This window comes from Malaclemys terrapin, chromosome 2 (genome assembly GCF_027887155.1).
Source record: "Malaclemys terrapin pileata isolate rMalTer1 chromosome 2, rMalTer1.hap1, whole genome shotgun sequence".
In the NCBI taxonomy this organism is placed as follows: domain Eukaryota; kingdom Metazoa; phylum Chordata; order Testudines; family Emydidae; genus Malaclemys; species Malaclemys terrapin.
In genome coordinates, this window is record NC_071506.1 from 128,982,723 (window position 1) to 129,126,901 (window position 144,179).

At 47.1% G+C, this 144,179-nt stretch overlaps 1 protein-coding gene and 1 long non-coding RNA gene across 2 annotated transcripts; one reads left to right on the forward strand and one right to left on the reverse strand.

Moving 5' to 3' along the window:
• Positions 1-18,747: 18,747 nt before the first annotated feature.
• ZNF703 (zinc finger protein 703) lies at positions 18,748-22,765 on the reverse strand. Its single transcript, XM_054019627.1, has 2 exons — positions 22,366-22,765; positions 18,748-21,402 (listed from the first exon to the last, which is right to left on the reverse strand). Exons 1-2 carry the CDS (start codon positions 22,606-22,608, stop codon positions 19,951-19,953), a joined length of 1,695 nt encoding a protein of 564 aa, XP_053875602.1. The 5' UTR covers positions 22,609-22,765; the 3' UTR covers positions 18,748-19,950.
• Positions 22,421-65,704, forward strand: LOC128832339 (uncharacterized). The gene is made up of 5 exons (XR_008443967.1): positions 22,421-22,503; positions 54,220-54,380; positions 58,348-58,487; positions 63,719-64,027; positions 65,625-65,704. It is a non-coding gene; the product is annotated as an uncharacterized LOC128832339 (long non-coding RNA).
• The last annotated feature ends 78,475 nt before the right edge of the window (positions 65,705-144,179 follow it).

The following is a 144,179-nucleotide window of genomic DNA, read 5'->3' on the forward strand; positions in this document are numbered from 1 at the left end:
TTAAGACGTGGAAAGGGCTTTAACAAGCTCCGAGGCGAGACATGGTATAGTGACTGACGGGACAATGTAATTTGGACAGAGTAAGAACTGGCCCAAACCTGCAACAGAAACTTGAATCAACCCTTTTTGGAGAAAGTTTGTAGTGCTTGGTGCAAAATTATTTTTAATTTTTGCTGCTGCCTCTGCATTTCTAGGACTACAAAGGGGAATCTCCAGAATGCCATGGGATGTCCACCCGGGCTGGGAACAGAAGATCCTAGGGATCCCACCTGAAAGCTTTTTCTTGAGAGATTTGTTATCTGGAGAGGTTCCAAGACAGTTCCTTTATCCAAAGTGAATGCTTTAACATAAGCTCCCTCCAGTGCTAGCTTGGGTAACATTGATCAACTCCAACTTAGATTCATAGACCTTAAGGTCAGAAGGGACCATTGTGATCATCTAGTCTGACCTCCAGCCCATTTCAGGCCACAGAACCTCACCCACCCACTCCTGAAATAGACCCCTAACCTCTGCTGAGTTACAAAGTCCTCGAGTCATGGTTTAAAGACTTTAAGTTACAGAAAATTCACCATTTACGCTAGTTTAAAAAACTTGTTTGCTTCTACCCCAGTTAGTTAAAGAACAGTCTATGGCATCAGCATAGCCCTGCCCTCTACTGGATAGAATCCGAACTGATTAACTGTGTATCTTTTGCCCGATATTGCTAACAACTAATAGAGAGTTTTCTGTAGCTCAGGTGGCTTTTGGAGCAGACGGATCTGAGTTCTAAGCCCCAGGCTGCTGGAAAGTTCCAGACCTCCATGGCATGCAGCATAGTGACAACTGTGAAGTTGCTGGGCAAGCTTTGGATCTGTGACACCATGTCACTCTGCTGAAACTGAAATAGTCCCTGGTTCCTCTTGTCCAGGAAGCACTGGCTGTGCTGCAGCAACACTGTCGTTTATGAGCTCTCGTCCATGCTGCTATCTCAGTTTAATGTGTGTTGGCCATTGCTTTACCAGGGAAACGACCTTCCCGAGCAAAGGGAGGCTGCCCTGCTTCAGTCATTTCAGCCCAGCAGAGCTTGGAGGATTAGAGAAGCTGGCCGTATCAGTGACAAAAATGAATTTCACTTCTGATCAGATGCGAATAAAGGAATGATTCAGCGCCAGCCGCAATAAGAGCCACCCCGCCCGATCAGTGCTTTGTTATACGACACTTGCATTCATGTTGCCGTCATTCCGATTGACGAGCTCAATCACATAATCCTCTCTTGTCAGAGGGTTAGGCTGGGGAACTGGAACAGGCAATGGACTGGTTAGTTTGGAAATGCATGGAAAAAAGGTTTTGAGCATGAACCCTGACTTTAATCCAAGCAGCCGTACTCTCTCTCCTGTGCGGCTGTGTAAATGCAGGGCTGGGAGGGAGCTTCCTGGAAAGGAAAGGACGACTGGTAGCATGGATTTAAACCCAGGTCTCTGCTCTTAATCAAGCCCCCAAGTGACACAAAGCGACTTAACACAACTCTGTGCAGCGCGGTCAGGAAAGGAAGTAGTGCTGGTAACTGATGTAGAGGTGAAGACCACAGCCAAGGGCGCATGCAGTTCTCCCATCGTGGTGAGTTGCTTTTCGATGCTAAGAAAAACCTCCCAGGATGCTGGTTTATTTCTGGAATTCCAAGAAGGGCGAGGGAAGCCTCGCAGAGGTGCTGAAGCCAAGGTCAGAGATCAGCAGCATCTGTGTGCTATATATAGAATATGATAATACAGGATGCACACACAGCTACAGTCCGTTGGCTGGGGAGTTACTGGACGATGTGACCCAGGCAGCGGATAGTTGGATTTCCCTAGTTTTTTCCCTGCAAATAAATCATAGCTCCAGAGTCCTTTAAACTCTGCAATATGATCTGTTCCATAAGGAAGGGAATGAAAGGCCATGTCCCTCTGGAAGCCTCCAGAGCAATAAATCTACCATGTACAAACACATACCAGATTTCCAAACGCATTTATTTTATTGTATTGTTTTAACAGAAAAATCAAACAGCAATAAACTTGGCCCTCATTAGATGCCTCTGTGACGATCCAAAATGCTGCTAATGAATCAGTCTAGGACAGAGGAATGTTGCTGGAAGTAAAATGCCCAGTGAGAATCTGACCCAGTGGAACTGCTGCTTGCCATTGAGTTCTGCACAGAGAAGCCTGGCTGACAAGGCCAGGGGCCTCATTTGCAGTTACTCTGTCCCTGCACTTGGCAGTAAGGTGGCTTTAAATCAACTTTGCACTCTTTGTAGTCCATGGCCTTTCAGGGCCTGCCTGCCACTTGGTGTAAGTGAGAGCAGCCTCAGGGCAGCTCGAACTTACACCCTGCTTCTCATGACCTTGGAAAGCAGGAACGGCCATAATGCAATACATTCTGGTCATGCCCTCTCCTTATCCATGACATGGTACCAACATGTCTTGTACACCGCGGGGCTGGAAACAAGGCTACTGCAGAGCCCTTACACCAGCTGAATGCCAGCCAGGAAGGCCCAAGCACAAGCACTAGTCTCTGGGGAGCCACGTCCACCCACTTAAAGGCCCCTCTGTGCTGCCAGCGTGAGGCACAGAGGCTTTCGCATAATTGCGAACTGGGCCTAAGGAATTCAGAGTTACCCTCTTTCGGCTCCCTTGCTGCTGCCAGGGAAGTGGCAGCTGCAGCAAGAGGAGTAAAAGTTTCAAACCATTCAGTGAAATTCTGCATCACCACTTGCACGGAGGAACACAGGAATGGATGCACCAGGACACATCATTGCTCCTTTGAATCTTGCCTCCATCAGCAGCCAACACCTTCTGCTTCAGTGGAAGGCAAAACTGCCCTACAATGCAGCTGGTTATTCAATGCTCTATGGGGGGCAAAGAGGAGGAGTGGGAATATCTTCCTGTCCCTGCAATAATTAGTTTACTTATGCCCTGAAGCACAGGGTTTGATTACCTCTGTTTCAGCACATACATATAAATGTAGGGGAAGATTCGATCATCCTTGCTCCCCTGCAAGTAGCTCGCCACTGACTGGAGTTTATGGTGGAACTGACCACTGTTTAGCAAGAGCTGGTGTCCGCACTCCGGAGCCCATGTGTGATCAACCTTCCAAGTCCTTCCTGGGGCAGGCTCAGGTGGAGGGGTGTGTGTGTGTGTCCCTCTTTCCACCTCACTCCGCTAGAATCTGAAGCTATGAGACTAAACAGCTGCCCGAGTAAAGTGGTTTGCAAAAGTCTGTCTGAACTCATTAAGCATCAGGCCAACAATACCCAAACTGGCAATCAGGGCAATTTCAAGGTTGTTGGTCATTAATCACTGTGACAATTCTGAAGGGTCCGGTCACTACAAAGAGCTCAGCTGTCTGGGGAAAGTAACTGGAGAGCCCAGGGAAGGGGAATAACATCATGCAAATGGCCTTTGAGAAGGGGATTACTGCGCAGAACACACACTGCTGGACATGCGTGCTGGTGGCCTGAGGCCACCTGGGAGCGGTAGGCTAAATGGGAAGTTGCAGGGATAATGGGTTTTTACTAGAGATGGGATCTCTGCTCTGGTGGAGGTTGGAGCCAGATCCAAATCTCCATCTGTAATAGGCCAAACCACAACCCTGGATCAAAGCAGCCCTGCGAGAGTTTGGGTCAGGATCCACACGGCAATTTGGGCTCATCTCTTACTTGTTCTCCTCACTCTGCTAGGGACTTAGGTAAGGAGGTTTTCACCCCAAGGGCAGCACAAATGCATCTGCTTTGACTTTGGACCTTCTGTGAGCACCTTAAGATGCTCCTGTCATAATAGTTACCAACAATGCGGTAGCAGGGGACAGCCTGTCTCCCTGCAGGGCTATCCCTGCACCCTGGCATAGGGGGCATTCCCATCTTGCACTGCGTGGGGCTGCTCCTGCTCCCAGAAAGCTCCATCCTAGAAACTCAGGTGACAGGAAGCCTCATGGATCAAATGCTCACCAGGCTTGGCCCCACTTCCCCTTTGCAGCGGTGCCCTCAGCCCAATCCTCTTTTGGGGTGGTGTCCTGCTGATGTCCGGGCTGTCTTTGTTCTGTGAGTAAACAAGGCCTTCAGTCTGCAGAGCTGTTGAACTTGCACTGCTCATGGGCACCAAGCCAATTTAAAAATGGTTTCAAACACACACACACCCATCCCCGAATCTTTGATGCTCCTCCCCATCCTGCAGCAAGCAGCAGACACTGCTCCATTTGGTTGGGGAGGCTCAAGGAGAAATACCGATGTGGATGCATCAGCACTGCTCCACTGGGATCTGCAACGGAGTCACAAGAAGGAGAGAGGGAGGGAGGCTTGGTTCCCCCCCACAGCTTTGAAGCTCTGGGCTGAAGATGTCCTGAGGATGACGAATAGGTCCTGGACTCAGATCAGAGGCAAACAAGGACCAGCGTTCTGCATCTATACACGTATCCGAACAGAGGAAACATTTCTGTGGATGTTTCCACTGGGAAGGGGCCGTGGAAGGTCTCTCCTGCAGGCACGGCAGCTCTGAGAGCTCAGGCTGCTTCAGAGCCAGCTTGGCAGGCGATGCAGAGCGCCCATACAGGCAGCCACCTATGCTAGAGATCAGTCCTGCTACCCAAGTCACATCAGCAAAGCCTCTGAAGGGAAGAAGGGGACCAGCCACTCTCCAGTGCCAGCACTGGTAGGAGCAAGCCCCTCAGCTGAGCCATCTGAATGGAATTTAGGGCACTGCAGCATTGCTGACCCCAGACATGCCAAAACTATGCCTCAGGCCTAAAAAGAGTCAGGAGATTAAAAAAACCCTCATGATTTTTAAGTCAAACAAATAGGTTTTGAGCTCTTCCTGTTTGCTTTCTGGATTTTGAGCTTTAAGATTACTCTTGAGTCACATTTTCAAGCTTTACTCGGCAACTCTGAGGGCTAGAAACTTTTTTTGGTAATGAAAGCGGCGATTCCACATAATCTCATGCCGCCAGGGGCTGGAGCACTACGAGACATACCACGTATTGTGAGGCTCACACTGCACTTGCCAGAGCTGGCGGCACTGGTACTGGTTTATGCCATATGCTCTGCTAATGTCCTGATTATGGTGCATGCAGCAGGTTTGCCCCCAGGATTAGCACCCATCTCATTCGGGCATGATCCTGAAAGCTGCTGAGAACCTTCTCGCCCCACCCATGCCGCTGGGAATTGAGGGTGCTCAGCACGCAGACAGGATCTGGCTTTGGTACTTTAATATTTAAAAGCAAAGTACAATTAAATGAGTCGGAGTTAAGAAACAGCAAGAAATAAAGACTCATACGTGCACAGAGACGCACTTCCACTAAAAGAGTCGGAAACAGAAGCAGAAGGGGAGAGAGAAAGGCAGACAGCAAGTCAGATGGATGACAACACAGGCGCACAAGGAGAGAGAGAGAGAGAGAGACAGGCGCAGAGCGCGGCTGCGCTCCTGCGGGCTGAGGACGGGGAGCCGGAACCCTTCTCTCGATGAAGTTATTTTGTTTGGCACTGAAGTAAATAAATAAATAAACCCAGCCCTACCTAAAAGGGGAAGGAAAAAATAAACCCAGCCTGTCTCCCAGATTTATGGAGCTGCAGTGGCAGAGTCAGCCAGAGAGACCTAACCAGCGCCTGAGCCGCCCCGGGTTCTGCCTGAGCCCACAGAGAAATTCTTTACTTATTGAATCACATTTATCATCTCTAAATACATATGCAGGCCCGTGTTTCTGAATCCATAAACATCTTTAACTAACGCGGCTCAGCGAGGCCTCTTTCAGCAGTAATTTATATTTAACTTTTTCCATATGCGGGGCCTGTCGCTTTAGTGTCATTTCCGGGAAAACAAGGGGGGCGTTGTGTGCAGGGAGGGGGGCTGCACCATGTTTTGGCCTGTTGGAAGAGGGCCTGCTGCTGGCATGGAGAGAGAAATCCACCCAGCAGAGCCAGTGCTCATTAATCATTCGAACTACTAAACTGCCAGCTCCTTTCAAGATCTTTCAAGAAGTGTTTTCACCCAAAATAGAGTTGAAAACGCACCGGGCCTTACTTTCAGAGTCTCATCAATCTGGCCATTATGCGGCGTGTCAGGCAGCTCTGACAGACAAGCCCGCTCTGTTCGAGGGGCCCTGACTCCCACAACCTGTCATATCAAGGGCCTGATCACATTTGACAGCTTCATTTGTACCTACAGAATAGATAAAAGGGCTGTTCATTGAAACAAAGGGAGGGTCGGGGAAGGTGGGGGGAATAGGATATACCTCTCGAGCTCAGGGGCAGTGCAGGGAGAGGGGCCTGCGTGGAGAGTGATTGGCAGGGGAGTCCGGCTGAGCAGACCAATGCGAGACATGAGGAATGATCTTCATAAAGGGATAATGGAGCGAGATGGCTTCCTTCTCTGTTCTCTCCAGCAGGGGTGGCTCCCGTTTTAGATACTAATGACAAAAATCAAGGGGCCAGGGAGATAGCAGCTGGCACATCACCTTGCACGGTTGTGCGTGAACAGGAGCTGGCTGGGTCACCATTACAACACGGCCATGCTAGCCCCAGCTGCACAGGGAATCTGGGGAACCTGGTGGTGAGACAACTGACCCCACCATGGGGCCTGATTCTCCTCTCGCTCACGCTGGTTTTGCACCAGTAATAAGTCTCTTAGGGGCTGTTCATATTGGGGGAGCCCCCACCGGGAGGCCCCAGCCACAGTGTTCTAGGCACTGTACACGTGTGTAACAAAGAGATGGCCCCTGAGCTTAGAGACTTGCAGACTCGCTCCACTGACATCAGCGTTCATACTGCCAATTTAAACTGGTGTCAGCAGAGAGTGGGGCTCCCGGCTCCAACGCATTGCTCAGACCAGACCAGTCCTGTGTTTGCTAACCGGGCTAACGCCTTCTATAACAGACTGACATGGGAACAAACATGCAGGGGGGCCAGGTGTTTCCACTCCTACTGTCCAAGCTCCCCTGTAGTTGCTTCTCCATATCCAGCCCTACCCACTCCGAGTGTTTTCATTCGCTGGTTACAGCGTGGCATGACCCTCCATTAATCTGGCTGCATTTTGTTAGCTCATCCCCTGCCTCTTCCTGCTGCCACCATTCACATCTTCACCCAGGTCCATGCCCTGTGCCATTCATCTGACATGTACAATAGTAAACAAAACCTGGCCGATGCAGGGGTGAGCAGGGCAAGGAGGGATACGGAAGGGGAGAGAACGTGAGGGATGAGCTGCTTGGATAGGGAGTGGATGAGCACTTATCAAATCTCCATTAAAACAATTCTTCTTGTTGAAGTATTGCCCAACCCAAGCATTCAAAAATCATTAGTCTGCCCCTTCTCCCCTCCTCCCAATCAGGAGATTTAAAAGAATAATGCAGGTTTTCAAGCTTGTCTCTGCAACCACAGGGGTTAGAGATGTCCTTTACCAAAAAAGGAGCTAAGATTCTTGGGAAATAACATAGCTCTCCAAGCCAGAGCTTTAAGAAAAACACCAAACATCACACAAATTGGCAACATGGTACATCTCCTATTTTAAGTATTACCTTCTGCAAAACTAAAAACATATGTATTACTGCTTTTCCCTTCTACCAACAGAAGATGGGTCAGTACAAGATATCACCTCACCTATCTTCTCTCTCTCATATTACTCCAATAGAGGGTTAGAGAGGGAGGTGAAAATAAGGCTTATAACAGAAATGTGGATGCAGCCTGAATTACTGAGTCACAACTGATTGCCCCCAGAATGAATTTGAAAGGACAGCAGGATCTTTTTCTCTCTCTGTGCCACTAACCTTCAGGCATTATGAACGCAGAAGAAGACTAGTAGCATTCTGATGCTATGGCGTGAGCACACAATACGTTTGTACAGCTGGAAGAAAACATTTCCAATATACAATTCAGTCATCACCTAAAAAAAGGATCTGCAGCCCAAAGGGGGTTGAAGTTCTTTTCAAGTCACTTTCCCAAAGGGCTGCTGTGATAAAAACTTTCCATTCCCACCCCTGTAAGGCCAGGGCTTCACTCTCTAGGGTGGGCCAGAACACTCTTACAGCATTAGATCAGCTTGTGTCTGGGACAAATCAGCAGTTTACTCATGACTCTTTCCACCTGGGGGGGGAGGGGGAAAGGGGAGAAGAGGAAACCTGGTTTCTTTTCTTTTCCAGACCAACAGACGTCACTGAAACTGTGCAGATAATTGGAACGAGAAGCTACAAAGGTAACAATCACTTCAGCAAAAACAATTAGTCACTTTTATGAGCACTAGTAAAGACATGGTTCCCATCAGCATGGCTGGCGCTGCATCCAGCAGTCTGATATTTGTAGGCACGATGGACAGCCTATAGCCCTCTACCTACCACTGACCCATTAATTATTACCCATGCTGGCCTTTCCATTGCATGCATTTCAGCCACTCATAGAACAGGTGCAGTCAGATATCAGGAAAGCCCTGGCAGTAAATAAATAGCTGGATTCGCCCATTCTCCCTCAACAAACTACCAGCTCCTATAAGAAAGTTTGTTCCCTTCTCTTGTCCCCTCCTCCCCCCAAAAAATGAAAACCATAGGCTGTGGGTGCTTTAGGGAAAGAGATAAAGCAAGCAGGAGAAGCAGACTCAGCAGTTGTAGCTCACAAAAGAAGCCAAGAGTTTTGCTCTTAGAAAATAAAAACAAAACAAAAAAACAAGGAAAAGCAAATAAAAGCTATGAAGGCTCCACTTCCTACCTTCCTCCACACTCAGCACTGCCTTCCCAGGTTCCCTCCCCTAGTCCCTCACCAGCAGAACCTACCCAGAAAAGAGCTGCTGGCAGAAAGCAGGCCTTATATCTACCACCGGGATCCCACCAGGCTTTGCTTCTTTAAAGCTACAGCCTTGCATTCTCACTGGGAATCCCTGGCTCTTGAAGGAGCAGGCGTGAAATCTCTGTAGTGAGTGATTCATAGCTGATAAGGCCAACAGGGACCATCTAGCCTGACCCCTGCAGGCAGCATGTGCAGCGGGTGAGTTGCTGGCCTAGGAACCAGGACACCTCGCTTCCATTCCCGACTCTCCTGCTGCCCTGCTCTGTGTCCTCGGGAAAGTCCCTTCCCCTCTTCAGGCCCATTTACCCTCCCTGCCATTGTTCATCACCTCCAATGAGACACCAGGCTCCTTGCAGCAGGGGCTTACTCACTCTGGCCTGACCTCCTGTGGCTCCAGTCTCTGTTGGGGCCGAGGGGCGCTGCGGTAAGATAAATAATAATGATTAGGCGGTGTGTGCTTTGTAGCTTGTCAGCCAGGCTCTTTGTGCCCAGCAGGGGCTCCTGGCATCTCTCCATCCCCCAGGCTGCCTGTGCACCACCTGTCCTGCTATCCCACCAGGAGCTCCCTGTGCCCACACGTGAACTTCATTCCCCAAGCAGGGGCTCTGTGTGCCCCCTCCCATTTCCATCTATGCCACATGGCAGGGACTCTGCAACCCCCATCCGCTCCTCCACCATATGCCAGGGGCTCTGTGTGTCCCCCATATCCCCTTTCCCTCCATACCAGGGTCCCCCATTCTCCCTACCCCCACCAAGGGGTCTGTGTGCCCCCTTTTCCCCCTTCTCCTTTTCTGGGGTTCCTCATTCTCCTCCCCCACTTCCATTATTGTTTATTTTCTTTCTTTCTGGGAGATAAGTCATTCAGGGTGTCAGCATGTTAAACTCTATTGGGAGAATGGGCATTACTGAGATGGGGCTGTTGTTTACTCTTTAGGTGTTAATGGCACCAGCAGCCGGGCCTTTGACCTATACGCAATTATAGACCTGCTTGAAGCTGCTGACTGCTAACCAGATGCCAAGGGCTCTGTGTGTCTTCCATTTCCTCCTTCCAATTCTCCGATTTTCACCAAAATCAAAACCACTGATGCCTCGAACATTCTCTGAAATTTTGGATTCGATTGGGTGCAGCATTCAAACGTTATTGCATTACATCCCAATATCCAAACAGAGACGTGCCATCAAATTGAGTGTAGGACCTTGCTTTGCTTGGCTGATAATGCTCAGTCTGGCTGTCAGCGGGTGCAACGTCAGTAGAGTTCTGTCTTGGGCCCCACCACCAGAGCCTCTAACAGCCTGTGACACAATGGTGTCTTTGAGGTTAGTGCATCTTTGCAGAGGCCAGATCTGCCAGGTTTATGTAGCGTGCAAGCCCTGGTTTAGCTTCTCCGATCCCATGCTCTAAGGTGGTATGAAGTCATGGCGAAGCTTCTCTGGGTAGTTTTCATAATTGCCATGTTAGAAAATATTATGGTCTGTGGAAATCTGTTTGTTATTGTGAATCAAGCTAAAGAACTATACAGTACTTTGTAAACCAAGCTGTCAGCTGAATGTCTCCCCCAGAGATCTCCAGTGAGTATTTAGCTGAGACATTTGTATATATGGAATTACATCTCTTCAGTTATTTGTCATGATAGTAAACAGAGGGAAAACTATTAACCATGCATCACAATAATGAACAATATCACTTACAAACGTTGCCGTGTAAAGCTGAATGAAAGCTAACAAGGCCACATTCTGCAGAGAAACAGGGCAGGTAATGCTATCTCCATGGCCTCTTAGCTTAACCCCGGGGTTCTCAAACTGGGGGGTCGTGACCCCTCAGGGGGTCGCAAGGTTATTACTTGGGGGGTTGTGAGCTGTCAGCCTCCACCCTGCTTCACCGCCAGCATTTATAATGGTGTTAAATATAAAAAAGTTTTTTTAATTTACATGGGGGGGGGGTCTCATTCAGAGGCTTGTTGTGTGAAAGGGGTCACCACTACAAAAGTTTGAGAACCACTGGCTAACACAATGGCATTTTCCAGACTGTCACCAGCTGAATGACTGCATCAAAGGACAGATATCTGTTGTAGGGACTGCCATACCAGGTCAGACCAGTGGCCTGTCTAGTGCAGTCTCCTATCTCCAGGAGGGGACAGTCCCTGATGTTTCAAAGGAAGGTGCAAGTAACCACAGAGAGGACAATTATGGATTAACCTGCGGGCTGTTTCTCAGTAACCCTGAGATTGATTTATATCCTAACAAAAGCATGTTTATAACAATGCTGTTTTTTCCACATGTAATGTGACTGTGTCTGCAACCTCTAAAGGAACAATGGGCCAGACTCCCCATTGGTGTAAATCAGGATCGCTCTACTGAAGTCAGTGGGCTAAATTCCTAGTTGGTGTAAATCTACAAGGCAGTGTGGCCTAGTGGTACAGCGCCGGACAGGGTTATGTTCTCCTCTCTGCTACTGGCCTGATCGGTGACACTGGCCAAATCACTTCATGGCCTCAGTTTCCCTTTCTGTGCACTGTGGATAATGATGCTGACTTCCTTTGTAAAGCACTGTGAGATCACCTGATGCTAAGTGCTATTATTATCATTATCAAGTCAATGGGCCTAATCCCCAGCTGGTGTCAATTGGTGCAATTCGATTGACTTCAGTGCAGCTATGCTGATTTACACATGCTAAGAATCTGTCGAATAAATCTATTTTAATCAAGGAAATGACAGTAGCCATTCCCCAGTAAGCCTTGGTGAAATCTTTCTTACACGCTCCGTGTTTTCCTCGTCTTCATGGCTCCTTCACTGCCGCCTTCTGGACTCTGTCCCTTCTGGTTTTTTTGTTGCTCTTCCCGGGCTTACTCTTTGCAGTTCCTTCTCCATCCACATGCTGGGTCTGCAGCTGGAATGGGCTGCGCCCAAACCCTTGGGCATTGAATAATTCACTGACTGCTTTCCAGTTCTCCTCTGTGCCCGCACTTAGCACATGCAGCTTCACTCAGCCCCAGCCCTGCCTACAGTCTCCCCACGTTTGCTCTGCACGGATCCAGGCCTGCAGGGGTTTGTGCATATTTGAACCCTATTTTACTCCAAATTACAGACTCAAGTAGGACACAGGCATGTGTCCCACCCCACCCCCAGACCTTTGAACCCCTAAACACCTAGGAACATAGCAAATCCTTTACCAGACCAGATGAATGATCCATTTAGTCCAGAATCCTGTCTCTGACAGTGGTTGGTGCTTTGGTTGAAGATGAGCCCAGCTAGCCATATCAGCAATGCAGTGGGCTCGGGTGAGGATTTCCTCTAGTCTCCTGTAGCCCTGAAGCATGAGATGCAATTGCCTTGATCTTAGCACATGTATTATTGGCCACAGAATTATCTAACCTTTTATAACATCCACTGTGGGTGTGGCACTGTCAGGAATACGCTCCCAGCTCAGTCCCCTCTCCCCATGGCACGCACAGCTCCCATTAAGGGTAATGAGAGTTACACCCCCCCTTGATGGAGGAACGGAATTCTCTGTCCTTTAAGCAAGTCCCAATTTACATGGTGGCAGTTACAACCCCCTCTCCCTATTTGTCTGTTGCAGCCAGGGCTCCCTTGAGTGTTGCCACTTTACCCGCTTTGCTCCCTGTAACCAGGGGTCCTGGGAGCCCAACTCCTTCTGGTACCTCCCAGCTTTTCATGAACTGCTCCAGTGCAGCTCGGCAAAGGACACAGGCTCACTACAGCAGCTATGCCGTGCTGACCTTCCGGGTACTTGCACAGAACACTGCCACTTTGCACCACTGCAGACAAGGGGTCTTATTTCCCTCTTGGGCCACCTACAGGACATCCCTCCTGTCTGTGTTATCTCCAGGGTGCTTCGTTTTGTTACATGTGGAGCTTCTTCGCATCAGCTCCAGGCCACCAGGTTGAATATGGGCCTGTGAGTCTAGCAACCAAAAAGTCAGCACAATGGGCAGATGTTTGCTGGCCTATAAAGACACCATGATGCCTAGCACTAGTGTCCTCTCTGCTGGCAGCATCAGTAGAGGGCTGAATGGGGCCTGGAGACTGATCTCCTTCTGCCCCCTAGAAATAGCCCTTCTAGGTCAGCATTGGGGGTACCCTGGCATGGGGCTGGCATTGTCCACTCTGTCCCAATTCTGGGGATAAATGCAGGACTTTTAGTCTCCAGGGCTGCTGCTTCCATCAGGACTAATATGGGGGGGGGGGGGGGGGAGAAAAGCTTCTTTCTGTGGCTAAGAGAACTCCTAGTCTTCCCCTGTTCGCCTCTGCCCAGCATGCTCGTGTGACCTTTGCTTGGCATGTGTATGTCGGACGCTCTTGAGGAGCACATAACTTTGTGCCCCACTCTGTCCTTTGAAATGCTGTGTGCGTTTGTGGGCAGACATCGCTGCCTCACCTGAAAAACACCAGGAATCCATGTGCAGAAGGGAGAAAAAAAAAATACGCCTTCCGCTTTCATTCACATATTTATTAGGTGGGCAGATCATTCTGCGGTCAGCTTGACTTCAGCCTTTACCAATGGGGATATTTATAAGGAGCCCAGCATGCAGGAACTGCTCTGCATGTGCATCCAAGTCACTCCTTTTCCAGCACAAGGTATAATGTTGCCTTTGTTCGCTTCGGGTCGGAGGCAGAGTCAAAGCAAAAGCGCACCATGCCTTTCATTTGATCCTCCTCCCCCCACCCCGGCAACAAAATCTTGCATGTTTTCTGTTTAAATAGCACACAGTTGTGAAGTGTCCTGGCTCTTTCCACACACACGCTGTGGCCTCAGCAACTGCTGCAATAAATCAATAGGAAAATAGAGGCTGCCAGTTAGACTAAACAAGTGCATTTGCAAGGATTGCTAACCCTCATTAATCACTCTGACAGTCCTAAAAACACATTTCCCCTTTAATGACTGTATTTGGATAATCAGTGCTTTTTCCTCCTCAGTCAGAGTTTGAGTAACGGACAGCTGGTGTTATTATAGCCATTCATGGGAGAGAGCTGGGAGCAGGGTCAACTGAGAGTCAACCACTGGAGGTCTCCTGCAATTCAGGGCGAGCTGGAAAATTTGTTGTTATGCAATAATGAGGCGAGCTGCTTGCTGCCAATACAGATCCAAACATGCATTTACCAATGTCCTAACACCCACCTGTGTTATCTGAGCAACATTCTCCCCCCTTTCCCCTCCAACAAAACCCACTGCCATCTGGGGTTGAAAGGCTCATTTTTGGTTCACTGTGTTGCCTTTAGGTGGTTTTTGCTTTCAGAATAAGTTTGAAACCAGGCACATTTTTCTGTGTAAATGATGTCACACATTAATGCACACACATTATGAAAATGGTAATTCAAACCCATGCAACTCTAAATTAAGCCATACGTTATCCGATGCACTCAGCCATATATTTTGCAGAAAGACAGGATGAAATCAAATCAAACTGAAACTGTGGAGTGCAGATTGTTAGAATAATTAATAAAGTGCATCCCAGAGCTCTTATTAGAAGATGAATTCTGCAGTAACCAGGGTGTACATTAGATGGGGAGTTGGCAACACAATCGTTTCCTAGCAGAGAAAGTCACAGCGTGTTGACTGGCATCAGAGGAGACTTTGCAGTGTTTACACAGTCTGGGCCAGTACTGCAGTCTTTAGGAAACAACTGCCATAGGGAATTTTCCTGCATGAAGACCAAGGAATTTAGCAAGTTGCAACCCTGGTGTATGGACGTTTTGGAACTGTGCCCCAGTGGTTGAATTGCATGGGGAGTCCAAACTCGGGAAGGATCTCTTCAAGTCAGCTACATTTTCAAGTGGGGGCTTAATGTCCCCCAAAGGGCAGATCTCCAAGGGAACCAGGAAAAATGGCAACTTCATTGTAGAGGGCTAATACATCTCGCCCCACTCTCTCCGTCCCATTAACCTGGGAAATTATTCCTAAAGGAATGGACTGCTCTGGCAGGGAGCTAAAGTAGCTCTGCTTGTTCTTTCTACAGGACGGATCTTTCAAACCTCCCAGCCGCCAGCCCTGATGCACCCCCATTGATCTCAGTAAGACAACTCACCTGTTTAGAGTTAGTTAGGTGCTGGCTTGCATCCCTTTCTGAATCGGGGCCCCGTTCAGTTCAGCCTTTCCCTTGTCCTGCTGTGAACTCTCCTGCTAGTTGTGCTAGTCGTGGAGATCATTTGGGCTTTGCTCCTTCTAGTTCCTCTCATTGCCCCACTCCCTCCTGCCATGATGAGATGCTGCTGCAAATGGGATGGTGCCTTCACTTGCAGCCTCTGGCGATAATTAAAGCACCTTATTACTGTGGGGAGAGTCAACTGAATAAAACGCCTGTGGTAACAGCTTGTGATGGCTCCAGCCCTGGATTATGAAGCCCCTTTGTGCAAGCCCCCATCCGTGGGGTACCCCAGCGGCTCGACACAGAAAGGGTGTAGCAAGATCATGGGATCTTCAACTTTTGCTGGCTCCTGGCAGAGGAGAATCTGGGGCAGGAGGGAGAGGCACATGGTCAGACACCACTACCGTGTGCCATGCCCGAGATGATGGTGCAAATGCTCAGACAAAGCACTTTGTTCCTCCTTCGCGCCCTTTCCCGCTCAGCCCCCGCTCCTCCCACATCTCGCAGATATTCACAGCTTCCTTAGTATTTAACCATATATCACATGCCATTGCTGGGGCATCAGGGCATGATGATTAGACGGCATTGACAAATCATTAGCAACATGGCTCACCCTGCACAGCCCCAGAAGCTCCTCCCACTGGATCCAGGGAAAACCTCCATAGTCGGACCAAGCTCAGGCGACCGCTCTGCTGAAAAGATGAGCCCTGCATCATGGTCAGCAAACAGAGGCCTTGATCCTGCAAATGCCTTACCCCCAAAGGAGCAGCTCTGGTGTGTAAAGGTCAGCATATGCAGGATCGGGGCTGTAGGCTCTTACACCCACACACACACACAGCTGCACAGATGGGGACGTGCTGCTGCACTACTCTCAAGAAGGCAACTTTGTTTGTCCAGCTGCAGGCCATGCCTAGCACAAAGCACTGGTCTCCTTCCAGCCATCAGCGTAGTCTCTCTCCAGTGCCTTACAGGCACACCATGGAATTTACTAATCTGAAATCAAAACTCGGATAAACCATTCACCCTTCCCCGTAGTTCCCATCCGCTTCCCCGACTGCAGCAAGAGATGACAAAAAACAATCAGGAAAAGTGGCCACGCTGTAAATCTCAGCACCTGGGCCACATCACTGAAAACTGACCCAGGCTGGAATGCCACCCACCCTCATGACGCAACTTCTCTCTGCCCAGCCATCTGGGCAATGACAGTCTCCTCTTTAAGGGTCCCCTTTATTTCCAGTGACTTGTGACCTCCTCTGTGCCATCAGCTGGGGAAGGCAAGGAAGCAGAACCAGCAGGCAGTTTATTCACCTGTAGTCAGGGCTCAAGTTGAGGGAAGGCGGGTGTAAGTGAAAAAGTGAGCAGAAGAAAAGGGAAGAGAAGCCACCCTCCCGTTAAAACTGTTACCATCCTGGCCCTGTGAAAAGCAGCTGCAGCGGGAAATCCTTTGGGGAAAGGACTGTGGTGAATGGGGCAGGCTGGAAAGACCCACTCTGTCCTGCAGCCTGGGTGCGTACACCTAATCCCCATTGATGGTAACAGCATACACATTGCACAGGACTGCAGAACCAAGTGCCGACTTGGGGTCATTGTTCCCTGATCAATTCTACCTGCAGCACTGGTGGTTGGCAAGTTACAGCTTCCTCTCACCTGGGCAGTTCCCCAGCTCCTTAGGCAAAGCCTTAGCAAGACAATGTAGCTCAAAAGATGTGAGGGAACTGGGCCAGTTTTACAGATGGGGAGCCCCTGAGATTGTAGTTACTCAGCTATCTCCTACCCCTGAATTCTCGTAAGTACATTTAAAACTTCCTGCAGTAAGGAAGGGATCTTCTAAGCCCCAAAGGTACCATGATGTCCCTGAACAGCCTTGGGGTGGTGGTGTTCCCCAGAGTGAGGCCATGGGAAACTGCCCGGAGTCTCTTATGGCCAGGGATCTTATGGCCAGGGATCGGGGAGCAGGGGGAACGAAAGCTTGGCCACACCCCAGCGTATCTCAAGTGCTTCTGTGTGCTCTCTCACTCACCTGCTGCCTGCCCACAGCACAATTTGGATGAATAGTGGAATTCAAAAAAAAAAAAGATTGTGTTTGGCGAGCAGCCCGTTTAAGCATGTTCTCTTCAGCTGGAGGAACACCCAGAAATTTAAATACCGGGCACAAGACACATATTACAGAGAGTAATTAACTAAAATTAATTCCATGATTCACCCCTATGCAACAGGATTAAAGCTCTCAGCGGGAGTGCATTGCAGGTGAGAGACACACATTAGGTGCAGCAAGATAGATATTTCTATGGAGATCCCACTACTGCTAAAACCTGAAGAGATCAGCTAAGAAACAGGCCTCTCTCCCTGGAAGGGCAGAACATCCCCCCACCACAGGAAGAGGGGGCAGCGGTAGGTACTGCCTTCCCATCCCAGCCGACTAGCCAGGGCAAGGTGGTTCACCTTGTCCCTTTCCTTCCCAAACAACCCAGGTTTCCATTTCGCAAACTGCTCCGACTTGGCGGCGGCAAGCTCAGTGCACTGTGGAGACAGACGCTGTTGGGTGGCTTGTAATCTTTTCTGCCAAGCGGGATGGGAATGGGAAGGATACGGATTTCAGACTCGTTTATCAAACCTATTCTCATTCACTCTGCCTGCACAGTGAAAAATCGCTCTCTGCAGCACCCACATTTACCTTAGGGGAGACACTGAGCTAGGTATAGGAACAGATATGGGAACCCGTTTAAGTTGCTTTTCCATCCAGATATAAATTCCTTCTCATCCGTCCAGAGATGATCTGGAATTGAATAGCTAGAGAAACTCTGAGGGGCTTTGGATCTTTGTACAGCTGCTCCTGGTTCTTAAAAGCATTCCCACCCCTTCTTTCTATAACCATGCCTGGTATGACATGAGCAAAACCTCCACACAAGCATATATATTAATAATAATGAACCAAGGTACCAGCCATCCCTTTCTGCACGGTTAGCTCCATACTGTCCAGTGGTGACCGTTATAATTGGGCCAGGAATGGTGACAATGGGATCCTTAACACCCTAATGCTCTAGGAATTGTTCTGGAAAAGTTCAATGGCCTGTGTTGGATCACAATGATCCCTTCTGGCCTGGGACTCCATGACTCGATAATTCGATTCAGTTATCTAGTCCCTACCCAATTTAGGACTAAGCACTCTCACCCCTGACCTCCCCCAGCCCAACATCTGCAAAGTGGGGATAATTTTCTAACTCGGAGTGCTGCTGAGATGATCAAAAAAATTTGTAAAATGCTGTATAGGGCCATAGAACTTGTACTCAGGAGCTGCTAGGTACCGCTATAATACCCAGTGCCTGGCGTTACTCAGATGAGCAAACAGGCAGTGCCAGCAGGATTCATCTGCTGCACTTGCTCTTTTCCAGGTGCATCATTGTGGTGCAGGTAGAATAGGTGTAAGTAGGGCAAGAGGTAGAGAAATAAATTCGCTACTGGGCTTCTCTCTGCCACTAGGTGGTGCTGTAAGCCTTCAAGCCTTCACCAACTCTTCCCCCCGCCCCATCCTCAAAAAACCTTTCACCAGCTGCTTCTGCAGCTCTTATTCCTCTTCAGTTACAATCTCTTGCCCTTCATTTTTCGTATTGCCTCTATAAAAACTGCACCCAACACCATTTCATTTGTTACAGGGAACAAAAGCTGCAGCACTCAGGAGTGACATTCACAATAACATTATGGGCTTTCCCCTTCTTCCCCCAAATCATTTGTGGCCACAGTTAGTGGCTCACTTTTCATGGAAAACCTTCCGGCTGCTGCAAAGGAAGTGCCTGGCTAATGGAGGCGATTTGTATAAAGACAAGAGGGTGGGGGAAATGGGCGAGAAAATGCAAGAGAGAACACACCACAGGGTGAATATAACCAAGTATTCATTTATTAACAAAATAAGACTTACCAAGATGGAGCTCTATTCACCCAAAATGATCCGCAGCCTTCCCTGCTGCGTTAGATTGGGGATGGGAGGGGGGCAGGCTCTGCACCCCATTCATGGTTCATTCCTGTAGGTCAAGAAAAGCTGGGGTTTGGGGATGGGGGTTTTTGGTATATAGACTGGGCCTGTAGAAATCAGATCAAGATGGATTTGGCCCTGGGCGCTGGATTAAATGACCCAGTTTGTACCAGGCTGGGCGGCTCTCTCCTAGCTATTTCTGCGGCTGTGAAGGGTCTCTTCTCCCCTGCCCCCATCAGCGAGTCACGGACACCAAATTCATAATCCACATCTTTTAATTTTGATCAGGTGCCCTGTGATGGATCAGCGAGCGAAAGCAAGTCATCTGCAGTGGCACAGCCATTACACCTATCCCAGGACATCAGTGGACTCCTTCAGTATTATCAGGGGAGTCCAGAGACCAGGCTGACTGGTAGACTAGTTCTAGGTCTGTACAGGAGCCCACTGGTGCTGGAAGGCAAAGCAGATTTTCCAACCACGGGAGAGCAGGAGACAGGATACCAGACTAGATGGAGGACCACTGGTCTGAATCAGTATGGCACTTCCTATGTCCTTTTCCAAACTATAGAAAGAAGCAGGGAACATCCACCCACTGTCCCGATCAGTAGGTCTCCGTGGCTTTTGCAGACAGTGCCACATTTTGGGATGAAGAGAGCTCTGGGGTAGCACTGCCATAGACGTTCTCCCAGCTGCCCTTCCTCCCTCCCCACCGCCGTTGCCCCTTCCCCAAAATACATTACAAAAAAAAAAATTACATCTCTGTTAACTGTACAAACAAAGAGAAACGGAATTTCAAAATGATAAAACGAGGGAGGGGAAATGTATTTGTTAAAAGAGGCCATGCAAGGACTTCCTGGGGAGGGGACACAATAAAATAGAATTTCAAAAGAAGAAAGAAAAGGGAAAATAAAGGAAAAAGAAAAGCCCCACACCTGCAAAGGAAAGGATTTTTTTTTTTTTTAGACACAGACTTTTTGCCTACCATTGATTCATTGGTATATTAATGCACTTAATATTCCCAGCTTTAAGCTAACATACAGTAAATAAATACACAGTCCAAGGAAGGGAAGGAGAGCGGGGGAGGGCAAGGAGACGGGGTGCTTTAGTTACTGATATCCAAGCGCGGAAGCTGAAGTTAGTCTTTGGCCATACAGCGCATATGGAGAGTAGTAGGGTCCAGCTGCTGGCAAGGAGGGCACTGGCAGAGCACCGGCTGTGGGCAAGTGGCTCTTGCCATAAGGGTGGTACCTGTTTAGTCCCAAAGTGTGTGGGCTCCTCAAAGACAGGGATCCCGGTAAAGTGTTGGGGCTCCCTGGGGCGGTGGGTGGGAGGTGGAGGTGGCAGGATGCCGCAGAGCCAAGACCAGAGGTAGGGTAGCCAGCCAAAAGTTTCTCCGCCCCGGGCAGAGCTGTGTGGGTCCTTAGGTGGGTGAGCAATTCCTCCGAGGTGGCAAACCTCTTGTCGCAGGGTCCACTGGCAGACACCCAGTTGCATATGTGGGGCAAGGGGTCGTTCTGGAGCATGAAGCCGTAGGTGTAGAGGGGGTGGCTGGGCAGGCTCGGGGTGGCGCTGGAGGATAGGGTGGTGTGGACGGAGTGCAGGGGGTGCGTGGGATACACCAGGGGGTATCCGCTTTTCAGGCTGCCGGGGTCGTGCACGCAGCTGGAGCAGTTGCTGGTGCCCAGGTGCGAGGCGCTGTGGTAGCTCAAGCAATAGGGGTCTCTGCATAATCCCTGCATGAAGGAGGGCGGGGAGGCCCCGGTCAGTGGGCTAGAGCTGGGCGGCTTGCCGGGCAAGCCCAAGGTCCCCGGCAGCTGGCTGCTCACCAGGCCGGCTTTAGTAGGATCCAGGCCGGGCACGAACTGGGACGGGTAGCCGGCGTAAGCCCCAACGATGGACCCGTGGTAGCCGATGCTGGAAGGGGGCAGGGGGAAGACAGAGTGGCCCGGCTTGTAGGGGGACACCGGGGCCACGTGGCCGGCGGGCGCCAGGGCCGGAGGCTCCGATTTGCGCCCCGAGGCGGCCTCGCCATGCGCCCCGGTGTCTGCGCTCCCTGCGCCCCCGCCGGCCCGGCTCAAGCCGCTGCCCCCGGGCCCCGGCGCCGCTTCGGGGCTGGGCTTGGCCGCCGCCTCGGGTTCTTTCTTGTCCTCCTGGCCCTTGCAGTCTCCGTGCTGCGGGGAGCTGCCCCGGGAGCCGCCCGGGGAGGAGGCGGCGGCCGCATGCGGCGGGAAGGGCGGGCAGGTGGCGCTGGGCACCCGGAACCCTGCCTTGTCCGCGCCGGGGCCCGCGCCCGCCGAGCCGCCCTCCTTGCGGGGGTCCCCGCCGCCTTTGGAGTAGGGCTTGAAGCTGGACTTGTCCTCGGCCGGGGAATCGCCGCCGCCGCCGCCTCCCAGCTGCTTGAGGGCGGAGGAGGAGGAGCGGGCACCCGGCTCCTTGTCCGCGCCGGGCAGCCCGTTGGCGGCCACCGCGTTGAGCTTGGAGGAAGGCGGCGGGTCCGGCTTGCCGATCTGGGAGCAGGTCTGTGCCAGGAGCGCCAGCGGGCTCTTCTTAGCGTCCAGCTGCGGGGAGAGAGGTCAGAGCGCGGATGAGCCGGGGTGCAGTGATGCTGCTCCGGTGAGCCGGGGCTCGGACCCTGGGGCTCACTCCGAGCCGCGCGCACAGCCCCCCAAAGCCGGGGGAATCTAGGAGCCCCCGCAGCTCCCAAGCGCAAGGCTGGGGACAGAGAAAGGCTCAGCCCCGGGGCGCTCTCAGACCCCCACAGCCCCAGGGAGACACTGGCGGTAACAGCCCCACTGGCACCCTGCAGATGGGTATAGACTGGGGTGGGAAGCGAAGCCCTTTTCCACACACCCCCCTTCGGGTGGTCTCGGGGTTCTCAGCCCCTGCTGGTCCCCAGCAGGAGGAGCCCCAGCCCCGTCTCTCTCCTTTGGACCCTCGCCAAGGGAAGGCTCGCCCCAGGCTCGCCCTGCTGCTCTACCCCCCGGCAGGGTAAAGAGGGTTTGCTCCTTCCACCCGCCCCGCTCCGGAACTTCGCTTGGAAACCTGGCAGCTAAATCAAAGAGAGGGACCCCGGTGCCGTGTGAGTCGCCCGGACTCCTTAGACTCTCCCAGAGAGGCGCAGGGCGGGGCGACCCACCCCAGCATGCCCCCAGGAGGGCGCAGGAGCCGGGAGCTTCTTAGCGCCGAGAGAGGGAGAGAAAGAAGGGAAGCGAAGGGGCATGGTGCCATCCTCTGCTGCGGGGTGTGCGCGCAAAGGCGCACCGCACTTCGGGGAGGCACTGTGCGCCCTGCCCCAGGGTAGCCCTCCGGGGCACCGGCCAGCTCGCACCGAGGGACCGGAGAAGGGACGAGGAGCGGCTCCGATTAGCAGAGCGGACCGGGGCGATCCTGGGCAAGGTGGATCGGGGACCGGTCCGGGTGCGATCCCTGCCCGGGGCAGGAGGATAAAGGCGCGGCTCCTGGGCAGCGCGCTGCGCCCTCCCGGGTAGGCAGAATGGCTGGGGGCCCCGGCCGGGACTGACCTCGATGGGGCTGACGGGCGTGGAGGAGAGAGGCTGCAGGTATTCCGGGTGCAGGAGGTGGCCGGTGTGGGCGCTGAGCATCTTCAGGACCCTGATGGGGAGCCGGTTCGCCTGGCGCAGGGGGTCCGCTGGGGGCAGGTGAGAGAGCGCCGGACAGGCTGCTGCTGCTGCTGGGGACGGTGCGCTCTCCCCTCCGCTGCTCTGCGATGTCCTTGGGTTAGATCCAGCGGGCGAACCGCTCATTTGGAGGAGGCTGCAGGGGGAGAGAGCCGGGCGGGGTGGGGTAAGGGGGGAGGGGAAAGGGAGGGAGGCGAGCTCCGGGGGCTGCGGGGCGAGCTCCGCAGCGCTGCCGAGCTGAGCAGGGCGGTGGCGGCAGTAGCAGCACCGGCCCCGGTAAGACAAAAACCTTCCCCTTCCCCTATCAACACGTCAAATAGCCCAGATCAGCAGCCACACTTCAAAGGGACCAACCCTCCCCACCAATCCGGGACCTGCCAGGGACCCCGGGGCGGGATCAGACGCCGTGGGGGGAGCTTAGCTTGGTAGGAGGGGAGATGCTTAAAGGGCCCTGGGCGGCCCTCCTCTCCCTGGCTCTAACAATGCCAGATCCCAGGCTGAACCAGACCTATTTCCACCCATAGAAGGGACGAGACACGCCCCCCTTTAAAAGCACATCCCATCCCAGCCAAGCAAGATCATGACAGCGCTAAAAGGAAAAGTGGAGGGGGGGGGCACTGCTTTTTGGCTTAGAGAGGCCCCGGTCCCATGCCTGAGACAGGTGGTGAAATAAAATCCACCGAAAAGGTATAGAGCAGGTGACTGCAACAGGGCATACCCCAGACAATGTCTAGTTTTAAGAGTGTGCGCCCTGAGTTAGTAACCAGAGCAGTGACAGTCACCTCGATGGGCTGCTAGGCTGTTCTCTGGAATGTTGTGAGGTTTCTCACTCCAAGCCAAGCTTTATTTATTTATGTACAGTTTCCAATTTTGTTTGCCAGGTTAACTCCCCAATTGCAAATGGGTGCAGTAATTAGGTTTATTGGATTTAGTGTAGTGTTGTGCAATTTTGTATGGGAGTTTACGTTTTATAATGTGTAAAATAAAGTATGCAATTGCTGCATTTAAAGTATACTTCATAATAATAATACTTGGTGGTTATATAGCATTTTGTTTTCAGAGTGTTGACAAACATTCACTAATTAATTACATTTATGTAATCATTAAATGTGAAATCATCAGGGTGTGTGCACTGAATGCATAGCCCAGTGAACCAGGGCAAAGTAAGTCTCTCATCCTCCCAACCCTTAAAGTTTTTAGTAAATTTGTATTACTTTGAGTACTCCAGTTGAAATCAAGAGAACTAGTGGGAGCAGTAAAATTAAGCACGTTAGTCTGCAGGACCGGGGCCTTTCTCAATCCTGCAAAGAGTTATGCAGGTGCTTACTTTTAAATAGTCCAGACTTCTCACCTACATAAAGTTATGCACATATGTAAGGTTTTTTAGGATTGGCATTTAAGCTACACACCTGTATGAGAGTTTGTAGGATTTGAGTGAGGTCTGTGTTGAGAGGCCTGCCTTGGCCAATAGAACAAAAATGTGATTTCTTTAGAATTAACTGGAAGTCACATTCCAATTATCTATCTAATTATTTTTGGCAGCCATTATTTGTTTAGGCAATGAAACAATCACCAAACCCACTAAAGGCTGTGTGTTCTCTGCACAGACAGGTCATGTGCTGAAAAGCCAAGGAACAACTACTCAGTACAGTGGTTTTCAACCTTTTTCAATATGTGGACTCCTAAAAAATTTCAAATGAAGGTGTGGGCCCCTGTGGAAACCTTAGACAGTCTGCAGCCCCTCAGTGGTCTGTGGACCACAGGTTGAAAACCACTCACTTAGTACATTTTGGGTGATGTCATTGCTGCAGTATTAAAAACAAAAGTTTATCTGGAACAAATTACCTATTGAAAAACCAGTAACCCTGCCTATCTGGTTGGCATAGTATATCACTACCATATTTATAACTCTGAATGTTTGACATTTTCATGTTTTCTTTCATGTACTTCTAGCTGAAGGCATATAATTTGCCAATAGTACATTGCATGGCAATTGTTTGCTGCATAGTTGTGGAGAATGGAAATGAACAACCTTTCAGCAGTGTGTTTCTTAACTGTGTATACACTTTATTGGCCAGGGGAATTCACTGTTGGGAACCAGAGTTCTGAAGTACAGTTACAATTTTACATTTGCAGAGCGTTTTTCGAATTTCAGCTACCTGGAGGGAAAAAAAAAAGAGAGAGAGAGTGCAAGAGAGAGACGTATAATTAATCATATTAGGTCCTGGCAGATGCTTTATGTTACAACAATGTTGCTATTATTAAGTTCATACGGCCACCCATTATAAAGTCTGTGTGCTCAGTGTTCTGGGAAAAAAAGCTTTGCTGGATTTCCCCCAGTGGAGTGAAGGCATCTCTGTGTTACATGCCTCACTTCAAGGACCACTTTCCCAACCACAATCAATCACTCTGTTTGTCAGACCTGTCAATTCCGCCTCATTGTGAGACTTTTTTTCCGAAGCTGACCGCAAGATTGATTCAATCCGAACAACAAAAAATGCAAAAGGAGAGGTCTGCCTTTCAAAGGAGCCATTCAAGTAAGAAGGAAATAAAAAACCTTTCCGCCAAGTAATTCAAGTTGTATGCCAACAACAACACCACGTTTACACCCACGTCCCACCTTATTTTATTTTAGTTTGTTATGTGGGCTGGAATTCAGCAGCCATTACAATGGGCACTTGCAAGAACGTCTCTCCAAACAAACAAACAAATAAAGTTAGGGAGCAGATGGTATCTTGAGGACTGTATATGTTGGAACCCAGAAATATTATAGGGATTAGTTTGCCTCGGCTTCAACTCTGCTTGGATGCTGATGCAGCCTGCTGAAGTCAATGGAGTTATGCCATTGTAAAATTAGAGTAAATGAAGTGGTGAATCAGCCCCACAGAATGAAATACACAAGGTTTTCCCTTATTTATTTATTTTTTTAAATCCCAACCAGTCAAGTTAGTAGAGAAAATAAATTCTCCCCTTCCCAAAGTGAGGGTTTATTATATAGATTGCATTTGAGTCTCTAATGGTAATTAAGGTGCGGCATTCTGACGCTTGAATTGTACTGACAGTTTTCAGGCTCAAGCAGGGGCTATTTTTCTTTCTAAATGTTCTAAGCCAGCGAACAAGTGCAGAGCAAGGGGAGCATTAGCAGGAACAGCGTGTGGCAGTTATCAGTACATTGGAAACAAAATTGCCAGATCAAACTTGTATCTGCGGGAATAAAACGTCATCAAAAGATCATCACAGATAATGATGAGTCCTGTTTAACATTCTAATATTATGGGGACTTATTATCTCTGATTATACTCTTGGTTTTTAAATCTGTCTGGGTGCTATTTTCCCTAAGCAGAACATTAACGGGGGGTGGGGGGTGAGATGGGAGATAAGATCTTATTTCATATTCATTTCAGCTCTCTAAAAAGTCACCTTGTGCCACAAAAAAATGCCTTTCAAGAAATATATATTTTATATTTTTAAAGTGGAAACAAGAACACTTGCTAAGAAAAAGGAAAAAAAGAATCACACACAGCATTAAATTAAGAGAAACAATGTTTTGAATAAAGAACAGGAGTACTTGTGGCACCTTAGAGACTAACAAAATTAATAATGCCACAAGTACTCCTGTTCTTTTTGCAGATACAGACTAACACGGCTGCTACTCTGAAACCAATGTTTTGAATAACAGTGAAAAAAACAAACAAAAAAGGCTTTCTTGGGAACTTAGGGCAAGATTTTCAAAAGGGATTTTGATAATGATTTTTGGGTGCCATGATTTTGGTTGCCCAAACTGAGGTGCCTTTAAAGGGGCCTGAATCTGGCCACCCAAAAATGGAGTCACCTAAAACCTCTAGAAAATGTAGGCCGTAAATATTTAGGTGTTTGTAATAGTTTAAATAAAGTTTCTCACCCAGGAAATCTGCTCCAACAGATATTGTTCTATGATGAATTGTTTTAGCTCAGGCCTCAGTTCTGAGAACACTTAATCTATAGTGCTTAACTTTATGGACTTGAGTGGTTCCATTTATGTCCTTTAGCGGAACCACTCATGTCCATAAAGTTAAGAATGTGCATAAGTATTTGCAGGACCAGGGCTTTAATGTATATTAGCCAAAGTATTCCCCTCTGTATTGTTTGATCTCTTCTTTGCAAATCCACAACAACACACACATTCTAATAGCAACAACATGTAATAATATCTCCCTGTGTGCAGCTATTTATATATTTACAAACTGCAAAGTATGTATGTCAAACAGGGAATTTTGTTTTCCTCTTGTGTCTAAGATCTTTCAGCAACTTGTAATTACCCTTTGGCAAGGCTTCCTTGTTAAACACATAGATTAGGGTGTCCATCATTCCTTGTACTTGTTTCCGGCCTTGTCCCAGCAGTTTAAGACACTACAAAACCCCCCACACACACACACAAAAAACCCCAACATGCTTTCTAAAGGAAAGAAAAACATAATACATCAGGGGGAGGGGAGCAAAAATCAAAAAATGCAGACTGGGAAGTGAGTGATGTACAGGGACTACTGGAAAAACTCCCTGAATACCAGACCTGTCTGCAGAGTTACTAACACAGGAAGCACGTCATTTATGATGGATAGGACAGTAATCCTGACTTCCAGAAATTACTGTTTGAGGTGGTCACTGGCCCCTGCTCTGTAGCGGTAATAAATAACTGAATTGACAGTTTCTTACTGTCTTAACAATATTCACTTACCTACCTGCTTTTGTAGCCAATAAGGTTGCATAGCTTCAGTCAACAGATTGCAGAGTTTTCAAACTGGACGTTTTCGTTCTGTATGTCCGCCCTGTCGTTCAACAAGGAACCCCTGACTTTTACAGCATATTCCTGTGTTGCTGATTTGCAGAATGTTGCCCTGAGCTTCAAGACTTGCATCTACTGCAGTTTGGATTTGTGCTAGCTAATGATGTAAGCATTTTTCTCTGAAACCCATGGGTGGAGTTGTGTAAAGTTAACAAGTTAGCTAAATAACAGATCCCAGATTTGGAACCAGGGGAAGAGGTATTTGAATGTTAGGGCTTGTCCACATAGGAAGTTATAGTGGTATAAAGGGTAGCGTGTATTTAAACATCTATAGTTATACTGGTGTAACTCCCCATGGAGATACTCTTATTCTGGTATGAGTGTCTTTTTCCAATTTAATGTGTCGCTTTGGAAGCTGCTTAAGCTAAACTAGAAAAATCCACTCTCATTGCTGAATAAGAGTCCACAGGGGAGTTATACTGCTCAGTTTACATTCACACCCTAAATTTATATCAGGAGACCCTCTCATGGAGCCAGTCCCCTAGTGGTTAGAAGAACGGCCAAAAGAGGAGAACTGTATTTGCCCAGGGAACTGCAAAGAAAGGAGAGGGTAAAGAGTATAGCGCACACCCAGTAAGATACATTGTAGTTGTCACAAAGGCCCTGATTCAGGAAAGCTTTCTGTATCCAGGGAAACACCTGCTTAGCTCTGAGTACATTGTTCAATGGAACTTAGCACATTTCAGTTTAAGCACATGCCTAAGAGGCTTTCCTGACTCAGGATGGACTTCAGCATGCGAGAGTTCTCCTACTGACTTCAAAGGGCTTTGGCTCATGCCCTAAATGTCATCCTAATCAGGGGCTAAAGTACTAGAAATATGGGGAAATGGAACTTGTAGCTTTAGGGCTAAGGCAGCCATACTGGGGCTTTGTGTGTGTCATCTATTTTCACTCCCTCATGGGAACAGAGGCTACTTATAGAGAAGGCCCAGAAGAGAAAGTGGGAAATGCTGCACCCCCATATTCCACCTTTTTGTTTTGAAGACAAAATAGTCCGATCGTGGAGAAGATCGGAGATGCGGCGGCCCATGCCCTAGTTGCACTGGCAGCACACCTGGATGAAAGGAGAGACTCGGGGACATTGCCAAGAAAACGGGTGAACCTCCATTCTCCCTGCTAGAAATGCTGGCTTGCACTGGAGTAAATCAGGAGTAGTGGCCCCGTGGTCCATGGACTGATGCTAGTGTAAGTAAGATCTGCATCAGGCCCAATGGAGAAGAAAGCAAGCAAAGGAGGGAATACCAGTATCTTCACTTGAATGAGTGTTGCAGGATAAGATCTAGACTAGGAGGAGGAGAAGGCGGCAGTGTGTGTATATGTGGGGGCAGGGACAGTGGAGGCAAGAAGTGATCCATTGCGGCTTTCTGACATAACAGAGTGAAGAAAAGGTTTGTTATGCACCTGCTATTTTATAGGTAAATCTATTAGCCCCCCTGTAAATGAGATGATGGGAGCCTGTACTCAAACTGTAACAGTCCCTTTCAGCTGACTCCGTGGAAGAAAATTTGTACCAGTCAGCAATTTCTCCCCACAGTTTTCAAAGTCCCACCTTACTGCTAGCATTACACAATCTAAAGGCCTCCTTTGTAACTGCAGAACAAGTGCCTAGAAATGATCTTATTTATTACAGGAGACATGTTTTAAAACAACTGACAAAATTGCAAGATGTAAAACGACAAGCAAGTGCTTTCTTTTTTTTTTTCTTTTTTTAAAACCGTATAGACTTCTGGCAATGATAAAAATAGGGTTTTCTTTTTTAAAGTTGGAATTGATCTTTATTTCTAAAGCAATCATGTAGCAGGAAAAACAGCAAGACACTTAGATATTAACTGATACACACTTGAATCATGGTTACTTTTTGAATAGCCTGGTAGCTTGCTTCCCTCAGAGTGATTAACATTAAAGAACTGTGTGAACATTAAAAAAAAAAAGAAAAAGAAAAAAAAGGTAAGTGCCCATTCCCCCACCCCCTCCATTCCCTTGATGTGTGACTAACAGCTGTTTTACTTTGTGACAAATCAGTGGGGTCTTCCTGTTGTTGATATAATGAAGTTGTTTCCTGGTGTGAAGTTCTACAGGATAAATTGCACAAGGGGAGGAGAACTTCACACACTTATCAAAGTGCTGGGGGACACCACTCCTCTGTTCTGCAGGGATGGCCAGCAGATCAAAATATACTCTGAATGGCTGACATGGGGTCACAGTGATATTAGTTAATACTACTTTTTCTCACTTATTTTAAAGGGCTTTTTATGAGCAAAATGATGTTCTTCATTGAAAAATGGTTTGTGTTATGTTGGATGACCGTAATTCAGATTTGTTTCCCCCAGATGATCCAATTGTATTATTACTTATATGTATTTAGGTGCTGTCCATATGTTAGTCATGTCACCACCCCGTGACTCAGTTTCCCCCTCTATAAAATAGGTATAATGACGCTGACATCCTTTGTAAAGTGTGTTGAGCTGGCCTGATGAAAGTGCTCTCCAAGAGCTTGGCATTATTTTTTATTGAAAAGGCAGTCCCTGCCCAAAAGAGTTTACAGTTTTACATCTTAGTCTCACAGGGCTTGAATTGAGTAGGATTTAAAGGTGTGGTGTTAGCAGGTGGTAGCCAATGCATTATAAACTCTAGTAGAGACAGGGCAAATTGTCTCTCTCCCCACTCAACCCAACCACCTTCACATGTTGTAAACGCTACACTGCCTTGTGTGTTCAGCAGTTTAAGAACACATTCACTTTCTCACTGTAAAATTCGAGTGAAGAAAAGGCACAGGTAATTTTTACTGCAATGTGGTGAGGGGAGGTCAAACCCAGGTAAGGGGTATCGTGCTGATCTCACCTTTTCTGGGCAGTGACAACATAGCCTCCATGTGACCACTTTTCTTGGACTTCACAACAAACCCCAAACTCTGTATATTTCATATAGGCCTTATACAACTCCAATGAAGTCAATGGAAAGTCTCCTATGGACATCCGTGGGAGCCGGATCCGGCTGTACGGGCCCGTGCAGGACTTTAGCTCGAATACATTTCTAGCAATGTTCGGAGAAACCTTTCAGAACGTGCACCAAGGAAGTGTGAAAAAACAAAACAAAAATACCCCTCGCCTGATCAGTGGTAATTTGTAAATCTCTTTAATTCATGGGAAGGCCAGGGATTTCAAGAGGGTGCTAATGGTAGGCTGCTGGGCTTTTTAGAACGGAAACAAGTTGGCAGGGGTGGAGAGGATGGGGGGAGGGAAGGAACATGAGGGATTTCCACTGAGGATCTCAGAGTTCAGATTTCAAAGCTCAATCAAGTGAGCTAAAGAGCTGAAAGGTTAACAGGCTGTGTGAACAGGCAGGAACACTGGGCCCCTTCCCGTCTACTGCTAAGCTGGAGGTCTGATCTGCACTAGAAAACTAGATCAACCCAGCTACATCGCTCGTGAGTGTAAAAAATCCACACCCTGAGTGGCATAGTTAAGCCAACCTAAATCCCCATGTAGACAGCGCTAGGTGGACAGAAGAATTCTTCCATTGACCTTGCTACTGCCTCTGGGGGAGGTGGATGACCTACACCAACGGGAAAACCCCTCCCAGTGGCGTAGGTAGTGTCTACACAGAAGCACTCCAGTGGCCCAGCTGCAGCACTCCAGCTGTACCATTGTAAATGTAGATAAGCCCTGAGTATTGAACACGTTAGAAGACAACAGCAATTGCCATCCTTGGGCCAGGTCTATGCTATAAAATTACGTCGACCTACATTACATCAGCAAACAGTCACCGCAGGTATTCCATGGTTTGTGCCTCTGGACACTCCGCTCCCACAGTGCGCGTCCTCACCAGGAGCGCTTGTACTGGTGCTGCAGAGGTCCGGGTAGGGCAGTCCTGGAGGCCAGTAACAGCTGACATAAATAACGCAGCGTCCACACTGACACTGCGTCGACCTAACTACATCGACCATGACTCTACACCACTCGGGGAGGTGGTGTTATTCATAGAATCATAGACTTTAAGGTCAGAAGGGATCATTATAATCGCCTAGTCGGATCTGCACAACGCAGGCCACAGAATCTCACCCACCCACTCCTGTAACCAACCCCTAACCTATATCTGAGCCATTGAAGCCCTCAAATCATGGTTTATTATGTTGGCGGGAGCAAAATGTAAGTGTAGACACTCCACAGCTAGGGGGATGTCAGCTGCCTTGCGTCAACTTAACCATGGACTGTAGACCGGGCTCACTTGAAATTGTCAGACAGGCGGCGTGGAGTAGGTGGGGGTAAGAGGAAGTGCCCCTGGGCTTGTGCTCCACAAGGAGTGACAAAGGAGGAGAAGCTCAAAGGGCCATCTTAGCCTCTCAGCTAGAAAGCCTGCTGCTGCCTGAGTATTTACAGCTTTCCATATACCTGATACATCCACAAAACGGTTTCAACTCATTTGGTTTCCAGAGTTAATGGAACCATGCAGTACAAGCCCCCAGCTACACACACACACACACACACACAATACAGTGCACAGAGCTGAGCTAATACTGATTTTTGTTTTGCTGGCAGTTACAAAAAATAAAAAAAGTCACCAAAATAAAATTGTCCGGAGTCAGCCTGAAATTAAAATGTGCTGTTGGGCACAAAGGAGGCATCACCATTGCAGTTTTGTGAATGGCACCTAAGTCCATTTGGGAATCTAGCCCAAATAATCAAAAAGGTTTGGGTTTTTTTCAAAAATATGGAAATGAACCATTTTGATGTTTCTGATTACACCCCTTTCTTCCCCCCAACCAACACAATTTGCTGAAATCTGAACAAATGCATGAACTGTTTTGATCAACGCTAATCAGCCATTTTTGGCAAAAAAAAGTTTCCGATGAAAAATTTCACCGAGCACTAATTGTGCAGCATTGAGCCCTTAGAAGTTTAATTGAATGTCTCACTTTTTGGCTCAAATTCATTTCCAAATGGCCTATGCTGGTGGTTCTCCACATTCCTTGTCTAATGAAAGAGCTCTCCTCACATGGATCAGTTCCCCTCCCAACCCATTGTGCTTAGGAACATTGGATCCCACCAGTCCCATCTAGCCCAGTATCCTGTCTCTCACAGTGGCCAGCACCAGCCGCTTCAGAGGATGGTGCTAAGAACCCCTGTAATGGACAATTATGGAATAACTTGCCTCAAAAATAACTTTCTTCCTAACCCCCAGCAGTTAGGGACCGGTTATGCTTGAAGCATGAGGTTTTATATCCCTTATATATTCCCCCCATTCACCCACACATCTAACCTAATTGTGGATACGTTTGTTATCTGTGTATGTCCGATCTTTTTTGGAATCCCAATGAGCTCTCAATCTCAATGACATTTAGTGGCCGTGAGTTCCACAGGCCAATTATGCATTACGTAACGAGAATGTTTTCTGTTTGATTTTCAAATCCTTCATTCTGAGGGCCAGCAGATAGTAGTAGTTTGAGGACCCTGGCCTATACCAACTAAAAATGTAACCGCTTGGTTAGAAATCCTCCGTTTTCATAATGTGGACAATCTCTGATAATCCCAGGCATGAAACCGCAATAATTTTAACATCCAAGTCTCAGTGTCATGCACAAACTACAGCACTGAGCGGATGGCATGCTTTGGAAGGTGTGTGGTTATTCTTTTACTGTTCATACCATTGGAATGAGTAAAAAATTGTTTCAGTTTAGTTACAGTTTTACTGTTGCTCTTGAAAAACAAGGAGTGATCCTGTTCTCCCAATTAGGGCAAAACTCTCAGGCTACAGCCACGAGGCAGCCTGCTGAGTTGTATCTCACAGTTTAAACTAATTATGGCCCCGATCATGCACTCAGCTCCACATGAGTGCCTGGGGTCCTTGTCTGTGTGGAGTTCAGTGTCTGATGGGGGGTGTAAGTCAGAGGATGGTAGAATATTCCTCCTCAAACCACATCTGCTCTAGAACTGCTCTCTGATCAGAGGTGGAATTCGTCAGCTGGAAAGCCTGAGTAGTAAATCTTGTGACATCTTGGATGCCTATTTAGGAAAATGTTGGCATTTTAGATCACTCACTGAAATGCAAGCAGGGCTCAAGCTTGCAAGGCACACCGGCCCTGATCCAGCGAGGGACGTGTAGTCCTATTGAAGTCAGTGGGAGTTGACTTCAGGTCCTCAGCACCTCTTGGTAATTAGTCCAAAAGGCCTAGTGCAAAGCCCACTGAAGTGAATGGAAAAGATTCCTGTTGTCTGCAACGGGTGCTGGATCTGGTCCAAAGTTTGTAACGATACTTTAACAAAGTACAGTGAAAAGAAATGAAAACAGTTGACTGAAGCTGAATGAAATGCTTTTGGGGCTCTCTGATTCAGTGAGTTCCTCTAGTCTTCAAATGCAAAGAGGCAGTTACCTCTGGTTTTCTTTTTTTTTTCCTTGCCAGGACTAGTTAATTGAACTATGCAAATTAATTTATACAATATCAATACCAGAGCCTTAAACCATTTGGCATAGCTCATCTGGCATGTTCGTTACATAAAATGTTTGGAGCAGTGCTAATAAAAATGAAAAAGGCTGTAAATCAAGTTTAATTTATTCATTTTCTGTATGGTAGGAAAGCATGCCAAAATCAGATTATTTATGAGCCCTTCATAACAATAGGCATTTTTATTGGTTGCCAATGACAAAAGAGGCTCTCAGTTGTTTTTTTGAATGCCTTTTCAGAAACATTTGTTTTTTTGGACTCTGTGATCTCAAAGAAAAATATTTAATCATTGATACAGTAAAAATAATTTATATTTAGATACTGAAAAACACATCAGACTTTAAAGCATAAATATACATAGCTAATCCTACCCCAAAGACTCAGGCATATATTGTACTGTAGGTTAGATAAAAGAGCAGTGATTTATATCAAGTTTCTTAAATTTCCCAATAAGAGTATAATCTCCCTTAAGTGTCACATAAAGTATCTGGGTTTTTTAGACCACATTCAGTATTTTATGAAAATGTACACATAGACCTATTACACATGAACACACAAAGTATACATGCACTATACTCCTACACTTTTCTCACTTACAGATACAGTATTACTTTCTTTGTCTTTACCTATCTCTAGCTAATTCACAATATTTATTTTTCAGCAGAGTAACCAAATCCCAACAAATACTATACACCAGATAAAAAAGATTAAAGTAACTGATACATAACAAATCAGCTATAAAACAACTGCATATTGGCTCCTGCTCTCCCCTTCCCCCCTTCTCACATCCTTTAAACCATCTTTTGTTCATGATCTAATACAGATGGAACCACAAGCTTAGCCATGTTTAGTGGGCGACTGGGTTTGTGTCAAATATTTAATACATCAGTGAAGGACGAGAAAGACTCAAGCATCTGGCTCAATTTGGTGGGCGGGGTATGTGTGGAGGGAAGAGTCAGATTACTGAGCTCTAGAAGTTCTTGGCTAATTGCATTTTACACAATATTTCTATGGGACATTTTTAAAGTCCCTCCGTGGGCTGAGTTGAAGTACTCAGAGTGATCTCAGAAATGTTGCCAACTCTCGTGAGTCTCATGATATTTGGCATTTTTTTAAAACGCCAGCTCATGGAATCATGATATGCAAAATTCGAGTTATGCGAGGCTTTCCTTGCGTAAGTCGGAAACGTATACTTGTACATTGCACAAAAATTTCCGCAACTCGAAAATCCTATTTCTGGCTTTTTCCGTAAGTGTGAATTTGCGTAAATTGGGTCTTGCATAACCAGGGGAGAGTCTGTACTACATGGGAATCTCGGCTTGCATTGTTGTTTAAAAAGAGTAAGTATCTAGCCCTCATGGTTGTGAAGAAAAGCTCGAAAATGTGACCCCCTAAAGGCTCAAAGACAGGAAGACAAATAAAAAGTACACTTTCATGAGTTTTTTAAGCCAATCTCATGATTTTTGAATGTTTGGGATTGGCAATACTGGCTAGTATACACGCTTCAGGTACATACTGTGTCCTACTGCATGAACTCTGGTTCTAAACACTAATATGGCCCCTCATGCTAAAGGATACAAACTTCTTTCAGAACAGAGCCAGGCCTCTGATTTGGCTGCAGGGCTCTGGTGTGCTCGTGGATTAAATATCTCCAGAGCCACAGTGAAATTGTCTGACGGGCATAAGGAAAACACATATTTACATACTGTGCCACTGTTACTCAGCTTGAGAAGAGTCTTCAATGGGACTACTCTGGCTGCATAAGGATAGCAAAACTGGGCTCATCATAAACCCAAACCGGCAATCCCTACCCAGGCAAAGCACCATCGCTGTCAGTCAGAGGTGTGATTTATTCCCATCCCTGACCAACAGCCCTGCCCTCAAAAGCCCCAGTGTAGGCTCAATAACGACACAGCATGAATCCATTTGTTGGTGTAGCTTACTCTATTTGGGGAACTGGTATAAACTATACTGGGAAAAAAGGTCTTTCAGATGCATCTCAACCAGGGGGGTTTGCTGCTGGCATCTTCCAGTGCAGATAAGACCTACCTGTACTGAAGGAAAACGTTGCCCCATCATATCAAAGGAAGAATTAAGTGACCACCAAATAGTACACAACTGAATCCTCTTTTAAAAACAAAATCAAAGAGCTGTTGGAGACAGCAAATAACAAGACACAAGGGCCTGACTGTTGGGTGGTGTAAGCTCCCTGGTCGCTAGTGGAAGTGGCGGGTGCTTCGGCCCTTTACTTTTAAACCAAAAGTGACAACCAATACTCAGATCTTGTACATAGCTCATGGGTAAAACTTCCGATTGGCCTCTTGTCCCCCTATCCGAACTCTCATGTGTATTATTTTAGTTGCAACCAAGTGGCAGCTGCCACTCCTGCTTGTGTCAAAATAAACTCACCATCCCTGGGTTTACAGCACAGCACTGCTTCTGAACATGTCATGCCACTCCCTGTCCACACATCCGTCTTGCTCTCTTAGCAGCAGGAAAGAGACACTGGGGCTTTAAAAAGCCCTCTTGGAAGCTGACAAAAGGCTATTGCTGAGTTACACAGAGAATGTGTTACTTTGCTAGAGGGCACTGGATAATGCAGGGAGAGACACACCCTCTGCAAGAAAAGGGGCTTTTTCTCAATATGGCCAATCCTGAGAACCCCCGAATAATTAGCATACAGGATCTGTCAGTCATTGAGAGCTTTCAGTAAAAGGGGCCTCTTGTCAACTTCTCTGCCTTTGATGTGACTGGGATGGAGGTGCTCAATTAAAAGCCTATCAGTCTGTAAGTAAATCAACGCCTATCAGGCTTGTCACATCAAACAAACGATTATTACACTAACCCGCCCACCCCATTAATCTGGCTGTTCCCTCTTGACAGCTCAGGGTCAGGGCAATGTAAATCATGCACTGGATTGCAGCCACCTGGATCAGGATTAAAGCAGCCATACAACATGTGCTGCTGCACCCAATTATTTTCCACCACCGTCAGGGCACAGGGAGAAGAGCATGCTGCATTGCCAGGCAGCTGGGAGAGCAGGCAAAATAACTCCGGGGGGGGGAGAGGAAGGAGGAGAAAGCATCAGTATAGCAAGAAGCTACTCTTTTCAAGGTCTTTATAATCGATGCCTAGGTGTCGCATTCTAGGTGTTTCTTTTTCATGCCCGTCTGGTCCTCAGTGGGAGTGTCAGTTGTGTAGGATTGGGTACTTGACTCACTGGCCTAGCTCTGCTGAAGGCAATGGAGCTCTGGCAGCTGAGGATCAAGCCTTACTGTTTATATTCAGCACAACTTAATGTGAGCAGAGGGGTTTGGAAACTTACATTTCAGTGAAAAACGGCAATGACATTTTGTGAACATTTCTGCAGATTTTAGTTTTTGGAGGGGAACATTTTTGTAATTTCCTTCTTCCCCTCCGCCCATTTCCCAACCAGCAACACAGGCTTCCACAATGAGCCAGGAATTCCTCAGGTCTACGCCCAGTGTTGCCCTGACATGCTGTGTCCCCTTTGGCAAGACACATGCTAACCTCTCTGCCTTGATTTCCCCATTTGTAAAATGGGGATAATAATTATTTCTTACCTACCCCACAGGGCTGCTTGGAGGATTAATGATATAATGCTTGTCGAGAGATCTGAATGTTTAAAGCATGATAAAGTGCTGAGTATTATTAACAACACAGGGCCCTATCCTGCTTGCCTTCATCCCAGGAACAATGCTAAAAAGAAAGTGAGAGCCATGCAGTGATCAGGAGCTGGCAGCTTAAAATTGATAAGATGTCCTATTTAATGAGAATTGACTTTCTTAACAAGGACAATGTTACATTTGCCCTAAAGCAACCCAAAGTGAATGGTATCAAGAGCTCTGCAGTGCAGAGGGCAGGGTGAGCTTTGTCTTGTTTGAGGAGTGACGGGGAGAGATGAGGGAATAGGGCTCTGTCTAGGTTATAAATTGCACTGTTTTCACTAATGGTGGTTTTTTATTGATTATGTGCTTGTCTACACTAGAAAGTTAATTCGGATTAAGGTGGAGTGTGAATTTAAGGTGCAATAGCTGTTCCAGAGTAACTCTATGGCCTTGGCTACACTGGCGCTGTAGAGTGCTGCAACTTGCTGCGCTCAGGGGTGTGAAAACGCCCCCGCTCCCCGAGCGCAGCGAGTGCAGTGCTGTAAAGCACCAGTGTAATCAGAGCCTGCAGCGCTGCACACTCGCTCGCAGCACTGCAAGCTATTCCCCTCGGAGAGGTGGAGTACATACAGCGCTGCAAGAGAGCTCTCGCAGCGCTGGTGGCGCGACTACACTCGCGCTTCACAGCGCTGCCAGAGCAGCGCTGTGAATTCCCGAGTGTAGCCAAGGCCTATGTGTGGAATCTCTCATTCTGGATTAAGAGTGCTTTGATCTGGTTTAGTTTAATCCACTTTCACATAACTATTCTGGAATAATTCCATGTGTAGAGAAGCCCTTGGTTAAACTAGCGAAGCTGTCTGTGTGGGCCGTGCTGAAATTAGTTTAAACCTAAAATACTCCAGATTTAAGTGTACCTACAGATTTAGCTAAAATCAATAACAAAACATGCCATTAGTGAAACTGGTGTAATTTGTAATCTAGACAAGACATCGGTATGTGATTCAGGAATGGAATAAAGAAAAGGATTCCGGCGTACCTCAGTCTGGCCAGGAAACAGCAACTGCCCAAACTCAGCTCTCCCTTCCACTGGTGCAAATTCAGAGTAAGCCCACTGAGCTTAATAGAGTCCGAATCCGTGATGCCAGGGCAAATGGGTGTGAAATGCTACCAGATCAGAATGTTGGTGTTTAACACCCCATTTGCACTGGTGCAAATGAGCGTGCACAGTACAGCAGATCTTCTGGAGTCACGTGGTGGAAGTGACACAGAATATGGCCCAGACCTGCATCATTTCGCTTCTGATACGGAGAAATGAAATCTTGATATTTCCCCAGCCACCAGCATTCCCCTTCAGACCACCTGTCCCACTTCAGCCATGCCTGTCACTTTCCTACGAGCTACCACTCCGCTCTGCCACACCATCAAGCAACACCCTCCGAGCAGATAAGCTGCCAGCCCTCTGCAAAGGCCTCTGCAGGCTCTGTTTGGATTATGGATATGAGTAATACTGTGTATATGTCCCACTCCAGACACTGCGTTGTGATACACTCCAAACTTTGTTCTATGTTGTCTGGCAAAGCAGATAAAACAACCTACCCTAGAACGATGAGAATAGTGGTCTCAAATCATGATACCGGTTGCTGGCTAAAGTATGGCAAGCGATAAGAGCTTTTAAAGTTCCAAAGATGTATTTTCATGCAGATTAGAACCTATATAAACTTCCCAGTAGAGGTAAGGTGCAGTCTGTGAACAAAAGCTTGTTTGGCAGGTGACCGACATTCCAGCCAAGGAATAACCAAAGCACCTGGGAGATGCCTCTGTTTGCTTTGGAGGTGGAGGTTATCAAATGGATTGATTTATACTTTCCTGTAGCAAAGCGTTCTGTCCTATTCAGGTGTGTGGGTATTTACAGGTATTTGTTATTTACTCTGGTTTATTACTGTCCCTCTCAAGTTCTTCCAGCACTTAGGCAGTTTTAAAAACCCAATCACAGAGCAACAGCAACATTTGAAAAGGGATTCCTGTGAAATGCCTTTTGAGAGTCAGGAGCCTGGGCACTCCCAGAACCATCTGACACCCCCAGCTCTCTGAGCACAAGGGAATTATTATTAATTATTGCTATTTATTATAGCTATTGTGGTAGTGTCTAGCAGCTCCAGTTATTAACCAGCACCCCATTGTGCTAGGTGTGTACACACAGAACAAAAAGACAGTCCCTACCCCAAAGAGATTACAATCAAGAGACAGATGGAGATAGACGCGGGAGCACAAGGAAATAGTGAGGCCTTGGCTACATTTGCAGATGTACAGCATTGTGAGTTAAACCTGACTTCGTGCAGCTGAGTAGGGAAAGCGCTGCAGTCTGTCCCCACTGACAGCTGCCCAGCGCACTGTCGTGGCCACATTTGCGGCAATTGCAGCGCTATTGGGAGCGGTGCATTATGGACAGCTATCCCACAGAGCACCTCTTCCCACTCTGGCGCCGTGGGTTGTGGGAAGGGGGCGTAGGTGCGGAGCATTCTGGGTCCTGTCCCAACGCCCATCACTTTGCATCCCAGAAATCCCTTTGTTTCCGTTCACCTTTGGCGCCATCTTTCAACGGTTTCTGTGCAGCGCGATCTGTCTGCAGGAAATGGAGCCCGAACTGCTGAGGTGTATGCTGACTTATCTCGCCAGCACATCACGTTTGGCTGTCGAACTATTCCTTAAGATCCAAAGTGACAGTAAGAGTGAGGAGTCCGACGATGCTATCGAGCCGCGTAACGCGTACGACACGAAATTGCTTGTGGCATTCACGGACATGCTCAGCACCATGGAACGCCGCTTTTGGGCTCGGGAAACAAGCACCGAGTGGTGGGATCACATCGTCATGGAAGTCTGAGATGATGAGCAGTGGCTGCAGAACTTTCGGATGAGAAAAGCCACTTTCATGGGACTGTGTGAGGAGCTCGCCCCCACCCTGTGGCGCAAGGACACGAGATTGAGAGCTGCAGTGGAGAAGCAGGTGGCTATTGCAATCTGGAAGCTGGCAACTCCAGACAGCTACTGGTCGGTTGCAAACCAGTTTGGAGAGGGAAAGTCGACTGTTGGAATCATGTTAATGTAAGTTTGCAAGGCCATTAATCGCATCCTACTCAGAAGAACCGTGACTCTAGGTAACGTGCAGGAAATAGTGGATGGCTTTGCACAAATGGGGTTCCCTAACTGTGGAGGGGCGATAGATGGGACGCACATTCCTATTCTGGCACCATCCCACCTAGGATCCGAGTACGTTAATCGGAAGGGGTATTTCTCTATGGTTCTCCAGGCGCTTGTGGATCACCGTGGGCGTTTCATTGACATTAACACAGGCTAGCCTGGAAAGGTGCATGATGCATGCATCTTTCGGAACACTTGGCTGTTCAGGAAGATGCAGGCCGGGACTTTTTTCCCCAGAGTGGAAGATCACGGTAGGGGAAGTTGAAATGCCCATTGTGATCCTTGGAGATCCCGCTTACCCGTTAATGCCGTGGCTCATGAAACCCTACACAGGGAGCCTTGACAGCAGCAAGGAATGGTTCAACTACAGGCTGAGCCGGTGCCGAATGACTGTGAAGTGTGCCTTTGGCCGTTTAAAGGGCCGCTGGCGATCTCTGTATGGGAAACTGGACTTGGCCGAAAACAGCATCCCCGCGGTTATATCCGTTTGCTGTGCCCTCCATAATATTTGTGAAGGGAAGGGTGAAAGCTTCACTCAGGCATGGACCTCCGAGGTTCAACACCTGGAGGCTGAATTTGCACAGCCAGAGAGCAGGGCTATTACAAGGGCCCAGCGCGGGGCTGCAAGGATTAGGGATGCCTTGAGGGAGCAATTTGAGGCTGAAAACCAGCAGTGATATCTGGTGCCCTGCATGGGAGTGAAGTGCAGTAGTTCCAATCTTTAGGAATCAGTGTCTGCTAAGCAGACAAGCAGACTTGCAGTGCCTGTTTATTTCCTGGGCTAAGGAGTCTTTTACTTTAAAGAATGTTTTCAAAGCCAAAAAATCCATTTATTGAAAAGAAAAAAAAATTATTTATTGAAAAGAAACAAGGGGGTGGAGTGGGGAACAGTACAATCACAGATTCACGTATGTCCTGTCTGGTGTGCTGTGCAGTGAGTGCTGCACTTCAGGATAGCTATACTGCATGGTGACGGGGGTTGAGTGCAGAGGGTAAGGGTCCTGGTTTTCAGGACTGGGTGGTGAAGATACTGGTGTTGGAGGCAGCTGGTGGCGTGAAGAACCGGGAAGTTGGGGAAAGTGGATTGGAGGTAACAGTGGGGCACAAGGGAAAGAGTTTTGGGACAAGGGCTGTGGGGGGTGGTGGTGGTGTTTGCGTTTGCGGTACTGCTCCTCTTTCTGCATGGCTACGAGCTCCTGGATAGCATTTGCTTGGCACTCCAGGATGCTTATGAGCCGATCCGTGCTTTGCTGCTGGTGCTCTGTGCTTTGCCGCCGGTGCGCTGTGTTTTCCTGGCGGATCCTGCTTTCTCTCTCCCTCCAGTTCTGTGCTTTCTCATTCTCTTTAATAGATTGCCGCATCACTTCTTGCGGCATGTCTTCTTTGCTTTTTCGCGGTCTCTTCCTGAGTCTTTGCAGTCTCTGAGCAGGCGATAAGAGGGACGGCTGAGGTCTCAAGGTTGATGCTGCTGTATAGGCAAAATGCAACATTTAACAGAGACAGCATTGTTTATACCAGACAGAGTAATGATTCCCCCCGCACTTAAGGAGTAGAAAACACACAGGGTCTACACACTAGCATAATTTTCCCGTCCGAAACAGAGCACACATATCCCACGGGAGCCTCAAAATGGTGAGTAAGGGGGACTGATTGTTTCAGGGCTGCACTGTCCTCTGGGTTTCTGTGCCTTGGGGAGAGCCAACAGCTTCAGGGGGCACCTACACTGAACACTGTCCCAACAGTTTCTACAGGAGTTCGTCCTGGATGATATCTCGCTGCTGAGGATGATCTGGGAAGCAAGGGAGGGTCTTTTACTGCAATGCGGATTCCGCCCTGGCCCATATGCAGCTTGCCTGTGTGCAGCAATGGTCCCCCCGCCCCTCGCGGCACAGTGGCGCGGACACGTTAGCCTGGCTGGGACGAGGACCACGGTGGCTCTCCCGATAAACCTGCGCAAGCGCATTGCACACGTTCTGGTTGAGACATTCGAGGAGATTACTGAGGCCGATTACCGCGATGTGATAAACCACATCAATGCACTATTCCACATCTAGGCATGCATGCCTAATCCACCTCTCCCAAAGAGCCTGCACTGAAAAAATTCCTTCCCCCCCCAAAAAACAGCTTACCAGGAACCTGCTCTTCTGTTTGTCCTCCACCAAGTACCGGCCGCTGCGACTGGCTACCTTCCTCCTGGATTGAGAAGAGCTCCTGGCTGCATGGCTCCAGGGATTCCGGGATGTCTCCATCCGGCCTACCATCATCACTCCTCCTCCTCCCCCGTCCACACCGGCTCTGAAGTGTCCATGGTGGTGCTTGGAGTGGAGGTGGGGTTAACCCCAAGTATCGCATCCAGCTCCTCGTAGAATCTGCAGGACGCAGGGGGAGCACCCGAGCGGCCGTTTGCATCGCGGGCTTTGCGGTAGGCACTCCGCAGCTCCTTCACTTTAATCCTGCACTGCAGGGCGTCCCAGTCATAGCCCCTTTCCATCATGTCCTTTGATACCTTCCCGAAGGTATTGTAATTCCTACGGCTGGAGCGCAGCTGGGACTGGACAGCTTCCTTCCCCCAAACACTGATGAGGTCCAGCAACTCGCCATTGCTCCATGCTGGGGCTCGCCTGGCGCATGGAGGCATGGTCACCTGGAAAGATTTGCTGATAGCACTCCACGCCACGCCGGGCTGAGCAAACAGGAAGGGGATTTTTAAAATTCCCAGGGAATGTAAAGGGTGGGTCACATGGTTGGTTACCTGAGGCCGGGGCAGTAGAGTTTGAACTGATGACTAGAGTGGCTAGAACAGGCATTGTGGGATACTGCCGAATAATTCTGGAGGCCATTCACAGCGCATTGGGCAGCCACACTGGCGCTGCAGCGGCAGTGCAATACTCGCTATTCCTCTTGGGGACATGGAGTACATGCAGCACTGCAACCACGGAGATACAGCGCTGCAAATGCCTTGCCAGTGTGGACGGGGAGTGACTTACAGTGCTGGGGGCAGCTTTACAGCGCTGTAACTCGCAAGTGTAGCCAAGGCCTGAGACAATAATTAACTAATGCCTTCAATAAACATCAAGGGTATAATTGAAATCAGTCCCAGGGCAAGTCTCGATAGCATAAATTCCTTCCAAAATCTCCACCCCAGAACCCCAGTAATCCTATTCAGCCCCACCCAACCAGGAAAAGCCTGGGAGAAAAGACTGGATTTGTAGGATTGTCAACAGAGCTCAGCACACAGCACACACCAGAAGTGCTGAGCATTGCTGGAAAACGGGCCACTTATTTAAGTGCCTAAATGGGAATTGAGCTCTTCTGAAATCCAGCCCCAAGTGTGGGTTGCTGAGCACTGGTGAAAATGTTGGCCAAAGGGTCCAAATCACCACTGACTTGCACCTTGTGTTGTCATGCAAGGGAGTGCAAAGACCTACCAAATCTGAATGGTACAGCATTTTACGCCCAATTTACACTGTGTAAACGATGACGCAAGGGGCAAAGCGAAAGTGATTTAGGTTCACATGAGGCCCTGAAGGTCACCACGCGCACATTCTGGTGGCCCAAGGTAAGAAGCAAAGTATCAAAGCAAAGGAACCTCAAACCCTGACAACCAGTTGTGTGGATATTTACCCCAGCGCTCAGAGATTTTGAAATGCTACCTCTGATTTGATGCCCATTCTGCACAGATGGAAATACCTATGTAGGGAGTGGGACAATGGAAAATCTGGCCCGTATCCTTTATCTACCATGTATGAGTTTCAATAAGGTTTATTGGTATCTGTAATTTAATATGACATATTTCTAGCACCAATTACTCTGAGATCATCGCGTTCATAAAATGTGACAGGAATCTTTTAAGTGCAAGCGTAAGTTCTCAGTTAATATAATAACTGAGATGGAAAATGGAATAGCATTACATTTAAATATTATACATAATGCTCCTTCATTTCCTTCACCTGCTTCTGGCATCGCTGGGTTTCCCTCCTTCCCCATTTACAAACCTCTCAGCCCCAATTGTTACGATGGATGCCTGCTTTCTGGCTAGAGCAGGTTGGACGTGGGTTCCCTTCAGAAAGTGTGAAGACTGCTCCCAATTCATCCTGGAGGAATGCTCTGGGTATGCTCCTTCATCTGCAGCAGCAGCATCCCCCTCCTGGGACCTGGGAAGTGAAATGAGCCCAGCTGTGAGGCAGAGCTGTGTGACTGTATTATCCCCATTTTACTAAAGGAGAAACTGAGGCACAAGCAGGGCAAGTGATTTGCCCAAAGTGACACAGTGAGTCAGAACCAGATCTGGGAATGAACACAGGAATCCTGCCTCCCTGGCTCTAACCACTCAATCACATAGCTCCCTGGAAGCCTGGAACGTGAATCACCAGGCAACCAGGCCACACCAGGAGGCGTTCTCCTTTACACTGATAATCTCACCCCTGAGCTGATCAGTAGCAGATGGGGTGGCCTTACAGGTCGGTTTTCTGGTGGAAGAGAAATCAGTGATATGGAATCTGGGAATTTCCGTAAGAACATAAGAACGGCCATACTGGGTCTGACCCGGGGTCCATTAGCCCAGTATCCTCACAGTGGCCAGATGCTTCAGAGGAAATAAACAGCACAGGACAATTATTCAGTGATCCATCCCCTGACATCCACTTCCAGCATCTGGCAGTTGGAGATTTAGGGACACCCAGAGCATGGGGTTGCATCCCTGACCATCTTGGCTAAAAGCCATTGATGGACTTATCCTCCATGAATTTATCTAATTCTTTTTTGAACCAACTTATACTTTTGGCCTTCATAGCATCCCCTGGCAACGAGTTCCACAGGCTGACTGTGCATTGTGTGAAGTAGTATTTCCTTGTGTTTGTTTTAAACGTGCTGCCTATTAATTTAGTCGGTTGACCCCTTAGTTCTTATGTTATGTGAAGTGATAAATAACACTTCCTTACTCACTTTCTCCATACCATTAGTGATTTTATAAATCTCTATCATATCCCCCTTAGCCATCCCTTTTCTAAGCTGAACAATCTCAGTCTTTTTAATGTCTCCTCTTATGGAAGCTGTTCCATACCTTGTATTTTTGTTGCCCTTCTCTGTGCTTTTTCTAATTCTAATATATCTTTTTTGAGATGGGATGACCAGAACTGCACGCAGTATTCAAGGTGTGGGTGTACCATGGATTTATATAGTGGCATTATGATATTTTCTGTTTTGCTATCTATCCCTTTCTTAAAGATTCCTAACATTCTGCTTGCTTTTTCAACTGCCGCTGCACGCTGAGTGGATGTTTTCAGATAACTATCCACAATGACTCCAAGATCTCTTTCTTGAGTGCTAACAACTAATTTAGACCCCATCATTTTGTATGTACAGTTGTGATTGTTTTCCAGTGTGCATTACTTTGCACTTATCAACACTGAATTTCATCTGCCATGTTGTTGCCCAGTTATCCAGTTTTGTGAGATCCCTTTGTAATGCTTTGCAGTCAGCTTTGGACTTAAATACTTTGAGTGGTTTTGTATTGTCTGAAAATTTTGTAACCTTACTGTTCACCCCCTTTTCCAGATCATATAGGAATATGTTGAACAGCACAGATGTGAGGACAGATCTTTGGGGGACCCCACTATTTACTTCTCTCCATTGTGAAAACTGATGATTTAGTCCTATCCTTTATTTCCTATCTTTTAACCAGGTCCTGATCCATGAGACGACCTTCCTCTTATCCCATGACTGCCTACTTTGCTCAAGAGTGTTTGGTGGGGGTCCTTATCAAAGGCTTTCTGAAAGCCCAAGAACAATATATCCACTGAATCACCATTGTCCACTTACTTGTTGACATCCTCACAGAATTCTAATAGATTGGTGAGGCATGATTTCCCTCTTACAAAAGCTGTGTTGACTCTTCCCCAACTTATCATGTTTATCTGTGTGTCTGATAATTCTGTTCTTTCTTAGTGTAACTTGTTTATTTACACTATATACACCAGTCCTGGAACAGATGTGGTCACAAATGACACCCAAGCAATCCCCTCTCTCAGGAATCTCAGGCAAAACACCAATGCCTGGCACCCCGGGAGCAACTCTGCCCCAGGAACTTAACAGTTGGAGAATTAAGGCAGAGAGCAAACTCTCCTGCTCTTTGCAATGGCACCTTCCAATTGATGCTGTAAAAACAAAACTAAAACTGTTCCTTGTCAGGTCCACCCATTATGTAGGAGCCATGGCCGTAGACTTATAGGAAAGATCAGGACCCTGTGTAGGAGGACTCAGTGATAAATTGCTGCCTGCTTCTGGGCAGGGTGGGACCGGACAGTGGGAGGCCTCCCCAGAGGTAAGGATTGGATTATGAGGGATCCCCAAACAGGCTGCTCCCCAAACAACCTCTCGTCTTGCAAGTGCTGAAGGCTGCCTGTGAGGCAAAGGCAGATGAAGGGTTCATTCAAATCACGCAGCCTAATTTACCCTTCTTCTCAAAACGCTGCCTCGAGAGAAGGACGGAATATAATTGCCAGGCAAGCAAAGGCTACTTGACCTCACAAGCCTGTCCCCTGTAAGTGTCTTGCTCTTGCTGTTCCCTTTAGCCCCTGCTCTCTTAGCATGTCTGGTAAAGCGGTTCTCAGTGTAATTAGTGAAAGAGCCAAATGTCAAACCCGCAACACATATGATGGCTCTGAAACAGCAGGTGGAAAACTGAAACTGACCTACTTTTGTGGGAAAATAGCCCATTGGCAGTGCTGCCCAACACTATTCACAGGCTCGGAGTCAAACCCTGACCTGCCATGGCTTCAGATACATGTCCATTCCACCATCACTATTGAAGTCCTCGGTACATCGAAAGGGCAGGGCCAGAGCCTAGCACTCACTGCAGCAGCTGCTCTTGACAAAGCATGAAGTATTTGACTTCTACCCACCCAAGATTTTCTACAGTGGTTTGAATTTTTGGGTTCCCAATTTGAGACACCTTAAAGAGGCTTGATTTTCAGAGGGTCAGGGCTCAGCACTGTCTGCAAATCAGTCCCCTTTAAGCTGCTTCATTTTGGGTGCCCCAAACCACCAGACACCTTGTTACACAAATGTTAGTGTTGATCTCCAGGGGATAAGAAAATACCCTCAGTGGGATGGAGTTAGTATTCCAGCATCTTTACATCACGGTGGGGTCCTGAGGACATCTCCTCTAGGACTGTGGAAGAGCCAAAGAGACCATCCCTGCCAGGACTGGGCACAGGATCTTGGAGATTAGACGCTGGTGCATGAATGCCCATGGAAAAGCTCATAGCCTTGTATCTTACTATGGAGTCTTCGTGCCCTGATTTAATCAGCTGCCAGTAGCTTAATTGATCTCTCCCAGCTCTAACTTCTGTGAATTTGTGTTATCACCTTTGTGTGCAAGCTGTTGTTTAAGTCCCATCTCCGCCAGTGCCGGATTGCGTCAGGACTCTGGTCTCAAATCCAGGCCCGCTGGACTTTTGGAAAGCAGGCTTAGCCTCTGTGCCACACCAAGACATTAGATTACCAGGGAATTCACAGACGTGGGTGGTCCAGCTTCCGGGGTTCCGTGACCCGCTTCCTGATTGGCCACATGGTCTTGGCCTTCATTGGCTGGTGACTATACATAAAACTTCCTGCTTCTCTTCTGCCCTTGTCTGAGCAACAAGCTATTGCCTACCAGTTGCTCTGTGGACCCCTTGACCCTGCCAGCTGCCCTGCTGTACCTTCCCCTTGGATTGGATCTCCTGGCGATCAGACCCCTTGCATGAACTCTGACCACTGAGCCCGACTGCCCTGCAACCGCCTGACTCCCAAAGTAGTCCCTACAGTCCACGTCTAGTCTAGTTCAAAGTGTTCCTCTGGTTGTTATAAAAGAAATGTCGTTAGCGAGATTGTAATTGGGGGCTAATGTTGCTAGGAACTAAAGCAGCTCTTTATCAGAGAGTAGCCAAGCCTGACAGCATTGTAACTCTGTTCTTCTTAAAGAGATGAGCTTGCACTAAACCAAGCAGCACATTAGAAGTAACTAGACAAAATGGCAGGGTTTTGAAAGGCCAGCAAAAGCAATAATACAGCCTCTAGCAGAGAGAGCGCTCAGCTTACCTCTGGCTTTTGGAAGCCGTACAATGTTTTTGCAGTGCTGCCAGAACAGTTCTTTACTGAACTTGGAAAGTCTCGCATGCAGGTTTCAACACCTCCGTCTCGCACCACATAATGCAAAAGCTAATTCTACTTTCAGGCTGATGTCAACATCCCCCTTTACTGCCCCAGCGAAATGTGAAGACGATGTTAATTTGCATTTGTTGTGTGCAAGTAACACATTCCAGATAATCGTGGTAAGTCCTCCAAGGTATAGAGGAGAATTTCCTGGCTAATATGCTGGATGGAAAAAGCCGCCGGGATCCAGGCATTGTGTGTTTTCATAACGCCACCTGGAATAGGCGCAGCTTAGAAATACATACTGCAGTGCTGCAAATACAATGGCATACCAGTAGCAGCAGCAACAGTGAAGAGGCTGCTGTGCTCCATATTAAACCTTAGGGTTGAGGCAGTACTAATGGGGACAATGGGGTGGCGCAGATCCTCTGATCAGTGAGCAGATTTGATGGGCTGGATCTATACATGGCTTTGCATCCCACAATGGCCAAAGGCCCCTCCCCCACCTTCGTGCACCCTACTTTGAATTCTGGCATGGAATGGGATTCAGTCACAGCCCAACACACAAGCTGCAGTTGGCCAGAAGAGGAATCCCTATGGGGAGAGGGCTGGATTTTGAAACTTTGAGACACACCTATTCTTAAGAGCCAATAACTTTATGGGAAAACTGGCCTTTAGCCACCAGCTATAACCACTGTGAACGGAAAGTGCTTTGAACCATTACTATAGGGTACAGGAGTGTTTCTTTAAATAAGTAAAAGGAGAGATCCCCCTCCCCCCCATTTAAATAATTTTCTTGTGCCCTGGATCCACCAGCAGAAATGCCCTGCTCACTCATTTGGCTGTGATGCAATATTATTTCTTTATTAGTATCACCCTGACAGGCCCAGCTAGAGACCCTGTGACAGGAAAGTGTGGTGTTTTGCAGGGTGTATATGTGATGTGGGGTGGGGTGGGGTGACAACCAACCCAGTTGGGGCCTCATTGTGCTATGTGTTGTATGTACATGGAGCAAGGGGCAGTTCCTGCTCTGATACATTATTAATTATTATGTAGATGAGGAAGGTTGTGAGTTCAATCCTTGAGGGGGCCATTTAGGGATCTGAGGCAAAAATCTCTCTGGGGATTGGTCCTGCTTTGAGCAGGGGGTTGGACTAGATGACCTCCTGAGGCCCCTTCCAACCCTGATATTCTATGAACATCTATGAACTGAGGCACAGAATAATTAAGTAACTGTCCAAGGGTCATACAGGAAATCTGTGGTAGAGCCAGGAACTGAAATGCAGATTTTCCGATTCCCAGTCCAATCCTTTAACTAGAAGATCATCCTTTCTCTGTTACACCAATATAGCTATATGAATCCATGATAGCTATATAAATGCAACACATCAAATAAGGCTTAAAATGTTCCATTAGGTGGTTAGAACATGTGTGTCTATAGAAATAGAAGCTATAGATCCTATGGAGATGGGCAGGATTAGATTAGCTAGTTTGCTTTCTGGTGACATGTGTATGCGCTCGGTGTCTGGAATATCTCCTGGTGCCCAAAGGAATCAGAGTTTAAGAAACAAAGATTCAAAAGCTTCTGGAAGAAGTACAGTTGTATCAATAAACTTCTAATACTCAGTTACAGTATGCAGCCTCTTCTCCATAAAACAAATAGCTCATCACTAACAAGCCATTACTGCAGAAGTGAAACAATTATTACTGTAAGCAACATGCTGAAAATATAGACACTTGAGATGGGGATAATAATGACCATTTGTCTATGAATTGGAAAAATGTGCTAGTTTTTTGTTTGTATGCAGTGAACACAGAAACTTGGCTTATAGTCTGGAGTAGATTAACCAGTTTGAACTCAGAACTGTCCAAATGCAATAGACTCCTCTATCAGGGTGTATGGGCTGTTGGAATGGATTTTCCATCTTTACTCCTGTATTGTACACTCCTTGTAATGACAATGATCTTGCATTTCTATAGAGTCTTTCATCCTGAAGGGTCTCAAAGAGCTTTTCAAACATCACAGTCTGATAGACCAAGTCTACACAGGATCACCTTGCAATGCAGCTATGTGTGGGATGGAATGAGGCAACTGTTTGATGGCTCACAGGGGTTTAGGATAGTAAATGAAGGAGAATACCTTATTCAGCTGAAACTTCTGAGCTAAGATAAGCAGAGAGAAAGAAAGTTGGTCAAGACATGGGGCTGGCAACCTTGTTCTTCACAAACTTTAATGACCACAAGTGTCCAAATCCTTTGTTTTACATTCCAGCCAAAAGACGTTGCTTCCAGCAGCACAGTATCTGCCAAACTTGCTGGGTGTCTGTGTCCATCCATTTCAGTTAAAACTGTGTTCAGGGATCCTGCAGTGGCATGTGAAGGCAATGAATTCATTTCCATTTACGATCTGTTATGATGATACCCCTGAAGGATAAAAGTCTATACATAATAATCTCTCTCTTCAGCTTTGTTAACAACTTCAATTAACAGAGAGCTGTGTAATGCTTCATCAGCCATTTGGATTACAGATGAAATTAAGCCATCATATTTATGAACTACTCAGTGAGTTCTAGGAGAACTCCACATATTTTAGATTTAATAACTTGCCCTCTCATTTTATTTATAATGTTAATAATGATTTGGTGGCTGCTGTGGGGGGAGAACATAAATGACAAAGAGACCAATTCACAAAGGGACAGTAACCGGAGTTATGCTTTATGGGAGCAGTGTACTGTCAATACGTGGCTACATTCTTCCTCAGTTCATTTTGTATTCTCTTTTATGTTTGATTGACTAGCTCTGTGAACCAGGCGACTTCTGCCTTATAATTGCTTTCCACTCAGCACTTTGAAAACCTGTAAGTGTCTCATGTTAATAATTAAACCTGGTAAAGTGGATCTGTTATGTCTACAAACTAGTGGGTCTGTGAGTGGACCTAGCTTAGCAGCAGAATTCCACCAGGCCAAGATTTTCAAAAGAGGCTAGTGATTTTGGGTGCCCAGCATGAGACGCCTTAAATAGCCTGATTTTCAAAGTGTGGGTGCTCAGGCCTATCTCTAGAGAAATGAGAGTCTGGAAAAATATGCTGTATCGTAACATAATTGATCCCACTTCACTAAGCGATTTCTGCCAGGTGTTCATTTTGTGCTACTTGACTTGGGGTTTTGTCTCATGCCCATTATTATTTATTATTTGTATACTAGTAGAACCTAAAGGCCTCAACTGAGATCAGCCCCATCATACTAGGTGCTGTACAAAGACACAGTAGGAGACAGACCCTGCTCCAAAGAGCAGACAGTTTACGTAGCCAAGGGGAGTATTATTATCCCCATTCTACAGATAGGAAGCTACTGCAGAGGAGATGAAGTGACTAGGGTTACCATACGTCCGGATTTTCCCGGACATGTCCGGCTTTTGGGGGCTCAAATCCCCGTCCGGGGGGAAATCCCCAAAAGCCGGGCATGTCCGGGAAAATCAGGAGGGAGGGCTCGGCCGGGGCCTCTTTGGCCGGGGCCGCCGGGGGGTGCGCTGGGCCGGGAGCCGGTCCGGGGTCGCTGGGCCGCAGGGCCGGGAGCCGGGGGGTGCGCTGGGCCGCGGGGCCGGGGTCGCGGGGCCGGGGGGTGCGCCGGGCCGCCGGGGGCCGGCAGTGCTGGGCGGGCCGGGGGTGGTCGGCCGGGGCCGGCACCCCAGGGCCCGAGCCGACCCAGGCTGGAGCCGCCGGGGGGGCCAGCCTGGGCCGCACCTCCTCCCCCCACATCCCCCTTACCTGTTTCAGGCTTCCCGCGAATTAAATGTTCGCGGGAAGCAGGGGAGGGGGCGGAGACTTTGGGGAGGGGGCGGAGTTGGGGCGTGGGCAGGGCTGGGGGCGGGGCCGGGGCCCCCTGGAGTGTCCTCCATTTGGAGGCACAAAATATGGTAACCCTAGAAGTGACATGCTCAAAGTCACCCAGCCAGTCTGTGCCAGAGTCAAGAATTGAACCAGGGTCTCCAAAGTCCTACTGCGATGCCTTATTCACAAGACCTCCCTTTCTGTCAAGGATTTGGGCTTCTGCAATCAAAGGGACTAATCTTGCCCCGTTAAATTCAACAGGAGTTTCACCCTTGACTTTCTGAGCTGGATTCTGTTTTGCACCTCACTGCCAGTGCAAAACCTCTCTAAAGCTGGCAGGGCAGCCCCTGGGGTGGGATGGGGAATCACCCCTGACCAGCAGCATCTATTGCACCCACCCTCCCTTCCTGCCAGAGTAGAGGCATGGCTGGGGAAAAGAGGGGATGCTCAGGGCTCCTTTGCACCCTGCAATGCCATTGCAAGTTAGAATGGCCACTCCCAGCAGAGAACGAGCCTGATTCACAGGTGACCTAGGATTAGTGGAGTGTAAAGGTAACTTGGAACTACCTGATGCTCCTAGGCCGCAGCTGAGACCCTGGGTGTCAGTTTTTACATATTTGGGAAAGGTTGTGATGATAGGGGCCATAAGAACAATGGAAGCAGGGCTCGGGCCATAAGAACAACGGTCCAAATGGAAGTGGTACCTCTGAGTACCACGGCTGAACTGGTCCTAAGTCACTATCTTGGAGCAAACTTCTTGGGGACATAAAACTATTGTTCCCTATGTGCAAAATTATTAGCAGTATTACGGTAATGCCTAGAGCAATGGCTCTCAATCTTTCCAGACTACTGTACCCCTTTCAAGAGTCTGATAGGTCTTGTGTACCCCCAAATTTCACCTCACTTTAAAACGTACAAAATCGGATATAAAAATACAAATGTGTCCCAGCTCACTATTACTGAACAATTGCTGACTTTCTCGTGTTTACCATACAATTATAAAATAAATCAATTGGAATATAAATATTGTACTTACATTTCAGTGCATTAGTATACAGAGCAGTGTAAACAAATCATTGTCTATGAAATTTTAGTTTGCACTGACTTCACTAGTGCTTTTTATGTCGCCTGTTGTAAAATTAGGCAAATATCTAGAGGAGTTGACATACCCCCGGAAGACCTCGGAGTACCCCAGGGTTGAGAACCACTGGCCTAAGGATCCCAGATGAGATTTGAGCTCCATCGTGCTGGGTGCTGTACAGACACATAGCAAGAGATAGACCCTTCCCCCCAAAACAGCAGTCTAAATAGAGAACACGAACAAAGGTGGGGGAGGGGAAACTGAGGCCCAGAGAGGGGATGTGACTTGCCCAAGGTCAAACAGCAGATTGGTGGCAAAGCTGGAATAGAACCCAGCTCTCCTGACTAGTGCCCTATTTCCAGCCTGCAAATATGCCATTGCAAACACATTGCATTGCTCCCTGTCTCTGCTGTACTAATGCTGGAGCACAGAGAGCCTCAGCAAGGTTAATTAATTTGAGCAAAGGCTGAAGCCTAAAAGACGGGGAGCAACACACAGAGATGATGGCTGGCAAAAATCATTAGAAGCATCTTTCAACAATCTATATACTGTTATCGATCCTGTTATAGATCATGTTCCTTTCCCCTTTTTTTTTTGCAGGATATTCTGGATCGATATGGCAAGTGCATTGAGACTGCAGCAACACATTTAAAACCTTATAAAAGGTTATTTAGTTGCTAACAGTGCAGCAGTTTCTGCAAAGCCTGCCAAAAGGTTACAGCTTTTTGGGCATCATAAATTACAGACGACAGGGGAAAAAAGTAAGTGCGGTTTTCTTTATTGTCTCAATGATGGATGGGCTCCTGAACAAGACACAAAATACATCATATCACCTTTAATGGGTCCACATTTCTGTAGCCATAACTCACAATTTTAAAATAGAAAATGGTGAAATATGGCGTTGTATATTCCACTCCTGACATATTTATGAGTCCTTCCCTTCTTATAAATACAGTGATTGCTATTTCAAAGCACCATGTCAGGTATGAACAGAGCGCAAACAGCTGGTGCGGTTGAAAAATTATAGCCAGAGTTGGACGTTTTCAAAAACTCTCTCTAGCAGCAGTAAATTTACAATGTTTGCACTAACTGTTATTAAAACCAAATCCATAGCTTGGCAACAGGAATCCATTGCTGTGTAACAGCTGGAGTGACAGCGCTGCATGACAGCTGGGGAGAGCTGGAAGGCTGGTGCTACACCCGTGTGAAAACCCATTTCAAGGGGATCAGCGTTCTCCATCCCAGCCTGTGCTGTCCCCAGCAGTCTGTGTGCTGTGAGTTGGACTGTTGGGAGAATGACAGCAGCATAGTTTATCTTCTGCCTGGCCCCATGTTTTAATCTTTTCTTTTCAAAAGCCTTTCCTCTGACTGCTGAGACTCGCCTCATCCCAAACTCGTGGGCGTGTCTGATTCGGCCTTCATGCAAATACAGCCTGATTAGGTCCCAATCCTGCAAGCTGGGACCCAGCACCCTGAGACAGCAGTGAAGTCACTTTCAACAGGTTTGGGATCTAACAGCTCCATTTTCCAAAACACCGCAGAGCTAGCTTGGTTACCTAAAGCGAGGGACTGCAGTTAGGGCAATGTATATCCTGCAGCTGGAGGTGCGCTTCCCGGCCCACTTAGACAGACGTGTAGGTCTGTGTGAGCTAAAAATAGCAGCATTGTTGTGGCTTGGCCTATCTTCCTGAATACGCACTCAGGGCGCTGGGGCGTGTTTCCACTTGCAGGGCTAGTCCGAGCCCTGACCTGTGCTACCCCCACCTCCCCAGCTATTTTTAGCGCAGTAGCTCAAGCAGAGCTAGCCCGTTTCTGTCTACCCGCACTGGGAAGCACACTCCCAGCTGCAGCATAGACGTAACCCTTAGAGACTTCTACTGACTCTCCTCAGCCACCCAAACTTGAGGCATCCAGTTACAGGCCAAGTATCAGAGGGGTACAGGCCAGTTGCCCTTTATGGGGAGTTAGTGCCCAGTCTGCCTCTGGAGGGCAGGTTAGTAAATGAGCACCTGGACTTAATAAAGGTCCCCCAAGCTCAGTTAGAGGGGCGCCCCCAAGGGAGACATGAAGCTCCTGTTCAGAGCAGCTCCCTGGAGAAGCTGCTGCTGAAGTGTCTAGAGTGAGAGTTATCTGGGGACCCCACCAGACTGGTGCTGCAGAAGGGGGGAACCTCCTAGATGCAGGACTGCAGTCAGCAGGCAGGAGGGCCTGGTCTCAGCCAGGGATGCCCCTGACACCAGCTGGAAGCACAACCTGGCAAGGATCAGCCACTATTCAGAGAAGAGCGGCAGTGGACAGACCTCCCTGGACTCCTGACTCCAGAGGCAGGAAGCCTAACACCAGGGGCAGAGACTGGAACTGAGAGATCCCCCGGTGAAGAGCCTGGCTGGAGGCGAGAACTGGATGCAGGTGGGGGACAGATGGATTAAGAATGCCTTGGTCTCCAGCTGAGATGTTGGGGTGAAAGCTTTGTTTGTGTCCTGCATCGGCTTTTTTGTTAATAAATGAAGCTCTCCGAAAGCGGGTTTAGCATCTAACTGTCTGGAGCAGTTAATACCCTAAGAGGGAAAAATTGAGTAAGTGCTCACCCACAATACCACGCCCACCTGCAAGGGGGTACACTGGGTCAGCCAGGAATGAAGACACCCCCCACCAAATCAGGGGCTGCTAATGAGAAGGCTGGACAGACGTGGAGCTCCTGCGTGGCTATTTTGTGCACACAATAGTGTAATTGAATGGATTTCCTGTTTCAGTTATCAGCACAGCTCCTATAAAGCCAAAAGGCCAGATCTACCACTGGAGTGAACTGGCATTTCTGAAAAAAGAACAGGAGTACTTGTGGCACCTTAGAGACTAACAAATAAGGTGCCACAAGTACTCCTGTTCTTTTTGCGAATACAGACTAACACGGCTGCTACTCTGAAACCTGGCATTTCTGAGAATCATTTTCTGAATGTTTTCCTAAGGGCAAGGTCTGGAATAATCTCAGAAAGGAAGTGGTGAAATGTCATTTAAAAATGGACTGGTCAAAGCACTGGAGAACGGGGAGGAAGGATGGTCCAGTGCTTAGGGCATTAGCCTAGGAGACTCATGTTCAATTCCCTGCTCTGGCATAGACTTCCTGGGTGACTTTGGGCAAGTCACTTAGTCTCTTTGGGCCTCAGTTCTCTACCTGTACAATGGGGATGACAAAGCAGTGCTCAGAGTCTTTAAATACATTAAAGTCTGTGAAGTGCTCAGATGCTATGGTAATGGGGATCTGGATAGAGTACAGTGTCGGGACCGATCGGGGGCTGGCCAGAGAGGGTGGGCAAGATGTCTAACTATCTCTAACATCTCTAATGGTGACTCCCATGCTCTATCCTCAATACTCCCAGCCGAAGGTCCAGCTCTGGCCTCTCTCTAATTCATCCTTCAATCCATAATGGCAGTTTAATGCTACATTAAAACACATTTAAAACTCTTGCCATTTCTGTGTCATTATTTCCACTCACTCTGCAAGAGTGTTTTACTAGTAAATACCTCAGGATGGAATTAATCCTGCCAAGAGCCCTTCTGAACATCAAAGCTCCGGAGAGTACGCAGAATTCTCCTTCCTCATTTACACACACAAAAGGCCTCTAATTAGCTTTTTGTTTAGTCCGATTATGAATGGGAGTTTTGACCTTTCAAAGTGATTAGCTTTTTAAACAAACTAATTTGCATAATGTCAATTTCTAAACTATATATACCAGCCAAGGCTGTGGTTTTAAAGAATAGGAGCTGACAGTCAGGGTCTCAGATCCATATTTAGGTACCGAAACTACGCCCTGATCCTGCAAACACCCGTATGCTAAATTTCATGCATCCACATGGGGTCCCATTAGTCACTGGGACTCCTTGTGTGCAAAGTGAACCATGGGCGTCAGTGTTTGCAGTGTTGGGGACTTTCCAAATTGCTCAGGCCCAGATTTTCAAATGTTCAGCACTGGAAATTGGGGCCAGATTTTCAAAAGAGTTTAGCATCCAGCATGCATCTGCTGTACTGAGACCTTGAATATCTGGTCCTAGTGGCCACATGTTCAAAAACACTCCACACCCAGAAGCTTCCATGGAGGCCAACTTTAGGTCCTTAATTTTGAAAATCTTTGCCCACTGTTTTCAAAGATGGGTGCAGATGTAGGCAGCTAGGTTTGAAAATTTTGACTAGGGTAGCTAACACAGGTCAGTCTAGTAAGGGTATATGTATTTTTGCACACGGATTAAATATGTTTTCTAGATAATTTACATTCTCTTGTATAGGCTTTGCTTGGGACATTATAATCCCGTTTAATTTTGGCTTTAACTCTGTCCCATAATGATCTCATTAGCAGTGAATTTTTCAATGCTTACTTTTGCTTCTTTTCCGTTTCAGTGACTTTAAATTTCTTATGCTTTTGGCTTTGATTTCAAATGACCCAGCATTGATTCCTCTAAAATAAGAGACTGACAGTAACTAATGGCCCTGTTTCCTGCTGCCAATGCTGTAACAGCAAACATGTCACCCCGATCTGCAATCTTCCCGAAAAGCTGGTTTGATGCAGTGCTGCCATGATGAGATGTTCCTGCCAATGCAACTTGTATATCCAGGGCAGAAGGATGAAGTGGTTTTAGCTTTGACTGGTGCCCATGACAGTGATGGGCTGAATGAAATATCAGCCAATCACTCCATATGTATATCTACCTGCATTTCCTTCTCGTTCCCTTTAGATGGACAATGACTAGTATCTAATTAGGCCCGTGCCAACCCTGCAAGACATGGTTCATACAGGTGTCGGGGAGCAGAGCCCTGCACAGCTTGGAATCAAATCAAAGCATCCTCTGCTGGCTCCCTTGCCAGTCCAAATCTGGTGAGTTTGAACCTCCACAGCTTGTCCCTCCCTATGTCTGCCTCACAGAGCATCCTTCCTGTCTCCCACACAATCCCCAGGATTGGCCCTCCTATTGGCATCTGTGATAGGGCTTGCTGGGGGCAGGGAATGGCTGTTGCTGGTTTCCTCACTGGGGGAAAGTCATCCCTGTACAGAAGGCTAATGTACCACTTAAGTCCTACGTAAACCTTATGGAGGATATCCTGGCTCCTTTGAAATCAACAGAGCCAGGATTAGACCCTCTGAGTGTACAGGCGCCAGAGGCCTTGTGTTGGTACTGCATACAGGGTTGTATTTTACATTGTATTTACAACCTCCTTAGGGCATGTTTGCCAAACATTTGCAAGGGCTTAGGTCAATGAATGCATCAGACCCTGAACTCAAGACTTATTCAAACTTTTTTGCTGTTTAATATGACTCTTTCCCCAGAGCCTATATCAGATGTAGGCATGTATGTGTCATATAACACAATAGGGGCTGCTTTCATCATCCATAGATCACTCCTCGCCTAAGTCACCATCCCAACAGATTTGGTTTCCGTTTACAGGGACTTTGATCCTTCCTATGTGATTTGCTTTGTTTACTTTTTCACGTGAATTCACGCTGGCGAAAAGTGGTGGGTTGGTTCAAGCTTGTCCTGGAAGCACACGCAGTGGCCTTGTTTATACTAGGGTAACAAGACTGGATTCCCTACTGCAGACGAGGGGTTTTAAGCACCATGTTGTGGAGACCTGATATGAGCAGGGTTAGATGACCTGGGGTGAGATTTTCAAAAGAGCTTAAGAGATTTAGGAGCACAGGCCCTATGGACCGTCAGTGGGACTATATAATGCTATATCTCAGGGAAAGACACTTGGACCTGTGCTCCTAAATCACCTACATGCTTTTGAAAATCCCACCCTTGGAGGTGCAGATGCCAGTGGCTGCCTGGACCCCTGTCTACAGTGGAGTTCCCACCATTGCTACTGCTAGTGGAGCTGAATTGGTGGTGGCAACAGCAGGACATTTTAGACCAGAACTCTGGTGGCAGATGGCTGATCGCATTGGGCTTCCCTTCACTAGAAAATTATTGTCATGTTAATATGACCTTGAGGAGTAGAGCTAACATGATGTTTAGCGTGACCTGGCCTTGCCTACACTGGCTGCAAGGTTGTGCTAGTTAACATGACTCCTCTGGGTCGTCCTCTAACATGACCTAATTTTCTAGTGAAGAGGAGCCCGTTGATTCAGGTCTCTGCAGCAAAGTTGGATGAATAACTGAATGTCTGGGTCAGTGGTCGTTCTGAATCTGAAAATTATCAGAATTTTTAGTGAATTGAAAAAGTCCATTTCAGGTCTGCTCCAGAGGAGGATTTGAATCTAGGTCTCTCCCATCCCTGGTGAGTGTTATAACCTAAGGTTATGTGGGGACCAGTGGCAGCAACACCACCTCTTCCTCCAGCCGGTTTGTTAATGGTCAAAACAATCTGTGTCCAATTTGTGAGTAGTTTTGGGTCGACTGACACTGCATTTTTCTTTGAATAAAATGTCCAAAAAATTATATGTCCAAAAAATGTCGCCTCGCTCTCCTCTGCAGTTCACTCAGTCCGGCCCCTGGATTTTAGCAAAAACCCTCTTAGTGCAAGCCTGACCCCAGGATGTTAAAGGAAGAGCTGGAAATTTTCCCCCCATCTCTTAGAACTGGAAGGGACCTTAAAAGGTCATTGAGTCCAGCCCCCTGCCTTCACTAGCAGTACCAAGTACTGATTTTGCCTAGATTCCTAAGTGGACCCCTCAAGGATTGAACTCATAACCCTTGGTTCAGCAGGCCAATGCTCAAACCACTGAGCTATCCCTCTCCCCTTTGATGACCTAAAAGAGAACAATAGAAACTCTTCGTGGTAGCTAGATTCAAAACTATCACTGATCTGCATTCCTTTATCTGTGCAAAGCCCTCGAGAGATGCATTTTATTACCTGGGATTATTAAACAAACAGTTATAGATAACGAAATGTTAGCATCTTCACATTTGTTTTTAAACTTGGAATCACCATAATGGAGACCTGCTCTTTTCTAAGCTGGCTTTATCAATGCACAGATGCTACATTGTTCTAAACCCTTTTGCCTCTGCATAGTTTATCAGAGCCAGGGGTTTTATGTCTATCTCTGGTTATTATTAGTCAGTCGTGCTGGTAGATTTCATGTCTCTTTGGAAGAGGAATAATAGAAGATAAATTGTTGCTTTGGGTAGGTCCTCTTGGAAAATGGCTCTCATGATTCAACAGCTCTTTGGTTCAGGGCTTTGGAACGGGGAGAATCATTGCATTTTAATTTTATTTCAGTAACAGTTCCCCTCATCCCAAGCCACCTAAGAGACAGAGAGGTGACCTGAACACATGGCTGGGAGCGAGTCTAATCCTGTCATTAAAACACACTCCCTTATATGGCCAGGACGGAGCAAAATCACTTAACCTCTCTGCCTCAGTTTCCCTGTTATATGGGGACGATACTGCTCAACACCCCTGCTCGCTGGGGTGGTGTGCGGATTAGTGAGTGCATTACAAAGAGCTTTGAAGATAGTGCTATTTAGCATTTGCATCACGCTTCCTATTAGATCAGAGCTGAGTAAGTAGCTGAAAGAGAGTAAAGGGCACGTTGGACCTAGGAAGAAAGGGCCCTAGTTAATGCGCATCCTGGGCTTACCTCCAGTGTGGTGTCTTCATAAGAGTGGGTGTTCAGCCAGCAGGATATTAAAACATGTATCCTACTAGGAATTGTACAGACCATATTTAGCTCCAGATATAGTTGATCCAGCTTTATTCCCCCCAGTCCTATGTGCTGGATTTATATGATCCAAATCCAAACCAGGCAGATTTGATTAAACTCAGGGAACTCAGCTGAAAAGTTGGTTCCCGGCAAAGGGTGCTGGCCAGCCTCTCATTAGAGTGCCCCCTACTGGATAATTGTGGTTTGACGGTGCCATGGAAGAAGGCACTCAGCTGTCGTCCTGGCCAGGGCATAGAATATTACTTGCTCTGGTGATTTGCTGTTCTGTAGGGACGTTTGGGGAATATAGAGGATGTTGAAGTTGTGGTGTGGTATGTGTGGGGAGGGAGACGTAAACCAAGAATTCGGAGGTAAGAAAAGACTCCTGCTGTTTGTGTGTGTTGGTTACACATTCATAATCCTCCATTGTCAGGGAGATGGACTAGATCAGAGGTTCTCACCTCGTGCCCCCCCATTTCCATTCTGGGGATCACCCTGGAGCCCCCCCCTCCAATTTAGCAATACAAGAAGGGCCATGTGGCTGTGACCCCTTGATACCTGTTTACGACCCCTTGGCTAGGAGCTCCTGGATTAGATAACCCAACGCGCACACACATCCTATACTGACTTTCTGAGCACAAAGTGAGACCCTGCTGAACCCCTGTGTGTAATGCTTTCTTTCCTGCACACGTGCGAGGACCTCTGAGTTGCCTGCTCTGTTTTATAGCGTTGCTGTTTCCTGGCCTGGCTTTATTACATCTGTTCTTTGGGGTATGGTGTTATAAATTGGGTAGGTGATGATATGTAATCACTAACCGAAAAGCCAATACATTTTCACTGCAACAGCAGTAAGACAAATAAAGGAGAGGAGGGAGGGCCTGGTGAGGCTCCGACAAAGGGGTGTAGTTTTTTAAATGCAATTGCAAATTGAAAACAATGTTATCCTCATGTAGCTGGTTTCATCGCACAGTCACAGCTGCTGCTTTCTTTCTGGGAGAACAACCCAGTGCTTTGGGGAGGGATTGAGTTTCCTGTTGAAAATTTTAGACCTCCCTTTGATTCTCTTTTGGAACTCAGGTTACATCTTCTGCCTCTCTGCTCTGAGGCTGGCCTGGGAACATGAAAGTCACTAGGTACAGCCAGGGAACATAGACATGCTTAAGAGGGGCTCCTTTTCCTTTGTTTGGGAAAACCCAAGTTGCCAACTGCTTCTCTCATCTGATGAACAGAGTATCAGGAATGGGGTTACTGTCCCAATGAACGCAAAGGCCTCCAGCAAACAATGATATCAGAATGGTAGAATAAGTCGTCAGGGACTTCTCCTCACTAGAGAGCTAGTCTGGTTGTATAGAACCTGTTTAAGCACAAGCATGGTGTTGTATCCACACTAGCCAGGTTGAATCTGTTTAGGATCCATTGCAGGTTTCTCCTTGTCCACACTAGAGCTGTCCTAAACCTTTGCCATTGAAATGGCCTCTTGGGACCTATCCTTCAATTCCTAGTGTAGCTCCTAGAAGCAGTGCACTCTGGGAGATTTCACTAAGCCATTTGTGCAGCACCATGGGACAGTAGCAGGAGGACTGATTGTAGCACACTTCTGAAGCATTTGAGGCATTTCTATGGGTTTGTACTCAGGTGCTACCCCTGGCCACACAGCTACTTGCTAGCATGCCAGCTCGAGCAGAGCTAGCGTGTGTCTGTCTACCTGCGCAGGGAAGGATGCTCCCAGCTGCAGTGTAAACATACCCCATTGACACGACAATTTACATCAGCTGAAGATCTAACCCCTGTGCCTTATAAATGTGCTAAGAGGTTAAAATGGTTCTACGTGGTTTGGTCAGTTTCTCAAGTGCAGCTCAGGCCTTGCTCCATTATTTGTTGTGGGATAAGGAGCAGGGCCGGCTCTGTTTTTTTTTGCTGCCCTAGGCAAAAAAGCCTCCCGCCACCCCCGTCCCCCCCAGCGGGGAGTGCAGCAGGGGAGGGCGCCGAGCCCAGCTGGGGCCCTGCTCTCCCTGGCCGGCCAGAGCGCCGCCCCCCTCTAGGTGCCGCCCCAAGCACATGCTTGGTAGGCTGGTGCCTGGAGCCGGCCCTGATAAGGAGAAGCAGTGGGGATGGGTTGCTGTGTCAGGATGAGTTGGAGTGGCTTCCAGGACCATTGCTAACAGTGATGATAATGGCACTGTAAATACAGATGGTGCAGATGGAATGGGAGATAAATGGATGGGGGTTAACCAGCTGCAACTTAAGATGTGCCTGTGTGCTGCTGTGCCAGTTTATCACGATGAGTGTCATAGCAAAAATCAATCCTCTGTGTTCTTTTGGGAATTACAACTATCATTTTGGTGTGATTTATTTGCTGTATAATGTGGACAGGGCTATTTGTTCATTATTTTGAAAGTTCACCTAAAATTGCTTTGAGTTCCTGGTTTTCAGGAGTGACATGCTCAATTGTTATCTCCTCCCAGGTGAAATATGGATAATGGGTACCCGCTGGACAGCACAACTCTCCTCCATGCTTTCTAGGCTTGCGTTGTCCAGGAATTTCATTGCATCACAGCCCCACAGGAAAAGCCTCATGGTAGCTACAGGTCCTCCTGGGTGGAGATGGAGCCTTACATGTCCTCCTGGGAAGCCACAAGAAGGTGTCTTGAGAGTTCACAATGCCATTGGCGAGATACTCCTCTCACACCAGGTTATGTGGACTTCAGTGGAATTACTCTTGATTTACACCAGCGTGAGATCAGCTTCCTGCCTCTGCATCTTTCCCTTCTCAGGTACAACAGGACGTTCAGGTTGGCAGATTGTGGTGCTCTGTTCTTGGGGGATTATGTGCTACCAGCAGGCTCACAGGCTGGTGGGATGAGTCTCTGCTATCTACATCACGGCCCAGAAACCTTGCTTCTTGCGATACTCATGGCAAGGCATACAGGAGACTCCTGCTCCAGTGGAGGAGGGATGCATGAGGCCGGAGAGAGAGAGGAAGTGACTTGCTCAAGGTCACACAGGGAGTCTAGGGCAAGAATAGAACCCAGATCTCTTGAGTTGTCCCAGTCTGGTGCCTTGACCATTAGATAATCCTTCCCCATATTGGGGAATCTCTGACTGCAGGTGTTGTACAAACCTTTCCCATTATAAACTGTCCCCTAGCCAGTGGCACTGGGGAGGATGGGTTCCCACAGTGCCTCCTGCAGGAAGGCTCCCTGCATTGCAGCTCTTACCATCACCTCCAAAGTTAAACCTTACACTGGCATAAAGCAAAGCAAAGCAAAACAAAACAACCCAACGCGGCGCATTTATGAGATCCTATACACAATGTCTCAAACAACCCTTCCCATGCACTGGCTGGTACAAAATCCCCTCTGTTATTTAAATTACATGGATGACTGGGGAAAGTTTGAACATAAGTGATGGAGTCAGCAGCTCTTGATTGAAGTTTTTCTCACTAGTGCTATTTAAATTGGCATCATTGACCTTCAAAGGGGGGCAGGCACTAATGCAGGTGTTAGCCTTCATGCCACTCACTCAGGCCTGTCATTAATACTTAAGCCCTTAACAGGTGTTTTCTGCTGTACTAGAGGAGGCCTGACACCTCGGTGTGTCCATTTTCCCCCTTGAAAGAGGCATTTTGTTGCTGGCAAACAGCCACACCGCGTGCTGATTTGTTCCTGCTCAGTGCTGGGTAAAAATTCACATATGTTCCCAGTTTCAGGGCAAGGTCCCCTGAAGCCTCCTCTGATAATTTTGAGGGATGGAGGTAAAGATTGGAGGTGAGATGTAAAAGGTCCTGGGGGTGTTTATTTTTTTCCGGATGAGCCGCGTTAGCGGCTCTTTTCGCTGCAGCCGAGCTACAACATAATCACGCGTTTGGCTCTCTGCTGAGCGAAAGGCACATCAAGGTGTAGAAAGTGGGTTAGCTCAGCAGGATGCTAAAAGTGAGCATCTGCACCAGATTAGCTCGAGTTCCACTCCGCACAGCAGCTTATCCCTCCCCATTACTTTCCTGGAGCTTGTGCAACCGGGAGGGCATAATGCCGAGGACAAGCAACAGAGGGGGAAATGGCCGGTGAGGGGACCGGCTTGAGCCAAAAGCTGGGTGCAAAAACCTTGGAACATTGCTGCCAGGACAGCTTGAGATGGTGCATCCAAATTTTACTCCATCACAAACCTTTACTGAGCATGTGGGGAGTAGATTATGATGCAAGAGGTTTGGGAGCATTTGCTTCTGGCGTCTGGCTTAGGGTGTCACTCCCTCTGGGAAATGGGAGAGGACATGGCTTGCTATGGACTGGCTGGATCCTCTCCAGTGTAGGGTGACCAGATGTCCTGAGTTTATAGGGACAGTCCTGATTTTTGGGTCTTTTTCTTATATAGGCTCCTATTATCCCCCACGCCCGTCCCGATTTTTCACACTTGCTGTCTGGTCACCCTACTCCAGTGTGGCAGCCAGGGGAAGAGATCCTGTTGTTCTCAGCGCTCTCCGTCACCCACAGGTGGGGATTTGATTGTTATCGTCAGCCGAGAATAGAAAAGAGAATGTTTGTTCAGACATTAAATGCTTCCTGTGACTTTGCGCCGCCTGCCAAGCCTGTTTAACCCGCCGTCCTGCTTGTGTGGGGAGGCCAGGAAATTTCCTATGATCAAAGCATGAGGAAACCAGTCTGCTCCCCTTATTCACACCAGCTACTCACAGGGGAGAATAGCCCTGTGTGTACATAGATCCCCAGGCCACTCCTCCTTGTGTATACACCTCCCCCATTTAATTCTCTGGTACATCTCCCAAACGCATTCCCTCTGCATACCTGTGCTCCCTCATATACATAAAGGGACTTAGGAACTAGGATACTAGTCCAGTATCAGCTCCAACATTGGCCAGTGCCGGCTGCCTCGGAGGAAGGTGCAATAAACCCTGCAGTAGGTGGCTGTGGAACAATCTGCCCAGGGGACACTTCCTCCTAACCCCAAATAATGAGAGGTTGCCCTGTGCCCTGTAGCTTGAGGGTGGCCAGGATATACCAAGAAGTCAGGACCTCAGTTTTACATCTCCTCTGAAGATGCTGCTATGATATCCTCTTCCTAAGCCTTTAATAAGCAACCGGTGAAATCTCAGCCCTTTGTCTAAGATCAGGTGTGGAGTCAGTAGAATCCCCGGCACATTGTATAGTTGGAGATGGACTTTACCCTGCCTTGGAAGGGGGAATGGACGTGAAGATCTCAGTGGCCCAGTGGCCAGTACCTTGGTCTTACATCTCAGTCAATATGTCCTTCAGTGACTAATGAGTGAGACCTTCGACCTTGGGCTACGATCAAAGGTAGTATCAATATAAAATGCATCATCTCAAGTAAGGGGAACAGCCTCTGCTCTGCCTCTGCTCATCTAGTGGAGAGATGGACTGGAAGAGCTCATAGGTCTTCTACATCTCTATTATTGTTGACTGATATAATGTCTTCAGGCAGGAGCGGCGCCAGGGTTTTTGGCGCCCTAGGCGGGGGTCCTTCTGCACTCCCGGTTGTCGTCGGCAATTCTGCGGCGGGGGGGGAGGGTCCTTCTGTGCTCCCGGTCTTCGGGGCACTTCAGCGGCAGGTCCCAGAGCGAGTGAAGGACCCGCCGCAGAATTGCCGCCGAAGACCTGGAGCGCGGAAGGACCACCCCGCTGCTGAATTGCCGCCAAGGGTGGCAAAATGCCGCCCCCCCAAATCCTGGTGCCCTAGGCGACCGCCTAGGTGGCCTAAATGGAAGCATTGGCCCTGTCTTCAGGTTGTTCCCTCAACCACTTGTGCACACTGCAGTTAGAGTCAGAATCCGATGTCCCTGTGCAAGTGAAATCACACCAAAAGAGGAAGAAGGATCATGAAAGTGTGTGGTCTGCTTCTCCAGAGTCTAAGGCAGGAAGGATGTTATCTGAAGGGCATAGGCAGCCAAAGGATAACATACACCTCTACCCCGATATAATGCAACCCGATATAACACGAATTTGGATATAACGCGGTAAAGCAGTGCTCCTGGGGGGCGGGGTTGCGCACTCCGGTGGATCAAAGCAAGTTCAATATAACGCGGTTTCACCTATAACGCGGTAAGATTTTTTGGCTCCCGAGGACAGCGTTATATCGAGGTAGAGGTGTAGTTTAGAAAAATCCCATGTATTCCCACAAGTCCTCAGTGAAAGAGCCTGCTCTAGTGGATGGCTCCCTGGACTAGGATGCAGGAAAGCTGGGTTCAATTCCTTGGCCAAGTTACTTAATTTGCCCTGTGCCCCGGTTTCCCATCCATGAAATGGGGATAATAGCACTTGCTACCTCATAGGACTGCTGGGAGGATAAAATTCTATTAATGACTATGAGACACTTGGGTACTATGGTCATGAGGGCTATAGAAGTCCTTAGGTGAATACAACAGAGCTGAGCTCTGATATCTTGTGTGCCTCTGACTTTATGTCCTTTATAGAAGAGAAATAAATGTTACTTTACATAGTATTCCCCCACCTTTCTCTTTGATGTGAAATAATATTAAATGCTGTTCATTTTGAAGTGAATAGCACTGTATATAATTGCAAGGTATTATTATGATGGGAATGATTGTTCCCGGGTAACACAATGTAAAATTGTTAGCTCAAGAAGAGATTTTTAAATTTTTTTTTGGCATGTCTTTTATCTAAATGACCGAGCTGTGCTCCAGAACTCCTACTGTATATTTGTTGTGCGGGGGTTGCCAGGTTGTGTTTCTTTATCAATAGAGAGATCAAACTGCTTTGTAAGAAAGGAAGATTTATGTTTGATACTTGGGGTTACAGAAGAAGTGGGCCTGATTTGCTCAGCTCTAAGGCTGGAATTCATTAGCTCAAGGTGTGCTGTTGATTAACTAATTCATCTAAGCCGCCAGGTCTTAGAGCCTACAAAGCATCACATGACCTCATCCTCATCTACTTCTTCCTAGGTACTTATCCAGCACACTTCACTGAAGTGTTTGAGACACTCATAAACAATAGCATGGCTGGATCTGTCCTCACAGCTACACTGTGAAAGGAAGAGGCGTCATTATTCCTGTTTTAGAGAGGAAAAACTGAGGTGCATAGAGGTAAGGCCAGATTTTTTAGTAAAGCTCAGCTCCCACTTGGAGGAAATGCAAGCTGTCACTTTACCTGTGGTAGGGAGGGAGAGGTTCCCGATCCTGCTTGCAGGCTAGGGGCCTGTGTAGCAAAGGGTGCATTCGGAGTCAATCTGGAAAGAGTCAGCCTCAAGCAAAGTGAGGTGAGCTGGGCCTCGCTGCGCTAAGCAGCTGCCTGCTTTCTCTCGCTCAGGTTTTGGGATCTTGTGTGTTATCGTTCTGAAGGCGAAGAAGTAAAGTCGAGTGGCGTTGCAACCTTCCAGCAAGAGGAGCTGTGTTTTTATCTAACCCCTCTGTGTGTGTATGCCTTGAACATAACAACCTAGCCATGGATTTTGGTGCCTAGGTGGCGTTAACAGAGCGCAGCACACCGGGTGCAGAGCTCTGTTGGAATCCTCGCCCCTAAATGTAGGTGCTGAGCACTGGGATATCTGTCCACAGGCCGTTTGCCCAAGGTCTGGGGTTAAAGTAGGGGGCAGGTAGAGATAGCACAGCTCCTCAGGATGGAGCGCCTCACTTGGGAAACCTGCATTCCCCATTAAAGCAGCGGTGAGCTCCCTTCTTGTTCTGCATTAGCAGCATCCCATACTGCTCTCCCTGTTTCAATCCCCTTGGGCCCCTTCCCAAGCTCCACAGGGAGTCTGTCAGATGCAGGAACTGAACCCACAGTCCAGTGCCTTACCTGCAAGATGATGAAATCCGTCTTTGCGCTCCTTCTCTCTGTACCCCCTCCACCTATCACTGCTCCGCCCAGTCCTCTTGCCTTACTCCTGTTCTTGGCTTCCACCATCACAGCAGGACCACGCCGTTTCCCTGACCCCACCTGCCGAGTGCCTCTGTATCCACCGCAGAATCGCTTTGTAAAGCTCACCTCCTTGGGAAATCTCTCCTCCCGTTGTCTCCTCCTCAGAGCCTTCCCCGGCTGAATCGTGCTGGGCCTGCCCCGACTACGAGCCTGCCTACCTGAGGGAGATTTGCACCAGCGCGTAGCTTGCTTTGGTAGGTTCCTGGTGTAAGTCCCATGAGCGCAGGCCCTGTTTCACACCACCACCATGGTGTGTTGGTATTAGGAGCATGCCCCAGCAGTGCTCATTTCTCAGACATGCCATGGCACGTGAAGCACAATGTGAATTTACAGTCCCACACATGTGTCTGATTCCCAGTAATAACCTGTTACCTAGAACCCTGCAGGGCTACCTGGGGGAGGGGTTTTCGCCGGCATGTTCCCTTTTGTTCCAGGGGTTCCATGCCCTGGCATTGTGATTTCCTTCCCATGCACACCAGGCAGGTGATAGTAGGAGGAGGAATCTCCTGGCAGAGGAGTGGTTGCGTGGGCCCGGGCTGGCCTCAGCTGGCTTGTGTTGTGTCCCTTCCTTTCCCCCCAGTTTGGTTTGCCTGATACCAGCCCTGAGGGCTATAAAAGGTTAATTGTGCAAAGTGCTTAAGTAGGTTTTGATTAAATGTTTATTTGTTAGACTCTGAACAGAAACCATATTTGATTACCCACGGGGCTGGCGCGTCTGTGTGTTTTGTTCCCTGAATAATGGGGGTGGAGGGGAATAATCTGCACTTGCTGATGAGCTTAACGCTGAGCGGGGCTGGCTGGCATATCTGCTGTCCGGGCATGCTCTTTTCTGGGGGTGTGTGGGTGGCTATCAGCTCCCTAGATAAGAGCAGGGGTCACCTTGCTGGGAATATTCCCTCATAGCACCAAAGGGATTGGGGGTGCAGCAGCATCCTCTGGCTTAAAGTGGTTCCCATCATAGACAGGGTTTACAGTTTGGTTCAATGGCTCTCAGCCCCCCTACTATACACATTGTTCCAGACCCCCTGCACAGCATACCCCAGTACTGCACCGACAGTACCCAGCATTGCTACAACAGCAACACACGTGCTCAAGAGCTGTGTCATTCAGGGAGCACGAATGGAAGGTGCCTTGGCTCTCACGTCTCAAAGCTAGCTGCAGTCTGCACTCTCCCGGGGCCAGCAACTCTCTGTATCTCTGTGCTCAGCACCCTCTGCCGGGTGAGGCAGGCAGGCAGCTCTTTCAGAGGCGCACATGCACTGTCAGGAGATCATCGCTAAAGAACAGCAAATTGAGACAAACCAGGGGACGCAGGCAGAACTCCCTCAGTTCCTAGGAATCCTATGGAATAAGCTGCCAGGTAAACGCATTAGGCCCAAATAATATAAATGAGTTTGATGGACAGCTGGGCATGTTTACGAAGTGGAGGGAACTGAAGGACACAGGAAGAAATCGACGGGGGTGGGGCTGAGATGCACTTAAAAGGGACAAGTCTCCATGCCCTCACGCCTTCTGTTTCCTTTCACTTTAATTTATGCAGAAGGGCTTGACAGTCAGAAAGAAGTCTCTAAAAATAATGTGTGTGTGTTTTTTAAAATAGCATTTAGTCTTAATTAGATGCTTCCATTTTTCAGCTGGGTGAGTTCTTCAAAGCAAATTCAGCTTTTGTGTCCTATTTATACGGTAATTGCAGCCTTTTTTTATTGGTCACTATAAATACTGGTTAATCAATACGCAGAAGAGCTTTCTTCTCACCATTATCAACAGGCACGAGAGTGGTTAGAGGCAGGACTCCTAGCTTCTTTTCCTGCACTCACCATCCTATCAGGCACAGAGCTTGCCATGGATGATGGATGTATTTGTGACCCTCAAGCATGGTTTCTGCAACTAGTGTGGAGGAATGGAGCTGCACTCCCTTGCACAAAATGCAACTGCATCACCCTGGGGCTCTCTTCTCTGCATTGGTTCTCCACTGAGTACATTGGCCAGCCAAATGCCTCTGTCCTGATATTCAAAGCCCTCCCTGACAGATTGCCTCTCCCTCCATTGCTGTGAACTGCTATGACAAGGACATTCGACTGGAGCAATGAAACTGTTGGCCTGTCAGGGACGGGTCCTGAATGCACATAGCAGAATGTTTACAGGAACCGGGCCTAGGCCATGGGACTTGTTCATACCTTGGCAGCACTCTTCCTTTTGAAAAGGCTCCAGGTCCCGCAGCAAACTTAGCTAAAACCGCAGACTCGCTGGGTAGGATTTGGAATCATCTCTGCATTTGTGTTTGCACTATATTCCCCTCACTCCAATCCCATGTACACACGTACAGACACTCCCTCTCTCTCCCCCTCTTGTGTGCACTGCAAACCCTTGGGTTATAACAGGCAGAAGTTGGCAGCCCAGATGTGTCTGCTATGACCAACATGTGCTGTGATTTTTTTTTTTTGTTATATATGCAGTACATATAATACACCCCTCCAGCGTGATTGCTAAGCGGAGTCCAATTAAAAAGTTTCATTTCCTTATGCTGAGTGGTGGAATGTCAGACATCTTGCCTGTCCAGGGTAAAATGCAATGCTAAGCAGTGCAGGCGCCTGCTCTTGCTACTTCTGCAAACCCAACCAAGCCCTGGCTGTTTGCTTTCGGCCTGCATTAGCATTTAGATTTCCTTTTGCACATGGAGGGACTCTCTCACTTCCCCAGACACAAAACCCAGCCATGCAGTTGACTGGAGGTCACCTTCGCTCTCCTGCCTGGTGAACAGATTCCTGTGGGGCTTGCTCCTCTTGCAACCCACCCTTCCCTTTGCCTGCCTGGCTCTCAGGCCAGTGTGAACAAAGACTACATCCCAAAAACAGACGCACCAGGGGCGAATTCTGCTCCCAGTGTAGTGAATGGCAAAACTGCCACTGACTTCAGTGAGACAGGAGTTGGACCTAAGAGTCCCTTGGTGTGTGTAACACTTTTCAGGGTTACCCCAGGTGTACAGTGTGAATCACTATCAGCTGCTCACAGGAGGAGGGAGCCCTCTCTGTGCCCACCAATGAAAACTCTCCCCAGTCATCAGCTGTTGGTAACACAGGTCCTGTGCTCTGGGATCTGTGAGCCACACTCTTTTCTCCTGCAGGCTTGCAGTTTACACACGCCACTTTGTTACCCCCGAGTGCCCTGTCCTTGGCCTTCTGGACACCCCAATGGCCACTGATCTGCTGCTTTCCTGGAAGCAGGGCCCCCCAGTTTACTGGTTTCACCTCAGTTCTACACTCTCCTTAGCACAAGGCACTTGGTCATTAGTAAAACCAAACTGAAGTTTATTTAACAAACCTTCAGTTAAAGATTCAAATAAAAGCAAGCGTAAGTATTTGAGAATAAAAGGTTTCAGGTAAGAGTCAAAAGAACACCATAAAACGCATTCTGTAGCTTGTACTTATTAACAGGTGACTTTCCTGTCTAACAAGGTATTTCGCACCCAGCGATCCCAGTCCTTGCAGTACTTGTCCTGTCCTGAGAGCTGGGATTCACGTCTCATGAGACACCCCCACTAACCAATTCTCTCCTCTGAAATGGAGAGCCACTTGTGCCATTTCTTCTGCTCTTCTACAGTTACAGGCTACTGGCTCTTGAACCCCAGGAGAGTTCTCTGAAGATGGGGCTCCCTGGGCTATTTGTCTTTGTAAATGCTCCAGTCTCCACCTGGTCCAGACAATAAACAAAATGCTATCTCCATTAATATCCATTGTTCTTAATATTGATTGAGTTAGCCCTGAGACCCGCCTTGCCTCAGCTGACAAGTCTCAATTCACCATTTTTGCCTGGGTACGCCTGGGCATGTCTTTGTCACAGCATGCAGCCCTGGGTCCACATCAGAAATCTCCTTGAAGTCCACAGCTCTCCAGGTCTGAAGTCAGCTGGAGCTGCACTGCTTAGCACCCCTCAGGATTTAGCCTCATGGCTGGAGCTTTGAGGTTGTTTCAAGTGTGGTTACCCAAAATGATTAGGTGCATCTCAGAAGCCTCCTATTTTGTGTTCGATTGTTTCCCATGAAGGGCAAAAGGAGGACATCTCCTCCCTCCAAGTCTTTGTCCATTATTTTAGAACCAGACTCAAACCGAGCATTTCTTAATGGTTCTGAGGTGTTCGGGGACAACATTATTCCCCCTGTGAGCTTCCAGCTAAGGACCGGAATTGCCAAAAATGCAGTGAGAGAGCCTGCTCTTAAGGTGTTTCCAGACTGGATTTATTTCTGGACCAGAGCAGAATTCAAGCTGTCAAAAATCTCACGAGAAAATCTGCTCCTGCCAGATGTCTGGCCTGGCTTTGCAAACTTGGCCAAAATGGAACAATCTGAGGAGTTTTAGAAATGCAACTGCCCGTGCTCCATCGCTGCCAGGCATTAGATTGGAGTGTAATTTTTTGGGTGAAATTTTTGGTGATTTCATGTCAATTTCAGCTAATTGTTTTTGTGGGAAAAAACCTAAAAGAAAAAAAATCTGAAAAAGTCAAAATGTGTTGTTTTGATATTTTTGAAACAAAATGTTTTGATCTTTTGTGTCGCAATGCTATTTCATTTAGACAGTTCCCAGATAAAAAGTTTAAAAATGCCTGAAATAGAAACAAAATTTTCATTCAACATGAAATGGATTTTTTTTAACTTTTCAATTTACCAAAAATTCCGAAAAAAAAAACCCCAACAGTTTTGGGGTTGACCAAAATGATTTTTTTTTTTTTTTTTTCAGAACGGCCAGTCATCTGAACAATATATTATTCAGAAAGCACTAAAAGGGATGGATCTGAATGAAATCCCCAGATGCAAACACCCTGCATTTTGGGGTGCTTGAAACGTAGCATTGAAGTCTGTGGCTTATGCCCATTTCTTTTTGCTGCTGAAGTGATATCAATGAGATACCCCCTAAGGTGCAAAACTCCCCTCGCTGCATTTCATTACAAGCCTGAAACTCGGTGCAAGCTCTTTGCTGGGGTCCATGACCATCCTGGGCCACGTTGTGAATAAAGCTGTGCCTGCTTTATGATTACATGTTGAAAACAGGCTGAAATGCGGCCATTTAATCAGTTTTGACTGGAGTTTGTGGATCCCTGTTGCTATGAAAAGCCCTGTTCACCAGGCATTGGGGCAGCAGATTTCCAGCACACCTGCATTTGAAGGACTGGACCATGTGGATCACCTGACTGCAACAGGGCCCTCTGATACTAGAACAGCAAAGACTTTTGTCGTACTTCCTTAAGCTGTAAATTCTTTGGGGCTGGGACAGTCTCGTACTATGTGTTTATACAGCGCCTAGCCCTGATCTCAGATGGAGCCCCTAAGCATTACTGTATTATACATAAAAACAACAAGCTGCCCCGACTCTAATCCATCAAGGGTTTATTAACTCTGGCTAAGGGGAGAATTAACAGCAAGCCCAGCCACCCATGTGCCCCATTCTGCAAACCTTGGATTTAAACTCCTGTGCAGCTTGGTCTCTGTTTGCTTTGGGTGTGGTGAGTGGCAGCCCAAACGCTGGGGTTTGTGCATCGTTGTCAGGAAGCCACTGGCAGAGTGGCAGCCCCTTTGTCCAGCTTAAACAGGTTCTGAGGAAGAAAAGGGGCTGTTTGCATATGTTTGTTCCCCTTGTTAAATAGAGCCTGCTTCACCTATACGAATCTGGGAAGTGATGGGGCGGAAGGGACAGTTGGTATTAAGCAATCTGATAGGGAGAGGTGGGAAGAGGGGAGGTGTGGTGGTTTGTTGCATTATTTCATTTTCCAGCATTTGCCGTCTGCTTTTTTGTGCTCCTGATTTCTACAAGGGCCTGTCCTGGCTTCCATTTTTGATGGTGCAATTTTGCATCCACAGTAGACTCGCAGGCAGAAACAGGAAAGTCACTGGGGGCTGCACATTGTTCAGCACCTTCGGGGAAAAAAATCAGGCCACTTTCTATTTAGATGGTCAGACGTGGATTTAGGAGCCAAAATTTAAGGACCCCGATTGGAAAATGTTGGCCCTAGCTACTTGATTTGTAGGCATGGGTTTCCTGGCTCTTATGGGTTTCAGTTCCAGTCTGATTTCTAGACGACAGAGGTTTGGTGAAGCATGTGTACTTCTGTCTCCTACTCCAAACTGTACGGAGATTCTTTCATTCCACTGCACCCTGACAAGTGGACTTAGCCTCCTGCAGACAGCATGCTTTAGAATTCATGCCAGCTTCATCTCATGATAGTTACGTTCAGGAAGACCATTGCAGTAGATTTCTTTACCATTGGGAAGTTCAAACCCATCCAACATTAATCACTTTACTTCAAAGCCTGGAGCTTGGCCTTGGATACATGGTGCTCCCAAGGAGGCAGGAAGAACGTTCAGTCCCCGTAAGAAAAGAACTCCTCTAGTGTAGTGCCTATCAAGTTTCTAACAAGCCTGATGCTTCTGACTTCCAACTGGCACAGTCTGCTTGAGCAGTGGGTGCCGAGCGCCGGGGCAGGAAAGGGAAAGGTGGGATGCTGCATTTCTGCTGAAAACCGACATGACGTGGAGAATTTATAATGGTACCTTTTGGGGGGGTCAGAGGCCTGATTCACCGCTAAGTTCCTCCAGTTCTGTGCTGGCATAGCACTGGGCTAGTGCTATGGAGACTCAGGCCCATGGTTCACACTGATGTGATGACAATCCCGCTGGCTTGGAACTCCTTGGACACCAGAGGGAAGCTTCCTTGCTACGATTGCTTCCTCAAAACAGCCGGGGACGGAAACGTCGGAGCCAGACGTAAGCCAAGCACCGTGAGAGCCGAAGGCAGGGTAAATTTGCTCAACATTAATAACGCTTCTCCTATGGCTGTTAGAGTGGAAGTGAGCTCTCTCTCGTTGTCCGGTTCCATTACGGAGGAAGTGAGTTAACTTTAGTATGGGGGCTTATGAAGGCACCAGCTGACATCATCAGAGTTATCCTACTGAATGGCTGTAGATGCTCTGTAACTCCCTTGTGCCTCCAGCTCTTAGTCTTAGCAGCAGTGGGAGATACAGCATGATGTATTTGACACTAGTCTGCTGCCCAAGGTGTTTTAATGAGTTAATTTTAGATGTGGGTCCCATGTTTTAATCTCAGCAGTGAAGAGGAAGGGCTATATGTATACCTAGTGGAGAGGGGTGGGGACTGAAAAGGGAATTGTTAGAATGCTGGGTTCAAGCTGTGATTCTAGCCCTGAGCATACAGCCAAGTATCTAGCTCCCTTTGGAAAGCCTCTGTACTTTCCCTAGTGAAGAAGGAAAGAAAAGAAAGGGGAGCCACCTTTTTATTGCTGCAGACAGGGTGCCAGAGCAGTATAAACGGAGAAGGTGCTGGGCAGCATGTGCAGTGGTGGCTGTTTGAAGCCCCTGCGTCCCTTGTGGTGCAAAAGAGCGATAGCGTGCTGTGTTCCTCGGAGAGTCACACAGCTGCGCTGTCAGGCGGCCCAGGCCCCCAGTCCTGTTTGCTGTTTCCAACTCTGCCAGTACCCCCCTTTTGTCTTGCTCTTGGATGTGCACCTCGGTGTCATGACGCATTGCCAGCATTTCAATTGGGCTGGTGCTATATATTTTTGTATAGCTGTTTATGCCAGGTGTGCACTGCAGCATCGGGGGGAGGGAGGGCCTTAATTGCGAGGAGGAAGAAATGTGCTTGGTGGTTTCACATTACAGAGTTGAGTGTAAACCTCAAATAAATCAAATAGAAACAGCTGACAGTGAGCAGAGCCTGGTGTGGGGAGAACGCCAGGCAATTACCGCTCCTTCCAAAGCAGGCGGCCGGATCAGCCTGGGGACGGTCCCACAAGGCCGGAGCCCCAGTGAGCCAAGGAAAGCCAGCTCCTCTCCCACGCAGGCCTGTGTGGCTTAGGAATAGATTGTCCAGAAGCAGGTTTAAACCTTGCCCTTGATCGAACTGCTTCCTAACCCAATTTGGCTGGAACAGGAACAGGATGAACAGGAACAAGCTGTATTAGAACTCTGTTTAAAAATGTGCTCTAGCTCAGCAAGGGAGTGACCCTAGAAATCCAGTAGTGCCCATCTTGTGTCTCTTGCCTTAGTCGCTGCCCCGAAGAGCTTTCAATCGATGTATGTCTTTTTGGTCTGTTTGTACCTAGTCCGTGACTGAGGCTCCTAGAAGCTATCGCAATACAGATAATAAATAATCTATCTATGATAAATTACACTAGAAAATGGAACCAGGGGATGTAGGAAGGGAAGGAGAGCAGCAGGTGAGGGTGAGGATCCTAGGATAAAAATGACCTGTCCCATCCTCAGCTGCCATCTGAGCTGTGTGAGAATATGCTGCCTCGCTCTCAGGGATCCTGAGATGATGCTCAAGATAGCGCCCAGGATGGTAGGAATGGTTCTTGGTGGACAATTTAGTTTGTGTTTTCAGACTCTTTTCCTGTGTTTGTGAGATGTTTATGACATACGCTGATTTGTTTGTTAATGGAGATTATTTGCTGAATTAATTTTGGAGAAGGGGAAATAATTCTTGCTCATTGTGAGTCTTTGAAATTTGAATTGCTTGGTTAGTTTGGATTGGACTGAGGTCACATGGTATTGTTTTTTGTTCCCTGATTGGATAAAATGCAAAGCTGAGAAACAGGGGTGTCAGTTACTTGAATGTTTCCAGCTCTGCTGGTCACTTACTTTCTGGTTACCAAGTGGTTTGCTGAGGGCAAAATGACACTGGGTTTTCTTGTGAGATTCCTTGGATATGAACCTTGCTGCATTGTTTGAACCAGGGCTAGAGTATCCTGGGCTTCCCTTGATGCTCGAACACCCAGCCCCTAAAAAGCCCTTCTAATCACTGCCCATGTGTCTTCATGGCCACTTGTGCGTATCATTGCTCAGCCAGGGGATTGTTCGCCTTCCAGGAAAGCTGCAAAAAAGGAGCAGGGCACTAACACATTCATAACGGTCGCACACTTCCTGGTTGCCCACGAGGTGGTCACGCACACCAGAAGGCTGTCTGGGCACTAGGGAGGCAGGAAAAATAATTTCTCTATCCCCCATAAACAGTGGCCCATTTAGGAACCTGTCGTCCCTGGCAGGAAGAGAGTGTGAAGTAAAGAGGAGCCTTCCCAAGGCGTGAGGGCAAGTGAGCAACAGAGTTTAGTGGCGGGGAGGAGAATCCTCTAACTTTCAGACAAGGTATCCCAATGACCTGATGTTTCTCCAGCCCAAACGGCACCCACAATCTCCGCCCATCCCTAACAGATGCATCCTGGCTTTATGGCCCTTCGCTCCCCAAACATTGACTATGGTGATCCAGTGGCACTTCAAAAGGGCAGGAGAACCTGGGCATAGAGGGCGGTGGGTGCCCCCTGGTGTTGCATTTGTGCGTGGGGTTGCACCACGGTCTCCTGCATTGGGTTGTCAAGGAATCACAGGAGGAGACAGTCCGGGCCAGCATGAGTTTCCATATGTGCTGTCGACTTTTAAACTGCCCCCTCCCTTCCACCCAGCCCCTGCCGCTGCTGCCCTTCTGGTTTTCATTATCCCTCCTCCGAGCTGAACATGAACAGCCTAATTTGGAATAACAGCCGAGTGAGTGTGAAGGGGAAGAATCCTGCACTCTCTCTTTTCCTGAGCTAATCCTCTGACAAATTCTACACAGCCCTTTCTGTAGTCTTGTTCCAGGGCTGCCCCCCTTCCCCCTCCCAATTGAAATGGAAATATTCCCATGTCCTCTCCCTTAAAGGAGAAGCCTCGCTCTGTTTACAAAGCCTACCAGGAGGGTTTTTTTATGATTTTGTTTTAATGGCCGGCTGAATAGCTCCAGGAAACATTGCTGCCCATAAACTCTTTTCATTCAGAGCTTACTGGCTGACATTGTCATGAAACAAACATATTCCTGATGCTTATCAGAGGCCCACATCAAAGCTGCTCAGGTCATAAATCTCCCAGTGACTGTAACATGGAGTCCAAACCAAAGCAGCTTTCTGCGCTAATGGGTGTCCCTTCATAAAGACTGGTGGGAAGGGAGAAATCCCAGAGCCTACTGCATGTGTCTGACAGATGAACAGGGCCGGGGCTGGGGCTAAAGATTTATCCCTGGGAGGGTCTGAGGCAGGATGATGTTGGGTTGAAGTGCTCGATTCTTCTTCTCAGGCTTCAGTAAGTGCACACACCACCAGGGGATTGAAAGGTGGCCCCCGATCATGGGATTTGCAAAAAAACTGTGAAGTATTTTCTTGCTTTGTTGCAAATTCTCACTGGTTTGTGCAAAGCCAAAAGACATCATTGAAATATGGCAGCAAAAAATAACTTTTTTTTTGCATAAGACAAGTGAACATTTATGATTTGTTCTACGGCAGAACTGTATGATTTATCTTATCAGCCTAGGAACACAGGAACTGCCAGCCTGGATCAGACTGATCTAGCCTTGTCTCCTGTCTCTGGCTGGTACCAGCTGCTGCAGAGGAAGGTGCAAGAAACTCCAGGGCCGCAATTTAACAGGTGTCCCAAATCAGCAAGGGTTCATAAATGTTAAGGTCAGGAGAGTCCTGTGATCATCGAGTCTGACTTCCTGCACAACACAGGCAGAGACTGTGATTCCAGCCTCTAGCCCGATAACAGAGGTAGCCAGAAAATGGAATTTCCATTATGTGAAAATTTTCAAATGTGCAAAAAAAAAAATAAATAAATAAAAAAAAAATCACAAATTGGGACCAAAAAAATCAGATATTCCTAATTTTCCATGAGAAAGAAATTCTGAGAGATTTGGAGAACCAAAATGGAAATTCTCAACTTACTGGCTGGATGCCTGGCAGGTAGTCCAGGGAGCCGGCCAACTCAGAGGTGGGTCACCTGCAGGGTCATGTGAGGAGCCAGGGAGCCAGATGCCTGGGGAGCCATGGAGCTGGGCAGCCCGCCCGCCTGTCTGCCAGAGAGGCAGCCTGGAGAGCCAGCCAGCTAGGCAGTCCACCAGCCAGGGTGTAGGGGAGCCAGGGATCCTGGGAGCTGGGGAAGCTGGCAGGGAACCAGGCAGGGCCAGCTAGCCTGCCTGCCTGCTTTCCATCAAAAGTTTTGACAAAATTGATATGTTCCCACGGAATGTTTCAATTCGGTTGAGTCAGCATTTTCCAACAGAAAACTGCTCTGTCGGGAAATTTTCAACCAGCTCTGCCTAATGACTTCTGGTTGATCCACAGCTCAGCGTTTTGAAAGACATACAGCCTTTATTTAAATCCATCACGCCCGTAGGTAAGGTGTCCCAATGGTTAATTATCCTCACTGGTGCATGCTTTGACTTCAGTGGGAGTTAAGCATGCTTTGGTGGATCAGGGCCCTAGCATACAATTACAGAATTGCTCCAACACGAAGTTTCTACCTAACCCTTGTCAGTTATGCCCTGCATTGGTTTATGCCCCAGAGCAGGAGGGTGTAGATTCATTAGACATTTTTTCATTCCCTCTCATTTAAATGTGGATTGTTCTCATTGTCCAATATAAATAATAGAAATGTAGGGCTGGAAGGGACTTCAAGAGGTCAACTAGTTCATTCCCCCACTAAGCAGACAGAGGAGGAATTAAAAAAAACCCCAGACATTAATCCTCAGTTTATTCTTGTTCTATGAGAAAAGGTAAATCGATTTACCTTCTCTAGGGTTACCATACGTCCGGTTTTTCCTGGACATGTCCGGCTTTTCGGCAATCAAACCCCCATCCGGGGGGAATTGCGAAAAAGCCGAACATGTCCAGGAAAATGCCGGCCGGGCACTTCCCCTCCCGCGGCTGCTCTGCTCCTCCCCTGACTCTTCGGCTCTGTTTAAGAGCCGAGCTGCCTGAGCGCTATGGGCTTCAGGCAGCCCCTTTGCCTCCGGACCCCAGCCGCCGGCCGGGCACTTCCCCTCCCAGGCTCCAGCGGCGCAGGGTCTGGAGGTATGGGGACTGCCCGAAGCCGGTAGCACTCGGGCAGCTCGGCTCTTAAACAGAGCCGAAGAGTCAGGGGAGGAGCAGAGCCTCCAGCCGCGGCGGCTCTGCTCCTCCCCGACTCTTCGGCTCTGTTTACGAGCCGAGCGCTACGGGCTTCGGGCAGCCCCCATGCCTCCGGACCCTGCGCCGCTGGAGCCCGGGAGGGGAAGTGCCCAGCCGGGGGCGCAGGGTCCGGAGGCATAGGGGCTGCCCGAAGCCCAAGCGCTACCGGCTTCACGGTTTGCCGGGCAGCCTCCAGACCCTGCGCCCCCGGCTGGGCGCTTCCCCTCCTGGGCTCCAGCTGCGCTGGGGAAGCGCCGGCTGGGAGCACAGGATCTGGGGGCTGCCCGGCAAACCGTGAAGCCGGTAGCGCTCAGGCAGCCCTTTTCGCGTGGCTGGGAGTGGGAGGGAGGAGGGGGCGGAGTTAGGGTGCGGTTGGGGCAGGGAATGGGCGGAGTTGGGGCAGGGCTGGGGGTGGGAAATGGGCGGGGCCAGGCCCCATGGAGGGTCCTCTTTTTTTATTTGTCAAATATGATAACCCTACTTTCTCTAGCCTGTTTATTATTTTTATACCTCTGTCATGTCCCTTCTCTAGAAGTCCCAAACTTTTCACTCTGTCCTATACACAGAAGGACTCAAACAAGGTTCAGCAATGCCTTGCAAGCTGGTTAATTTCAGACATCTCTCTTTTAGGGTAGGGGGACCAGAACTGACCGCAGTATTCCAGAATTACATAATGCCCTTCTTACCGCCTCAGTATTATTGTCTCTCCCATTCTCTTTACATCCTAACATTTTGTTTGGGGTATTAATGTCATTGTGGAACCTAAACCCAGCTGAGGTTGGGGCCTCATTGTGCTAGGCCCAGTACAAACACATACTAAGAAATAGTCCCTGCTCCAAAGAGCTTACCTTCTAAATAGACAAGGACAGGCAAAGAGTGGTAGGGGAAACAATGTGACGAGCGGGGAAGTGACTTGCCCAAGATAACACAATGGGTCGGTGGCAGAAGCAAGTAGAGACCACAGGCCTGAGTTCTAATCTAGTCCCTTGCTCACTAGATCATGCTGCCTTCCCAAGCACTCTCTAGTGGAAGTGGTGAAATTTGCAAAGGCTCTTATTTGGGGAGGAAGAGAAAAAGAAGGAAAGAGACACACACACAATAGAAGCTAATCCCCTTGTTCACTGGCCTACTGGCAGTATGGGAACACCATACAGTATGGGAAGCCAAACAGACACGAACAGAACGCCAAACTTTGCAAAGCAGAACACAGAGCATGCCACACACTGAGTACAGGACCCGTGCAGTCCTCCGAAAAGATGAGTCTGTTTGGGGGATGTTTCGACTTTAGAGTATGTGTGACGTGTTTTCTTTCTATGAAACACGGCGATGAAGTTGAAATCTCGACGAACAAGGTTTAAAATGCAGAAGCACGCGGTGAGCCAGACACTAATGTGACATCTCTCTCTAACTCTCACCATCCCCTCCCCTCCGTGGCTTTGATGTTAACTTCTTACACGCTCTGAGATGACTGGAGGATTTGATCAGTAAATCATGCATGCTAATGGAGAGAGGCTGTGGAAATGCAAGAAGCTCCTCATTTCCCATGAAATATGAAGGGATACAGATATGCCATGTGCCTGGGATCCTGGGCTTAGAGCAAATATTGCTCCTTTTAGGGCTTTTCTCTTGCGGGCTTAAGCACAGGCTGAACTTGGCTGTGGCCAAACGGGGTCCTAGCATGATTTGACTCACCACTGTGGGCGGGTTATTCCTAGCTAAGGGATTACTAGGTAGGAATTGAGGCTAGAGTTTGCTCATGCTCTTATTTACTCTTAGCCTATGGTCATGGCTCCATTCACACCATCCTTCCGCACCAGGTTAGATCCCCATTTGGCTACCAAGTGAGTTTCCATGATGTACAGGCAGTTTCAAAACTCGGTCGTTGCGCCCGCCTAAGACAGGGCCTTAATTATTTATAGCTGTCGTATCCTTTTTTCTGAAGTCACTTGGGATGAGGTGACAGGTGACGACTTTTTGTGGCAGATGTTTACGAGGCAGGCGAAGAGCGTGCCGTTCAGAGGAGAAGAAAAGAAAAGCCTCTTCAGCAGCAGAAAAGTGACAAAGCTACACAGGAGCTGCCTCATTTAATAACTGAGGAAAGAAAAAATACCGGGTCTCTGGAATAAGAAGACTAGTCCTCCTAAATGGATGGATACTCTGAGGAGTAAATGCATTCATTTAGAATTGATTATTTAACATGTTTATTATGGTAGCACGTAGGGGCCAGCCAAGAACAGGGCCCCATTGTACTTTGTAAGAGTTAGAGACGGTCCCTGCCCTGAAGCGTTTACAGTCTCAATAATTATTGTTTGCATCGCTAAAATGGGAACACGTACAATTTAACCTGCACCAGAAGGCGCCCTTATTAGACCAACTCCTGTCTTGCAAGAGACAACTTAGGTGAGGTAATATCTTGTATATCTCACCAACAGAAGTTGGTCCAATAAAAGCTTTTGGGGTGCACAGAACTCATCTTCAGATCCCTGTGTACTTCAGAAGCTTGTCTCTTTCACCAACAGAAGTTGGTCCAATAAAATATATTACCTCACCTACCTTGTCTCTCTCCTATCCTGAGACCAAACACAGCTACAACACTGCAAACAAACTCTTATCTTGAGAGACTGCGGTAAGGAATTCTCAATCCCACTGGGCTTGATCCTAATCTGGGTTACACCAGTGGTGACTCCACTAAAGTTATTCTAGTTTTATATCAGTGTAAGTGAGACAGGGTTCTGACTCATTCAGTGCAATTCTGATCCACAATTATCACCTCCATTAAGCAGTCAAGGTGGGATTTCCAAAGCAGCCCTAAAGGAGTCTCATTGAATTGGATTTGGGCACCAAACTCCCTGAGGCTACTTTGAAAACCCCAGCCCCGATCTTTGCCCTTCTTTGAGTCGTCTTTGAAGACAGGCCAGAGCTCAGTATGGCATTTGAATAAGGGCCCCTAAGTGTGGATCCTTCTTCTAAAGCTCTGGGATCCATGCATGTTTCCTTTGATCCCAATCTGCGTGAGATGTTTTACCACTTGGAGGATAGCTCTGAGGTTCAGATTTGAATACGCCCCAAAACTCTCAGCAAAAAATCACTTGAAAAGTGATGCCTTTCACCCAGTGTCCCATCAAACCTGTGTGATGATGCATGTTTCACAGACCCATAAATCAACCCCAGGCTCATTGGGAACTGGATTTGAGCTCCGGAACAAATCTCTGCCTAGTCACAGTCTGGGCTTTGAGTTTGTAACAGAACTTCAAACCAGCTGAGTTTCAGGATTCATGGCAAGTATTTACACAGCCCGAATCCAATCCCTTGGGTCTGTCTAGGTTGGAGCTCATGTAAGAATAATTAATTTTCTGGGCCTTCCTGTTCCACCCTATCCAGCATTCCCAGATGAAGGATAAACCTTCAATGCTGCTGGTCTATATTCTTCAATTAAATGCCAGTGATAAGCTGCCTCTTGCTCCATGACTGGGTGTGTTGTTTTCCCAGCTGACCGGGATGATATAAGGTCACCTTTGTTGACTGGCAGGAGATGTTTCATTCATTGTACATTGAGGCTGATTTATGACTGTTTGAGGCGGGGTGAAATCTGTCCCATGAGACATTTATTTTCTTTGAAAGGTGTGGGAACGGGTCATGCTGCACCCAGAGCTTGTGTTCCGGTCTGCACCAACAGGGCAAGGTGGCCCGACTGGCAAAGGGCTCCTGCTCGCTGTAAAACTTTCCCTTCCTAGAATACAGGACAACTCCCTCGGCTGCTAGGTGCTGCCTAAATTGTTCAGTTTTCTCAAACCCTCCATCAATCAGGGGGCAAAGCAGATGGAGAAAACTCAGCCCTCAAATTATGCAGTTGGAACAGTTTGATCCCTGCACTTGTTCCCTGGCTTTGTAATATTTGTGGGTGGCTGTAGAATATTCTCTGCTTTAAAAAATATGGGCCCGAGATCTATGCTGGTTTTCACCAGTGGAGGGTCCAGCCCCACGTTGTATGTTAGTAAGCAAATACTTGGTAGGATTCTATCAAGCATGCACTGTATAATATGTTGGCTTAGTGCATGTGACCATGTCTCCTGTTATGGGCTGGCCCCAGCGGCTATAACAGACTCTTACTTTCCCACATCTAAAACAGTTGTTTCTTTAGTTCAAGTGGCAGGAAGCTTGTGTTTTTGGGTGATGAAGGATTCAATCCCCACTGACAGCCAAGCTGTCCGTATTTACAGGGCCGGGATTTGTTACAACTGCCTTTGCTTGCGCCTGTTGTACTGACGTTAGCCTTTGACACAATACAATATTGGGATGAAAAGGAAAACTGCGTGTTATCAAAGCAACGGATGCTGCACATTTTCCCAGGGTACAGCGTTAAACAAGGATATTTGCAACTATTCGATAATTGCACAAGTATTAATAAAATTTGCAGCTCTGACACTGAGAATGAAAAGGTGCAGAGGTGGGACTCATCCTCTCACTTTGCAGCATCAGCTGATTATCTGGGGGGGATCATGACATCATTCCTCCTCTGTGTGCTGTGGTGTGGTACTGCGGGTGAGGTGCATTATGGGAAGGAGGCCCCTGTTCTTCTGTAACCTCCAGTACTGGAGTAGGGACCCTGGATTGGAACTGTTCTGGTATGACAAGGAGCAGGACACTGGACTAGGTTTACCATTGGTTCAATCTGTTGGGGATAAGATTACCGCTAGTCGTTTGGTGGCTTCACTTGGAGTTACAGAAGCACAGCTCTCTTCTCAGGATTTGGTGCTTGGAGATTCAAAAAGTCTCTCACTGGCCAGCCCAAGATTGTTCCCTACTGTACATTCTACAGCATTTTAAAAGTCCTGATTACTGGAGATTCCACCATTTTCCTTGGGAGACCCTTCCCTGAATTCCTAGATTTTAAATGTAGAAGGGATTATGATAGTCATCTAGGTTAACTTGCATAACACAGGGCAAGCAATCTCACCCACATATTCCCAGTAGCTTGTGGCTGAACTAGAGAGTATCTTTTAGGGAGGCTCCTTCCACAATCTGATGGACCATCTCCACAACAGCAATGCACTCCACCTGAGTTCCTGCTCTGAAGGAGTTGGTTTATGACTGGCCAGCCAAAGTGAACACCTCACTGCCTACATATGCATATGAGCAATTTCCTGGGATGCTTTGGACGTGCTCATTAGGAGGGGTGTGTTTCAGCAGTGAACTCCTCAATACCTTCTGGGTCTGGCTTCTGTCAGTTCAAGGTATGACACATACACAAAGGTATCTTTTTATAGGTAGGAAATTATGGGTGCCAGGACTTCAAAGGTTTTTGCAATGAGAGCTTTCCCTTTGATAAATGACAGCATTGTTAATGGTGATTTATTACAGGGGCTATTTCAACAAACAGAAATAACCAGTTTCTTTTCATTTGGCTTAGTGGTTTTTTTGCTCTGGGCTACTCATCCGCACAAGGTGGCTGGTAACAGCTGTTTAACTGCTGGTAAGACATCTCATTTATTAACTTGTCATCATGTGTCATAAAGTTTAGCAAAATGCGAGATGATTGTATATTTAAGCGGGGTAATTACCCTGTTATAAAAACCACCTTATTTATTTATGTATTCTTTCGTGGTTTGTGCTTACCTTTGCTCTACTTACTGACATTCTCTGCTCTGTAATTATCTCCAGGCTAACCTGGCCCCCCTTCCACTCTACGCTCCTAGAGAGACATGAAAGCTGATGTCAGCCAGCTGTCACTGACTGATCGCTCTTGTAGAATCAAACACTTGCACAGTTAGGCAGCTGCCAGGAGATTGGTTTTTGGGTCTCTTGGACTTTTCTTCAGACAGGAGCGAGGTGAGGAGATGGGTTTTCCCACTCCCTCCTCACTTGTGTTTGAGGGATTGGCAAGCTTGGGTGGTCCTGAGACATAGCGCTCCTACACCTTGAGATCTGTGGACATCTGGGCTGGAGAAGTGGAGAAGAATTATGTGCCTCCGAGCAAACCCAAATTCACAACCACTGTAGCTCCACCTTGCTTCGTCAGTCTGGCCAAGACTTCAGTCTCCTTTCCATCTTAAGTACAATTATGGCTCCCAGTACAGTGCTACCTATGAACCTCACAGTGTTTAATGCACTTATTCTCACAACATGTCTATGAGGTAGGGGAGTGTTATTATAGATGCAGAACTGAGGCACAAACAGACTGAGACTAGATTTTTCAAAAGTGATTTAGGGACTTAGAAGCCTAAATCCCATCAACTGTAAATGAGAATATGGCTCCTAAGTCCCTAAATCACTTTTGAAAATGAGATTTTGGCTCTAGATCAGCAGTTGCAATGCTGAGCGTAGCCACTCCTACGTACTTTAAAAATCTGGGCCTAAATGACTTGCCCAAGGTCACCCAGGGAGTCTGTGTCAGAAAAGGGAGTTGAAATCAGGTCTCCCGAGTTTCAGACTAACACCCTAGCCACTAGGCCATCCTCTGAGTTGCTAAAAACAATGGGTGAAGCTCCCCAGGAGATGAAAAGGAGGAATAGCTGCCTGCAGGCTCACAAGAAACAGGAGAGGGGAGGGTTGAGATGAAGGGAAAAGACACACCAAAAAAAGGCATTTTGCAGACTGGGCTGATGGTTGTGGCACAGGAGCCTTCTCCCAACATCACATAGTCTGAAGTAAACCTCACTGACTAGGTCTTCTTTGTATGGTCAGTTTGGGACCAGGTCAGGTTACCAGAGGGAACATGGGCTGGGAACCAGGACCCTGTTTAGTCTATTCCCAGTTCTGACACTGACTCCCAGGGAAGGCTGGGAGCAAGTCACTTCACCCCTCTCTGCCTCAACGTTCCAGTCTGTAGCATAGGGGTAAAATGAGCACTGTAGGATTCAGGGGTGGGGAAGACTCATGTGCTGAGTGTGTCCATTTCCCTGCCAAGGCAGGATCTAGCACCCTAGGAAAGGAGATGTCCAATAACTAGAAGATAGGATTTGCCAGACAGGAACAGATCAATGATCCAACTACTCCAGTGTCCTGTATCCAACTAGGGTCAGTACCAGCTGCTTCAGGAGAAGGTGCCATAAGCCCTGCAGCCTGCAGTTATGGGATAACCTGTCCCTAGGGAATAGCTGTTCCTAACCACTCATAGCTAGAGGTGCCCTAAAGTAGGGGGGTTTATAGCCTTTGCAAAACACTTGTTTGTTTTATTTTTTCAATATTCACTGTTATGACTCCAGATATTACAGTTGTGTTTTAATAACTAAGCTCTTGGCTTCAGTTATATCTTGTGGCAATGAGTTCCACAGGCAAATTACTTGATATTACATTCAGTCTTAGCCAGATAGTCAAGGGGTAACAATATAATGACCCACCTAAACTGACCTACCTGTTCTCAGGCTCGACTAAGTAATGCCTGTAAAGCACTTTAGTATCTAGCACCTGTCATCTGAAGATCTCAAAGTAGGTGTAGCACATTAACAGGCCTTCCAAGCAAACTCTGGAGCAGCAAGTAGATGGTTATGTGTTATAACAAACATGTAATGATAAAGATAATTGGAGCTGTTGCCTCTGAGGGTATGTCTATGGAGCAGCAGGGATGGTGTTTCCCAGCATGGTTGGACAGTCATGCACTAGATCTGCTCCGTCTACAGTATTAAAATAGCATTGTGGCCATGGATACATACCATGGAGTACAAACCTGCCCGAATACATACCATGGAGGTCAGGCAGGTTTGTACTCAGGCCATGGCAGTACTTGCCTGAGTACAAACCTGCCTGACCTCCATGGTATGTATTCGGGCAGCGAGCCCCAGATTCAGTCCGCGTTGCTGAGGCCACACTGCTGTTGTTAGACACACTAGCTCTGCTCCAGCTAGCACCTATGTGGACTGATGCTGGGAAGCACCCTCGCAGCCACTGTGTAGACATACCTTCAGGCTAGTCCTCTTTGTGGGGGAGGGGTCAAAGCTGAAATATCCAAAGCTGCCTCAAGGATTTGGATGCTTAATTCCCATTCAGTCACCTAGGTGCCTTTGGAAATCTCTCCCTAAATATCTATATTGGAAGTCTTCCTTGAAAGCAAATGTTTCCCAAACCCTGAGTCCGCCTCCCTCCTCCCCCTGGCAGATTCCAAGGTCAGTCACGATTACAACAGCAGCAAATAATGTAAAAATCCCACCACTCCACACATTTCTCACTGGCATTGCCGTGAATGTTGATAAGGGAATTTCTTCCATAAATCCATCTCAGATGCAGCAAGAGGTTTTATTTAGTAATTACCGAGCCAGTACTGCACAGTAATTACAGACGAGGTAAAGATTCAATTTATATATCATGCCAACACACTGTAGTTGACTTACTTTGTTTTGTTTTTTTTGCAAGGACACTAACAGCCGGAGTGTGAGTCGATGATACTTTGACATAGAGGGGAGAGGACTTATGTTTATGGGCTCATTCTGTCTTGGCTTTGCTCCATTCCCAGGGTGAGGCAAGAATTGGACAGTTCTTTGATGGAGAGAAAATCCCAATTCTTTTAGCACTGGGGTTAGGTGCATGGTTAACAGACAGTGTACAGGGCCAAACACAAGGTCTATGCCTCACATTAAATGCCTGTGTTGTGGGATTAAGTGACACTCGAACAATACATATGCCTTTTCTTGGGTGCTTTCCATCCACTGGCGAACATCTACTCACATGAGTTGCCCCATTAAAGGCAATGACATGAGTAAATGCTCACCCACATGAGTAAGGGCTCCACAGTATGGCCTGGGGAAATAGAAGTCTAAAGAGCATAGGATGCATTTGACTTATTACAAGAGGTGAGCAAGGGGAAGCGGATAATCTGAAGCCCAGGATGCAATTGTTTTGCTCTGGGAGCTCAGGGAACAGTGGCTGTGATAAAAAGCACAGTCCAGCGATGAATCTCACCATTTTCATTTATTAAAATAGCATTTTTATTACAAAGAGATGTTAAAAGTGAAAATAGACAAAATACATTTTACGTCCCCCATCGATTTTTCCAAGATATTTACAACGGCAAAGATATTGATCTTTCCAAAGTGCCGGATATGCTCACTCGTTACATATGATGCTGGCAGTTAGAAGGCATTTGTGGCAAATAAAACAACAAACTTACCATATAAACTGATCTGAAAGGATTGGGAATTTAGTGGCAAAGACATTTCAGATACTTTGTTAGAGCTATTACCATGGTTCTTGACCAGGTTGCTATATTTCCATGTGTCTGTTGTGATGAGCGACACGGCAATGTGAAGCAGATAATGTGTTAGTGAATAAAGTTTAGAGATGGTCCACAGTCCATGACTACCTGCCTCTGGATGCTGCAATATTCTTAGTATTTCATTTGAATTACAGTAGCACTCAGATGCTCCAACTGAGATTGGGGCCTTATCAGGCATGCGCTGTACAAATACAAACTTACAGAGAGGATGCACCACTTAAGTCCCAACTAGATAAGTTCATGGAGGATCGGTCCATCAATGGCTATTAGCCAGGATGGGCAGGGATGGTGTCCCTAACCTCTGTCTGCCAGAAGCTGGGAATGAGCGAGAAGGGATGGATCACTTGTTCTGTTCATTCCCTCTGGGGCACCTGGCATTGACCACTGTCGGAAGACAGGACACTGGGCTAGATGGCCCTTTGGTCTGATCCTGTACGGCCATTCTTATGTTCTTAAGCTGTTCATCCTGTGCAGAGGGGTTCACACAAACACTGAGCATCATCTATTATTATTTACGGGTTTGAGTCTCGTTTGCCATTCTGGTAGCATAAAAGGACCTTAATGGGATTGTAAATGTAAATGAGAATAAGGTCTATCAATATATATAGGGTGATAGACCTTACAGGCCAACCAACATGGGCTCCAGTGTGCTAGGTGCTGTACAAACATACTCTAAATAATAGTCCCTTTCCCCAAGGAGCTTACAATCTAAAAGACAAGACATAGCAAGTGGCTGAGATGGGCAAGCAGGTCAGAGACGGGGTAATGAAAATAAATGGACGTGTACAGTTTACCCAGTCAGGAGTTGTAATCACAGCTTGCAGGAATTGCAACCTATACAGCCAGTACTGGGTGGCAGTTAAGTCCCATAGGGCTTTAGTGGGTGTAAGTGATGCAAAGATCTTGTTCTAGGCTCTTTTGCACAGGGGTGAATTGCACCCAGGGAGAGAAGGAGGTAACAGGACAGAGTACAATCCAATCTGGGACCTGTTTACTGGCTTGTCTTCATTCCATAGTTAACTCAAGTTTTAGCTTGAGGGTTCCCCTAATTTGAGTCCTGTCCATACACAAAAACCCTTGCCTCAAGTGGGATGGTGCTTTCCACTTGTTGGCTGGTTTGTCAGGGGCTATAGCTCAAGTAAGCACAACTTGTCAGTTGCTAACACTGCCACTCTATAGGGTGAATGCTGGCTAGTGCCAATTGAGTGCTGCTAGTCCTCCAGTGCTTTCCCATAATTCCCCCCTGTGCCCAGAAAGGACAGAAAAGTTCTCTCACCACTCACTGGGAAAGAATTCATAGCTGGGCTCAGCTCGCTGTAGTGCTAAGACCCACGGGATGCGCCCCCAGACGTCCTAGCACCACGCAGGGGTGAGTGCCGTGGCTGTGTGGACACGGCAGCCCGAGGACTATGGCGCAATGTAACTGCTCTCCCTCGAGCTAGGCTAACTCGAGCGGAGTGACTGGCGCATAGAGAACTCACGTTAAAGCTGCAGTAAGGACGCGCCCTAAGAATGACCAGCAGGAACTTTGCTCCAGTGCCCCAGTAATACATATTAGAGGCAGCACGAAGAGGGAGAACATTTTTATAGTGGGGTACCAACGCCCCGTATGGAATGGAAGCTGGCCATTCTGTTACTATTATCACTTCAAGCCAAGGGGTGCGGCTGCCCCCCCAGCGCCCAAGTTCCAGCACCCTGGCATATTCTGCAGCCTGGGAGAGCCACAGCCGAGGCGATGACTGATTCTTCACTCACTGTCCACTCTGGCAGCAGAGAACAATGGGCGCGCCGAAAGCTCAGGGTATCACTTAGCCAGACAGGGGGAGGCACAAGGTATGGAAAGGTGTTAGCTTGTCATGCGGCTTTGAGACAGGAAAGATTAGCAGGCATTGTCTCACCTGTCCATGGCCTCCCCAAGCCTCACGCTCTTGGACAGGGTGGAGGTGTGAGAAAGATTCTTTAACCCTCAATCCCACCCCGGGAGGAATGTTGTTAGAGTCAGTGAGATGATGTTTTACCTGGGATTTAACACGCTAGGGTTTGTTATGGCTGGAAGTGAGTGTGGTTGCTTAAATCTGGTTGCAGAGGGAGCTGTTGGAACTCAGAGCGTGTCATGCACCCAGGCTGGTAAATTTTCTGTGTGACAGGAGGGTCCTTTCTCCCTTTCTCCACCCCCAGGTGTCACGGAGTATTCGGGAACTCAGGGCCCTGCACCCCCGGCTTCCTGCGATTCACCATGACTCTCAGCCAGCCAGTAAAGCAGAAGGTTTATTTAGATGACAGGAATACAGTCCAAGACAGGTCTTGCAGGCACAGACAACAGGACCCCCCCCTCAGTTAGGTCCATCTTGGGGTCCCAGGGCATCCCAGCCCCCCCTTGGGAGGTCAGAGCCATCTCTGCCTCCCAGCCATCTCACCAGCCAGCTTCCAACACTCTGCCTTCAGCGACCCCTCCCACAGCCTTTGTTCAGTTTCCCGGGCCAAGGTGTCACCTGGCCTCCAAGGTGTCACCTCCCTTCCTGGGTTCTCATGTTACATGCTCAGGTATTCTCCTTCGGGCTGTCTCCCATCCCCCAATGCAGACTATCCTAGCCACACTCCCCTGTCAGCATTCAAAGACCACATTAAGAACAGTCCCAGTTCGTCACACCAGGTCCATCCCCACAGGCTGTGTTGGAGTCCAGAGATGCCGTTGGCTGCTCTGAGATTAAGCACCTTGCATTGTTTTCGGTCTCAGACTGGATCCCGATGGAAAGCCCAAGGGAAGACACACACTGACGTCAGTGGGCATTGGATCCAGCCCTGGGTTCTCAACAGACTCTCCCATTATCCTGCTCAGTGGTGTCTGAAGACGAAGGAAGTTGAGGTGCCTGCCCCAAGGAACTTGAGGATACTGGCTCAGAGCTCTCTTGACATGGGCTATCTCTTATGAGCCAGAAGGACTGTTTGTATTAACAACAGGCTAAATCCTGAGGTATGCCCATGCCTTGAATACTGCGAGCAGTTCTGATCACCCCATCTCAAAAATATATTTGGAAAATATACAGAAAAGGACAACAAAAATGATTAGTGGTGTGGACCAGCATCCCTGTGAGGAGAGATGAAAAAGACTGGAATTTTTCCGCTTGGAAAAGAGACGACTGACAGGGGATATGATAGAGGTCTATGAAATCGTGACTGGTGTGGAGACAGTGAATAAGGAAGTGTTATTTACCCCTTCACATAAGACAAGAACTAGGGGTCCCTCAATGAAATTAATAGCAGGAGGTTTAAAAAAACACAAAAGGAACAAAACAAATGTCTTCATGCAACGTACAGTCAATCTGGGGAACTTGTTGTCAGGGGATGTTGTGAAGGTCAAAATTATAAATTCAAAAAAGAACTGGATAAGTTCATGGAGGATAGGTCCATCAATGGCTATTAGCCAGGATGGTCAGGGATGGAACCCCATGTTCTGGGTGTCCCTAGCCTCTGACTGCCAGAAGCCTGGGAGTGGACAATAGGGGATGGATCACTTAACGATCACCTGTTTTGTTCATTCCCTCTGAAGCACCTGGCATTGGCTATTGTTGGATGACAGGATACGGGGCTAGATGGACCTTTGGTCCAACCCAGTATGGCCGTTCTCATGAGGATCTTATTAACTTCTTGTTCTGGGAAACTTCCACTCCAACTATTTTGCAGTCAGTCGGGGTCTGACATAATGTTACTGTTAGGGTGTGGAAGCTTGTTCATTGCTTGAATATCCTGTCTCTCTCTCTCCCCCCCTCCCTCCCCACTCCCACTTTTAACCCTTTCTCAGCTGTCTTTCTTCAGGAAAAGTCCATGTCTTCCCTCTATCCAGAATGTGCCATGGGCACTGTTCAGAGATCAGCCCTGCCCCACCTATTTAGTCTGTAGGCAGGCTGGCAGGTACACAATGGGCCAAAAGCAGCTATGATATAGATGGTTTAAGCTACATATCAGGCTCCACTGAGTCCAAAACAGGTGTGAGCATCAACCTGGTGTGACCCACTGGCCACTGGGCAGTTGTGTATTTTCAAGGGGAATCTGCTATTTAGCTGGGGCACCAGAAACAGAGGTTTTGTAGAAAACAGAAAGAGGGGGATTACAATGCCATACGGGCCCTATTCTGGGTTCCTGTCACTCACTGCTCCCCCTGAAGTCAGTGGGAAATTTGCTTGAGCTGAGGACTGGATAAGAACCTCAGAGTCTGACTGAGGGAATTTACAACTAGCATCCTGCATTTCTAACCAGCATATTCTGACAGGGCCCTGAATCTAGTTCCCCATGCTGGTGGTGAAATATGCAGTGGCTAAGTCAGTCTTCCATAGCTTCTAAAACAAGATTAGATTTGCAAACACTTGACCCCAATTTTGCATGTGCAGAGCAGAACTTTCCCTTTAAACTCCAGTTCCAGGAAAGAGCTGGAGACAGTGTGGTTTTGTTTAAAGTTTCTGGAGATCCTTTTTGCTGGCATGTCACTTCTGATTACATCAGTCAAGTCACATTACCCAGCTGATGGGGTCTAATAAGAAGTGGCAGATGTGACTGGGACCGGGCGGGCTCAAAGAAGGATACTGCAGTCTCAGAGGAGTGTGGTTTTTTTTTTTTTTAAAGCTTTCTTTTGTAGGATGAGTTTTAAAGGTAAAGTGTCAGGCATCGACAGTACATGGACGTGAGTACCGCAGTAACTGCAGAGACATGCAAACCGCCACCCTTCATACGTTCAGAAGCAATTACCATGGACTTTGCAGTCAGGCTTAGAGTGAGTCAACCTGTGGGAATAACCACATGTTTGGCTTGTTCTGTCCTCTAGCTTAAAGCTTCACCCAAGCACAGCCAGCCATGTGCTGTATTATTTAGCAACCCCGTTTCCATGGCTCTGCTTTACATGGTGTAAAAGTCCATTAACAGAATGAAGAACCAATAGGGGTGGTACATAGTTAAAGAGATTTTCTTTTCCCCTGGAAGGACAAGGAGTAAGAAAGACAAACTTGCCCTTTTAGGGAAACCCATAGTTAGCAGCTGGTTTGTTGCAAGCCTTGGAGATACAAAACTCAAGTGGTTCTGGCTGGACAGCTCGTCTCATGACCTATTTCATTATCTCCCATTGAACTGGTTTCCTTTGCATTGGTGCATATGAGGAATAACTCCACTGGTGTCAGTGAGAGGAGAATCAGGGCCGTTGATGGAAAACTGATCAGAAGAATCATGAGGTGGGGCCAAGAATGGAAACGCACTTCTAGCCCAGCCAGTTGAGTGAAGTTCAGGCAAGATCGTCAGCTGGTGGAAACCATCGCAGCTCCCTCGACTCCAATGAAGCTACATCCGTTTGCAGTGGCTAAGCTCCACAATAGATCTGGCCCCAATGGTCCCCAGAGCTGAAGAAGTAAGGACCTAACTCTGCTGGAGGGACTGTGGCTGTGTGTGTGTGTGTGTGTGGGTGTTTCAGTCACAGCTGCCTGATGGAAATGGACTGGCCACAGTGATTGAATGTGAATGTTGCAGTGGGGAGGGGAGTGCACATGATGATATTAATAATCATACTTTAATTCTCATACAGCATTTTTCAACTTTAAAGTGCTCCCAGCCCCTGCAATCCCACCTGTCTGGTACAGTAGGTACATTGTTGTTGTTATTTGGGAAACCCAGGCCCAGTGCTACAGATGATGTCAATGTCAGATCAGGGTTTAGAACCTAAGCGGAGTTCCTGGGTCCCAAACCTATGTGCAGACCTCTGAGACTGTCCTCAGCTCCATCATGTATTCTGTTTGAAATGGAGGAACATGGGGATTGCCAGGCCGTCTAGTATCCTGGCTCCATCAGTGGCCAGTACCAGCTATTTCAGAGGAAGGTGCAGGGAACCCTGAAGTAGCAGCTGTGGGATAACTTACCCCTTGGGGAAATTTTTGCCTCACTCCCATTAATTAGAGGTGGGTGCATGCCCTGCAGCAGGGGGAGGAGTTTATAGCCCTTCTAAAACATTCAGAGTTATAAAAGTAAGCACTAAAAAACCCAGATACCCCTGGATAAACATCTGGTCCTTTGGCAAATCCTGCTGAGCTCTTGGATGCAGTGGTACCTCGTGGTGCGATGTGTAAAAAAGTATTTCCTTTCATCAGATTTAAATTTTACAGACCCGACTTTAAACTCTTTCCATTGTAGTGAAACAGCTAAGAGAGCCACTTATGTAATAACAGGAAGCACTCTTTGCCTGTTACAAAATGAACTGCACTCAGATAAATAATGCTCAGAATCTGAGCAGATGCAGAACCAAACTCCATGCAAGAGTAGATGCAATGATGGGTGAGCCTCAAAAAAATGTTGAGGCTCACTTTGGAAAAGTACCCAAATTCTCATCCAAACGAATCTAAGTTTTCTCTGGGTTGGAAGCACAGCCAGGTGCAAACGTGCTTTTCGGTCCCACCTGCCTTTCTTGCCACCATCTGGGATTTGGGTTCAAATTCAGGAAACTCAGAGACAAGCGGGTGACAATTTTCCAAAGCGACTAATGATTTTGGGCCCCCAGCTTGAGACTCCTTAAAGGGACCTGAATTGTAGGAAGTGCTGAGCACCTGCCCTCTGAGAATCAGGCCTCGCTACAGTGTCTGAAGTCAGCCCCAAAAATCACTGATCACTTGTGGAAATCTTGGCCTTGGGAATTCAAATAAAGAAACAACAGCAAGCAATAAATCAATCCATCAAATAGCTGGCTGAAGTTGTTTTCAAGACATAAAAGGTTGGTGTATAGGCTGATCACTGGGTTAGCTGTGCCTCAAAACTGTCACATGGAGGCTTTCTAAAGGTGTTTGTAATTCATTCCTCTCCCTCCACCCCCGCCCCTGCAAGTGACCTTGCCGGACTCTCCTGAAGAAAGAACCCACCCAACAAAGCCTTCGAAGGGGAGCAGTGTTTAGAAAGGGAAGCAACCGGTTCAGGGAGGAAAGTAACATCTCCGAGTGATGCCCCCTCTCTCCTGGGCTCCTGACAAGAGTGTGATTAGCAACTCGCAGGCGAGTTGGGGAGCCCCTCCCCACTCCTCTTCACACACGTCTAGAAAGCAGAGGAGGCAGGGGAAGGAGAGAGGACGGTGCACATGACAGCCGAAGAAAGGGGGTGCGACGGCAAACACTGTGATCACTCACCAGAGCAGCCTGCCAGCTTCCCTTATTGAGTTGTACTTGAAGGGCTGAATAGGAAACAGACTGGGATGCTTTTGAAGTGGTGTTTCTTTGTTGTGATGCCGTTGCTGTGAAAGCCGACGGAAATCTGGCAGGGTAATAATTGGTGCTGGTGCTGTGTTTTCTACACACACACAAAAGGAGCACTGGCGGGGGCAGGTTAGAAACAGGGGCAGGCCAAAATGGTCTAGAAAAGAATTAGAATCAGTGTAAAGTTTTCATCCTGAATTTCAACTAGCTGAAGTTTGGGAACATTCCATTAATTGTCCCTAAAGTGATGTGTCCTTTTCCTCAGTTTGTCACTGCATCTATGCCTCTCTCCCTCCCTCTATCTGTCTGCCTAACTATTGCATGCAATGTTCTGTTCTGGTTCTTATATTGCACCCACCACTGTGGTACCTGAGCACTGATCTGGATTGGAAGTGGCTCTGCCTGTTCCCACGAGGAAGGTTGCTTCAGCAAGATTGCCCACGCAAGCTGGCATACCCACGCTGTCGTGTTGGTCAATAAAAGCCTCCAACAAGCATTTTATTTTCTGGGTGCTTATGCAGGGTATCCTTTCTGGGGCTCACCAATCAGAAGTTATCCAGGGCAGAGAGAAAGGGGTGGAAACCGAATTGGTTAGACCTGTCTGAACATGGGGAAAGCCTATTTCACACATGACAACATAGCTCAGTCCTGGCTATCTGGCAGAAGGTTCCTTATATTCGCTCGCAGGCATGGAGGAAGAAATTAGAGCCCCGTCTACATTAGGGAAATGGCCAGTCACTGACAACAGTTTTCAGCAAAAGCCTCCCCTCAAATGGTGCTGAAAACTATTTTTCTGTTACTGTAGATGGAACCAAATCATTTGCATTGCTGTGGAGCCCCAGGCCAATTCCATTCTCTGCAGTGGCATTGAAATTGCTTTGACCCATATACTAAACCAGCTTCATCACCAGTCAAAGGGCCCCCCAGAGGGGACCTGTTTCTTACAGCCATTGTTGGCAATGAGTCATTTTTCTTAGTGTCTTTGAGGCCTGCGAGGAGCATCCTGCAGGGACACTGAAGTCCCCTTCCTTCTGCCTTAGTACAAAACCCAAGACCAGGAGTTAATGAGAAATTAGTTTGTTTACCCTAGTGTATATGAAAACCTGCCAGCTGCTTTGCAGGTCCATCTTAAGGCCAATGAGATCATAACCCCTTACGGACCCAGTCAGGAGCTCCAGAACTTGGTGCCCCAAGAACATTCCCTCTTTCCAGCTCAAGAACTTTTGAGGCCTTCCACAGACATCAGAAATGGGTAAGGAGCAGTACTTTTGTGAGGTTGTGCCTTTGAACTGTCAGTGTGCAACAACCTGGTCTCTTGCACCTTGTGGCATGCCACAGCTCACTCTGGAAACTGGCTGTTATGGTGGTGTCTTCTTCCTGATTCCAAAATTCTCCAAGGCCTTCCCCCCATCTGTTTTCTGAAGCACACAATGAGTTGCATCTTGTGGGTTGCTCGCACAGCCAGAGAAGCAAAGGCTGCCCTTCTGGCCTAGAAGTTGTACCCAATTAATCCATCCAACAGCAGCCTTTATTTTCAATCAGTATCAAGCTACATGACCTTCAAGGTCTGTGGTTATTGACATTTTGCGCCAACTGAGTCAATATTAACTTCTTAGGCCAATGGATAATAAACAGAAAATAATAAGCAATGTACAGTTAATATTGATTTATGATTATTTGGGTCCTTTGCATGACTTTCTCACGCAGGCAGGGATTACACACTTGTTAATGCCAGGAGAAGCAAATAGGGGAAAAGATTTGTTCCAAGGTTACAAATACCTTGCAAAGAAGGTGGGTGATGAGCCACAGTTCTACTTGCCAGTGCTACATGATGATAACACAAGAGTGCTCCAACAGCAACTGGTGGGTCTCAAAACACACTACATATATTAATTAATTAAGCTGCACAACTAGGGTGGTATTTAGAACGGGCTGAAAAACAGGGTAAACAACAATCCCTTTTTTACAATTTTTGTTTTGTTTTTCTTATTGACACTTTCGACCAACTTTATAGCAGATAACCCCCGACCCCACCCCCCACAAAACAGGACTCCTGGCTTGTGTGACTTGCTTTTTTGGTCTGACTCCTCTAACTGCTAGGCATGGCAATCTGTGGTTTCCTCTTCATAGGGATTCCATAAACACATCACTGATAAAAACTAGTTTTTAAGAAAGGGACGTGGCCCTTTAAATTAGTTTGATTCATACCCCAGTGGGGTGGCCCATGATTCTGCAGCTAATGGGCACTGGAGCAGCAGCTGAGGCCCAATGAGAAGGAAATCCTGAACTTCACTTGGCTTCACTCACCAGCCTTTAGCCAAGAGGAACTTTCTCTTTCGTGCCTCCATTCTAGTCCGCACACTGCTTGGCACAAGACTGAGCTGCTGAGCGGCTTCTTGGTGGTGGGTTCCCCCCCGCCCTTCCTCCAGCCCCAATGTGAGGATGTTTACAAAGCTCTGAATCAATTTGAAGCCCAGAGATTTTTCAGCCAGGGAAGCATTGCGCTGATAGGGTCAAAAGGCCTGTCGCCAATATGGATCATAGAATCTGACATATTAATTCAAGCTGTCAGAACCAATATGTGTAAAAGCATTCACGGAGGCGCAGGCATCGCTTCTGAAAAAAGGAGGCTAACGTTTCACAGATTGCGGTGGAACAAACCGGAGAGCGTGCAACCAGCCAGTGCCCTTCACTTACCTGGCAGAGGAAGAGAGAGATGCACCAGGGTTTCTTTTCGCTAACGCTAATTTGATGAATGGGATGTAATCACGCACACACACGCGCATGCATAGATATAAATTCAAGGAAACTTTACATTGCTTTGCAAAAACATGAGCATTCCTTTTCCCTGAGTTCCAGAGCTCCCTTGCTGGCACAGAGGCAGATCTGAGAAGCTGCAGGAAGTACATTTGTTATTGGGAACCCTTTGATATTTAGCATGTGAAATGTCTGCATGCTGGAGAAGTTCAGGCATCTGGCAGGAAATTACCATGAATCCTGTTTCTCTTAACAGTCGCACACACATGCCTTTCTCTCTCTCTCCCCTCTCCTCCCCTCTCCTCATTCTCTCTCTGACGTTCCCCTTTTTGCTCCCCCACATCCCCTCCTCCCTCACTTGAGCCTTGAACCAAAGCCATGGGAAAGACTCCCACTGACTTCCGTGGGCGTTGAATCAGGCCCATAGTCAGTAATAGAAAGCTCCCCTTACTTGGTCTCCCTTTAACAAGGAAAGAAAAGATTAATTTAAACTCCAGAGGGATCAAATTCCCAAAACAGGGTGTGCGGGGAATTCACATGCAACCTCTTCATGTAAGTGTACATTGGCACAGGGACAGGGAAAAGCTGTGTGCGCGAATGGGTCCACGGTTACCCTGATTGCAGGAGCAAACGAATGATTTTGTGGGTGCAAAAAGTGCAGTGAAAAGTTAGGGCCGCCCAGAGGATTCAGGGGGCCTGGAGCAAAGCAATTTTGGGGGCCCCTTCCATAAAAAAAAAGTTGCAATACTATATTCTCGGGGTGGCCCTGCGGGGCCCGGGGCAAATTGCCCCACTTGCCTCCCCCCCCCCCCCCCCCCGGGCGGCCCTGTGAAAAGTTGGTCTTGGGTAGGTGACTGGCTTGTGCTCACACCACTAAGCATTGCAAGTGACTAGGACTTGGTTTTTCTCCTTTTCTTTTGCCAATACTTTCAAGCCCCATGGCCCCACTTTGTATAACTTTCCTAAGAGCAGCCTTTGTCTCCCAGCCTCTTGATTTACTTCTCTGCTTCTCTTTGCCAAACTTCTTGGATCTGATGAAAGCTGAAGATTAATGTACCTGGAAAGCCTTCTTTTTAGCTTTCTGCAGCCAGGTATGGCCTAGCAGGGCTTTGCAGATGTCTACCATACTGCCTTGCTTATCATTTTACCAATCCCTCCCTGCTGTGCTTTTTAAATTTATTGTTACAGATCCACTTAATCAGCAACGCTTCATATGACTGACTGTGTTGACAGTTAAAAGGAAAACAGCCGCCAAAAAGAGAGAGAGCCCCATACAAGAAGCTTTCTGTCTGGGAGGCCATGGTTGGGATTTTAATTGGAAAGCATGTTATAGTCTTTAGAATGCAGCAGTCTGGGTCCTGAGGTGAGGAAACTGTTACACGATTCAATTAGACTTTGTATATTTCATATTAACTTGGGGAAAAAAGAAGCAACAATCCACAGCCCTTAACTCAACAGGAGGAGATGGAAAAAGGAATCAAAGTGTCTAGGAAAACCCAAGCCTCGCTGTGAATTTTTTCCCTTGTAGTTTCAGAGTAACATATCTCCTCATTATATGTTCCATTCTATATGCATCCGAAGAAGTGGGCTGTAGTCCACGAAAGCTTATGCTCTAATAAATTTGTTAGTCTCTAAGGTGCCACAAGTACTCCTGTTCTTCTTTTTCCCTTGTAGTGTTGTCAGCAATCCATTCCATGATTGCTGAATCCAGGCCAGGAGTGAATACACCCCATGTGGTGAACTGCAGAGCTGGTTGGGAAATATTTTTCAGAAAAAAGTTTGTGAAATCTTTTAGAGCCATACAAATCCTTCATTTGTTTGTTTTTGTTTGTTTTTTTTTTAGAATGACCAGACTGTCAGTTGATGTGTGAGTTCACTCACTAACAGATTTCACTATCTGGTCAAGTTCAGCTTTTGTTTTATCTGCCAGTGCTAATGAGATGTTACATGATGCATGGCATTTTTGATGGATCAGTGTGTTGGATCCTTAATGCATCTCAGCCTCTGAAACACCTCATCAAATTATTTAAGAATATCTTTTGCATCCTGTTCAGTAGACAAGTTACATACCCAGCTGATCAACTGCATTTGCAGATTGCTCTTCAATCCAAATACACCTCTATCCCGATATAACGCGACCCGATATAACACGAATTCAGATATAACGCGGTAAAGCAGTGCTCCGGGGGAGGAAGGGGGAGCTGTGCGCTCTGGTGGATCAAAGCAAGTTCAATATAACGCGGTTTCACCTATAACATGGTAAGATTTTTTGGCTCCCGAGGACAGCATTATATCGAGGTAGAGGTGTACATGTCAGGCTTCCAGTTCTACTCTTTCAGTGGTACCTGTTCTTATGTGAGGCTTTGCCAGTTGGGCTTATTTTGTGGCCACTATATGTAGCAAAGCACTTATTATTCTTCCTCTGCTTCTGTGACCAGGAGGAGAATAAAATAAAAGAAACTTGTGGCAGGAACAACCCACATGCTGCCAGAGCCGAAAGGAGCCAGTTCCAAGTTTCAAATTCTGTTCTAAACACGGAATCCCTGATTTTTGAGTGGCATCTGACTTTGGTGAAATGAGTTCTCCCCTTTACGTGGGGTGGGTAAAGAAAAGTTAACATAGGCTGCAAAATAAAGATTTGCCCCAGGAGTTCCAGCTCCACCTGTGTGAAGGGTCTCAAAGCCAAGACCAGGCCCTGTATAATTTACCTTGAAGCACACATGTAAATTATTAGTTCTTCTATATCCGGTGTCGATATATAAATCATACCTGTTCATTTGCACAGCTACAGCATGCTAAGTTTTGGGGAGACTGTATCTCCCCATGTCACATAAATGCTGCCTGAATGGTGAGTGCAAAAGGAATGCAACAGGCTCCTTATGTTTCACCATGACCCTTTCCCTCTGCACCTGCACGGAAGTGCTAATATACTAGGGAAGGCGAGTCAACCAGTTAAGAAATAATGAGAACTACATAGAATATTTATTCACACTAGGGAGGGGAAGAGGGTTTCAAATATTTTTTGGTTTAATTTTTCTTTTTTAGCATTTTCTTTAAAACAGCTGTGAAACTAACTATTTGGGGTAGGAAGAAACTTTTCCTGGAGCAGGTTATTCCATCATTGCTATTGCAGAATTTCTTGCGCCTTCCTCTGGAGCAACTAGTGTTGGCCACTGTTGAAGGAGACTGGGCTAGTCTGATCTAGTATAGCAATTCCTTTGCCTTTCCTTTATTTCCCAACATTGATTTATTTCAGAACCAATGTGTTCTCACCAACTTCATCAGTGTAAATTCCCATCTCTTGTTATTTCAGTGCCAGTCCGTGTGTGAATGGTCTTATTTCATGGCAAGTCTGTGTGTAGTCCTGTCCTAACTCAAGCAATATCAAATTAGGACACTTTTATTCTGAAATAAGACCAGACTCTGGAGACACTGGAACATCCATTGCCCCATTTTTTTTAAATTTAACAAAAAATTGAAGTATTTAAGCACAAAAAACAGGCACTTTCATCTCAAAGGATCCCAAAGATGAATTAGCATTTTATCTAATCTAGCTCTGTATTTCTAATGCTCTTAACACTGTGGTATTGAGGTGATTCTTGACTCTTATTTATACACAGGTCTCTTCACCCTACTGTGGCATTGTAGAGGGGCCTTGAAGTGGGTGTCAATGTATTTATGCCTGTGACGGTTGGATCACAGAACCCCCCTTGGGAGCTGCCACCTGATGTGCCAAGACCACTTCTACCCCTGCCTTCCCTCTGCCAGCTCAGGGCCCCAGCACCCTGTCTTGCTGAGCCAGACACTCCCGTCTGCTCCAATACAGACCCAGGGTCTGAATTACTTGCCCCAAAGCTGCAGGTTTACCTGAAATCAGCTCACAGAAGTGTGCTTGTCTTTAACACCCAGATGCCCAACTCCCAATGGGGTCTAAACCCAAATAAATCCATTTTACCCTGTATAAAGCTTATACAGGGTAAACTCATAAATTGTTCACCCTCTATAACACAGATAGAGAGATATGCACGGCTTCTTTGCTCCCCAGGTATTAATACATACTCTGGGTCAATTAATAAGTAAAAGTGATTTTATTAAATACAGAAAGTAGGATTTAAGTGGTTCCAAGTAATAACAGACAGAACAAAGTAAGTCAACAAACAAAATTAAATCAAATGCACAAATCTATGTCTAATCAACCTGAATACAGATAAGATCCTCACCAGTTCCAGAATGTTCCCTTTTACAGACTAATCTCCTTTTAGCCTGGGTCCAGCAATCACTCACGCCCCTTGCACACTGTCCTTTGTTCCAGTTTCTTTCAAGTATCCTGAGGGGTGGAGAGGCTCTCTCTTTAGCCAGCTGAAGACCAAAATGGAGGGGTCTTCCAGGGGGTTAAATAGACTTTCTCTTGTGGGTGGAGACCCCCTCCTCACTCCTATGCAAAGTCCAGCTCCAAGATGGAGTTTAGGAGTCACCTGGGCAAGTCACATGTCCATGCATGACTCACAATTTTTACAGGTAGCATCTATTGTTTACATGCTACCTTGAACATCCTCAAGTAGACTTCTTAGGTGGATTGGAGCATTCCAAGATCCATTGTCCTTTAAGTGTTTCTTGATTAGGTACTTAATTTCAACATTCCTTTCTCCAGGAACTGACCAAATGCTCTACTAAGGTTATTTAGAAATCAAGACAGTACACAGCCAACATTCATAACATTCATAACGTCGAATACAAAAATGATACATGCATGCAAATAGGATTAATACATTCAGTAGATCATAACCTTTACGGAGATATGTTACGTGGCATATGTAGCATAAAACACATTCTAAACGTATTTCCATAAAGCCTTATGTATGGGAGGCACAGTCACAATGCTCCTTTATATTACCAGAGCAGTATAAAGGGGCGTTAGCATAAATGAGAATCAGGCTCAAGTTGCCTAGCTTTCGACATTCTGGTGAGATAGGGTAAGTCTCATTATTGTACTAATTTTAAAGAGAGGGAACCAGCGGTAGAGAGAGATGAAGTGACTTGCCCAACGTCAAACAAAGAGTTAGTGGCGGAGTCTAGAACAGAACCCCCCGGAATCCTGACTCCCATTTCCTTGATCTAATCTCTAGATAGCACCACCTCAGGGTGTTCTCACGGTATTTATTACTTGGCCAGAGCCAGTAAGCGCTTGAGATTTCAAGAGAGAGCTTGTTTTCTTGAGCTTTTCAAGCCTGGTTTCTAGACAGGAGGCTCAACATAGCTTGGCTGGAGTTCTGAGGAGAGCCATACCCATCAGCAGACTCTAATGCAACCACACCACAAACACTGAAGCATGAGCTTTAAACTGGATTTTCATGTTGATTCCTGTTAAAAACAGACTTGCTTTTGATTTTTCATTTTAATCAGGCTGCTGTCAATCAGCCTCATTCCATGCCACTTACGGTAAACATGCGCCTTGCCAAAAAAATTATCACTGTATTAAATGGTTTTATTACAGTAAACTGTAGATTGTACAGTGTAAACACAGGTGTTACAACACAGCTCACTTTTTAACTATGTCCAGACCAGCAGAGACAATACAGAACGCAGGCACTCTGAGCAAGGATGGGAATTGCCTCTTATTTCAGTTAAAGGAACATGACCATTAATCCACATGGGCCACATTGTTGTTTCTCTGGTTACTGGGAACTCCTTAAAGCAATGCAGTGGGATTTGATAGTGAGATGCAGAGACAGAGGCTTTGTAACACTGCACATGATCCACATAGAATTCACTACTCTCCAAAGTCCCATCCCAGAATGCACTGGGTTCAGAATAAAGCCTGGAATAGATTATCTAGTGGGGATCTCTTCTTTGGTTGTTTCAAAGTTCTGGTTGGAACATATTTTGATTGCAAGCTCTTTGGGGCATGGGCAGTCTTTCACTTGGGTGCAGACTTTCAAAAGTACTCAGTACCCTTTAGAGCCAGCCAAAAAAAGAAATTTCTGCCCTGGGGAAAATTCTGAGATTTCCAGATTTCTTTTCGTTCCAAACTGGAGTGAAATCAAATAATTTCAAAATTTCCAGTGAAATGAATTTTCCAAAAAAAATTGTTTTGGGTTAATTTGTTTCATTCCAATCTTGACCTGTAAAAAAATTAATCTTATAATGAATTTTGATATGAAAAGTCATTTTGAAATGAAAAATCGAAACGTTCCAGTCGGATAAAGTCAACGCTATGACCTGACTGAAATGCTCTTTTCAAAACAGAATTTCATCAAAATCAACATGTTCCTGTGGAAAGCTTTGATTTCAGTGAAACACCATTTATCAAAAGAAAAATGCTCCATGGGAAATTTTTCAGCCAGCTGCAGTGGCAGGTTTAGCAGTGGTCCATGTGCAATTGCACCTCCAGATAGGATGACCAGATAGCAACTGTGAAAAAATGGAACGAGGGGTGGAGAGTAATAGGCGCCTATATAAGAAAAAGTCCCCAAAAACAGGACTGTCCCTTTAAAAACAGGACAGCTGGTCACCCTAAAGAAATCAGGCAGGGATTAACCAATGTGCACTGGATACACTTGCACAGGGCCCCCATCTCAGGTTTGGCCCCGCTGGCCCTCTGGTCAACCTGTGCTGGGCTCAGGTCTGGCTGGGGTTCTGAGGCAGCAGGAAGTGACCTATGGGCCTGGGAGGTTAATGTGGAGTGACCTCTGTATTTCTCAGGTGAGATGCACTTTAGTCCCTTATACGCACAGGGCCTGATCAAACTCAGGCGACATTGCAAAAGCTGAACAATGGGATATCTCTGAACTGACAAATTGTTTTTGCCTGATAGGTCCAAAGGGGCCTCAAGTTGGTTGTGTGTGAAATAGAGGGCTCTGGGCATCTCCTGTGGCCTTCATTCTCTTTCTTTGAGAGTCCCTTAAAACAACGGGTGAAATCCTGGCCCTGCTGAAGTCAATTGGGCCAGGATCTCACCCTATTTAAATTTAGGCATAGAGGATTTCTGCCTCACTTGGGATTTTAGGGCAATGATAGAAAGTGCACGTGCAAGCAGGACCGGCAGGATCTGAGCTCTGTAGCATGTTTTATTCAATAGGAGAGTGCACGGCGAGAGGATTTTTTTCTGAAACACATGATGCCGAGGTTGGGATAGTCCTTTTCCCCTCACGGTCTTGTATCTCGTATGTTGCTTCCCATTCCTTGTGCAACGTGACTGACCTTTTTGGGTGCTATTGGTGTGAGCCGGTTAGCTTGTCTGTAGCAATGCTAGGAAAACAGCTGCTGCAGTGCAACATTTGGGCTTCTCATAAGCAGAACGTAACTGCAACCTGCACCCTGTGCCGGGGCAGGGAGCTCGCTCACTGCAGCCTTTTGGCTTCATCTGTAGCAAATGCAGCTAGAGGACTTTTCCCTTAAGAAAAAGGCTCCTGTATGTTGCGTTACTTGAGGAAGATGTCTTGGTGACCCTAGATGTATGCTTTGAAACACCAGGTCTTCCTGGAGCCTGAGGTTCAACTCCCAACAAAGCTAACTCTCTGAGGACGCCATCCAAGTTAATGGAGACTCCCACTGGATCAAGCATCCCTCCATGATACGTTTATTGAGAAATGAGGCTGTTTTTATTGTGTGTGAGACCATAAAAACCTTGCCCCTGCCTGTTCTGCATGGACATTAAGGGTATGTGTACACTGCATGGTAAACCAGGTCTGTGGGACTGGGGCTTGTGGATTCAATGGTTCTAAGCCTGCACTTGGATGGCCACACTGTATTGTGAGCCTGGGCTTACAGTTGCTGGACCCGGGTCTCACAGCTGTGCTAATGTGTCCATATTGCCTTGCACAGACCTTCTGATTCAGATCTGCAGCTTGAGTTGTGTCCACACTGAAAAACAACAGGGCTCGGACCCAAGTCACAGCAAGGCTCAGGCTCTGACTCGCCTTTTCTAGCAGGGTCCTAGGACCAGGGTTCTGTGAGCTTGCTGACCTGAGTCAGGCTCATTTGTATGTGGATGGAAGGTAGGGTGACCTGATAGCAAGTGTGAAAAATCAGGACCAGGGGTGGGGGGTAATAGGCACCTATAAAAGACAAAACCACAAATATTGGGACTATCCCTAGAAAAATGGGACATGTGGTCATCCTAATGGAAGGAGGGCTTGGTCTCAAACCAGAGTCAGAGTGTGGACCTGGTGTGCAGTGTAGACACACCCCAAAGATCCCACTGATCTTTTCATAGGCGTAGTTTATCCCAAAGTCCTGGGCCAAATTGTCCTTTCCTCTCACTAGCGCCTGCTAGGTGCGATCTCTCACCCCGCAGGTGGCTGCATTTCAAGAGTGCTTTAAAGGTGTAATAGGATGTACAATATTATCATATTCCATAAGCTTTTAAGCTTGTGGGTGTGTGGGTAAGTTTCAGGTAAAGCGACATGTAAAAGACAAAAGGAAAGTGCTTTGGCTGCAACACAGAGACTTCAGAGAGGCCGGAAGGAATCTCATCCATCTGCTAGAAATTTGAACAGAAATAGGCCCACCTTTCAAAATAAATCTTCACTTTTAACTCTGCAGATAAAAATATCTGTGGGAAGGACAGTCCTTAATCTCTGCCTTCTCCTCAGTTTGACTAAAATGCTTTTGAGTGGAGGCCTCTTTTTTCTTCCCCTTCCCTTTGCTTTTACAGGTTTCATTCTGGCTTTGATTCCAGTGAGTTTACTGACAGATTACTTCATTTTAACTCTATGGCTTTTCTGTCTTGTGGGAGGCATATTTCTAAGTATCATATTTATCAAAAGGGCTGTGCAAAAACAAGGACCAGAATTACTCGTTTGATGGTTTCCCCAATAACTACAAGCACAATAAATATTGTGAGAAAGAAAACTCAACTGGGGACCTTTTATGTTAAAGTTTCGAACTAGGGTTTAGACATTGTCACTCTGAAATCTCTACCAGTTTGGCTAGTTTTTCTCTCTCCCCCTCCTGATGCAGAAATAGCACATCTGGTCTCACTTGCAAGTCTGGTCTTCAAGTTCCCAGGGGCGACATATTCTTCTTCCCCCCTCCCATAACTTTAAATCAGAGAAGCATTTCAATAAATCAGAGTGAGCACTTATTTATTGGACATAGTTTTGGGGCTCTTAAAGCACGGAAAATAAATTTAATGGAGCGTTTGGAGCATTTCTCCAATCTTTTGAGGGATTACTTGGGGAATTTGTCAACGGAGCCAAGCACAGCAGCTTGATCCAGAGAGATGGGAAAGAAATTATGGGCGATACTCTACAAAGGCCCAGGTGTACCCTAAATCACATAAAAAAAGATTAATGTCAAAGGCTTGCTTGCCAGCAGACTTGATTGGCAGTGCTGCAGTTTATTTAATAAACCATCATTTTAGCCAGAGGGTGACTTTAATCTGAATTACATTTTCTTGTTTTGTCATACACCATGCCAAGCGATTTATTGAATACTCTAGCATACTTCTTAACCTCAAACACTAAGAGAAAAACGGAAAGTCTTGAGAGCCCCTGAAAAACCTTGAGACAGCAAAACCTGCTTTGTGAACAAAGCAAAAGCTCCATTCCTAAGGCAGAATGTTCTCTGGGCTTCCATGGAAGGAGTGGGAGGGGAAGTCACTAATGCACGTAGGTTAGGGTTACCATTCGTCCGGATTTACCCGGACATGTCCTCCTTTTTGTACTAAAAATAGCGTCCGGAGGGAATTTGTAAAGCACTCACAATGTCCGGGATTTCCCCCCTCCCCCGGCAGAGCAGACCGAGCGGCTGGGAGGGCTGCAGGAAAGTCCCGGGCTGGACTCTGGAGCAGCTGTAGAGGAGCCGGATCTGCCCTGCATTCTGAGCAAGTGTATCAGTACAAAGTGCAGCCCTCCCCTTTTGCAACTGGGAGCGGTTTCTGCCATGCAGCGTAGCAAAACGGGAGCGAGAGCACTTTGTGCTGATACAAGGGCAGCTCTCCCCTGCAGCCCAGTCCGGGCCAGGGACCGGGTTTTGTTGTGCAGGGCCAGGGACCGGGTTTTGTTGTGCAGGGGAGCTCAGCCACGTGTCCGGCTCGCACAGAGCCCAACACCCTGTTCTGAGCAGCAGGGTAAGGGGGCCAGGGGGCAGGAAGGTTCTGGAGGTGGCAGTCAAGAAACGGGGGGGGGGCTTTTTGGGGGGAGTGGAGAAAGTTTTGGGCAGTCAGGGTACAGGTAGGGGGTAGGGTCCTGGGGGGCAGTTGGGGGGGGTCTTAGGAGGGGGCAGTTAGGGGACAAGGAACAGGGAGTCTTAGGTAGGGGGTGGGGTTCTGGAGGGCAGTTAGGAGCAGGGGTCCCAGGAGGGGGCAGTCAGGGGACAAGGAGCGGGGTGGGGGGCTGAGAGTTCTGGGGGGGGAGCTGTCAGGGGGCGGGAGTGGGGAGAGGGATCGGAGCAGTCAGGGGACAGGGAGCAGAGGGGTTTAGATGGGTTGGGAGTTCTGGGGGGGGCTGTCAGGGGGCAGGAGTGCGGAGAGGGATCGGAGCAGTCAGGGGACAGGGAGCAGAGGGGTTTAGATGGGTTGGGAGTTCTGGGGGGGGCTGTCAGGGGGTGGGGAGTGGTTGGATGGGGCGTGGGAGTCCCAGGGGTCTGTCTGGGGGTGGGGGTGTGGATAAGGGTTGGGGCAGTCAGGGGACAAGAGGCAGGGAGGCTTAGATAGGGAGTGGAGTCCTGGGGGGCAGTTAGGGGCAGGGGTCCCAGGAGGGGGCAGTCACGGGACAAGGAATGGGGGAGGGTTGGAGGTTCTGGGGGGGGGGGCGGGAAGTGGGAGGGGCAGGGGCGGGGCTAGGGCGGGGCTCCTCCCGTCCTCTTTTTTGCTTGCTGAAATATGGTAACCCTAACGTAGGTTGCAAAATTAAGATCTGGGTTTTGATTGCCCCAGGGTTCTCGGGCTGTGTGCACTTGGGGGATTGGCCTGCTAGGAAAACAGGGTCCTTTTGCAAATTTGGATCAAGATCTGATTTCAAAACATCTCTGTCTACCAATAGTTAGGGTGAGTACAAATCTTTGTGTTTGGTTTGGGACCTAGGCATGGTATAAATGCACAGACAGACAGAGCAACAGACCAAAAAGCCATCTGTAAGGCTAGGGTTCCCTGAACAGAAGGGAAAATGCCTCTGTGGATCACGTACATTTGATTTAGCTCTGAGTCTGAAGCTCTTGATGGAAATGTTGTGTGTCCCTCACCAGGGGAGGCTGGTGTTCACCAGAGGAAATGGAAACACCTCACGCCTGTGCCAGAAAGGGGGAGGATTTGGGCCAGCTCTTGAGTTGAATAGGGGTCTCTGGGATCCTGAGCAACTAGCCACTCACTCTGTCTGTGTGCCAGCCCTGATCAACACAAGGGAACAAGGTTTGCTTGAGACCTGTGTGCATCTGGGCAGTAGGAATAGAGAGCAAATGGTGGCTTCTCTCAGGCAGGGACCTAGCTGATCTCTCCTGCTGCCAGTTGCGGAGAAGAAATGCTCTATTTGATAAGGACCCCGATAGGACTGGATTGAGAGTCTTGCTGTGCATGGCTGAGCTTAACCCTTGGGCATGGTATTGCATTGCAATCTTCAGTGTAATGTACACCAGGGGAAGGGTTGCAGGTGGGATCTCCCCATCCTTTAACCATGGGGCCATCGATGACTGGCTTTCCCAGTGCAGCAGAGAACCTGTGAAAGGCACAAGCTCCTGCCACCTCTCGCAGGGTGAGATATTAATACTATTTTATGTCTCCTGTGCCATGGGGCCATCGGATACCTCATAAAATATAACTGAAACCATAGCAATTAAAAGAAAAATCCTAGGCAGCCTGGCCCAATAAACTCCTCACCATCGAGCTGAAAGAGTGAAAACAGGAACAGAGCTCCCATCATACAGTGAGGTGGCAAAATTTTCAGATGATACAAAATTACTAAAGATAGTTAAGACTCAGGCAGACTGCGAGGAGCTACAAAAGGATCCCTCAAAACTGGGTGACTGGACAACAAACTGGCAGATGAAATTCAATGTTGATAAATGCAAAGTAACACACATTGGAAAACATAATCCCCAACTATACATATAAAATGATGGGGTCTAAATTAGCTGTTTCCACTCAAGAAAGAGATCTTGGAGTCATTGTGGATAGTTCTCTGAAAACATCCACTCAATGTTCAACGGCAGTCAAAAAAGCAAACAGAATGCTGGGAATAATTAAGAAAGAGATAGATAATAGGACAGAAAATATCATGTTGCCTCTATATAAATCCATGGTACGCCCACATCTTGAATACTGTGTGCAGATGTGGTTGCCCCATCTCAAAAAAAGATATACTGGAATTGGAAAAGGTTCAGAAAAGGGCAACAAAAATGATTAGGGGTATGGAACGGCTTCCATATGAGGAGAGATTAATAAGACTGGGACTTTTCAGCTTGGAAAAGAGATGAATAAGGGGAGATATGATTGAGGTCTATAAAATCATGACTGGTGTAGAGAAAGTAAATAAGGAAGTGTTGTTTACTACTTCTCATAACACAAGAACTAGGGGTCACCAAATGAAAGTAATAGGCAGCAGGTTTAAAACAAATAAAAGGAAGTTCTTCTTCACACAACACACAGTCAACCTGTGGAACTCCTTGCCAGACGATGTTGTGAAGGCCAAGACCATAACAGGATTAAAAAAAGAACTAGATAAGTTCATGGAGGATCAGTCCATCAATGGCTATTAGCCAGGAGGGGCAGGGATGGTGTCCCTAGCCTCTGTTTGCCAGAAGCTGGGAATGGGTGACAGGGGATGGATCACTTGGTGATTCCCTGTTCTGTTCATTCCCTCTGGGGCACCTGGCATTGGCTACTGTCGGTAGACAGGATACTGGGCTAGATGGACCTTTGGTCTGACCCAGTAGGGCCATTCTCAGGGCTGGCTCTAGGTTTTTTGCGACCCCAAGCAAAAAAATAATAAAAAAAAAAACCCTCCAAGAGTGCAATTGCTGAAGCTGGAATGCCGCCCCTGAAATTGTGCCGCCCCAAGCACATGCTTGGTTTGCTGGTGCCTAGAACTGGTCCTGGCCGTTCTTATGTTCTTATACAATAAACCAATTCTTCCCTCCCCCCTCCCCCCCGCAGGATACACGGGAGGGCTGGCTGGCCAGACGGGGTACCTATCAGTTTTAACTCTGGTGGAAGCCCATTGATTTCAGTGGCGTTAGAGCTCCACTTTCACCAGGCTAGGGCTGGCTCTAATAATACTGAGAATCCTATACAAGAACACTCCGTAAACGGATGGGACAAAGGTTGCCAACTCTCCAGGATTCTCTTGGAGTCTCCAGGAATCGAATATTAATCTTTAATTAAAGATTATGTCATGTGATGAGACCTCCAGGAAAATGTCCAGCCAAAATTGGCAACCCTAGAGTGGGACCAGCACCTTGGTGTGAATCAGCAGAGCTCTACTGACTTCAATGGAGCGATGCTGATTTACGCTGTCTGAGGATCTGGCCGATGGTGTCTTGTTCTTCAGCTGCCTGGATTTGTTCCTGAACACGTCCATATGCACATATTACCATCTCCCCAGTACACACATGCAGCCACAAACTTGTCAACTCCAAGATTTTGTCTGTATGAGCTAGTTAACACCTCCTTAAAGGCTAGCATAGATGCTCCCTAAACCTTTGCCCCAGAGCACCAACATTTGTGCTCTCCCAGAGGGGTAAAGCACAGCTGTGTGGGGAGTGCACGAAGGTCGCGCCTTCACTAGGAAAAAAGGTGGCTTTGCATCCCGTGAGCTCACACATGGTAATTAATATGCAGTAAAGTCCCCAGGTGGATGCGGCAGTTGTACTTTTCATATATGTTAGCAGGGGCAGGCTCCTCTCCCGTGTTTATCTCGACCCGTTAACAAGTGAAAAATACAAACAGCCTTGTCCACAGGAAGATCTTACTACGTGTTAGTAATAAATAATAATATTTGTACTGCAGTAGCATCTAGGAGCCTTCGTCACAGACCAGGCCCCCTGCACAAACACAGAGCAAAAGGACAGTGTTTGCCCTAAAGAGCTTACAATCTAAACTAGCAAATATCTGGTAAAAAAAAAACCTCACCTTTTCCCCCTAGGTCTTTATTAACCATGTTCACTAATTTGAGTTTATTTATAATCAATTAACTCATGATTAAAAAAAACCCACCTGTCTAGTTTAAACATAACCAAAGAGACATCCACACCAACCACCCCGTACCATAAGGCTATGCACACCTATCATCCAGCCATACCTACTATATTCACAAAGCAACCACACCCAGCCACACACCTATGCACCAAAAGATTGTTTCACCATTAGCCAAAGGCCTGATGACCCACAGACCTGTTTTTTACTAACGTGTTTGTGCAAACAGACAAAGAACTCCTGGCTAATAATAATTTCCATTCCAAGATTATGATTGAGTTTTTCCCCTGTTCTTCTTGATATTTCTGCCAAAGCAAGAAAAATCCTCACTGAAGTCTAGCAGGAAATCCAATAAAAATTCTTCAAAAGATGGGCCTGACATTGAAAAATAGCAAAATTATAAAAGTAGGCTCAGAAAAGAAAGGAGAGAGTTATTATATCTGGCACCAAGTAAGGGCCCAAAGCTCCTTCTCCAAATGAGCCATCACAGATTGAAAGTGTTTAGCTTCCCGTTGATTAAATATGGTGAGGGACCTGAGGCGTGCCAAGCCTTGGGGATCGAAAGTTTGTTTTCAGTCAGAATGTGTTTTCAGTCAATGGAAAAAATGGTCGGCCTGTGCCGGGCTATGTAACTGAGAAGCCCCAGGTTTGGAGTGAGTAATGACTGTGATGCAGAAAAGCAGGAGGGTTGTTAATCATTCGACCCCAGACCCTGTAATTCAGCTCAGCAACTCTTACGACTTTGGAAGCTTTTTCCCCTCCCCCCGCAAACCTTTTTCTTCTTTCTTTCTTTCTTATTTCCCCCCCCCCCAGGGAAGAAATGGATGGCAGCTTCTGCTCTTCTCCTATTTTCAAAGGAAATGATAACCTCTCCCAAAAGGGGAAGCAATGTGACCTAGTAGACAGAGCATTGGATTAGGCATCAGGAGACATGGCTCAGCTGGTGGGGGACCTTAAGCAAATCACTTCTCCACTCTGTGCCTCAGTTTCCCCATACATAAGATGGGGATAATGATACCAACCTCCTTTGTAAGCACTTTGAGCTCTACTGATGAAAAGCACTATCTAAGAGTTTGGTATTCTTAATGAAATGCAATTAGTCATGATAGCCTTATTATTTGTACTACAGTAATACCTAGAAGCAACAAAGGAGATCAGCGCTTCATTGTGCTAGGTGCTGAACTTAGACATAGTGAGAGACATTCCCTGCCCCACAAAGCTTACAGTAAAAATAGACAAGGGAGACAAAGGGTAGGAGAAAGGAAGTATCACTTCCCCCTTTTTTACAGGTGGGGAACTGAGGTACAGAGATATGAAGCGACTTGACCAAGGACACCCAGGAAGTCTGTGGCAGAGTCCAGGAATTAAACTAATTTTCTTAGACCCAGTCTAGTGCCTCAGCCACAAGGCCATCCTTCCTTTCTTTTATTTACACCAAACTTTTCATCTCAAAGTACTTTACAAACTACATGCATGTACATCACTGAAATGCAGCCAGTTCTGCAGGGAAGATCATCAACCTGTCTGTGCAATGTACTGGCACAACATGTCATGCATCACATCCCCCTCAAGTGACTGGTGCGTATAAAGGATAGCAACCGACTACTGCTGCCAGCTAATGGAGTTACCCCTTTTGCTTAAATAGTAGAGGTTGGTGCTGCAGCCTTGAAGGCCCTGGGGTTTAAACGCCAGGTATGTGAATCAGTATTCCTGCTCACCACATGCTACAGAGCACTAGGGTTTGAGGAAGAGGGAACTGAGGCCAAAAGACACGGCAACAAACCCCTGCTCCTACAGAAAATGCGTGGGAAACGGATTGTCCACACGATGCATATAAAAAACAAGACTTTTAAAAAATATGCCTGATGCTGGGCTTCTCTTTGGGAGGAGGGCAACAAGCTGTTGCTGGCTCATAGGGTAGATTCATCGCCAAGACTTAATGCTCATTACGACATGTTGCCTCCATATTTTGTGGCCCCATGTTCCTGTGGGTGTGAGTTAAGCCATGAGCTTCTGCTGCGGAGTATTCCCCTCCCTGATAAAATACGGGGATGTAAAGAGTCTCAGCCTCGGTGAGAGCAACGTGGAGCCCCGGGGATCATAGGTGGGTTCATGTATGGAGTGGTGCGTGGAAAAGGAGCGTTTCGCCAGTCCCAGTCCTTCCCCAGGTTTCCCATATAACCAGGCTTGCAAGCAGTAAGGGAACATCAATATAGCTGGTGACGGGGCCTGCTGGGAAAGACAGAAGCTCTTGCACTGAGGTGGCCTCCTGAATGACTGTCGGGCTTGTTAACCAGCCTGTGCCCTCCTTTCAAAGGGGAGAGTCCAAGGGAAGGTCAGAATTCCTAATACAGCTGGTAGGAGCCGCTGGGGGATTTCAGCAAAGACAAGCCAGGAAGGGTCAAAAGGTGACTGGGGAGTCTGGTGGCTGGGGGAGGAAAGGGGCTGAACTGCACAGGGTGGGCAATGCATTTATGACCTCTAATTATACCTGATAAATGAATTGGATGGTCATACAAAAATGGCCTCTTTTACAGGTTTGAGCATAGGACGGGGAGCCCCCAGAAATGATGAGACCGGCTTAAAAGTCATGAGATGTTTAAAAATAATTAATGTTGGAGGCTTTTTTTATTGACACTTTCCATTTTTTGAGCTTTTAAGGTTCATGTTTTCAGGCTCTTCACCACAACCATGAGGGCTAGAAATTTATGTGAGTCTCTCAGTCTTTTTAGTAATCACCTGACTCCAGGAGCTGGAGCACCAAATATCACAAAACTTGCAATAAGATCCTGAGGGCTGGCAACACTGTGAAATCACAGAGCTATAAGACCAAGCAGTGTTGAAGTGATTGCTTCCGTTCCCACGTCTGTGTCTATGTGCTGTTTGATCTTAGTGGGTTCTATTACATCTGTAAACACCTTTGCATAATGAGGACTAGAGGACGGACCAGGGATGCTTATGTCACATGATAGGAAAGGTGAATTTTGCTCCCAAAAGTTCAGTAGAGAGGATATTTGCAATTTGTCACACATCATCACATCTCTGCTACCCATAGACAGCCTCCCTAGGGTTGGGCATCATTGAAAGTATGTGGGTTAAGGATGACTGATGGATACATATTGGTGCAGCAGGATTGGTAATGGGATATGGAGTCAACCATTTCTAAGTCACTAGCTTGAATAGTTGGGTTCCTGGCTATGGGGAGAGTCCTCCAATAGCCAAGTTTGTTGATCATCTCGGTACTGTGGGCATCCACACAGCAGTGACCAAGTTCCCAAAGTCCCGTCCCAGCATGCACATGTAAAACCAGGCTGGGACCATCTTGGTATGTGCAGGCAGTGGGTTGGGGGCAGTTGCTCCGAAGACCTGGTTAGAAACATGCAGATCTTGTCTCTGGTACATTGCAGAAACCAACCCAGGTTGCTGGTCGCAAGCGAAGGCTCTTAGCATCTGTCAGCTCTTCAGTGTGAAATAAATTAGTGGGAGTCAGTCCAGTTCTTAGTGGGCCTGTGTCCTCATCCAGAACCACGATGGTGGCTGGCACAGACTGGCAGTGTCATCAGAGAGGCTGAGGACTGACTGATGCATGGAACTCCTTTCCTGGCTCACCTCTAGGGTGAGTCCGTCTGAGGGGATAGTCAACACACTGTGGCAGTGGGAGCTTGCACCATTGGTTCCTGGCTCTGTCTTGCTGAGCTGACTTTAGCCTTCCGCCCTCAGACCAACCTCTTTGATGAGATCTGCCACAATCAGTCTGCAGCAAATGAGTATTGCGAACGGTGAGTACCAGAAGCAGCTGAAGCAGGGAACAGAGCTGCTTCTAACACAGCTGCTGAAGGTTCAGGGGGAGGCTGGTTGCAGGCTGGGGCCCGAGTCTCTTATGGACATGGAAACAGGTTTGAAAGGAGATGGACTTTGTGAGCTGCTTGCTCCAATGCCGGGTGTGTGAATAGACAACCAAGTTGAAACCCAGACATCATGCTCTGGAAGCATGAGAGACCTCCTATAAAAACAGCAGGAGGGTTCCTGTAACAGCAAAGATCAGAGATGTACCCAGGAGCTGCCAGGTCACACAGAGTTCATTGGGAGACCTCTGCTGTCCATCACTTGCTGACTGACCTGGTCAGCCTGTCACATGCCCTGATCAATTGGATAGAACTTGTTATACTGCCCTTCAGAAAGTTCTTTTGTCTTTTCCTCTCATCTTGCACAGGGTATATGCTTGCAAACAGACAGTGGGGTTAACTATTGGCTAAGCATTGAGTGGACAGCATGTCTAGGAGTTAGAGTAGCGGGGGTACTGGCCTCAGGATTCCTGGGTTCTATTCCTGACTAACACTGATTTGCTGTGTAATCTTGGGCAAGTCACAAAACCTCTTTGTGCCTCAGCTTATCCCTCTGTGAAATGGAGATATTATTACTAAGTGTACCAAGAGTTTGAAAGCCTCTTTGAACCATTCAGACCTCTTAAATCTTCAGTATTAGGCTGGAAACCTCATGGAAAGAGACTTTTGTCTATCCATTTGTATAAGTCATAAGCAGATCTCCTCTCTCCAATCCATGAGTTCACCATCGGCAACCATTGTAATAGCTAGACTCCTCTGATGAGATTTCAGGATTCAAATACAGACTGGAAACAGGAGGTGCAAAGGCAGCACAACAATGAAGACAAAACTCACTGGCACAGTTCAGGATCTTACAAGTGCTGGTTCTGCATTTGGTCCTTCCTTAGTTTTGGGGATCGGAGGACAGGTCTCTGCCAGGCACTGAAAAAAAGATCTGCAGGAAGGGAGCACTGCATGTGTGTTTATCATGGCCCAGCCAGAGGAAAGTGCATCCCTGGCTAGGAAGGGCCCACTGTGCCTCTTGACCCATAAACACTTCTCACATTGAGAGTCACTGACTCAGTTGTAACAATCATCAGGGATAAAAGGGATAAAAATATGATTTCTGGCCTTTCCATTCCTGCCTGCTTTTCTGGTTCTGTTAGTGCTTTTCTGGTTCTGTTAGTTTTTTCCACTGCAATAATCCTGCTCTGGTGTCCAGCTGGAAATTCCCAGTGTTATTAATTATTATTATTTGTATTTAATGAACCAGGTCCCTACTGTGCTAGGCGCTGTACAAATACAGAACAAAGAGATAGTCCCTGCCCCAAGGAGCTTACAAATCTAAGATTGAGACTAGAGACAAGAGCTGGCTACAGACTGACGGGGGAGTACAAGAAAACAATGGGACGATGTTGGTCAGCACAATAGGCACTGGTATCAGTGCACTAGTGGCTTATCCATTGTCAAGATTTTCGCAGGCCTCCTGGCTGTAGATGGTGGTGATCCTGGTTGGAGAGGAGCAGAGATGCGGCATCAAGTCTAGTGGGGTGGGGACGGGTTTGAGTTGGACAAGGAGCAGTGGGAAGGTCATTCACTCAGTTAGGCATGGAGGGATATTTCTCCCTTGTGCGTATCCCAGACATGGCTAGGTGCCTCGGAACTCACAAGATGCTTCAGCTAACTCCCAGATCGTACTTAATAGTCCCTGGGTCAGAACCTCAGCTGGTGTAAACTGGTGTACATTGACTTCAATGGAGCGATGTTAATTTAGTCTGGCTAAAAAGCTGGACCCCTTGTGGAAATGGGTTGGTCAGTTCCTTCTTTGTGCCAGCATTATGCAGGCAGCCATCCCTATAGATACACAGCTGGTCTCCAAAGCCAAAGAGAGGTGACCCCGCACTGGTTCAACAGTTGGGAGGTAGGAGGACACAGAAGTGTGTGTAGGAATGTGTACGTTTGAGGTTCCCTTATCACTGGTCCAGAGTCTCTGCTCCTACATGTGGCTGGTATGGTTTCAACCTGTGCAGATGCAGTAAGAGAGCAAGCGGGGAGAGCAAGAAAACGTCTAGGGGGACAGGATTCAGGAAAAGTTTTTAGAATTAGGAGGAAAAAATAGGTGGGGAGGGAAAACCTTATAATGTGTCTACTCCTTGCATGGGAACGGGGAATAGATTTACTAAGGGCCTGATTCTTAGTTACACTAAGGCCCCTTTAAATTTCTTTATACTGCCGGAGTGGTATAAAGTGGGTATAAATAGAATTGGAGTAGGTGTTGTGCAAAGGAGGACACACACACATTAAGGCCCTTTTACAGTGCCAAAATGGTGCAAAAGGGTCTTGGTGTCTGTGGGAATCCAGGCCTCAATCTTTTGTTCTTGTCTCCAGGTTTAAGAGTAAGTTTCTATAGCTGGGTTCCAGGGGGTTGCATTTGTTTTAGGCTATAGAGAACATTTTACATTTCATTTAGTAGAGAGATTAACTGTGGTGAAATTCCAATAGGAGTAATTACATTCTACCTCCCTACATTCCACCTAGAGTTTCATTTGCATATGGGAGTCTTCTTCACTTCCTGTCCTAAACTATTGTGTTGTGTTGCTGTAGACTGCTAAGTAACTGCCACTTTCCACCCTGTGGCCTAGTCTTCACTTACCGGCGGGTCCGGCGGCACGCCATCGATGTTCTGGGATCGATTTATCGCGTCTGGTTAAGACGCGATCAATCGATCCCGGATCGATCCCGGAAGTGCTCACAGTCGGCGCCGGTACTCCAGCTCGCCGAGAGGAGTACGCGGCGTCGACGGGGGGAGACTTCCGGCCGCGTCTGGACCGCGGTAAGTTCGGACTAAGGTACTTCGAATTCAGCTACGTTATTAACGTAGCTGAATTTGCGTACCTTAGTCCGAAGTCCGGACTAAGTGGGGACCAGGCCTGTGTGTGTGTGTGTGTGGTGGGAAAAGCGAGAAATGATACATGGACCTATTGGACCAGATCCTCAGATAGTGTAAATCAGTGCAGCTCTGTTGTACTAAATGGGGTTTTGCTGATTTACCCCTGCAGAGGATTTGGCTCACAATTTGTAAAATGACTTAGGATCTTGTGGAATGAGCACTACTATACAAATCCAAAGCACTATTATTAACAATGCACTATATTATCTGCAGCATGTGATTTCTAAGCCATATGGGGAGTTGCATCAACATTTTGTTTAGAGAAAAATCTGCAAGGTGTGTAATTAAACAGCTGGAGCTAGCCAAATTCATGCGATTCTTGCCACATTTTGAAATGAACAAGATAGGAGTCACTAAACCAGCAAGCGAATGTCTGCTCGTTACCCAGGAACAAGCGAGGAAGCAGGATAACCATGCAATCACACTTCACTGTGGAGCAAAAATGAGACACAAAACAATTTGCTGCATATAGGCTTGTGAAGCTTCTTGGTGTGCTCCTACCATAGTGACTTTAACTAGTGAAACCTTGGAGCCATGGGCTGTGTGCCCTCATTTCTGTTCATTTCTTTCTAGCCAGTCTGACCAACCTTCATCTATAGGTTTCTGCCTTAAGGTTGCATCTCCCTCTGTCTCCACTGTAAAAACAGTACTATGGTCATTGAAACATCATGTCCAATTTCTCCCTTGATTAAACCCATATTTTGCTTGGCTATAAGTCAAGTGTAAGAGGACTGCACTCAAATGAACTAATCTCCACTTATTTGCCAGTAGGTAATTTGACAGACAATTTGGCAGGCATCCATTCTAGAATTAAGAAAACCTGTGCAATAAAGATGTAGAAAAGCAATCCTGAAAAGCCATAATGAGACATCTAATTTCATTCAATAGCGACTTGTTCCACGTTAGTTCTGCCACTCAAGACTGCTGTGTCTGCCAATGGGGTGGCCAGACATCCAGAGAGGGTAATTGAGCCTTTGTTTGCAGCACAGTGGTGGGTGTATTAAAATAATATAGGATAGGCTAGAACGGCGTTGGGATGTCAGGGTCCAAACCACGCCTCCTCTCAAGTGTCTACTTCTTTATGTTTTGCAAACTCATCCCTTGTAATGTCTTAGCACCACATAATGTTTTGTTTGCTAGCGGGGTGATTAGGTGCAGGCAGAAGCTACACCTAAGAATGATTCTTCCAGAGACACTCAGGTAAAGGGAAAGAGAGAACAGACGTTACCAGTTACTAGCAGTTGAACTTATCAAGAATCACGTCATAAGTGCCAAGCAGCATTTCATTCGAGAGTTCACAGCTCACATGGAACTAGCAGGGTCATCAGCTATGGGCGACGCCTAACGCCACAGGCCCCACTACAGTATAATTCACTGTCTCCTTGAGCGCTAATAAGTACAAACACTTCTACGTTTAGCCCTGAGAACCTACCCACAAGAAACAACGCTACATGAAGGGCTTTGGGATTTGCCACCCACGACAGCGTGAAAGCCAGGAGTATCTAGAAGGATACTGAGGAGCTACTAACTGTGATCCCACTTCCAAAGTGCCTTCAGTGTGGGACTTTCAGGAGAATTTACTATTACACTCAGCCTACCCTGCTCTATCGCCTCAGTGGACGGCAGTACTGACGAGCTTCTTTCCTCTAGAGCACGGCACTAATACTGCTCTGTATGCTGCTGAGCTTCCTATTTATACTCTCACACCCACTGCCCAATTAACCCTTGGTTAAGAGACTCACCTGCAGCAGCTTTATCTTCTCACCACTGCTCTGGAGCTTAGTTCGAACCCTGTCCTAATTGCATGTTGCTACAGCATGGATGATATTGCACAGGGGCAGGTCTTTTCCTATTCACCTTCCTTCTGCTGGAGGCCATGTCTCCCTCTCAGCCCCCAGTAAACACCAGTCCATTGAGTGGGAAGGACGGTGGCCTCTGTATTCTGCATCCTTCCTGGGGCCCCCTCCTCACCTGTTTTCACCATTCTAGGGCCTTCCTCATCACCACCGTTACCTATCCTCAAATGCCTCATGTCCTAGCCAGCTGGGGGAAAACTGGATGAGATGCTGTTGAGGCTCCATTAATTGGTCATAGGTGAATGGTGAGACGTAAGACCCACCCACCCATGGTCCCTGTCTGCACAGCCCCATGGGAGCTGACCATGCGGCCTCTGTACCACAGAAAAAGAGACCGGGTCAGGGAGTTGTATCCAAGGCCTCTGCAATCCCCATGCTGAAGAGAGCTAACCACTAGGCAACCAGACTTTAAGGCATATTTTAGGGCTTGATTACCCATTAAAATATTAATCCACTTTAAATGTCACACCCTCCCTTAATCCAGATTTATTTTCAAATGGGTTAATAAATTCAGAATAAGGCACTCTTATTCCGGAATAAAAGCATCCACTACAGAGTCAATCGGGAATACTAATCAGGAATAGCTATTCTGGAATAACTCCCCATGTAAACAAGTTCTTGTTTCTTTGCTCTTTGCCCCCTTTCTTCCCCACCAGTAGCAGATTCCAAACTGCATTGTTCCTTTGAGCTGTGAATACTGGACATTTAGTTTGACGTTTACAAACGTGTTGGCCAATTCTCATGATTTCATTGAGAGTCTCACAATATTTAATATTTTACTTCCCCTCCCCCTCCCCGTTCCCGGAGAAAAGTAATTATGGGAGAATCTTAGGTTTCATTTAAAAAAAAAGGACAGTAGGATTCCAGCCCTCGTGGCTGAAGAGAAATGCCTCAAAATGTGACTCAAGTGTACCCTAAAGTCTCAGAAATAGGAAAGGAAATAAAAAAGGCCTCCAAAATTTTTTTTTATAAAAAGCATGATTTTTAAGCCAATCTCATGACTTTTTTGGGGTCCTGACTAATGCCTTCTGAACACTTGGAGTTGGCAATTCTGAGAAATTACCCTTCTCTCTCCTAGTCCTTGCCCTCTGGCTCCTGCCTGGTGGTTTTCACTCCCTATTCTTCGGCTGGATCAGTTCAAGGAAATATAACCCGAGTCTGTCGGTGACTCTGCCAGCATCTCTGCTCATTTCCACAGCTGATTGTGTCCCCCTTCCATAGGGCTCTTGAGCAGTGAATTCAATCCTGGTGAAGCTGCTGCTTTGCAGCCCTGGAGAGGCAAGTCCTCTGTTTCTATTCAGAACAGATACTGCATGTGCATTGTCAAGAAACACTTCGCTTCCTCCTCATATGGCTCTGTCAGTGGGCACCAGGCCTCCACAGGGGTGGTGGTGGGGTAGTTCAGTCTCCACAACTCTTTGGGTGTGTCCACACTGCGTTTTGGAGACAGCCTCCCAGGCCAAGTTGACAGATGTGGGCTTGTGGGGCTCATGCTAGCCCAGGGAAGAGGGTGGGCTTCAGAGCCCAAGCTGCAGCCCGAGCAGCAACTTCAAAGCGCTGCCTGCACAGGCATGTTTAGGGCTCTAGTGTGAGCCTGGCAAGCCTGAGTCTGTCGGCCTGGGCTGGGAGGCTCGTGCCCACTCAGTCCAAAATGCTGCATAGGCTTCCTATTGAGTCCTTGGCCTCCAGCCTAGAGGCTGCCAGATGGACAGATCCCAGGTTGGACTCTGAACCAAAGGAAGGAAAGCGTGTAGCCCATTATCAATCCCCTGAGCCTTCCTATCCTCATCCATTGGCTCTCTGTTTGGGGCAAGCCACCCCGTAAACCACCTCATTCCACTTCTCTCAGGCACACAAGTCAGAGCAAGGCGTGTGGGCGGCAGGAGCAGGATTATTGGCGTTGTATTACGACAGCGCCTAGAGGCCCCATTGCACCATTTGCTATACAGCTACATAGTGAGAAACAGTGTCCCCCCTAAGGCAGCGGTTCTCAACCAGGGGTACATATACCTCTGGGGTACGCAGAGGTCTTGCAGAGGGTACTCAACTCATCTAGATCAGTGTTTCTCAACCTGGGGGTTGTGGGATGGGTTTAGGGGGGTCGCAAGTGCCTGGAAGGTGGCAAGCAGGGCAATTTCCCAACATTCCCATGCCACAGGGGGCCCCCACGAAGCTAAGTTACACGCATCAGCCCTGGGCAGCGGGGCTTGGTCTTCTGCTCCACCAACCGGGCTCCAGCTTCAGACAAGGCTCACAAATGAAAAACAGGCTCAAGTATCACCCTGAAATGTAAATACGATATTCATAGTCCAATCGATTTATTTTATAATGATATGGTAAAAAGAAGAAAGCAAGCAGTTTCTCAGTAGCAGTTCATTGCGACACTTTTGTATTTTTATGTCCGATTTTGTAGGCAAGTAGTTTTTAAGTGAGGTGAAACTTGGGGTATGCAAAGCAAATCAGACTCCTGAAAGGGGTACAGTAGTCTGGAAAGGTTGGGAACCACTGTCCTAAGGAACATACACTCTACATTGGCAAGACATGTGGTAGGAGGGGAAGTGACTTGCTAAAGGTCCCCCAATAAATCAGTGGCAGAGCCAAGAATAAACCTAGGTATCTTTTTTCAGAGGCACATGCCCTACCCACTGCACCATACAGGTTCTTTAGACAGACCCTCGTTCTTCACCACAGTGATCTTTTGGCCATGGTCAGAGTGGGATCCCCATTGAACAGCAGGCTGCAGCTCCATTCCTTATAATGCCATTGTGTATTGCTGGTATTAATCATGCCGTTAGGTAAGCATTATGGCACTTTTATGGCAGCTTTGAAGCTAATCTGTCACTAATGCCTTCTGGATTATCATGATTTCTTACAGTTGTGATTCATTAACTCAGATGCCTAATAGAATTAGTATTAAACATCTTCCATAGATTTCTGCCTCAACATGCTGAGTTTTGAAAGCCTTTTCCATATTTCATTGTGTTGTATAAACGGCACGTCAGGCACATTGTGTGGTCTCCCAGAGAACCCAGTGCAGTATGAATTGCAGTGTCAGCAGGAAACAGAGAGAGATGTTCAGGTCTCCTTCGGTGTCAGGAAACACTAGAACTTAGCCATCGAAAAGCTGGGTGCCCGACTGAGGCGTGGAAGGCACGGTGGGATCTGTGACAGGCCCAGGGGAGTTTGCAGTGAAGAGCAGGGGGGAGAGTAGCAGTATGTGTGTATGGGTGCGTGTGCATGCAGAAGAGAATGGGCTGTGTGTATGTGCAGGGGAGAGGCAGAGAGGGGTGTGTGTGAGTGCACAGCAGGGGCACAGTGGTGTGTTTAAGGACTAAGGTGGGTAAGGATTCCAGGAGGGGCACACTTCACTGACACAATCACTCTCCCGGAACTCTATTTATTTGGTAACTTGCTAATGACTTCTCTGGTTTAGTTAAGTGGTGGATGTGCTTTGACACAAATACGAAATAGAACCCTGGTTACTACCTGGCCCTAGCGGAATCTCCTTGACCATCATGATGCTATTCCTACTAGCCTCACCATTATTCCTAATAATCAATATTAATTTTCACTGCATTCTCCATGGTTTAGATTTATTTTCTTGTTTAGAATAAGATCCCAATCTTAACAGCTTATTTGTAGCATTACCACCACCACCATCATTACTATTTGTATTACCATGGATTCTTACATAAAAACATCTTATGTAGATGACCGTGTCTCCCTCACAAGCAGCTTGTTTTGCTCACAGACTTTTCTCTGACTATTTCATCCTCACTTTGTAGGTAACAACGTTTTACAGTTTATGAAGAACTTAGCAACCCCCAATCAAGATCAGGGGCCCATTGGACTAGAAGCTGGGCATACACAGAATATAATACTCAATCATTCATTTATTTTTTTGCTTGTACATTTTAAAAAAGAGATGGACTCCAAACAAACACCCTGAATCCAGGTGAAACACGCTTGCAAAGTGTATGTTTAATGCATCCCACTCTATTAACTGCTCCACGTAGCGGATAATAGCCTGCTACTACTGCTAGCTAATGGAGTTACTGCTTTAGCTCAAGTGGTACGGCAGTGAAGCGCCTGAGTGACTCCCAGATGGTGGGAGTTTTCACATAAACACCCCTGGCCTTTCGGAAAGTCGTGAACTTTGTGGGTGGGGGCCATTTCTAGTGTCTTCAGAGACATGTGAGAAGATGCTGCATCTCTAGTGAAGGGAACAGACTCCGTTTGTGTGTACTTGGGGGTGGGGGGGGGAGGGCACAGTGAGTCAAGAAGAGGCTCACAGGAGCAGAGCTGAGTAAAGCTAAGCTGCTTTGCTCCAAAAAGGTTCATGGAATGTTTCCTTCAGACTTTGTGCATCTAGGGCTCCTAGCTAGAGTTTTGCTTTGAGTTTCTGGTTCAACCAACCTTCATGTCTTAAAGCCTTGGTCTTAATCTTCAAGGCCAACAACAGATCAAGACCTGGCTACATGATAAGTCACTTCTCAATCTGCAAGCCATGGGGCCAAAGCTTTATTTTACCATATTTCTAACCAAATTCAAACTAGTATGCACCCGTGCTTTTTGTAAGAGATTCCAGTTTGATTTCCGGACCAGACACTGTGAAGTGCCTGAACTTTTGGGTGCTCATCTGAATCCGACTTCCAAACCTTTTTGAAGTCCACTCACCCTGACCCCAGAAGCCCCACGAAGAAGCCGTCAGCCAGAAAAACAGAGAGGGGGAACTTCAAAGTGGTAATTCAGAGCAGCTGTGTAAATTGACAAATACATGTGAGGAAGCTGGTGAGGGACAGACATGTTTATCTATGCATTTATCTGTTTAAACCAGTTACAATCAGTCCAGGGGTCTCTCAGAAGCCCCTTGTAATGAAATTGGCACCAAACCTGGCTTTTCTCCTTGGCATGTGATGGAGGGGCTTGAGAGAGCAGTACTGCATCCTGGCCAGTATTAATAAAATTCCTCTTGTGGAAAGAAACACTGTTTTAGAAAGACTCCTATGGAAAAAAGGTCAGCTTTGGGGCAAGTGTTTGACTGATAGCCTGTGAGCCGGGAAATGGAGAAAGGTCACTGAGAGGCTGTGAAAGGTGGTTTGTCCGGGTGCCAGAGTCAAAGTGTGGGTGTGACTGAAGCCTACGTCTTACCCCTCATTCATTACAATCAATCACACCTTGCACTGACAGTTGAACAATTTGTAACCCCCCCCACATCCCCCATTCAAGTGCTTAACCTGAGTCAGTGCTCCAGGGCCGACCCTGTGTTCTGCATTCACCACTCCCACAGAAGATGGATGGGCTATTCTAGCTTTCCAGCGAGTGGGGGGTTTGAAGTCATCACAGGTAGAACCACAGTTCAAAAGCAGGGGAGTGGATTTCTCCCAGCAGGGACACAGGAGATGTTGTCCAGTGGGGTGGAGCTCCTCTCTTTGTGAGAAGTGGGGAATCGGGGTTGTGACCTATCGAGGTTGATCAGTTTAGGGTTTTTTCATCTTGCACCCTTGTGTTTCAGGGCTGATTCCCTTTGTAACTCAGCTGGAACTGAGTTGTCCCAGGGCTCAGGGTAGAACCAGAAAAAAAACACTGAGCGTTGCATGGCTTGGAATGATGCTCATAAATGGTCCACTGGCTCTGCTGCAGGGAGGGGAGAGGAACCAAACTAGGGCCCATTCTCTTTCTCTCTCTCACACTCACATGATGAGATTAGACCTGGAAGAACATTTTCCATCAAAGTGTTTTTTTGTCCCCAACTGTAAATGGATTCTCAATGAAACAGAAATTTTTGTGAAAATAATTTCCTTTTTCACAGCAAAAAAGAAAACTTGTTTCTGGTAACTGAAAATTTCAATTTTTTGAAATAGTTTTCAGTTGCCAAAAACAGAGAGGGTAAAGCTTGATTTGGTTTCTGAATTTTTGATGAAAATCTAAAAAATGTCAAAGTTTTTTGTGTGTGTGATGGAAATGATCTCCCCCCACACACACATTTTCCTCAATAGTTTTCACAGGAATAAAAAATAATTCCCTGACCAGCTCTTGGTGAGATACTACAGTGATGTGCAGCAGTCTGAGGAAAGAGAAAGGACAAACTTTCGCTTTGGGCTTTAAGATTCTGCAGCCCTCCTTGCAGAGTGTAATTAGCAGTGCGGACTGGGTGAACCAGGAATTGCAGAGGCTGTCAGGGGATTTTGACTAGATGGGCAAAATTTTTCATTCAAAATGTTTTTCTAATTGGAAGTGGCCTTTTCCAAAAATAAAAAAAAATATGGATTTTTAAATTTTTTTTTCCAGTTTTTCCAATTAAAAAAATTTCACTTTCAAATTTTTGTTTTCTCAGTTTTCATTTCCCACTGCTAAAAAAACAATGCAGAAACAAACATAAAAACCCCAACAACAAACCAAACAAAAACCCTGCAAAAAATTACCATTTTCGGTTTTGAAAAAATGAATTTTATTGAGTTTTGAGGGTTTTTTCCCTTCAGTCAAACATGGGGAAATACTGACTTTTATGTGAAAAACGTTGAGAAAAGGAATATTTTAAAAATTTCCAATGACTCCTATGTCTCATTTCCCAACCAGTTCTAATTCAGACTCTGCAGAGCTTTGGGGAAAGAAGCAAGAGGGTCAGGGCTCCAGCATTCATTGCAAGTGGCCCCTTTACGCAGTATAATGTGGTTCATGTGACTTAGTTCTGGTTAGAAATTATCTAAACCACATTGCAAGCTCAGCTTTTTGGACCAGGGACTCTCTTTTAATTACATGTGTACACAATGCATAGCACAACGGGATCTCTGTCTGCGAGTAGGGCCGGTAGACATCATCACAATCCAAATAATTATTATAATAATGGCCAAAACACACAGATAATTTGGTTTTCAGGACAGCAATGGAACCATAGAGGACACATTGGATCATGTTTACAGAGATGATAAACTCTTTGGACCAGATTAAAAAAAATATTTAGATGTCTAATGAGAGTTAGAACAATCTTTTTGTTATATATGTGCATAGCACTTGTCACAACAGAGCCCGGATCCAATGCTTAATTTTTAATGAAAGAGGTGGTGAGGCTCAAGCAACTTTTTTTTTACTTTCACAACTGACGCAGCAAGGCAGAGGTGCCGGGCTCTGAACTGCCAGGCCAGAGGTGCCGGGGCTCTGAACTGCCAGGCCCAGAGGTGCCGGGGCTCTGAACTGCCAGGCCAGGAGGTGCTGGGCTCTGAACTGCCAGGCCCAGAGGTGCTGGAGCTTAGCCCCAGCAAGCCCTGGCACAAATTAAGCACTGCCCTGAACTTCTAAGCGCAACAACCACCACCAATAAAACAGAAGAACTCTAGAACCAGCTCAAAACAAAAGGGATAGAAGAAAACAGTCTTGTTTAATTGTGCCCTGTTACCATAGCTCCTGAAACAGGTGGTGATCAAACAGGTGGTTAATAATAAATAATAATAATATATGGAGATATACCTATCTCCTAGAACTGACCCCAAAAGGTCATTGAGCCCAGCCCCCTGCCTTCACTAGCAGGACCAAGTACTGATTTTGCCCCAGATCCCTAAGTGGCCCCCTCCAGGATTGACTCACAACCCTGTGTTTAGCAGGCCAATGCTCAAACCATTGAGCTATCCCTCTCTGTGTTTCCCCCCCTGTGTTTTTCTGACAAACATTTTAATCAGAATTTCTAAATTCAAAATTAATTTCTGAGTAGCTCCAAAGCAGATCAGAAAATAGTGGGAAACTTTTTAGCATTGTTTTTTAACCTTGAGAGCTGGGGTGATTATGGTCAAAATTGCAACTAACAATTACACTGAAAAATGGCAATCCGGAAGATTTGGACTAGTTCCATTGTTCCTGATGGAAATGCTTAGTGTCCTTTAGCTACAACTGGGCTAACAGAGCAGAGAGGAAGTTGCATACAGAGAACATGAGTCTCTGGCTTCCATTCCCAGCCCTTCCACATACTGGCCAGGTGTGACTTTGGGCAAGTCACATCGCTTCTCTGTGTCTTGGTTGCCCCAAACAGTGGGAATAATGATAACACAAGGATGCTGATGTCCAGTAAATTAATTGTGCCTTAAGACACTTTGAGAGCCTTAGGCAAAAGATGGGAAAGTTGGTCACAGGGCTGTTGTCCCCCATCCTGGCTGCCGTAAGGGCTTGGTACCATGGTATCTGAATGCCTTCCACGTAAGAGACTGGAATTAGCCAACACCCTAGTGGATTTTACAGAGCGTGTGTCTCATCTCTCTTTTCAGGCCACAGAAAGCTCTGCTTGGGATAGGAATGCATCAGTCGTGTTGTATTTTGTGGCGGTACAGGAAGAAAGGCAAGAACTAGCATCTGTGGGCCCAACCAGCGAGGGTATTAAGGCTGCCCAAAGCTGTTTACAGCAGCCTTTGTTTTAGGGAGCAAGAGAGAGGTAGTCATGGGACAGCAGTCAGCATAAAAACAAGAGAGGAAAGAAAACTTTAATTAGGGCAACTTGAAGGCAGACTTTAACCAACAGTCAGCGGGAGACCTGGTTTGATCTCCTTGTGGGTTAGGCTGTTTGATTAATCGCGGTCCTGTCGAGAAGGATGGACACCTGCCTGTCACATGCTTTGATTCCCAACGAGGGCTTTGATCTCACTTGGCTGTGTGGGAGTGGTATTATAGAAATGTGTGTTCCCAGGTTGCTTTTATGCCCGTAGGGGGTCTGTGGAAAAGAGAAGGAGGTGGGGGAAGGCTCCCAGAGTCACAGCCAGACCCTCAGATCAGATGTGCCGAGGAGACGCTGGGGCTGATGGGGGTTCATTCAGAGGGGAAAGTTCATTCACAATCTGGGGGAGGTGCAGCTGGCAATGAGGGTTTTTTTATTTTTTCCTTGTGAGGAAATAACCAGGAGTGAAATAGAAAAAAACCCTTTGTGCAAACTGGTGCTGTACTGCCTGTAGCTAGTTCTCTGGGTAGTGTAACCAAGGACAGGAGTATCTGGGGAGGGGAAAGGGAGCTGTGAGGAGGGGAGGCCTGCCCTTTTGGGCTGGAATTGTTCCAGCTTTAATCTTTTTAAAGGAAAAGGGAACAGAGACCCCAGTCCCGAATGGCACGTATGATGGGAAGGAAAGGGACTTGATATTCTGCCTACAGCAGTTTGGAAAGGTGCATGGAAATCAATCAAACTTATTTAAATGCTATTTCCCCTTCCTACCCCGCTCTCTCCTTGGATACTTTCAGACAGAGCCTTTATCTGCCTTTCATCAACATGCTGCAGCCTGCCTGAGTGCTCCAGGGGCCATTTGGAACCAGGGCAGTGAGGAGAGGCTGAGGAATACAATTGGGGGAGCTGAGAAGGGTGCGTGTCCATGATCACCCCCTGCTCTCCCCCACACCTGCTCCTCTCCTTCTGACTGGATGCTGTCTATTTAGATTGCGAGCTAGTTGGGGGCAAGAAGCTGTCTTTTATGTCTGTAAAGCACAATGCAGAGAGTCCCACTGAACCCCACCCAAGTGGTGCCCCAGGAGGGGAAGAGGTGCATGTTTCCTCTTGCTGCCAACCCAGTCTCTGGCCACGAGCAGCTATTAAGGGCCTGTGAATCCCACAGGACCAGCACTTCCAGCAAGCAGGCAGTCCCAGGACCCAGAAATGTCTCAGTGCAGCTGCCCAGCCCGGTACTCCGGAAATGGAAGCTGCCCTCAGTGAACCATGACTGAATGAAGACAGAACTTCAAGAGAGGTAGAGGGCCCAGCAGAGGAACCGTTACCACTGAGGTTCCTAGTGTAGAACAGCAGCTGGAATTTTAACCACTGTTTCATCCAACTCTGCTCTGAGCAGGTCTAGATGACACCGGAGCCCATCTGTGGCTGTCGTATGATGAACAGAACTGAAGAAACAGGGCCAGATTTCAGAAGAGACCTAGTTTGGGGTGGCACCAGGGGGTTCATGAATGCAAGCTGGGACCAGGAGGCTTGCACATGGACTCTAGAGCCCTGCAATGTAACACTGGCCTCTCAGCATGCTTAATAAAGATCTCTTTCCTGCAACTCTGCATGCGAGCTGTATCCCATAGTGCTAATCTTACGGTAGTGTAAGGAGTTGGACTCGCCCCTGTGGCACCTCCTGCTGGTCGTCCTCGGGAATTAGCTCTTTGACCCAGCCAGGAGCGCCCTCTGCAGGCCGGTGATCTGCCTTACCTCACTCTGGCCCCCGTGTCCCTCCCGAACCCGGTGCCCCTTCACGGGGTTTCTGCCCCCCTTGCAAAACCCCTCAGTCTCAGGGTCTCCCCCTCCCAGGGGAACCCCCACCTACTATCCCCACTTCGCCTCAGTCTTGGCTACTGCCAGTCATCACTTAGCCCCCGTTCACTGGGGCAGACTGCAGTGTATCAGCCACCCATCCATCACAGGCAAAGGGGTTTGGGCCTGCTGCCTCTGCCTACCCGTGGGCTGCCCCTTTGCAACCCCAGTACCCAGTTGGCCTTACCCTAGGCCTGCAGTCTGGGGGGGTTTCCAGGCCGGAGCTCCCCAGATCCTCTTGCCTTCCCCCAGCCCTGCTCTACTTTAGGTACCCAGGTACGGTCCCTAGCAGCCAGGCCCTTCTCCCTCTAAAGGCAGAGAGAGTGTGTTTGCTTGAGCTCCAGGCTCAAGCCTTTATAGGGCCAGCTGGGTCCTGATTGGGGCATGGGGCCAGTTTAGCCTGCTTCCCACTCAGCCTGGGCTGTTCCCCTGCCACAGCCTTCTCGAAGGGCTGTTTTAAGCCCTTCTGGGCAGGAGCGGGTGACCACCCCGCTACAGGTAGCCTGGATGTGTAACAATGTCCCACCATCGGAGCACAGAGCACCACACTGAGTGGGTGTGGGTTACATACACCTCTGGCTGGGGAACCTTGTCCCGAGATCCTCCCTACTCAAATTCCCTTACGGGACATGACCAGTTACAGTGTGCCCCTGGGGGGCGTGAACCTGGGACCTCTGGATCTTAAAGCATAAGCCTCTACTGCAGCCTCATTGACCTCTATCAGTGGCCCAGCTATCAGCAGATGGGGAAAGACCGCTGCATGGAGCAGGTGCAGGTTACATCTACATTGGTGCTGGCCCCAGTGGAGCTGCACCAGGTGTGGATAGGGCTAATAGAAGCACTAGTGTAGGAATGGCCACTGAGCACAACACTTCCCCTGCCCCTCTCTCACTCCACACACTCCTGCCATGTTCAGAGACAGGCCAAAGCTGGGCTCCGAACTGATATTCTTGGAGAAGAGGGTCAGGTTCAAATCTCTGGATCCAAACTCCCCCCCTGTGGTTTTGGTTCTGACTCCGGTCCCAGAGTAGGGGGGGGCCTGTTTGTTCTCTCAGATTCCAGCATAACCTGATGAGAATGGCCACTCCTGCCTTGAGGTTTTGGCCTAAGATGGTGGGAAACTGGTGAGAAACTGAATCCTAGGGAAACTGAATCCTAACCTGCTCCAGGCTCAAATCTGGTAGAGATTTGATTCGGAGCAGGATCTGGATTAGAGCCAGGCAAGGTCCCATCCTTCAAAGATGCTGTTTGGCATCGGCGACTGGTACCCTGCCTACCCTTCAGACAAGAACCTCTTCCCCTCCTGTCTCTTCTTCTCTTGCTGACTTTTGGTGGTTCCTTCAGCTTGCACCACTGGTCCTATCCCTCAGACACTTGCCTCTGGTCACTCGCGGGGAGCACCCGAAACTCGTGGTACGTTGATTGGTGCTGGGTTTGGTCCCAAGGTTATTCTCAGCCTTGACATTTGTGCCAACAGGCAGAACATGTCATGTTTATTTGTTAGAACAGGAGGGGGGCCATAAGTGACATGAAAGAAAATCCGGGCGTCTCCTGTTTCAGTTTGACCTTGAAACCATAATTGGGAGGTTAGGCCCCCTGAGAGAATGACCTGCACTTGGGAGCTAGAAAAAAAACTTGGCACATCTAGAATGCAAATTAATACCTCTGGAGGCGGCAACTAGAGGAGAATATCTATGCTTGAGGATGCCTCAAAGGCTTCTGCAGAATAGCTAAAAGAACAGCAAACTGAAATCTAATATTTAGTATGTGCTATTGCCCACTACTGTACAACTCAAAAAGCAGAGACACGGACACATTGCTAGAGGCACAAATTGGGGGTGGCTGGCATCAGAGATCTTGGTGAAGAAGCCTCCGCTCAGCTTCACAAGCTACAATCTCTTTTGCAAACTCGAGTGTCCAGCCCAAGAGAGATGAGGCTGCTCTAGCATTTGCAGAAATTATTGATAGGACTAGAAGTAGGGGGGGAATAACGCTCCAGATTGAATTTGCTGGCAAAAAAGCGGAAGTCAGGACTCCAGGGGGCTATTCCTGGTTCTTCTGCTGACTCGGGGTGGGATATTGGGCAAACTGTTATTATTTTATTAGGATGGATTCTCAAGCAAAAATGTCAGTTATGCACCCAACACGCATCTATGCCTTTGAAAAGAGCCCCCCATCAGGGACCAGGGCCTCAATGTATAAGGTGCTCTACAAACATGTAATGAAACAACAGTTAACCGCTTCATGCCTCAGTTTTCCCATCTGTAACACAGGGCTAATTATACTTGTCCTCCCTTTGTTGCAGCACCATATAATCTACAGATGAAATTTGTAGTGTTACTATTTTTATGGCTTTTCGTATTGCCTTTGGATGGGAGCAGGGAGTGTTTTCATGACGTACTGCAGCTTGTCTGTCACAAGCAGCAAATGTTCTTGATTTTTGGAAAAAAAAGTCTAATTAGGTCAGAGACAAGAAAGGGAAAGCCCTCTGCAATGTATGAATATAACAAAAACAAATTTTAAAAAGTTCCGGACAAGCCCAGTAAGTCGATAATGTGGTGTCCTGTTTCTTCATTTCTTCAGCAAGGAAGCAGTGTGTTGGATTTAAAATATCCCTCTGGTAAATGCTAACTATTTAAAGAGTGCTGGGGTCTTAGAGATGCAAAACAAAGATTTGTTGATTAAAAACACATGGTTGTTCTCGAGACAGGAGTAGCCAGAAAAATCAGACCTGACAGTATTTTGGCTTTTTCTATCCCACTAGACTTGATGGTGATTTATTATAGTGATGTCAGCTGTGGTTGAAAAAGTTCCCTGTGTTGTCTTAATAAAAGAGCTTTACCTTGAAATCATTACACTCTCAGCCTGTTTATTTGAAGAGATGACTGTGAATGTCAATGGTCCTCTCTAAATCACTCGGCCCTTCCCTGGAACATATGCCTGCACATGAGGTGCTGTGACAGCCTGGAGCTTGCCTTGCTAATGAAAGCCTTGTGATGGATCTGATCAGTATGGCTTTGAAACCTGGAGGAGAGATAAGCACACCGGGCAAAGGAGCCACCACAATAACAAAGGGAATGAGAATTAGAAAGAAGGCTGCAGTTATCTATCATCTATTGCCATACATGCATATGCATGGATGCATGGATGTATCTATTGCTTGCAATGAGCCATCATCTATCTATGTATCTACAAAGTAAAATAAGTCAGAATTAGCACATAAAAATCTGAATTTTTTAACATGGTATCATGTTTGTCCTTTATGGGGCAGAGTCATGCCAATCTACAATAGAAATTGATAAGATCAACTCATTCCAAAGTAAATGCCTGCAGGAAAAACTTCAGAGTCCATTGGAAAGAGTTTCTTGCAACATCAGAAATTCTGACAAACCAATCTAAAGCTTCAAATAAGAAGACGATGGATATATTTAGGACAGGCTTTAAGGGTGCCGCCATGGCAAGTGATAATGTGGACATGAACCGGAAAGAGAAAAAGATGGTGACCCAGAGAAATATTATGTGGAACAATAGAGAAAGAATCCAGATCAATCAACACGACACTCAGGAGCCTGAACAGACCAGCGCAAGACTGAAATAAATGGGGGAAACTGGTAGACAACCTATATTCTTCTATGCCTTCAGGTGCAAAGAAAGAAAGAAGTTTATCCTCTTCTTTGTTTTTTTGTTTGCAGTGTTATAGCTCTGTTAGTCCCAGGATATTAGAGAGACAAGGTGGGTGAGGTAATATCTTTTATTGGACCAACTTCAAATATATTATCTCATCCACCTTATCCCTCAGATATCCTCTTGGCCCTTTGACCAACATTATACTTAATGGTGAGCAAATCCAGTCACAGGCGACTATATCCGGCCCGTGTGAAAGGTGCCGGGCAATGGAGAATCAGGCCCACTTTCTATTATCCTAGCTTACTATGCCTGATCTATTCCTTAGAGGAGTCAGGGAGATATTTGCCATTAATTGGGTGCAGCACTAAACCATCATTTTGAATGCATCAGTAGCTAGACATGATTTTCAAATGTATTAGTTGATTAGCACAGGAGTAGTTAGCACATATGAAACACTGCGTGTTTGCTGTAATAGTCGTATGAACTTTTCAGTATGCTAAAGCACAGTCTTACAGTGCCCAAATCCATGTCTATTAGAGTGGAGTAAAAGTCACTTAAATGCTTTTAAGTTTCTGTAAAATGGGAATAACATGTACCTAATTCCCTCCAGTGGTGTGAGGCCTAATTCACTAATGTTAAAGTACTTTTATGTCTTCTAATGAATGGTGTCCTAGAAGTGCCGAGTATTATTATGACTGAAAGCAATTCCATGTACTGGAGCCCAAAGCTGATTACATAGCCTCCTTCCAAGGCAGCCAGGTGGTGATATAGTTCTCTTTCAGATGAAGCTTCACACTGGAAAATAGGAAGAATAAGCCTATGGAGAGAGGGGCATTCCTTGAACATAAGAGATGGGATCTTTTAAGTGGCTGGAAGCTCCTGGCTACTGTCCCAGGAAAGTCACACTTGTAAGAAGCTAAAGGATTCTAGGCAGGGAAGGTTGAACTGTTGCTGCTGGGGATGATAAGAAGCCAGTGCTCCCACACTACACAGGTCTGAGAAATGCACTGACCTAAATGGGGCCCCTCTAGATCACGATGGGCAGAGCTGGTCAAAAAGTTTGCTGAAGGCTCTTGGTTCACACCTTGATGATGACCTGCACTGAGCATTGTTACAACTTCATTAACTATGTCTACAGCACCACTGTAATGCAGCCAGATCTGGGGTGGATGCCAGCAGCAATGGACCTGTATTTTCTAGAACGTAAAGAGGAATGTATAGTCAGTTTGGCCTTATTTTTAATGCAGAGAGTAGGATCTTGAAGTAAAAGCTGCAGAAGGCCAAACACAGCCAGAACAGCAAGGCTACTGTCAGTTAAATTTCACTTATGTTTGAGTAAAATGTCTGGCTAGATAGCAGATGCTAGGTTATTGCTTGCAAGGTTAAGGGATAAAGAGGAAAACAAACATATCCTTCCCGTGTTTAATTTCAGTGTCAATATATGTGTGTCATATTCTGTATACAGTCTCTAGAGCAGTGTGAGAGATTTGAGGGGAATAACCTACCAAACCAGGCCTGCCATCTCTCATCTAGATTATAAAGTTAGCTGAGCTCAGCAAATCAGCTTAGCAAAAGCCCCCAGAGACGTAACTTACCTGGCGAACAGGACATACACCCAGATCCTTCACAGCATGATATAAACTTGGGGATCTCTCTTCCTGTCTAGTTCTGTACTGCACTAATAATAAAGAGCCCGGCTGAAGCAGAGCACCCAGGAGGATTGGGGTGGGAGACAAGAGCTTTCGTTCCAGCCAGCAACCAATGCCGTGGACATTTATCTCATCACCTTACCCGCCAGGCTGCCATCCATTCAAACCTACTACAAAGAAAACCATCAGGCAAATCTTTCCTTCCAGAACAGGGAGCCTCACAAAAAGATTGCTGTTGTCCTTATCTTGTTGTGTTGGCATGTCATATGAGCCTGATGGGGACTCCAGAAATTATCATCCTTACCCTTTATCCCAATCCTTCCCCACCCCTGCTCCACTTATTGTAAAGTAACAATAGACCCAATGCTAGGAGGTGTTAGGTTCTGTGAGGTGCTTTGCACTTTCCTCTTCCCGTGGGTGCTGAGGACACTCTGTATCTCATGAAGCCCTGCCCTAAAATGGCACCAGGCAACCCCCTTTCTGTCTCTCTGTTAGACTACAGTGAGAGCTAAGTAATATTTACTTCTTGGATAAAAAGCCATCATCTCCCTAGCTGGAGTTCATCACAGAGAAGCAAGTTAAATTCTTCAGAGATAATCCCCAGGTACTGCGGTTTGCTGAACATGAGGCATTAGGACAGGCTGCAGGTTGCCCACCACTGCATTAGGACGTCTTGCACTATAAGTGGAGGCTTCAGGCCAGTGAATGCATTTTGACATTGTTATAGGCCAAATCCATCCGCAGTGTAAGTGCAGTAAGTGTACCTCCACTAACTTCAACCGAGACCTGCCTCCTTACGCCAGGACTGGCAGGTTTCTGTATGAGAGCGCATTGGCACAGCAAACAGGCTTTAAATTGTTTTGGGAAAAAACACAAACACAGAACAGGCTACAGTTGGGTCCACAGCAGAGATCATTGCGGGTTTCTTTTCTTTGAGGCAGTGGAAAGGCCCATCTATCCACAGCTCTGAAAGCTCACTCCACCCACCAGCCAAAAATTCCCTCAACCTTGAGGCCTCATGTAATGGATAAAGTAATTGCAAATAGCAATAAGAAAGAGACAGTAATAATATGCTTCTCCAAACTGTTACTCATTTGAGTAAATCTCCTTCAATGGGACTATACATGAAGGAAATTCAAACCTATTCAAAGCTAATGTACTACTTAAGTTGCAATTATGACCTGTTTTCACTGGTCTACAGATTTTGTACCAGTATAACTATTCCAGTTAGGGCTGTGATTTTTTTTTCACTGAAATAGTTATATCCCTACAACGCCTAGGGCAGACACAGCTACACCGGTATAAAGATGCCTTGTATGGGTGTAGCTTATTTCCCTTCCTGTTCAGGAATAGCTATATTAGTATTCAGCCTCTTTATGCCAACATAACTGTGTCCACCATAGGGGGTTGTACCTCTCTAATTATACTGGTATAGTTAAAGTGGTACAATTTTTTAATGTAGACTAGGCATTTTAGACTTATGTGGTGCATAGACAGTGTGCTGGCCCCTTTGCAATGGGGTAAATTTAACCTCATGCAAATAAACCTGACTCTTGAGGATTTGCAGGACCAGACTGACTTTGTGCTTCTAGAACAAGGTTCATCTGGGGATCTCAGAGTGCATTTAATTAAGCTTCACAACACCCTGAGAGGCAAGCAATTGATTTTGCAGATAGGAAAACTGAGGCAAAGTTAAGTGACTTGCCCTAGGTGATACAAGAAGTCAGTTGCAGAACTGAGAATAGAACGGAGTCCTCTCCTGCATGATACATAATTAAATCTGCAAGAGCCTTCAACATGGGAATTATATTAGAAATAATGCAGATGTTGAACAAACTCAGTCTAAAGCTTGTTTACTTTAAAGTAACCCAAATATGTATTGACTGGGGATTTGCTGAGCCTACTGAAGTAGATGAGAATTTTAACCATTAACTTAGTAAAAGATGAGTTAGACTAACAGTGAACGCTTTTGAAAACCACACTCTCCGAGTGCCTTCTCCTCTCTGTAGATGTATTTGCCCTAGGCATGTTGTTAACATTGATACCCGACATATAATCCAAATTTCTTAAAAGAATTATACACTTTACCATTAAACATACATATTATTATTATTAGATTGAGCCAGATACCAATATGGCTGAGATCAATCACTGCTGGAGCTGTTAGAAAATTAGCCAAGCTTAACAAACTTTATGCATGGCTTGCTACTGCAGCTGTGGATCCAAAGGAAAACAAATGTATTGACTGGTTCTCTATGGAAGAGGATCTATAAATTACCCTTGTTAGAAATGAACCATAGCTACAGCTGATTTGAATGCAACCCTCATAGGTACAGAGCAGGCTTCAGAGGAGCTGAGGTTTTGGAATTTTCTCAGAGTCCACAGTGGTTCTTTTCTCATGTCTGTATCTAAACCGTGTTCCCATTCTGTGGGTTTGAAGAGAGGGGAGTGGGCTGGATCACCAGGTCATTGGTAATGGGCTAAGGAACCTTTTACCTCTAGGCCAACAGCAGTGCAGGTCAGTAGAGAGTTAATGTAGCGGTTGGCTGTTGAGTGACCTGTGTGAAATGAGCTGCTAGGTCTCAGTTCACTTCCTAATGGGCAGACCTAAGAAATAAAAAAAAGCCCATTACAATTGACACTAGTATTTCAGCTCTCTCCCTTTTCCACTGCAACTTCCCCAGTGCTGTTCCTGTCCTGGCACACCACCCAGCTCCACCCCAGACCTTTAATCCTGGTCTGCAGCCCCCATTGCTACCCAGTCTTTGATGACTCCCATGGAGGTGTCAGTGCTAAGAAGGAACTGGCTTTTCTATCCCAGGAAAATGTTCAAGATTTTGACCTTTTTTCCTGTCCCAAATTGGGTCCAAAAGCTCAAAATCTTGAAAATGTTCACAAACCAAAAATTGGAACAAATGTTGGTTCATGTAAATCAAAACATTTCCTTTCAATCATTTCCAAATGTTTTGTTTAAATTTTGACCTTTTAAAATTTATTATAAATTAAATGAAATTTCTAAACAAAAAGTCGTTTCAAAGTGAAAAACAGATTTTTTTTTCTTCTGATGAATTGACATTTTCAAATCAAAAAGGAAATCGCTGAAAAATTCCCGACTGGCTTTCTTGTCAACAGTGCTGAATTCTTTGCCGGAGAGTGTGATGAGGAGGGGAAATTGCGGCCTATGATAAAGTCACTTGTGAATTAGGAGGCTGATTCTAAACCCACTATACAAAGTGGCGGAACATCCACTGAATTCCACAGAAGAAGGATCAAATCTTGAACCAGGGTTTGACCACAGGTCTGAAGAGGTGAAAGGCTAATTTTACCACCCTCAGCGCTATCTAAGTCTACTACAGGCTTCTGTACGGAGATGAGCTAAGGAGGTTGCGTTCAGGGCAGGGGTTGGGAGCTGGATTAGGTTTAGGACATTTTTGAATTTGAAGCTGAACCAGGGCTGGGGTTCAGGGTTTGGGTTTGGATTTATTGGTTCTGAAATCTCACTAGCTGCCTTTGGGATGTCTGAGCCTCAAATGACAGCAACATTCCCAGATTGTTTGCAAGATTTGGGCCACACTTGAACTGGTAATTAAAAAATACAGGGCCTCTTCCAACCTGGAAGTAAAACCATGGCAGGCAGATTCTTGTTTGGGGATTCTATATCCCTCTCTCTCCTCAAAATTTAAAGGGCATTGAATTTGAGAGTCCTGCTTTGGGCCATCTCTAGATGCCGGCACTTCTCCTATCTCCTTTAGCCAGGTTAACATTGTCATGCAACCAATGTTGGCAGAACAAAGAAAGTTCACAATGTGTGCTAGGAGACGTTGGTTTTCCTCTTGCTGCTGCTTGACAAGCAGTGAAACATGAGACAGAAACTCTGGATGGTTCATCCTTTTGAAACCTACAGGTATAACAAATGTTGATGGCACCAGCTGCCCATGCCTGCTAGATAACTTTTTATTGGAATGGCAGAGCTGACAATTCTCACTCAGCTGCTACTAACCAGGCCTTTCCTACTCACAGCTGCTACTGTTTCTCAATAGTCCTGGGGCTGACTGGAAATATTGCCTGGCTGGTCCAGCCAAGCCTCCAGAATGCTGACTGATGAGAGCCAGACAGAGCAGGGTTAAGGATGTTGCTGTATTCTAAAGGCATGATCAAAGCCCATTGGAGACAATGGGCACCAGAGGTATCTTAGTTCGGTGAGATGCGCCTCCATTCTCACCCCAGACTGGAAGTTACCCCTGATGTGTGTGATGACCCGAGGACAAAAGCTATATAAAACACAGTGTTATTCAGGAAGTCATTTGCAGTGCATAACAACTTGATTGGTGCTTCGAACTTCTGAGGAATGCTACATGTTCTGATAAGCCAGTAGCTATCTACATATAAACCAATATACAGGCATATCGCGTCTAAATAGCATTTCTGTAAGACACTACATTCTGGAGTGAAACAAACACCCTACGTTCAAGGAAGGGTAGGCATGTATCTCCTCATTGCAAAAACAGTGCTACTGCTCCTATTTCGTAATTCCTTGCCCTAGTGTAGTGCCTTCTGCCTGCAGGTCTCAAAGCACTTGGCAAAGGAAAGAAATCTTCATAATCGCCTTTTGGCATATGGAGGTGTTGAGGCACAGAGAGATGAAGTTACTTTATTATTTGTACGGCACACAAATGTGTTGGGTGCTTACTAATCACATATTAGTTATGTTTATGATGGCAATGCAACTGAGAATGGGGACCCATTGTGCAAGGCACTGTACAAACATAGATTAAGTCTACTGTCAATAGATTTGCCCAGGGCCACATGGCAAATCAGGGGCAGAAGCAGGACTAGAATCCAGTAGTAATTTGCCTTTCCTAACCACCAAACTTCACTGCTTCTTCAGGGAGCAGCCAGTCTCTTCTGCTGGGCTTTTGCATAGCTGGAGATATGCTGATCTCACTCTCTTGCATGGAGGCCACAGGGCTCCAAAATGCCAGTTATGATTAAAATGTACAACAATGTCTCAGTCTATTCATGGAGGATGCGGCCCGCACAGAACCGATGCATCGTTTAAAGGAGAGCTTAAATGGGACTTAAGCAGTCCACAGGGCTCGTGTTGGCCCTTTGCAGAGTTGAATTAGTCAGTCCATAGATCAACCTTGTGCTGGGCCTCTGCACAGGGGGGAGAGTTGCTTTTCTGCATTCTCAGTTTGTTGAGCTCAGCAAAATGGGGCAGCTTTTCTGTAACTCACTGAATCACAGGCATCTTCACACACCCCAAACCCAGAAAGGAAACATGATCCAGGTGAACAAGACCTTTGGTGGTGCTGAAATCTCAGTGCAAATCTCTGAACAGATTGAGCACATGCTCACCAGGGTAAGGCAAAGATATTACAAGCCAGGGGAGAAAGCAGGGAGGTACTTGGCAGATGGGATTCGAGTGGAAAGAGCTCACGCTCATGGCTCCTCTGTAATGAAGGGAGATGGGCAAGTTACAACCGAGCCAGCTGTCATAAATCATCAGCTCAGAAATTTCTTTCAGTCATTAGACACACCTGAAGACGCACTCC

What these genes read in the sequence shown, in the direction of transcription:
- ZNF703 (XM_054019627.1), bottom strand. Translation starts at nt 22,608, where the DNA reads ATGAGCGGTTCGCCCGCTGGATCTAACCCAAGGACATCGCAGAGCAGC. An exon ending in CGCCCGTCAGCCCCATCGAG is followed by an intron (nt 21,403 to 22,365) that starts GTCAGTCCCGGC and finishes CTCTCCCCGCAG; the next exon opens with CTGGACGCTAAGAAGAGCCC.